At 39.0% G+C, this 138,551-nt stretch overlaps 2 protein-coding genes across 8 annotated transcripts; one reads left to right on the forward strand and one right to left on the reverse strand.

Moving 5' to 3' along the window:
• Positions 1-66,818: 66,818 nt before the first annotated feature.
• Positions 66,819-104,802, reverse strand: MOSPD2 (motile sperm domain containing 2). 4 transcript variants are annotated; one of them, XM_086767788.1, is made up of 16 exons: positions 104,701-104,802; positions 104,450-104,513; positions 95,556-95,711; positions 94,701-94,787; positions 90,695-90,849; positions 86,156-86,216; positions 85,340-85,378; positions 84,083-84,207; positions 79,773-80,012; positions 78,495-78,677; positions 75,563-75,675; positions 71,653-71,749; positions 70,745-70,841; positions 69,964-70,093; positions 68,114-68,216; positions 66,819-67,618 (listed from the first exon to the last, which is right to left on the reverse strand). In XM_086767788.1, the coding sequence occupies exons 1-16, from the start codon at positions 104,707-104,709 to the stop codon at positions 67,478-67,480; spliced, it is 1,800 nt and encodes a 599-aa protein (XP_086623914.1). In that variant the 5' UTR covers positions 104,710-104,802; the 3' UTR covers positions 66,819-67,477. The 4 variants fall into 4 exon arrangements, with proteins under 4 accessions (XP_086623914.1, XP_086623905.1, XP_086623922.1 ...); XM_086767779.1 differs by having other exon boundaries at positions 104,450-104,516; positions 104,701-104,785; XM_086767796.1 differs by lacking the exon at positions 79,773-80,012 and having other exon boundaries at positions 104,450-104,516; positions 104,701-104,785.
• A 171-nt stretch (positions 104,803-104,973) lies between these two features.
• On the forward strand, positions 104,974-120,894 carry FANCB (FA complementation group B). Of its 4 annotated transcripts, none has more exons than XM_086767827.1 (9): positions 104,974-105,042; positions 105,945-106,987; positions 107,988-108,140; positions 108,657-108,749; positions 113,185-113,313; positions 114,190-114,356; positions 116,418-116,872; positions 117,703-117,940; positions 119,969-120,894. In XM_086767827.1, the coding sequence occupies exons 2-9, from the start codon at positions 106,052-106,054 to the stop codon at positions 120,387-120,389; spliced, it is 2,592 nt and encodes an 863-aa protein (XP_086623953.1). In that variant the 5' UTR covers positions 104,974-105,042; positions 105,945-106,051; the 3' UTR covers positions 120,390-120,894. The 4 variants fall into 4 exon arrangements, with proteins under 4 accessions (XP_086623953.1, XP_086623945.1, XP_086623961.1 ...); XM_086767819.1 differs by lacking the exon at positions 104,974-105,042 and adding an exon at positions 105,075-105,380; XM_086767835.1 differs by lacking the exons at positions 104,974-105,042; positions 108,657-108,749 and adding an exon at positions 105,075-105,380.
• Positions 120,895-138,551: the final 17,657 nt, after the last annotated feature.

Below are 138,551 nucleotides of genomic sequence, written 5' to 3' on the forward strand. Positions count from 1 at the left end.
CATCCCAAAGGCCCAAATAATTATTTTTTTTAAGTAAGTGAGGCGTAAATTCTCAAGCCATCTAGACACCTTTGCAAATTTTATTCACAGCCTCTAATTTAACTCCTTGGAATCAAAACGGGAGACATCTTAAACCACTTCTTCTATTCAGAGTGAAGTTCATGCCTGTGTTTTTAATAAGCATTTCCCTAACACACACTGAGTTTTAAATACAATAAAAGAATGAACAAATAGTAAATTTGTTTGATGCAAAGTATTAATACTAGTAAATAAGGAAATGTAAGGTCTGACAATCCAAACATTTATGGAAATCATGTGCCTGTGGACATATTCCTGAATTCATCAATTCCATTAAGTAATACCGGTTGATGCCAGCTAGTTACTTGCCATAAATTTTCCGATGTTAAGGATTGAGTTCTGTATGTTTATGCTGATGTGAGCTGGAATAGTGCTGGAATTTCTTAAGGCTCACACCAGTAATATAGAGAAGATAGCCAAATTGTCTTGTTAGCTACTAAAAATGAAAAAAAAAAAAGCAAGAATTAGAATAGAAATGAAAATGTGCAGAGTGGCTCATTACCTGCAAGAGACTTCTTAGCAAAATTTTAAGTACAGAAGGAATCTTGAAACATTGAAAATATCCTCTAAAGCATGGGGTTTCATATATCATTATATCCTCTGCACTGACTATTCTGGCTCTACTGCCACGTAGTCTGCCCTGAGAGACCTTTAAGGTCTCTTAAGGATAGTTAGTTCTCAGATAATCACAAAGTAATTACAGTTTGCCGTGTTTTGCCTAACCATCAAATGGGTGCAAGTTATTTATTGTTCTTTGAAGACAAGGAAGTTGCTGTACTGAGAGAGCAATTGCATACACTGGCAAAACTAAACAGGCATTCCTTTGCTAGAGAACAAGCTCCGCATTGTCTGTGATCAACTTGACACAACTTGTTTGAAAATTTTATCAGAAGGGCTCTCTTCCTTAATTAGCACAGCGTGGCTGGGCAGGACACTTACAGTGATTGTGAAGTGAACCGAGGCCTCTTCTATTTCTAAAGATTTTAACACAAGTGGTCAATTTGTGATCTCAGTAGTGGCGGCATAAAAATCTGCAGTAACTCTTTAATGTCACCAGGATTCATTATTGAAACCACTGTTGTTATTCTTAACTCACATTGTTGATGATGAGATCAAAATCTGGTTCCTAGCAACTGTACCTTGAATTTTGTTTGATTGATTTGTGTTCTTCAAAATATATTTCCCTCCTTCCCTATTCCTCCTGAAACCAGAATTTTCCTGTGACAATTTCTTTTTTTCATTTATACTGGCAAGGTATCTTGCATCACTCAGTCAAGTCTGGTCGAACACTACAAGCTCTCCACATGTATAAACACCCACACACAGAAAATATGTAATAAAAACAAACCAGTATAGCACCTGGTGAAGCAGCGTGTAGTGTAATAAGGAAGATAAAAATTCCTGCTGTTTTTTTTTTAAGCAGCAGTCACTCTTGCTTTGTGGACTACATTTATGCTTTACAGAGACATTCCACAGTAACTTACTTGCTTCTCTGAATAGTGTCTGCCCTTTTATTTGTTGTGCTTTGATACCGTGTGGGTTTTTTACAGTGTGCTGAGTGCTAAATTGCCTGTTGATTCTCATTTTGAAATATTGACATCTCCTTTTTACTCTGGAAGCAAAGAAATAGTAATAATCAAAAAACCTTCTTTTATTACCCCCCCCCGCCTGTGCTTTTCTCCTCTGCCAGTGGGCCTTTTTTCTACAATTCCTACTGTAAATTTCCATTGTAAATCCAAAGATGTACTGCAGATGGAGCTTTAAGGTTTTTCCAGGAAGAAGTCCATTCACATAAGCCATAGAGACACCCCAGTGATAAGAGAAGGGGGAAAGACACACATGGGACAGGTCAGGGAGTGGGATGATGCCAGGTATGTTTGTGATTTGGATTTGTTCTCTTTACACTTGTCTCTAACAGAGTAGCACATAGAAAACACAGACTCAGGAAAATCTTTTCTCTAGCTTCTCTGTAATCCTCAGAAAATAATGAAAGATTGATTGGAGCCCCTCTTAGAGCAGGGAACCCAAGTATATCCCACAGAAAGGAGAGAAAACTTTTCAGCTGGTTTTTTGAAAGGAACAGCACAGACATCACTAAGCAGAAGAATTATAATGAAATAAGTGAAAAAGATTCCTGCAAGCCACAGTCTATGTGAAGATGAAAGGTCAATGGCAAATTCTAATTAGCATAACATTTTAACAGGATTAATCCTACCCATGTGTATCAGCAGCAGATGCAGGCTTACAAAGAGAAAACTGAAGTGGACAAGAGGTTAATTATGTTGGTAGACATCACAGGACCATTTTTAGCAATATCCATAAAAAAAAAAATACTGTGAAAGAGTAAAGTTATCTTATTCCCTTAAAAATATGCTTTTCCAGTTACTCCTCGTTCAGTCAGAAAATAAAGGGTTTCCAAACATATTCACCTCAGCTTTGCAAAAAAGCCAGAGACCCAGGAGCTGGGAGAGCAGCAGTGATCTGAGCTAGCCAGTTCTCCTCTGTCCTCATCCTCCTTCCCTCTCTCCCCCATACACACAGCCACCTCCACTTGCTAGCAGGCCTACCCTGTAACTTGTAGGAAATAATTACACCTTGAGACCAAAGAACTAGATTTAATCTAGAGAGGGAATTATTTGTCAAGCAGCACTAGTGCTGACCTGCTACTGTGGGCACTGCAGGATGGAGATCCAAAGCAGCCCAGTGGAAGGGAGGGCTGCACCGTGCTTGTCTTTAAGATGTGGCTGAAAATACTTTGAAATACCAGTCTTCTCCAATGTGGAGGTACAGGTATGAAAACAGTAAGCTCCAACTGTAAATGTCTCCCAAAGCAAATGAAAACTGAGTAAGACATTGCTCTTCTTTTTGAAAAGAGCAGCTCTTGCCTTTTACAGATGGCTTGCAAAGTAGTGTGTCCTTGCATACACCAGAAAAACTGGATTCCGTTTCACCCTCAGGCTGTTCATCACCATGCCTCCTACCTACAGAGGAGGAGGAAGCCAGAAACTATTTCGGGGTGTGTGCACACTCCCTCTTTCTTATTGTACCACCTTGCAGGTCACCCGGGCCAGAGAGAAGAAGAACACGTCTGTACCTTAGTGATGCAGGGACTGAAGTCCCTCCAGTCATAGGTCCATGAATTTTTATTAGTTAAAACACTGGACTATCCAGAAACCAGGAGCCAGTGCTCCTCCACAGCCTTGCTGCAGATAAGGGCACTGAAAGACGTTTGTGTCCATGCAGCTGAGCTCTTCCAGCTTGTTTCTGCAATAAGACACCTGCACTCACTCTCCACTTTTACAGCAGGAGACCTGACTTTTACTCTCAACTCATGCTGAGGTGATCCAAACATATACCCAAACCTCTATAGGGAATGCTGTAGTCACCTGGAATATATAAATTTAGCTTGCATCTACCTACATTATTAACAGGCATTTTAATTCATTGCTGTAACCAGCTGGAGTAAGTCCATCAGGTGAACAGGCTGTCTGAAACAATAGCTCATCCCCACCTACTGCTTTCTGTTGGCCTGCGTGTATCTATCTATTTATGCCTGTAACATGCTGGTAACATTAATTAACCCTCCATAAACTATTTATAGGCATTCCTTTTACGTAAAAGTGTCATCTGAAATGTGAACATGGGTTTATCACCCTCCACCGCACTCCTGGCTTGCAACAGCCCATGCCTCAAAGTTTAGATTGACAGCTGGCCTCCTTTTAAGCACACCAGGACATGAACCCCTACTTTCTTTCAAGATAATTCAAGCCACACAGAGGTATGTTTTCAAACCAATTCCAAGGGGCTCAGCATCAAAGTGATGGTTTCTGTGTGCAGTAGGTACATTCATTAAGTGCGTCAGTGCATAATGAAGTTACGATGTCAGTGGGAGCACTGTGTTAGGTAAAGGATCTGTGTAATTACAGCCAGTGCATCATCTTAGATGTACTTTTGTCTGGAAAACCCCTACTCTTCTCAGATTGTGTAATGTCATTAGTAGTACCTACTGCATCTCTAATCACAATTATCACTACCTTTTTTAACTCCCACTCTTCAGAAGCAGAAAAAAAAAATCCCACAAATAAGATGCATCACACTTTCTTACTGTGAAATGTGGTCTGTATCTTATTATTACCTGTAGAATCTATGATGAAAATGGATCTTTTCCTCAGAGTCCAAATGAGATGCGGGATCAACTTATCTCATCTGGTACATGAGAACATTGTGTAGTATCTTACCAATGATCCACTTTAAATCACCCTTGTCTTCTGAAATCCTCTTTGTTCATATTACTGGGCAAGCATGACAGAAAATGAAAGAAAGTCATGCTGAAATCTTTCTTTGATCTACTTTCAAAACCAATTTGCAGTAAGTTAGCTTCAAATTTATTTTAGGAGTTAATCATCAAATAGAAAACATCAATCAATACTATGTATTAGAAGAAATTCCCAATCTAACAGCTAAAAAAATCAAGAGTTCTGAAACACTCTCATTTCTTTAATATTTGACATTATGAATCATAAATCATAATTATTAATAAACTCTAAACCCTAATTTGACACCTTAAATAGGAAACTTTTATAACAAGATTTTTAAGACAGAGTTTGCACAGCATTGAGCATACACCAGAAGACTGTCAGTTCCCTTTAAAAATGCTGCTTGTGGTTCTGCTTTCTGTCTTACTCCTGCAGTGCTAATTAGAATAAGTCAACTTTTCCTCTTGATGACACACACAGTCTGCCTGTTATATAGCATTACCTGATTAGTTGTTCAAAAGGTTGCAAATGTAATGATGCCAGCTGCCATCAGATCGTGTTGTACCAATTTTGAGAGTGCTTGATATATGTTTAGATTATGTTTGTTCGTATAAGTAGGTTTTTGTGACCCTGTGGTGTTTTAATACATCAGTAGCATCTGCAACTGCAGCATTATTTAAAAAAAAAAACAAAAAAAAAAAACCAGCTCAGCTCACATCATGAAGAGTTACCTTAACAGCAACAGATTGTACACTAGAGTAATGCAACATTATGTTGAAATAATGAGATGTCTGAGACTCCATCCAGCCACCTTAGCATTGTACCAGTGAACTCATAGCTTTAAGTACCAGTCAAGTTTTCAGCATGCATCTGTGAGACTGTTTCTTTGGCTCAATTTTAAATAAGATAAGGGTTTTTTTTTTTCTTCTACCTGTGGACTGTGTTTTGTTACCTGCCTAGCTGATAGGCCAGAACTCCTCTAGTCTAGAGAGTCGCTCTCTTCAAGGGGATGGTCCACCAAAATGAGAAAGTCTTGCATTACAATGACATCATGCAGAATCATTTACAGCAGATTATCAATAAGAAGTGAAGTAGAAAGAAATTGTATGCTAATATCACACATGAAGTGCAGACTGGACTCCATTATGCCACATGTCCATGTGGTTCTGCCCATCTCAGTACCTCAGGGAGCCCGCAGCCCTGCACTGGGTGGCCAGAGTTCACAGGCAAGCCACAAGTATATCTGATATCCCAGCAGTAGGATCTGTCTTAGCTAGCAACTAATGGAATGAATGTGAAAACTGGCTGAAAGAAGAAAAGTTGCAGGGAAGAATGTGGCTCCCCAGGGCTCAGAGCCCAGCCATGAGGACCCATGGCTTTGCAACTCAACAGGAACCTGCACATTATGTAGCCCCCGTTCCCAAAACACAGCTGAAAGACAAGAAGGTGTCACAACAGTAACTCAAGGTGTGAGGGATCCAGCAGGATGTCTAGAAGATAATGAGCAGGATCAGAACCTTTCCCTCATCCATAAGCGAGCCCAGGCTGCCATGTCTGTGACTTTACTAATTAATAAAATTGTCCAAAACCTGGCATAGCACAGCTCCTGAGGTCACAGTCTCCAACCTTCCCAAAGACAAGTCTACTACATCCAAACAGCCCATGGAGAAGGTTGTTGGAAGACTGACTCCCTGGCCCTGTTTAGTTTCTCAGTAGAGCTCCAATGCAAGCCTCCAAGCATTTGGGATGAGCTAATCCGAGATTTACCCTGCAAATGCTAATCTGCCTCTGTGGAAATGGTTAGCTATTGTATAGGTCTTAAAGAAGGAACGTGCGGATCCTGAAGCCTGGCTGCTAGAAGACTCACATGGGAGACCTGGTTTACAGTCCCTCTCTCCTTTAAAGAGCAAATGATTAAGACATGAATATTAAATGGGACTGTTGCATACTAAATATTTATTTCAGCCAGAGCTGGACCCTAGATCTCGCCTTTCCTAGACCAGCATGGTGACAACTGTCACTTTATGTCTTGTTAATAAAACAGAAGAGACAGGACGTGGGCAATTCCATGCATTAAACATGAAAGCTCTAGATAGGGCTGCTGAATATATATACAGTATTTTTGAAGCACCCATGAGTCTCAGGTTGAGGAATGAAAGTTTAAGTCACATAAATAAATAAGAGACTGGGCATTAATGGAATTTACCACTACTGCAGTTTGTGTGATAGAGTGGTTAACGAACAGTCTTGTGCCACAGTGAAGGTGAATATATTGGCATGACCTCTAAAACATAGCCTCAGGGTTTCAAGGGATTAATGTGTACTGTTTATGAGTGCTTTCTCTGTGTCACATGTTCCTTTCACACCCTTATCACTGCCAAGCCAATATGTAAGAAAAATACACTCACTTTCCAGTTAGTATGTTCATTCTTGCGAATATATTTTTGCATGCTTAAAACCACACCCATCTATGCCCAAGTAACTTATTCTGAATGAAGGGAAAGCAACAAAACATTAAAAAGCAAAAGTCAAGTCTCCAAGAGACAGAAGGTTTGTTTTTTTTTTTCTCTACATGGTAATGATTTAGCTCAGCAAAATGGTGACATGATGGCTATCTCAAATGGCTTCAGACCCAGGAAATGTAAAGGTACAGAACACAGAAAACAAAATATTTCTTAGTTTCTTAGCACACACATGTATAGCACATTTGTCAATCTCTAAATTTTATTGCAGTGATTTATGGAAAAAGAAGTAACTGTATGTCTTCTTTACAGATCTTGAATATAGATCTCTACTAGAACAGCTTTTCCCAAAGGTAGCTTGCCAGTGGGGTGTACAGAGCTCAGATAATCATTTATGGCTATCTGCTTCTTACTACATATGCAGTATGGTGTCAAAGCTTACGATGGGATTTGATTTGTAAGGTAATGTCTCGCTGATGGGCAATATCACCTCAGCTGCAGCACAAGCAAGTCACAGGGCTGTGGGTGACTTGCTGCCTGGCTGCGAAAGGGTTTCTGAATAAAACCTGCCACCTCACTGCTCAATGGGAAGAGGAGTCCCTGCTACTTTTCTGAAAGGGAGAAAACATCTTGTCCCATGTTTTTTCTGGAGAAAGAGCGGGCATCCTCTCTACTTACCTCTGTAATATGAATGTCAGGCTGCAGTGCCTGGGCTGGAACGTGGTGCAGGCTGGTAAGAATTTCTTTGTCCTCATGTGTCTTGCTGTGGTCCAGGTTTCCTGAGAAAAACTGGTTAGACAATATGCTCATACCTTCTACACAGGATTCCATACCTCTATGAAATCATGTTTCAGGACCCAGTAATGAAAAATTTGTAAAATGTACTCTTCCAGCGTACCAGATAGGATGAGCCTGGCCTACAGGACTGGTTTTAGTCTCCTGTCTGTGGCTATTTGTTCCCTTCACAGCTTGGAGGACTGGAGATGGAGGGGCTGATCACAACCTCATGGAAAACAAGGAAATTTGCACCTCTGACACCTATGCTGTGGGCCTCAAATATTTTAAAGCCATCGTTCACAAGCTTTCTGCTCTTGTGTTGCAGGTGGCATTCCTCAGTAAATGTTTGCCTGAGCTTTCTGAGTCTATGAGAATTCAGTAACTGCTTTGTTGGAAGCTTCTTTTCCTTATCTTTAAATATAGAGTGAGAACTTCAGTTGTTAAAAGAGTACCTCATTGGAAGAATTTAAATGCTAGCAACATCACTGACAACACAAGGTGTTTTCAACACACCATTCCTGCCACGTCTTCTATCTGGTGGCCATTGTCTGGCTGACAACATTAATGGAGCCATCTTCATGTTAATAACACAATACTCCCTAACACTGGCACGTTGTTGTATTCTTATTCTAACTACAAGCTGGGATACTACTCTTTTTCATTTGACTTTTAGAAACAAAGCACTCGGGAAGTCCGCCAAGCAGACATTTCAGTCATTTCACCAACATTTTAAGGACATGCTCATCTCTGTTAAATTGTAATATTATTATGAAATTACAGTTGGTTATTCCTTAATATCAATTTAAATACTCTCTTATGCTGTCTGTACCTTAATAGAAGAATCAGTAGCCATCTTCAGCACTTACCCTGTGAGATGGACTACATTTAAAGAGCCACTCCTACCTGTAAAAGTATGGTATTCCATGGCATGCATCTAACCTTCATTTCTCAACAGAAAAGTTCATACTACACAGAAATCTGTGAGATTTATATTCCTATGCCCAATTTTTTCAGCTTAGTGGGTGTTCTAGCACATTTCAAATAGGAGCTGTAGGATATAATATTCTAGTTTGCAGTTAGTAGGCATTTTACAAAGTCTCTAATTGCTTCTGGTTTAACCTCTTTGGAAAATTGCAGGTATTACCACTCTTTATGGGCTTTCTATTGTGACTAAAAATGAAGAAAAAGGATAAGTTTTCTAATAGAACCCAGTAAATGTAATTTTGGGTACATCATTACCAAGGAAATTAACTGGAAGGAATAAGTACATTCTTCTTTTCTAATGTGCTTTCTAACACAGGTTCAATACGTCTGAGAAGATGCAGACAAGATCCACAGAAGATATTTAAGCCTTAATCTCCATTAATATAAACAGGGATCAGAAAATGAAATAGGAATCCGCTACTTCTGTGTATTTATGGATCTGACTTACAGACCTGGGTATTTTGGGAGAAGTATGTAGAGATGAAGGGAAAATCCATGTCCTATGGTGTAGAATTAGACACATAAGAACCCTTCACATGGGTTTTCTTCCTTTTGGATTTCTCCAACATCAGAGGCCAAAGCCATTCCTGTTCTCAGTCATCTCCCAGAAGACCATTTCCTACAGGTCCTCTTATTCGTTACCACAGAAACTACAGTGCCAGTAATTTAGGCATTATGAGGACTGCCACACACAGGAAATGTAGGTAATGGCCATACCTTGCTAGCTGTGACAGTCAGGGCTGCCAGTCATCTATCACTCTTAACAGCACTGCTGGATTTGAGGCTGTTCTTAGAAACAACACTTTAGGTAGACTTCACCTTGCAATACTACCTTGATTATGGACCTTCTTTGATTAGCTGGCACCATGCAAATGACAATTTCAGATACCTGTTCCTCAGACACAGTTGATATTGGGACATTGATACAATGATTAAATGCAAATTCTAAGCATGAAAAAGATTTCAGATGTCCTTTTTGAGTCGTATTCATCTACTATGGTATCCATGAGCAATCAGCTAGGTTTGTACTGCACTCATCTCCTGAAATTCACTGTGGATCACTGTGCTTATTCAACCTAACTAATTAGAAACATCAACCTTTGTCCAGTCTATTCCAAATGAACTCAAAATAGCACTTAAAACCACATTTCCTTAATTAAAATGTTTCTTAATTAAGCCCTAAATATTTGCAGGTCTTATCAGACTCCAATATAAATATTAATAAGGTATAGCTTGTGAATGCATAGAATTTCAGAAAGCAGTTATGACTTTCAAATTACCCAGTGCACTATCATCTGGTACACTGTATTGATGTATTCATTTGCAGACACCCCTCCTGGGTTTGCAAAGTTATTTCTGCCACTGATAAACTTTTAGAGGCTTAGACTGTATGAGCTCTGCAGCTTATGTTATATACATCTTCCATCTTCTTGCTCAGCCTCACCTTAAGCCCATTACTACAATAACAGGTTACTGCGCTCTCTCAAGATTACTTTTGATGATCTATTCAAAGTAAAGTGCAGAATCCTGAAGCCAAAAATTTCCTAATTATGTCTGGGAGAACCTATCAGCATTTGACTTAAAATTAAAACCACTCAAACACATAAAATCATTAAGGTCTCTGATTCATTAACTTGCCAGGTTCCTAAGGCACATTATATCAGTCATCTGTTTTCCAACTGTTTCAAACACGACAGAGGAAAATAAAGTCTGTAACAGAAAAGTCATGTTATAGACAAAATACTTATTGAGAAAGCCCTTTCTCTGTGAATTCTCTCTTTTGGTTTTTTTTTTTTTCCGAAGACTTAGAGAGAGAAGAGAGGAGACTGCAGCCACAATTTAGTGGATGTTGTCACCAAATCTGATTTTTTTTTCCCATTATCTGAAGGAAATAAACAAAATTTAAAAATACAAATCTTATTCTTTGTACTAGCAAACCTATTTGTATAAGTTGTTGATTCCAGATTCCCTGTGGATAGGCAGTGGAAGAAATGGAAGCAAAGTTTTCAGTGACAGAGGACCAACACCCAGATCCATTCGCTCTAAGTTTCGGCACCTCAGTTAGAAAGGTGATCATCTCCAGCCTTCTCTGTAGTCAACAGAGAGAAACAGACAGCTCCAGAGGGTAAGTCAATTGACCTGGAAAAAACGAAGCCTGAATCTAGGCAGAGATTTAATCATATATTCTGTAGACGAAGACGAATTTGGCTTTAAATATGTGCCATGTGAATGATTAAATAAATTTCTCAAAAGGTCGGGGGTTTTTTATCCTTAGCCTGAAGAGATTAAAAATTGTAATTTCTAGTTAAGTTGCCCTAGTAGTCCGTTGACTGGGGATTTCTTTGGGATGTCAGATGACAGCAAGGTAGCTACAGTTTGATCTTTGGACATTTTGTCAAAAAAAGCATACAAATGGAGAGAAGTAAATGGAAATTGTTGAGATGAACACTAGAATTGAGTATGAAAATGTCCAGCACTCTGCTTTATTTCACTTCCAATAAAAGATTTAAATCTGTTTTAGAGAACAGGATGAAGTCAGTTATCTTTTATGGCATATGCTGACCACAGTCCACTGTTCAATTCTGTGAGAGCAAAAATTACTTTTCAAGCAACTTAACCTGCCATGTCTACTATCTCCAACCTGTAGCAGTATGACAGTGGTATGGAAATTATCTAAAAAAGTTAAATCACCTGAGAAGTCCACCTTAAAATTCTGTGACTCTAAAATTCTTTCCAACTTATAAAAAAATAAATACCAAATATAGAATAAATTTATTTTAAAATAATATTTCCATGGAATCTTGACACAGACACCAAACACCTCAGAAGGATGTAAGAAGATATGAATATTGGCCTCAGACTCACAAATCACAAGCTTGTCACACATATATTTGAGCTGCAGTAGCACTTGTTCACTTTCCATGCCCAAAGCCACTGCATGGTTACTTGGTCCAATTTAGGCTCCAGTGAAAGGTTTAGCCTCCAGTTACTGTGCATTTTTCCTAACATGTGCCCAGAGAGGCATGCGGTAGTTCAATGCATGCACAATAACTTCAGACCTGGAAGCTGGAAAACATAGAGATTTTTTTCCTGGCAGTGATGTACCCCAGGTGAAGCTCTCAGGCTCCCAGCAGTGGCTGACTGGAAAAGGCTCTTGCAAGTCAGAAGTATCTGTGACAAATATGTCACAGAGGGGGCATCTTGAGAAACTCTATCGGCCAAAACCAAAAGCATTTGCCTGTATAAAAATTCTCACAGTGCTGTCTTCGACACTCACCCAAGGTGTATCTGTGCCTGTACAGCTTTACTGGAAGGAGATCTTATCTTCTTCTCTTTTGCAACTTGAAGAGCAGGACTGATCATTGCTGGCTGCATAAACACATGGAATATAGTAAGGAGATTCACAGGATCATTTATGTTTGAAGGCTGTGCAGTCCAACACTCTGCTCGTAATGGGTAAACCTAGATCAGGTTGCTGAGGGGCTTGCCTAGTCAAGTTTGGAGAGTTTTTGTGGGTGGAGGTCCCTGCAAACTACCTGGGCAACCTGTTCCAGTATCTGGCAACCCTTGTGGTGCAAAATGCTTCTTCCTACCGAATCAGAATTTCCCTTGCTGCAACTTGTGGTCATTGCTTCTCGTCCCACCACCACCCACCTTCAAGCAGAGCCTGGCTCAGTCTTCTCTCCCATTAGATGGTTGAAGACAGCAATAAGACCTTCCCACACGCCTTCCCCTTATTAAGATTGAACAAACCCAGCTCTTTCAGCATCTTTGATAATCACAGGTTCCCACTGGCCTAAAAACAGAAACCTGCACTAAAATAACTTGTTGGCTGCAATCAGCAGCTGGGCTCAGTAACACACCATTCCCCACAGCAGCTGCAATTTCTGCTCAGTACCGCCTTCCTTTAAGCAAGATGTCACTGCACTCAATGGATGTTTCTCCAGAGGATGGAAAGTGGAAATAATTCAGCTGAGTGAAAAATAAACAACAAATAAGATGAAAAGCAGGTATAAATAAAAAAAAAAAAAATCCAGCTGTCATTGGACGTAGTCCAATTCCAGCTAAGGTCTCTATCAGGTCAATACTTCACGCCCAAGCCTGCCCAAGTGGTTACAGCTTGGACGTATGTATCTTGTACTGAATGGGGTGTGGGGGGGGGTAAGACGGGGGTGGGGGGTGGAATAAAAGCGTGGCTGGGATTTGCCTGAGTGGATACAAGCCTCGCATACCAGGTGCATCCAGCCCAGCTGTGAATGTTTATCAGCACATCAGCTGCTGTGCAGGGAAAAGGTGATAAATTAGACAGTCAGCAAGTGCAGGGATACCTTTGGCTTTCCTGTTGAACCCCATACACACTCTAGTCAGATTTTCTGCCCTATTTTCTACCCTAGGCACAGTAAGGGCAGTGAGAAATCCAGTAACGATTTCTTGATGCCTAGGCTGGGTTTATGTTTGTACCTGTGGACACAGATGATGGCTGCTCTGTGCCTCAGCTCTGCCTGGAGTCTGAGAGAGGGAAATGAGAGAGAGGGAAGTGAGGGGTTGGCACAGCAGCCAGTTAAACCAGTGCCTGCTCACCACAGAAAGCCCAGATGGGAAATGCGGTCATCTCCCTTTGCTTTTGCACCATCAGTAGCTGCTGCCTTTAATGTAGAGAAAGCTGTGTCTGTCAGTGTATCAATGGACTTATGTAGCTGGCAAAGGAGGGCTTTGCCTCCTTACATGTCTGGAAGAAGAAGCCTGCAACAGGAATTTGGCATTCAGTATTGAGAAACAGCTTTTTTAATAGTGATAGCAATAAGAGCCTCCTAATATTAATAACCTAGCAAGTTAACTCGGTGCTAAAAGCTCTTGAGTGATGTCCGGAAGGAGCATCATGAAAATCCTCCACCCTCCTGGATGCCCATCCATGCCTGGCAGCAGCCCATTGCTCTCCAGTTGCCCCTCTCAGCCCCAGCAGCGCCAGTTGCCTCTGCCCTATGGCCAGGAGCCTGTGGGCTCTGCTGCTCACCCAGGGGCCGGGCAAGGATGAGATTGCCCCGTGCAATCTCCAGTGAGGAGACCAGAGGACTCTTTACCCTCTTTGTCACCCCAGGCCACTTCCACTTTGAATTTTAGCAAGGTTTTCACCAGTTGCTTTCTCTTGAAGATTTTTCTACAGGGCCTTAAACTGAAATGGGAGGCGTTGATTTCAGGCTTTTTTCATTTTCTAGCTAGCCTTTGCTCAGGACTGAATTCCTAGCAAGCAATGAATAACAGAGTGAGACGATGTGTTTTGCTGACATTTTCATGAGTGAATTCCATATAGGCAGCGACAGAGTATCTGAAGACTTTAAGTGTTAATGTGTCCTCCAGATCTTCAAATCTGATTTTCACCTAAAATCTGAATCACCTCCTTAATCAAACATGTAACCTTTTAGTGTCTTTTTTTAAACTACATACTATAATAAATACTAGATATAAAGAGTATAAAATGAGCAGAAAGCCCCAAGACAGTAATTCCCTTACATGGGAGAGTATGAAATTACCTTTAACAGCAAAGATCTCTCATCACTGAACTGCTCTGCTGCAGCGTGCATCTAGATTTTATGCCACATGGAATGGTAAACTGAACTGAGTGTATTATCATCAAGACAGAATTATCATTGAATTAATACAATGGATGAACAAAGCCAGGAGTAGACCTGTGTCCCGTCCAAGTGCAGGAACACCAACATCTGCCTGCCAAGCTAGTCTTCCTTGCCCAACGAACATGCAGTCCTGGTCACTGCAGGTGCTGGACTCACTGTTTGGCAGTTCTCAAATTCATCTTTTTGTGACCAGTGACACCGATCTCTGAATGGCTGGGCAAAGTAATCCTGACAGTCATCCTTTGTATTGGGGTTTTTTTCCCCTCTCTCAGACTATAAAGCAATTTAGGGAGAACTTTTCCAAAGTGCTGTAATAGTTATTTTCAGTGAGGGCTGTCTAACAAAGAGCTATGTTTTTAAGTAGATACCTAAAAAGATTTTTAATAGTGCCTATGCTCCAAACTCTCCAAGATGTCCATGGAAGTTAGGCATCCAACGTCTTGAGCATTTTGAAAGGGGGACTTTGTTTTCACTCAACTTTTAAGCTTTTTACATACTTTCAAACACATACTGTTAAACATATTTTCCTCCATTACCCCATCTCTAACCTCCAGCCTCCAAATGGCTCCTGGACACTCCTTGGCACAAGATATCTGGAAATTTAGTTTTTCTAATTAGGTTCCAAAATAATCATCTCTTCAGTCACATCTTTAGCTAATTCATCCCTTCTCTTCTGTGATTTTTCATAATATTTTTGTCTTGAATCTCTACATGTGAAATCTTAGCTTCACTGTACTCAAAGATAATTTTTTTGACTTGCAGACATCAGGATTTCAGTCAATGTATCTATTTGACACTTGAACCAATCTCAGCTGGGCTTCCCAGGTGAAATAAATGTTTTCATCTACTGCTCCATGATCATCAGATTGGAGAAGTAGGGCTAAGAGCTGCATAAATCTCCGCAGTCACCTTGCTTGGAAGAATCACGAGCATACAACCCATGCCTGAGCATTCCCTGTTTGAAAAGGGGAAACTGACAGTCAGAGTGGATTGCTGAGAATGACTTGCCTGTAATTTATGCCTTGCTTTCCTTCAAAAAAAAAAAAAACAAAAACAAACAGCCCTGTTTACTAGCATTTGCAATAAAGCATTACTATTTATATAGCCCAAGTTTAGGAACACTGATCATGGAGGAGGACTCTACTGTGATCAATGCTATTCAAACAAAGATAGGAAGGAGCTTAGATCTAGCCCAAGGACTTTGTAACGTGGGACAAGTGATAATATAGAAATATAAACAATCTAAAGAACACTAAGATAAAATCAGTCAATATCAATCAGCATATCAGACAGTGATGCTAGCACACTGGTAGTCTAAAATTCATCAAGCATTTCTGTATAGTTCAGGACACAATAGAGAATCAAGGAGGGATTTCTAGGAGAACACAATGTGGCTTGGTACAGAGAGAGCATCTAACGTCTGGAGAGTTGTGTAGTTAAAAGTAAAAAGTATTTTTTGAAAATACAGTAATAATAACCAAATTATAGAAGGTAAGATGTGGAAGTCATCTTATCAGCTTCTTAATTCTCAGTGAGAGATAATACAGAAGTGAGGTAGGTCAAAAGTAAGCTTGAACTTCTGGGCAAAAATGCTATTCTCTATGTCTGAGAAAAAGCTGCAGGAACTGGGGCATGGCCCCCTGTGCAGGACCTGTATTTTGGTTCTGGCCCTTGCCCGGATTGTGTCTAAGCCCAGCAGCCCTGACCCTGTGACCAGTCTCACATCCTGACCCCCAGCCCAATGCCCTAACCCCTCCTCAGTCCTCTGCACTCCAGCAGTTACAAATGGTTGGGTAACAAGGCCAAATCATGGGGTAAAATTATTTTTGCAATAGCATTACTGTCTGTATACAGACACAGCAAGGTGAGGTGTGCAAGAGCGAGCAGAGTGCTTTGCAGATGCTGAGAAAGGAGAGCATCATCAGCCATGTGGATGGCCAGCAGCAGCCAGGCTTAGAGATGTTCTGCAACAAGAGCCCACAACAGTGAAATAAAGCTGGGAGTGAGAGCCTCAGGTTGAGCAAGAGCTAAGAATGAACCTCCAAAGGACCAGAAAGACAAACACTGGAGATGTTATTAGGGCGTATGAAAGCGAGTCTAAAGTTGAGGGCTAGTGATCAGACTACCAGTAAGCTGATTTATATCCAGGAAAAGTTCTTAAAAAATTAATTATGTCTCTTCACTAGAAATTCAATAATTCAATTATTCCCTGGAAGTAAATTATCTTGCTGGAATTAATTTTCTGTATTGACTGTTCTTTCTTTCTGAGAATAGAAAGACACATTTTTAAGTAGTTTTTATTCCGATGAAAATGCACCACTTACATCGAAATGAGGTTCTATACTCAAGTGTCCTGCTGTTACCAATTTCTGTCTCAACTGTTGCTCATCTGATCCTCATCTTTTTATTTTCCTAAATTCAGCAAGTAGAGAGGATCAAACATCTTGTATTTGATCAATAGAATATTGCTCACTAGAAGAAAGTCATATTATGCCTTGTTTATTAGACTTTGCTTAAAAATGAAGAGTGTATTTTACTATCCTTAGCCTCAGGAGGTGCACAATGCTGATGACTTACTTTCCTTTGAATTAGTACAATCATAGAATCATAGAACAGGCAAGGTTGGAAGGGACCTCAAAAGATCATCTGATCCAACCTTTCATTGGAAAGGGAGCCTAGATGAGATTATCTAGTACCCTGTCCAATCACATCTTTAAAACCTTCAGTGATGGGAACTGAATCATGTCCCTGGGAGGTTGTTACAGTCAATGATTGTTCTCACTGTAAAAAATTTATTTCTTATATCAGTGTGAAACCTTCTCCCATGCAGCTTGTACCTGTTGCCTCTTGTCTTCTCCATGTGGCTTCTTGTGTAGAGAAAGCCTCCATCCTCTTTGTAAACTCCTTTAAGAACTGGAATTGTGTAGCCATATTTTATGGGAAAGCAAAGAAAATAAAACTCTGCTTCTTATATTCATCCGTTTTGCAAAGAAGCAAGCTATAGCTATTACTTTCCTTTTTCTTTTGGGGAATTTTAATACCTTTCACCTAGGCATTTCATAATTAACAAATTATCCAGAAAAAAATTCTTTTGGAAAATCACTGTATTACTCTCAAGAGTATTTTGCTTCACATTCTCAAGTGGATGAACAGATGTTGGAGCTGTGTATTGTTGTTCCTATTGAGAAAGCATTTTACCTGTATCCATGCAGTTGCCTCAGAAGTAGCCACAGGGATTTTCTTTGAAACATTTATTTCATACTTATTGATAATATCTTACTCCACATTTTTAATTGTTAGTATCTGCCAGCAGACAATCTTCTTGACATTTCATTGCTAGCATATAAAGTATGTGTGAAATTGTCATCCCATCCTGCTCTACCTCTCAAAACACAAAGTAAGTAGATATTTTACAGGTAACTATTCACAGACAGGGAGATGCCAAAATCTATCTCAGTTAACAAGCAAGGTCAAAGGGTGAGTCTTCCATAAGTATTTCACCACTTGAGCATTGTGGTCACCAAAAGGCATTGCTGAAGGTGAATGTCAGGTCTCATGATGCCTGTTCCCTTCCAGTCACTCACAGAACAGCTGAATGAGCCCATTTCAGCTGCATGTTCATGCTTTACATCTGTGCATGCTGATCACAAAGTAAATATGTGATGAGTAACAGGGAGGCTGTCTGATGCCATCACTCAACTGGGCTGATTATTATGGAGCAGTGCTGGATACTGCTGATGCCGACAGGCATCAAACAAGGAGCCTATCATTCAGCTGAATTGAGTTCACTCTGCAGAGGAATATATTTTTTGCAACTTATCAGAAAGACCAGAGATAGTTTGCAAACTGGTATAGCTCTGGGAATAGCAAACACATGATGAGGATATAGATGGTTATACAGGTAAGTGGGTATTTCAGACATCACCATGCATTAAATCATCAAACACTCAGTGAAATCATTTGGAATACAGGTAACCATTTCACTGAGTGCATGTGTGGGTGGGCATAAATAAACCATAAAGTTACAGAAAGATTAATTTTGCAAGGAACCTCTCGAGGTGAACAAGTCCAACCACCGGCTTAAAGCAATCCCAACTTCAAAGTTATGTCAGACTGCTCAGGGCCTTGTCCTAGTGAGGTATGCAAATCTTCAGGGATGGAGATGAAACAACTCCTCTGTGTAAGCTGTTCCAAGCCATCACAAACACTTTCCTCTTTATATCCAAGCAGGGTTTTCTCTTGCTGCAACCTATGACTGTTACCTCTTGCCGGTGCACCACCATCTTTTCCCCTTCAAGAGGTAGAAGACTGCAACCAGTTTCCCCCTCAGCCTGTTTTTTTGCAGGCTACACAAACCCATTTTCCTTGGCCTCTTCTCACACACATCACAGGCTCCAGTTCCCCACCAGCCTGCTGTGGGACTCTATCCAGTTTGACAATGTACGTTGTCCAATTTGACAATGTGTGGATACTGCATAGAAAGGCACTGTGGTGAGGGCATTTCAAGTTCCTGTGGCTGGAGAACGAAGCCCCCTGTGTTGCTCATGGCCAACAGTATGGTTTTGTTAACACATTTTTCTTTGCTTAACTGTCTGGATAAAGGGAACTTGGGCAGCAGGTGAGGTGCTGGGTTGGGTTTGTGGCTAGAACAACCAGAGGTCTGCAGCGATGAGCTGGCATGTGGCACACGTTCATGTTCACTCTGCAGCCATCACAGGACCCCTGTGAAAAGCACGTCCCTTGTCCCTGAAGGGTGTCCTAATAAGAGTGTGTGCTAAGCACAGCATCCAGCCTACTGGGGGTTTCACAGAGTCTGTCATTTGCTCAACACAACAGGTGGCTGATTTGAGACGGCCTAGAGTCTATCTGATGAGACATAACATCCTATTTCAGCTAAAGCTAAATCTGGTGCTGTTAATACCAAACAGATTAATTCAGTTTAATTATATTCTGAATCTCTTACCTCCTCAAGGGAATGTAAAGTGAATCCAGTTGTTTCCTATATGGGCCAGCTGTTGTGACACAGAGTGACTCCTGGTCCAGGCATTAATATAGAATTTGTAGTTTTCTGAGGAGGGGAAGAGAGGGAAAACTATTAACTGCTAATAGAAGAACATACAAAGCACTATAATATTATGAACATATTTCAGGTCTTTGTACAAACCAGAGAGGGATTTTTTTTTTTCCTCTGCTGATCTGAATTTAAGCATTAAAGCAGGCTGATGACAATATGCACCCATCCACCAGATCTGTTCTCGAAATAAACTCCCTCTAGACAAAGTTAACAGACAAATTAACCAGCAGCGAGATCCAGCTCTGACTTTTGGTATATCATGGATATATAAAAGCTTAAGAATTTCCTGACATGTCATCTTTGGCTGTTTTTCAAGGCTTGCTGTTCCACTCTGTGATTCCTGGCAAATGCCCCCTTTCTGTCTTCTGAGAGTGAACTAGGTGATAACTGCTGTTCAGCTGGAGAAGATGATCCTTTAAGGGTCAGTCCGGTCTCTGTACATGGCACCCACCTCACAGTTGCCACCCATCCCGTTCTGTCTTTGGATCAGATAAAACATGTACTGGAAGTTGCTGCAGAGCACAGAGGAAGGATCCCAGAGTAACTAGTGTAGATATAGGGGAGTGGATTAGCTACCTACACCTAGGCATCTAATTCAGGCACTCTGGGGCACCTGAGACATCTCTGCTAGGCTAGCAGATATGGTGCAGGACCTACAGGGTGCCTGTGAACTCCTGGAGCAGCAGCCAGAGACCAGTCAGCAGATGCTACAGCATCTCAGGTGCCACCGGACACCTGCGTTGTAGGCAGCTGAACCTCTTGCTGGGTGGCACACAACTCACAGACTGTGGCATTTACACAGGTGTCACATGTGAGCAGGTACCAACAGGGCTACACAGGACACCAGACACTTGCTCAGGAGCACCCAAACTGAGCCCTGGGTGTCTGGCATTCAGGCAGCTGATGGCAAGGGGAAGCTTATGCTCTATTAACACTGGTCATTCCAGGGAAATGTCCAGTCTGATCCAGCATCTCACTGACCACCTACAGCCCCTTCCAGCAGGCAAGGAGCCACCAGCGTCTGCACCAGGGCCTGGAAGAGTGCGTTACCCAGAAGTTGGTGTTTGCATCTCTGTGTCACCAGACATTTCTCGGAGATGCCAGGAAAGCTCAGGCTTGTGCAAAACGAATCTCAGTTGAAAGTCAGAGAGAAGAAAAACAGTCATTGCCGCTGGTGTGGATTTGCTGTGGCTCCTGGTCCTCACAGATAGCTTCAAAACCTGACGCTGCCTGAACGCATCTGCTCTGTTGCCAATATTGAATTGACAGTTCTTGACCTTCTTTAATCCTTTAGGTTTAACTTTATTTACACTTCATTTAAATTTAATGGCTTCAGGCAGCCATGGGCAGTCATGCCTTACTCTCAATAGTTTTTGTTATGTGCAAGGACTCTCTGTCTCCCACTGTCACCAGCCTTCCAGTCCCAAAGGCTCCTCAGAAGGATCACGAGTTTTGACTTCAGTCAGAGCTACTCATTGTAGCCACAATCTGGAAAAACACAAAGTAGCTCCAACCAATTTAGCTTGTATGGATCTGCATCTGTTTTTTTAATGGACTCTCAAGCTTAACTACTCATCCTTCTCATTGACTACACATGAATAATACATCTCCCTTGAACTAGGTGAGTTGAATTCCCAGCTGCATTCAGTCATCATCAACCTGCTTCATGCCTGTGGAATATAAAACATGCCCATCTATTTTTAACTATTCAAGACCAGGAATTATAAATATATTAATGTAGAAACTCATGATTCATTTGTCATGATTGGCTATATTAATAGGAAGGGGGCTGCCACTACTAAAGAAAGTATTGTTGCCAAAGCCATCTTGTATCTATAGCGCATGAAATACTGCTACTAGGCTTTTAATCCTTCAGCACATAAGAGCCAGTGTGCAGACTCTCCAGCCTGAGCCTTCCTGGGATGGAAGAGCCTTCAGCAGTGTCAAGGCCCAGCTTCTGGGAAGGAATCCCTTGTGCCACTTCCCGGGCATATCTGATTTTGGGTATTGCGAGTATTCCATATTGTATACCACACAGTATATGTATGTGTCTGTATATATGCATATTTTATACATACATATATGTACTATATTGGTATATATTTGTATATTCATCCGGTGTGTGTGGATCCACATATTTTCATGGCAGAGAGAGGATATTGAAGTGAGTGCAAGAGGAATACTAGAAATCAATCCCCTCTGACAGACAGAAAAGTGTGATGCAGTGCTTTTGCCCTTTCAGGAACACACTGGGAGGTGTGACAGAAATCCAGAAATCATTTATCCTTTCAGTTTCTCTGCAGCCTTCAGTTTGTCTTTCTTTGTCATAGATCAACAAGGGTGTTTTCGGGACAAGAAGACCCTTGCCTTTATAAGTGTTCTGCACTTTTCTGGATTGGTAGCATTGGGTTCATACTATATTTAATTTGCCAGTAGATGGGCTGGAGACAGTATGTAAAATCCTCTGATTTATCCCAGGTGACATTCTTCCAGCACAGCAACTGCAAAAGATACCAGCAAAGCTGCCGTCACAGGGCCTCCTCACAAACCCTGCCGTAAGTTGGGGTTGGAGCCTCTGGCATGTTAGAGAAAAGATACGACAGCTCAGGGCACCCTGGGGTTGCCAAAATAATGCCAGAAGAAAGGCTATAGTCCTCAAAGGGTAGGTCACAAATCTGGCTACAAGCCGTCTCTTTTTGCCCCTGTTTGTAAACTGCAAGTACTGTGTTAGGCATCTCAGAGGAAAATAGAAATGTCATGAATAAAGGATTACAATGATGGAAAAGGAATAAACAAGAGGAATGGATGAATTCTTGAGCAAAATATTTCCTGGCAGGGTGCGATGAAAGGCTGCAGTGGGCACAAACACCTGTGTGGCATCCAGCTCTCCTACGTCTGGAGAGGACTTTCTACTCAAACAACAGCAAAGGAGAGGAAAACCATGACTGTTTCATTAGAAGCAGGAAGATGTCTTCATTGTAAATAGTTTCCAGTTCATAGCACTGCTTCAAACAGCAGGGGCATCTATGTGAGAGCCCGTGTGCTGGGCTGCACTGCCCCAGGAGCGCAGCAGGCACGGGTGCGATGGCAGAGGCAGGGTGAGCCGTGCCAGAAACCGATAAGGCTGAAAATGGTCCCTTGGCTGTGATGGACCAGAGTGGCTTTGCTTTTTCTGGAGCAGCGGGGAAATCTGTGGGGTGAACCCAGTCTGTGGCTGGCACAAGCTGGAGCCCATGAGTAGGGCGGCTCCACTGGACAGGTCTAAGCTAGGAAATACCCCATTTCCTAGCTGACATCCCTGCCTCACTAACATCATCCCCTCACTGAGGGGCAGTAATGGGGAAGAGAGTGGTTGCTAGCAAGGAGGGAAGGCTTGCCAAGCAGAACTGGACAGACATTTTCCAGATGGCTGTGCTGCTAGCAGATCTGCAAGTCAAAGGCCTAACTGCCTTGGTATTACTGGAAGGCAAACAGTTCCAGGTTATCAATAAGGGTAAGCATATTGACCTAATTCCCCTGTGTGTGGTCGCTTTGGTTTTCTGCTCCCTTTTCACCTGTGTCCCATTGACTCTGAAGCACCCACCAAGTCAAACAGACAGTGATGTTTCGGGGAGCATCCTTTCTACCCACCCTTTGTGCCAACCTATCTCCAAAGATACTTCACGTGGGAAATCACAGAGGTCATTAGAGATGTTTGTGTGAACTGTATGGATTATATCATTACTCATTCACTCCAGGCTTGGAGTCTCTTTTCTGTAGCTAAATGCAAGTGATCATTATTTTCACTGGCTCTGCCAGTTATCTAGCAGCAGAGAGCTCTTTCATCTTTGAAGATCTCATTTTGTTGTACGATCAAAGGTATTTCAGCTTCAAATTAAGAACTTTCATTACTAACACTCTCTAACTCAAGTAATGTAGGTTCAGGAGAGCTTTTCCAGTGAAAATAAATTGACTGGTTTATGTACTGTGTTGCCACACAAGAGGATTCACCCAGTGTTAACACATCTCTAAAAGCTCTGAATCTATCTGTCTATCTGATCTAGCCAAATCTAGTTTTACAAATAAAATAATGTTGTTTGGTGTTACGCTTGCAATAAATTTTCTTAGTACTGCTGGTGGTATTATATGCTTAGTGCTGGGAAATTCTCGCTCTACGAGAGTCTAAATTTCAGCATAAATTAATATGATTTCTGTACTAATACTGAAATAACTAATGAGATCTGACAAAGAAAAACCAAAATGTGCTGGGAAAGACAGATGACAGAAGGAATTGTGTCTGAAATAAACTTCAGTGCAACATAGTCATACTCACTTAGACTTTCAGCAGAGTAAATTTGTGCAGCGTTGTTTGTTCCAGTGGCTAAACTGCTGTACTGGGCATAGCTGACACAAAACTAGTCTAGCTATCTGTACGCTGTACTGCAGTGTGCAAGACAGATGGATCCAAAGGAAGAAATTAACTTAGATAAAATTAAATTGCATTTATGCAGGCCCCAGCTGGAAAAAAAAAAAAAAAAGTGTTTCTAGGAGAAAAGATTTAAAAACACATTAGAGTTTGTGGAAAAGAGCCTATTTTCCTAACTCTGTGGAAGTTCATGTATGCAATCAATAGAAATTAGGCATTTGGGTTAAAAGGGGAAGAGTTTGTCACTGGTGTGGAATTCCCCAAGGTGCAACACGCAGGCTCTGGGGAGGTGCTCCCAGGTCCTTCACCTGGGCCCAGTTAGGTCGCAAATCACCCCAGAGCATCACATTTGTCTTATGCCATTGCCCAAAGATTGCTGATTTTTTCTGCTGTGGGCTATTCACACAAAATACTGTTGCTTGGAGTTCACCGAGTCCATTGATCCTTACTGGAGTTGTTCTTCACAGAAGGCACAACACTGCTCTGGAGATTAAATGATGAACCACTGGCTTTAAAAGTTGTTATCATTAAATAATCATTATTTTCATTGTCTAGGTGGGGATTTGAGGAGAAAAAGAAAAATTACAGAGAGGAGAAATAACTTACCAGTGCCAGCCAGTAGCTTCCTGGTAATTCAGCAGTGAAATGTGTCTTTCCTTTGTACTGTCAATGGTCCAGCCAGTCTTTATACCCTCGTGTGTGTGCATACACAGTATTAAATATTGTCATAATAAGGTGGTCAAGGAGCATATATGATTCCTATCCTCTTTTGAGATAATATGTCACAAGTGATAAAATGCAATTTATTTATTGCAAGCACTTATTATGCCTATTTAAAAAAAAAATAAAGAAGCAAGAAGTCATTTAAAGGCTTCTTTGAAATTGCTAATGTTCTCCTAATTTCCTCAGTTCTTCTTGCAGAGTAGTAATGTGTCAGTTCCTAGCTCTGGCTGTCACAAGAACAGAATAATAAAGGGTCTCTTTTTTTTGCTTTTAAATCAGTAGATAATTATTTTGACAGTGGGTTACCTGTTACAGTGCAAGCAAAGAGTATTTCTAAAGCTATCAAGTCTTTTAGAGGAAGAAGAGGGAGACCACTGCTGTCTGTTTGGTGCTGCAATATCCTCTGTCTGGAAGAGGCACATGAAGAAAACAGACTATTTGCCCTAGTAAATGGGGACAGGAGTTCAGGTCACCCAAGTCCTACTCCAGGCTGTGCCACAGAGTCACTCCTCACCCTCATCCTAGCCTTTGCATCCCACAGTCTCTCTTCTGTTCACCTCCAGCAGCAATTTCCTCTGGGTAGGAACCAAGGCTAACAAAATAAACCTTTCAGTCCCAGGGACCCAGAGCTCTTTGTTGTACCACAAAATCACAACATCACATCTCAATGCTGAAGCAGATCTCCATGCCTGCAACCACCCGTCCCAGCAACCCTCAGGACCAAGGAGCTCTAGAGGGATGCCTGGCTCATTGCACCCTTCTGCAACCCTCTAACAGGCACAAACTTGGGCTGGTGGATCTGTTTCCTTTTCTCTTTCTGTACAGGAACCAGTAAGCCTCTATGCCCAGGAAGCCATTATCATACAAGATTTTAGTATCTGCTCATCAGTGCTGGAAGACTGAGGAGCTCATGTTCCCACACAGCTTGGTGTGCTCTGATTTGGATAAAAGAGAAATGCACACACAGCTTTCACCAGTTCAGAAAATCTCCTGTGCAGACAGAAACCTTTGTACTGGAGGGCATCCTTTATCCCAGGCATGCTAGGACCTCAGTACTGGATTTGGTTAAGCAGTCTTCAAAATCCCCTGTCAGTTATAAGAATTCAGAGCAGCTGGATACGCTATTTAATTGAAGTTATCTAGGGAAGCAGCACACCTCTCTGAGTGCATATTTTTCCTTAAGAAGTTGAGGAACCAAACATTGTTTATGGATACCTCAGCATTTTTGATAAACACGGTTTGAGAATAGTCAGCCTAATTTATGACATTTCCAAAACTGCTTTATTAGGAGGCAGTGGATCCATATCTGCACGCATCTTGAAATAAAGATGCCTTTAATTCTGTCCCTCGTTAGCCTCAGGAGTAATGCCACTGAAGTCAATTGAATTGCAACTGCGTAAAGCCAGCATAAGCAAAACCAAAAGCAGAATGCAAAACAGCATGACTCACTTGCTGAGGGAGCAGACGGATGTGCCAGGAGTAAAAACTAATAAGGGCCGAAGTACAATGCAGATATAGCCAAACCGGTTCAGGTGGCAAGAGCGGCTTACTTGAGCAGAGCAAATTGGTCAGAAGGGATCCCTGTTCTGTACTGCTGGGCTGCTTCTGGTACTCAGTGACCTTGCTTGGGGCAGGCTGGGGACTCCCTGCACGAGCCATCGCTATGGATATGCCGCAACAGGAAAGTGTGAGGGGAAGTGGAGTAAGCTCCTCTCCAAGCTGGGATTCATGACTTTGCTATTTTTTTTCAGGTTCATAAATGTATCCAGAATGAATGATGAGACAAAGCACATTCCAGTCTTTAGGGCATTTGTTTTAAAGCATCTGCCAGAGTTTCTTCTGACCTAGACAGTGAAAAAAAAAAAAGGGACTAACAATCCCCACTGCACAAGACTGTCATTGGGTTTAAAATATCTCTGCTCTCAGGCATTCAGATGAGAATGATAACATATGAAGTAAGAGAAACAGGGAAAGAACACAGCTTCTTACATCTTTCACTATATGAAGCTCTGACATTTATCACTACGTTTTTAATTATCTGTTTTTCAAATATTTATGTTTACCTTTAAAGCTAGATCTGGATTTTGGAACAGCTCATTCTCAAATGAGCCTGAAAATACCTCATAAAATAAATGGAGATGCAATATAAATTCTGCATCTCCCTGAAAGTTTTTATATTTTCAGGAGAAAAAAAAAAAAGTATTTTCTTGAAAAATGTAAAATTTATGTGCATTTGGAAGGCAGAAATCCTCTCTGCTTATTAAGGGACCTTGTAGAAATACTTCGACAGGGCACATGTTCCAGTGATGGATTATCTCACGACACCAGGGCATTATCAGTTCCATGGCATTCTGAAAACAGATTAGTACTGTAAGTCACTGCTGCTTAAGTGAAGATTTTCTTTTATGAAAATGAAGGTGTTATATACTGCTCAAAAATATGGTACCAGGAAGAATGTGCTAGTTACAATCGAAAGTATGTGAGGAAGAAAGCCCCTTACACGATGCTAATATTTTCTGATATATGTTTAAAGTAAGTTCCTATTTTTAGCAAGCCTCCAGAAGCTGCCAGTTTCCCTGAAGATATAATAATGGTATAACAGAGCCAAGTCAGGGAAGAAAACATGTTATTGCTCTTAGATGGTATTGTTCATATATTTTACAGCTAAGTAATCAGTTTTTTAAAAAAGGACTATTGCATGCCCATATATGAAAAAAAACCAACATTGATTTATGTACAATCTGTTCACAATCAGTATACCCAGTCTACGTGTTTAACAGAAAGCACAGTGGGCAACAAAAGGAAATGACTGCTGTGTCTGTCTTTGTGGTTGCCCATGCTAAACAGCCTCCTTTCACTTACTCTTCTGAAGGGCTGGGATGTAGGGCTTAAGCAGCATCACCTTATCGTGCCACCGGCTTCTTGCCTAGGCCAACAAACCTTCCCTCTGCACTGTTTTCTTGCTGTACTGGGGGCTCTCGTTTCAGAGCCTTTCATCTCTATGTAGACTTCAGCAGCTAAGTTTTCTGTGGGGTTCATTTGCATTACACGCCAAAATCCACCAGCCATTTTATAGTAAAAAGGTCAGTGTGACAGAGCAACTAACTTTGGTGAACTAAGTGTTTTCATAGGAGGCTTTGCCCTGAAGAGTTAGCACCACAAAAATATCAAAGGAAACCGATCAGTTGCCCTGAGGGTTGTTCTAATGGCTGAGACATGAGTACAATGAGTAGCTGGGAAATTGTTATCGCCTCCTGAAATAACCTGTATTGGACTACATGCTGATCTCACACTGCTGAGGAATAACCTGAGGAGTAACACAGGAACTAGACTCAGACCTATTTTCTCAAAAATGTAAAAATAAGCTTCTGTAAGATTCAGCTCTGGTCCTCTTCCTTTAAGCTGGAGGTGGGTTTGAAGGCACACCTTCCCTGGGGCTGGGGAAATGGCAGGTGTCTTGTTAGGAAGAACTAACACAGAAGATGGTAGGACCTTGCTTGTGTGTGCAGTGGCAGCCTGACTGATGGCTACACTATTCCTGTACTCTAGCATTATACATTAAGATAGTACTAGACAGTGTTATTTTTTCTATAGTAATCAAAATAGGTGTCTAAGTCTTAAGGAAGAAAAATACAATGCATAAAAGTCCAATTGTACAGTGAAGTCCTTCCATTTGCCATAATACATTTTTAAACTTATCTAAATGCAGAGGTCCTTTTTAAAATTGCAAGGAACTAATAAGAAAAAAAAAACATAATAACTTTTTTTCTCAGTGAGTTTCTTACTGAAGAGTTATATTTTGAGAACCATGGGTTTTTTTCAAACTCTGTTGGTATTTTTCTGAGGATATTGAGGCTTTGCAGGGAGAAATTGCTTTGGTGTTGCATCAAAGACAAATATGCTCCACAAAAAGGAACTCTGTTTTATAGTGTGAAGCTCAGCAATACCGTAATATTTGTCCATAACTTACTGACTATATTCAAGACTTTATTTTTAAAAACTTGTTATGTTCCTCACACACATGTTCCCTCTCTATCAAAATCAAGAAGTTGAGTTGTGAAACAGTGCTCTAATAAGGCAAAAAAAAAAAAAGTTATAGAAACCCTGAGCACTACTTATGGACCTTATGAATACAATTGTGAAATGCTGCAAAAAAAAAAATTTACATATTTTGTGTTTCATGGATTTGTGTGTGGAAAGCTTAGCTGGCAAAGAATTAAGCTAAAATACTAGACACAAGGCAATTTTGTTTCCCAAGATACAAAAATATATTGGATATGGGAGCATATGTGTCATAGGTCTTTCTACTGTACTAGTTCAAGATTATTTTTCTATATACATTTTAGGATGGTGTATTTAAGAGTTTATATCCATCTACCACCTTTTCACCCTATTTCAAAGCCATCTGCTATGATGCTGTAGAAGGACACCCCACCATACCTATATTTCACAAGCGATAACCTGACAAGGTGGTATAAATTAGAAACAAGACCCCTTTGAAATGCCAATGCAATGTTCTTTTTATCCAGATCAGTAGAAGAGTCTAATTAATTTGGCAGAATTCTTGGGTCCTCTATTTCAACATCTGCTCTGCTATGGAATGATCCAGGACAACCATCTGTCTTTCACCATGCAAAGCAAGTGGCTGAGGGAAGATTTAATATTTTTTGACAACAAAGGATAGAAATGAACACGATATCAAATTTAAAGCTGTATGCTTCAGATCGTCAAGGTTAACTACTGGAGTTACGCATAGACCAGCATATTGGATTGGAGGGAGGTGGTTTGTGCCAGAATGTTATTAGAGAAGGACGAGCAGCAAATGCACTCCATTGAAGCTCACAGTGTTCATTACAGTTTTTGTCTCGACTAGATAATCAGCATCAATCCCAATATTATGCCTGAAGCATTCTTTTTTGAGGCTCTCTCAAGCAAAATATAATCCACTATCCTAAATGTGGTCTTCACTGTGAAATTTGCCAAGAGCTCAATATCAATGAAAACAGAGGGAAAAAAATCTTCCTTCTCCCCATCACAACAGCCATGCCAGTAAACACCCCAGTGTATACCTAATTATGCTGACAGAAGAGTACTTCTGTTCTGGGAGACAGCTTTACCTCTACCAATTTAGGGTGTTTCTCCTGTGGCTGCTAAGGTTGCATTACTCAGCAGAGCTGCATGTCCAAGGGAGAGGCCATGACTTAGAGATGAGCCTGCACCATTCATAGCCGCGTCCCTCAAGAGCAGGCTTTGCTTTAGCTCCCTCATTTCCAGGCATGAGTGGTCAGGCATTGCAGCATCAGTGCACATGATTTAGTAGCCCATGTCAGAATGAACAAGATCTAATGTTTCCAGTGGGAAAGTGTTGTTTGTGCTCTGGGTCGAACATTTCCACTGTAAAATTTCTGGTGCAAAACACCTCTCTGACTGAGGGGAAAACTTTTGCAATCTGTAGGGCTAACTTTCAAGTGGATCCATTAATTTAATTGATAAAAAATGTTACTATTCAAAAGGCAGCCCCATCATTGATATGCATTCTATGTTCATTTCATGACTTGCAGCTCCAGTCTGGCACTTGACAGCATATGTAAAATGTGTTAGCCATTTGGAAACTGCATTTCATTCTGCCTGTTCGCTAAAGGTGAACAGTGGCTTTAGCAATAGTGCCAAACATTAATAATGGTCTCTTCTTACCATCTAAGACTGTTGACAGTCAACAGTCAAGACACTGTGCTATGTTGCCAAAACAAGAGACAAAGTTGGGTTTAAGGTGAGGGAAAATACTGGTGTATCTGTACCTACCACAAGGAACTGATATGGAAGGATGGCCTATTGTTTTTTTTTGTGTCCATAGATTCAGGATTGCAACAAGTTCCACAGAAATATAGGTCCTATATCCTCCTTTGATCTTTCTTCTTTCACATTTAATTTGCAGTACTTGCAAACTTGGAAGTACTTGCAAAAACTTGGAAGTTTTGTCTGTGTAGTTCATTGATCTTTTTTCCACTGATCACATTCCCTTCCCTTCCCTTCCCTTCCCTTCCCTTCCCTTCCCTTCCCTTCCCTTCCCTTCCCTTCCCTTCCCTTCCCTTCCCTTCCCTTCCCTTCCCTTCCCTTCCCTTCCCTTCCCTTCCCTTCTCTTGTTTCACAGTTGTGCCTATCTATATTTTACTTTCGTATGCTGTGAAATTTCTTTGGTTTTGTTGTGATTGTTGGAGGTTTTCTTTAGTTGTTTGGCTTTTTAAGAGTGCTAGCAGCTTTCCTCAGTGGCTACAGGGGAAGCAACACGAGAAGATGGAGGCAGCAGACTGCCATGGTGTGTTCACCGAAAGCTGCTGGGTTTTTTTACTATTCGGACACCCACTTTCTTGCATCTTGGCTCCAAAACTGCAATTCTAGCAGCCAGTTGCTGCTGCATGGGCCAAAGAGGGAGGCATTAACTGCCATATACTGCGCCTTCCTAAATGCATTATCCACATCATCCAAGGTCCATTGAAGTCAGCTTCTACTAACCTCTGTGGTCATTAGGGCGCACAGCAAGGTTTTCACATCCAACAGCAAGAGATGGTGTACATATCCCCCCTACATACTCAGTCTCACCTTTCCCCTCCCCTTCCCGAAATAAGGGAGACCCTGCAGGCCTTGCTGCTTGTTAAAGTGCTGAGTTAACATTCTGCAGCAATTTGTTTGGCCAGAAAGGCAGCCACAGTAAATATGTTAGTGAGAACATGCTCCTTTTATTCCTCCCCTCCCTAATGCCTCTGCAAAGCTGTGGTTTTGCGCAGACTTTAATTATAAAAGAGGAATTTTGCATGCTTTCCAGCTGGGCTTTCTTGGATTTAATTGTCATTTTACCTTTTATTTTTATTGATTTTGTAGCAAAACAAATTGGTATAATCCTCCAAGCCAAAACAGATATAATCCTCCAAGCCAGCAGGGAATGTACTAATGGAAAGAGAGTTACGATAAAAATAACCCACTTCACCCTGGTAAATATCTCCATCATTCAACAGAAGCTACCTGCTGTCATGAAGACCAAAATCTCTTATTTCCACAGCGCTATTTCGATTTCATGAGTTCCAGAGTTTTCTAAAACTGATTGAATGACAGATTTTATTTATTTTTTATTTATTTTGTAAAAAGGTAATAACACTTGTTTCAGTCCAGACTCCAGGGTCATTGCTGACTGTCACAGACTTCAGCAAGAAGTCTAGGCTTAGCTGTTTTCTTCATTTTCTGATATTAAAAATCTCCCTTCTCCCAGATGATCACTGGTCTTGAACATCAAGCTACATCTGCAAAAGCGGCTGATGTCTGCCTCGGTGACCCGTCTGGTAAGAATGAATGGGCTTCATTAAGGAACATCATCTGATAGGTGACATGCCAAAGCCATGACACACAGATTATTTGTGCCCAATGTCTGTTCTCTATATTGCCAGTTCAAATACATTTCCTCCTCAGGATGGGGGGTGATGCACATTGACACCTGGCATATGGCAACAAGGCTTCTGCAGTCCCAGGGAAGGAAAGGTGCAAATGCATATGTCAGCTGTGGTGGAGGTAAACCAAAACTATTGGAAGAAGACATTATAGCACTGAAAAAATGGAAGTAAACCTATTTTTCTATTGTGTATGAGAGACATGGCTTTAAGCACAGTAGGTAAGATCTTGATTAACAAAAGTTCCCCACGCAGTAAGGCTTAGGCACTATTTAGGCATCTAGGCCCTAGGCATCTTTCCAAACCACCCAAAATGCACTCTTTTAACCACTGTGCTTGCACCATAGTTGTGTACACACAGAGAGTCATTCATCTATGCATCTTGCAGCCCTAGGTACCTGATGGCCCAAGTTTATGTGAAAAGTGCCCACTGTCCCAAAAGCCCAAAGTCTGTAGACTGAACTTCTGGGTGTGGGATCTGAGTCTGCTTTGGTTAAGGATGACCTTGGTGTTGTGGTTATGTTTAGTGAGGGGGGGCCTAAGGTGGTAGCTTCTGTAGGAAACTGCTAGAAGTCGCTCCCCTTTGTTCAGTGGATTCAGCCGCGCCTAGGGCAGACCTGCTGCTGGCCAAGGCTGAGCCAATTGGTAGCAGATACTTGGTTATAGTATCATGTGCCTAGACAAATTCTGCAGTCACTAGGGTATTAGGCAAGAAAGGATTGCTAACATAGATTTACTCTCAGGTAGTCACTTATTGCCTTTTCACTTTTTCTGGGTCCTGGCTGTCACAGATGGTGACCTGGGCATACATACATACTTATATATAGGTACGGAGGGCTTTAGTGTCATGCTAGAGAGATACCAGTTCTCCCAAATGATGTTAGCCATCTGGATCACCTATATAAGACTAGATACTAAATTCTAGGTATTGTACTACCCACTGCTGCTACCAAGGCAGGAACTGTCTGGGTCCTGAATTTGTGTTTAGAAGGGTCAATATTTTCTTTATAGTCACAGAGAATTAGTAAGAACCAAAGGCTCTTGCTATTAGTACTAGCATTGGTTAGGGCTTGGATATCACAGGCGGAGGAGTTCAGCTTACTGTTAGAGCTTGGAAGACATAACATTGGAAATGGTGAATAGCTTCTCGCCTGCGGCCAGGGCTAGAGCAGTTCAGGGACTCTGTACCATTGTTATGCCCAAAGTGAATGTTGGGAATAGGATGAGGATGATGGACACAAAAAGGTGAAAATGTAATACTGATGCTGGACCCTGTATGGCCTGCAGGCCTACTACAAGAGCTGTTGCCAGCAATGTAAATGTTCAGCCTTAGGAAGGGATTGGGGTTAAGGCAGTGACAGGTGTCAAAACTAGAGTTTAAGCTACCATGAAGTGATGAGGCAAGTTTGTTGACCAATCATCAAACATTTAGTACAATTGTAAGGGATAATTTCCAAGAACAACAATTTACTTGTATCTAGATATCTAGCGGAGAAGTAACATATGCAATAGTGATAATGCTAGAGTTAGATGGTGTTTTTATTAGAGCTTAGCTTAGTTTAACATTAGGAGAGACAGGGCTGGAAAACTTTCTGACAGACTTTGCAAGGCCTACAGAGTTAAGGTGATGATGGGCAGTGACAAATACAAGTAACTTTTGGTGGATTCCAAGATGTGCTATGGCTAAAACTGGAGCTGGTGTTACACCAGCATCATCACTGAGCTTCTGAGCAGTAAAAGTCTGAAGAAGGAAGTTTGTTGGCAGGTCATACCAACGTGATGAATGACTGAGGTTTTTGGAAATGGCTGCTACCAGTCTCAAATACTAAAAATACATTTTGATTTGTGACTAGATTAGGCTCTGGGCTACAGAAGCTTAAAAGTGAAGTTTACAGCTAGATTAGCATGGGAAATTGAAGGTTAGCAAAGCTAGGATGAGATTTGGTGCAGGCGAATTAAATGGTGTTAACAGGAGTCACTGGAGCATTAAAGATCAGGTCAGAGCATACATTTAAGAGTACATGTAGCAATAAAAGGGCTCAGGAGCTAGATTCGTTACTGGGTTTTCCAGTGACAGATGAAAAGAGGTTTCTGTTAGGTTAGTTTAATGAAAGGTCAGGCTCATATATTTACATTTAAAGTTGAGACTAGAGGAAGAATTTTTAATTACAAAGGCAGAAGATGCAGGGTTATTTCTGAACTCCACATCATCCATCAGAATGACTGGTTGTGATAAAATTTTATGGTATAATCTTACTTTCATTTTTTTTTTTAAAGGATTGCTAGACTCTGAGGCTAGAGGGAAGGTTAGATTTAGCTTTAAAAGTAAAAGTTTAGGACAGCAGAAATTGAAGAATACAGTTTATAGCTTGCTCCCAGGAGAAGAGATAAGTGTAGTGAGATTCTTTCATGGTGAATGACTTCATAGGAAGTCACTGCAGGGTGGTGTTAGGTTTTGGGAGAGCAAGGGTCGGAGTGCTAGATTTACTATTGTCACCTGGCATGACAGACACTGGCAGGGGAAAATGGCATCTACTTAGCACTGATGATAGTCACCAGAGTGTTAAGGATAGGTTTGGTTTAGGGTGAAGACTTGCCAGAAGGAGGGTTAGGTGAATTGTGAAATGCTCTTAGTCCTTTGTGGCCAGAATGAGGGCCAGAATTAATTGTCTGAAGAGGCAGTTTCATTGCCTGATCCTGCAAAGCTAGGCAAGGCAAACAGGCTGATGGTTATTTGGGACTTTTGTATTGTCTTTGACTATTATGGGTAAGCTTGGGGCTAGGGCACAGTCAGAGGTACAGTTAGACTCACAGTTAACACAAAGGGGATGAAGAGTTAGGTTTCCATCCATGAGGCAGCAGGCACCATGGGGCAAAGATGAGTGGTAAGTGTTGATGACAGTGAGGAAAAAAAAAAACAAAAAAAACCCAAGAAACGCATCCAGATTCTGACAGAGACCACTGGACTGTGGTATGAAGAACACTGGGATAGAGTGAGGACTAATTGCAGCAGAATCAAGTGGTGTAAGAATAATTTTGCATCTGTTAGAGTCACTGCACTAGAGCTTTGAAGTCAGTTTTAACATTTGGAAAAAAGCTAGGATTCAGTTTTATTGTTGGTAGGCATTTCTAGAGCATTCATTATGGTTAGGAATAGGTTCATGGCAGCTGAGGTTGAAAAGCAAGGTGTTTCAGTGTGTGCTGCGTCCCACAAACTATGCAAAGGTTATAATCCCAAATAACACTTCCTCTAATTCTAATTATGGGACACTGTTAACTCACCTATCCCGAACCTCCCACCTCCTATCCTGACTCTTAACGGAGTCTAAAGACTCATTAGATCTTTACCCAGGGTGTTCAGAGACTTACTGTAAGCCTTAAAGTATTGAGGTTTTTTAAAAGATCATAGACCAACAAGTCAGAGAGAGGTTTTTGTTATTTTTGGCTGCATTCTGGGAGGCTGGTTGAGCTATGACAGCAGCTTTTTTTTTTTTCAATAGTGCTTCAAAGATACTGGGCATTAAGCCTTCAATGATTTATGGCTACATTTGTCATTTCAGTCCATGGAGATTACAACACTGCTTTTTTATGGGATCTCTTGAAACTGGTACTGTTGTCACCAGACATGGGAAATATGTCTTGATTTTTGTGGGATTTAGGTTATCATTTGGGATAAAAGGACTTGAAGACCAATTTCCTTGGTGACTCCTCATAAATTTTGGAAACAAAAAATAAAATAGTGTTGGGCTTGAGTTTGTTTGGTAAAGTCAAGGGCTAATGTTGCAAGATTAGAAAATGGGGAAACAGAGTTAAATAACAGAAATTAGGCAGATTAGAATCTATAGCTGAAGGCTGTGATTAAGGGCATATTTTGAGAGAGTATACCCAGAAAGGCAATTTTGACTATTCAAAATTGTTCAGCCCTTTAGAGTAGGCCAAGGGAGTAGTTTCCTATGGCTCATAATAGAAGCACTATTTTAGGACAAGACAGATTTTAGATTCGTATTTAGACTTGGTTTTATTTAAACAGGATACTTCAATATTTTTTTGCTGTATTATCCAGTCCCCTAGGCTAAGATGAAGGGCTAGTGGTGGCAAGGATGAACAATGCTTTGGTAACCTGACATTGACTGCAATCTGTGGTTTTGCAGTTAGGTTTTGATTTGGAGCTTAGGTTTGAAGTATGCTACTAACCCTTGATAGCATCATGTCACATACCATCTTGATGATCTTGAAGGATAAGCTCTTGGATGCTATCCCTAAACCTAACGTTAACCACTGGCCAGTGGAACTGCAGACCTGGGCTGTTAAAGCAACACAATCTACTCTTAAAATTTCTCTTGACATTATAGCTCCTGACAGCTCATTATTGCCTGACGACAGCTGGGAAAAGGACCTTGGGCTCTAAACATCTCTTACGACAAAGATTTGGTTCCTGCAATGATGGTGTGAAGAGAAAGCCTAGCAACGGTAAAGAGACTCACTGACCCATGTGGAAGTTCCTTCCAACAACAGTGACCCAGACTACAGAAAGAAAAAAAGCCCTGCACTGGATACTTCATTACTGAAAATTTCCCTAATATGATAAACGAATAAATGTATGGTTTAGTAAAACAAGATTTCAATTTTCACCTTTCTTACCTAATTGTTTGGGACAAATGACTGCTGCATAGCTAATGTGGAGAATATTCAAGAAAAACCTGCTTAAGTACTCTCACTCTGGACTGATATGCAACTTCTGAAATCCCACTGGGAGTCCCTGTGGATTGAAGACCAGGTGGGTGGCACTGGCTGGAGTGCATGGTACCCTTTGGATACTGAAAGAATACATATAGTAGCAAAAGACGACTTCTTTTCTATGTGCTGTACCTTTCAAATGACAACTACCACTGCATGCTGTAAATGTAATACAAGACACGTACCACTTCCCACTCCAGTTCATATGCAGAAGGGCTCCAGGTGGATATTTTCTTTCCCTAGGGATGCTTCACATTTTCTTTCTGTCTGCTAACTTTTTGACTTCGAAACAAAAGCTATGTTTTGTTCTGCGTGTCTAAAATGGGAGACAATATTGCTTGTGAAATGGAGAGTCAGAGGAAATCTCTCTGGAGGACAAGACATCCTCCTCCCCCATTGTGATTTAGGGTGTACATAGTTTCCATAGCAGAATCTGCTTGCTAATGAATGTGGATGGGAAGGGGTGCTGCTGTACCAGCTGTTGTTACAGTGATAAACTCTACGTGCACACAGTTCACACGTACCTGGTTCGCAGAAGCGCGTGCCTTCCTTGGGGGTGTCAGGAGGCACAAGCTGTACACCTCCCACACACCAACATCTCTCCCCTACTCAAGACAAAAGCATTTTATAGACAAATCATAGTGCCTTTTTCTACCGGTGATTTTAAACTGTTGCGCACCACCTCAGCTCCTGTGCAGTGGAAAGCCAAATAAATCATTATACAATTAATGTAAGTCTGACACTCATGGGAGAAACTGTGTAATTAATTGTGACTAATGCAACTGTTACACTACAGAGGAGAAATTAGGAATGTTTTGCCACTTATTGTAAAGAATTACAAGAAGGCAGCTTATTACCATACTAAGTACTGTCATTTAGTCTTCAAGTCACAAACTGCAGTCTGGTTTAGATTTTTTCCACTCTAATGCACCAATCCCACTATGCAGGCACCAAATACTGTTTTGAAATTATTTAGATGAAATTCTTCAAAACTTCACAGATTACATTAACATTGAGGACTCAGTCCAGCATAGCTATCTCTAGATATGAATTAATTTAACGACATTTTCCATGACTAGGAGTACTGACTGGAGTTATTAACCAATTTATAATAGGGACACATTGGAAACGGGTACATTTCCTGTCCATGCGCAGGCATTATCTGCGCCTCAACTTTTCTGGACTTACTGTTACATGGATACTTAGGTGGAGATGTAGATATTTAAACACATCCCCAGAACTTTTCACTCAGATGTATTACTTTAGCCAACCTTCACATGAAGTTTGTTGGCCTGTATACTCATGACAGTGTGGCTGAAGATGACAGTAGCTGATGAGAAACAGTACATGTCTGTAGTAAGTGATGAGTGAATGTGAGGTCAACCCACCAGCTCTCCAAAACAGCCGAGGGGGGAAAAAAAGAGGGAAGAAAATGAGAAGGCCAGTGCATGCCAACATGCATGACTAGAGCTGAGAGCTCAGGGCATTTCTGTGTGCCCTCCTGCACTTTCTGAGGACATCCTGGTCTGTTCCAGCTATTGAAAAAGCTTCTGTTGGTCGACAACATTTATTTTTTGCTCCCCTGGCTATGTTGCTTCCCTCCCAGCAGGGCCTAAGAATATTCAAATGTCTTCTGATATAGGAAATATTAGAGAAGGCAGAAGCCTGTAAGTGAACAAAGCCTCACAAGACAAGAGCAGTGGGGCTTAGTCCCAATGTTTCAGCTTAATCACCATGGTATCTTGTTGTACCTAGTTATTAAAGGGTGTCAATGATGTCTGCCATGGAGAACTCTAGTTATGCAAGTATGAGCATGCCATTACAATTCTTAAAGACCTTTATTGTGCTTGTTTTCTTTGAATTTTTATAAGACCATTTCTCCTCCTTCCTCTTTATGAAACCCTACGCAGATGGAGACACAGGAAGTCAGCTGGACTGTACCAGGACATAATTTATAATGTATATCTTCAGCTACTTGTCCAAATCTGATTAGTAGTGCTTGAAATCTATATCCTGATACACAAGGCACAATTGAGTTGCCAAAATACAGTCCTCGAGGGGTCTCTGCCTGGCCCCCAGCTCTTTGTCCATGACGACATGTGTCCATGACGACACGTGTGCAGGCTCTTTGTCACGTCTCCCCGTTTCATGTTGCAAAATCCTGGATACTTTGGCTCACCTCCAATAGTACCAGTCATCTCCATGTGGGCAATGAACTCTCACCAACAGTTTGGTGTCCCCGGGCAGGTGGCCCTACGGCCCTGAGTAGGAGATGTTTTCAGGATCACAGCCCAGCCATACTGGGTAGCTCTGCCGCTGGTGGAGGTGAGACCCAGCCTCCTTGGATGGCTGTGCTCATCTGGCTGCACAGCCTTGACTCACACTGCCTTCAAAACGTTGTTTGTGTATGAGGCAGTCGTGTTGCAGCCCCAGCTTCCCCAACCATCTGTGCTTCCCCACCAAGGGCACCAGGACCAGGGGCCAAGCAGAGCCTGGTGGCTTGCAACGCTGCTTCATCATCTGTGTGCCCTGTCGTCTGTACACTGATTACACAGGAGCACTTCAGACTAGTTTCCTGCACATGTCTTTGTTGCCTCTCACAATACAACCAAAATCAAAGCATCATCATAATATATGTTAACAAAATAAAGAAAAAAAAACAATTAACAATAGCGTGGTTAGAGCTGTGACAGTCTAAGGGTAAAGACAAATCTTTTCAGACCAATTCCTTTAAAAGCAATGGCAATACAGTTACATGGATATTAAAAAAAAAAACATAACTTTTTTTTTTCAAAATTTTAAATATGCATATACCATGGGTTCCAATTTTGCTGTTAGGTGAGCTTCCTGTTGAAAAAGTTTCCTGTCATTTTTCTCAAGTCCAATAGTTCATTCTCTTATGCATTTTCTATTTTCCTTACCATGGCTTCACGTCTGCACATTGTTGAGGAAAATATCCCATATTAACAAAATTTTCATGCCCCTAGTTGTGCATATCCAGTATTACTTCTACTAGACATGGAATAAATGTCTACCATTGCATGTTACCAATATGTAACATGTTACAAATATAGTCTATTTGATGCCTTAGGATCAAAGGACTTACTTATAATACTTTTTTTTTCAGTTTCTGTAACATCTAATCTACCTCTCAGGAATATTAAGGAACCAGGAATGGGTGAGAGATCTGTGTATCCATTCTCAAATTAAGTTCATGTAATGACTGTCTGGATTTTTGAAAGAGATCAGTGTTTAAACAATTAATTATGCTTAGCACTTAGATGCACAGTGATGTGATGAGCAGTGCATGCAATTTCCAGTATTTGACATTAGAAATGAAATTAATTTAAGTTCTTTGTTATTGCATATGAGTGAGTCATTAACAAGTTGATTGATCTAGCCCAAAGTTTCACAAAGTTTGTTCTTCTCTCTCTCTTTCCTTTTCTTTATCCTCAACATTGGACAAAGTTAATTGAAGGTGTTTCCACGGAAGTCATTAAAGCTTTTCACAGGCATGGTTTTCTGATGGCAGAGGCTTGCAGTCAAGAAACATTGACATTACAGTGCGCGGTCATTGTTATTTACCATCTTCGCTGTAGGCCTGGCGAAAGCAGCTCCTAAAAATGATAGCAGTTGTTGTTACAAAAGTCAGTGACATATCCCACAGGGAACTGCCTAGAAAAACTCTGCCTCTGATCCTGTTATTATAAATCAACCTGACAATCAATGTCAAGGATGACTGTCAGCCACAAACTAGCATATAAGGGAAAGAAATACTTCTTAGGAAAAAAAAAAGTTGAAAGGGAAAATTTAACTATACCTAAGGACAGTTATTGACAAGTCTAAGGTCAGGCATATCAAGTAGAAAATATTGGGAAATGCAGCTTTTATTGCTGGTGTCAAATCCTGTTCTTTCTTTATGCAATAAACAGATTTTCACAGATAGAGTTACAACTGCATGACAGCTAAAATGTGGGAAGTAGAAAAGTTTTTGTTTATATTACCATGGGTTCTTTGGTGTTCTTATTACTAGTTATATAACAAAATAATGAAGTGGTACAGCTTTATTTATGTTCGGTTTTCAAGGAGAAGGAGCAATACTCTTCAAACGATCTGGCGTGCCTCTCAGCCTTTGTGATTAACAAAGCCAATTGCCCTGCTCAAGATTTGTGCAAGCACCTCATTACAAAATCTCACTCAGTAAAAAATTCCATTCTAAAACAATTTCCGTTAAGAAATACATTCTCTCTCTTTTCCAAAGAGATTGTGCATCTGTAACGAGCACAGGTTGCAACCTCTATTCTGCATCTCTTGCGCTGTTTCTGCTCTATCTAGTTCTTGTGAACTAGATAACTCCATAGCAACACAGATTAGCCTTCTCCTTTGTCATCTTTCAATACTATAAAAATTAATATCCTTTGATAATAATAAACACAGTTCCTTGATTTGCAATTCTGTCAAAGACTTATTGTGAATCTCAGTAAACATAGATTCATCCAGATGTAGGACAGTGCGTATCTCCAAGCAGTAAGTTACAAAGGGTAAAACAAAATACAAAGAAGAAATTATGGCATTTTTCACAATGTACCTAATAAACAGAGGGTAAAGGATTGAGCTTTGAAACTTGCATTTCTGTGCCATTATCTGAAAACAAATAGCTGATCCTTATATATGCTTGTATTTTCAGATTATGAGTCTGCCTTTTGGGCTGTCATTGTAGAAGACGTTGAAGCAATTACTTGCCTGTGTAAGCCATGAAAGGCAACAGCTGCCTGATTTTCAGAACAATGCAGTGAACAGGACTCTTGTCTAGGAACCAGGGATCTGGGGGGAGCTGGTTAGAGGCAGCAAATAACTAGAGCTCTGTTAGCTGCGATAAACTTCAAGTGTCCAACTCCTAGAGACTTCCTGCCTCTTCCCGAGGCAACTAGCCTGCTGTATTCAGCATTGGTGTGGCCTCATCTTGAGCACTGTGTGCAGTTCTGGGCCCCACAATTTAAGAAGGATGTCAATGTCCTCAAATACATCCAGAGGAGGGCAAGAAAGGTGGTGAAAAGGACTGCGGGGGCAGCTGAGGACTTTGGGCTCATCAGGTTTGGAGAAAAGGAAGCTGAGGGGTGACCTCATTGCTCTCCACAGCTTCCTGAGAAGGGGAAGTGGAGAGGAAGGTGCTGGTCTCTTCTCCCTGGTATTCAGTGACAGGACGTGTGGGAATGGTTCAAAGCTGCATCAGTCAGGGAAGTTCAGACTGGACATTATGAAGCATTTCTTTACCAAGAGGGTAGTCAAACCCTGGAACAGACTTGCTAGAGAGGTAGTCAGTGCAGACCTGTCAGCATTTAAGAAGCATTTGGACAATGCCCTTAATAACATGCTTTAACTTTTGGTCAGCCCTGAAGTGGTCAGGCAGCTGGACTAGATGATTGTTGTACATCCCTTCCAACTGAAATATTCTATTATATTTTATTCTGAAGATAGCTGCATTATCTGAGTTAGGGTATTTTACCAAGCAGTTGGCAGCATTTCACAGCAAGGTTTTCCTGTTATGTGTAAAGATACTTAAAAAAGGAGAAAGGAGGTGATGTTAGCTGTCTTTAATATGCTTTTTACTGTGGTGTAATTAAGTCAGTAAGCCTAGATTTTACTTCCTGCCACATTTACTCAGTGTTTGAAGACTGCATTATTGCCACAGTACATAATTTTGCAAAGTTCTTACATTTTGAAGCTTTGAATTTATTTTCATCTTAAAGATTTTAGAGTATCACAAAAATACTTTGCACAACTATCATTCTCACTTGTTTGAAGGCTAGATAGACTTTGTACTACTTTATCACCCACCAGAGTCATCTGGGTATCCTTTATGTCAACAGGACAGTGGAAAAGACTGACATAATCAGAAAAGGTTGGGAGATTTACCTCCACTTATGCACTGAAAATGTAGTTTAGCTTTAAATTAGACTCTGTTTCAAGCTTGTGAATCTAAAAATCAATAATGATTGTAAAATGCCAAAGCAGTTTGTAGAGCAGAACCCACAGCCCAAAAGAAGACAGGGGAAGGATTCACCACAACAATTTCACCATCAACCTGCTGGCAAAAGCTTTGGAGATGTTTCTCCTCTGTTTTTGTGCTACAGAGATGGAGATAGACAGTCTTGGTATGGCAAGGGAACTTACTCTTTCTGGTGCCCCATGAACTTGTGGGTCCTCCTTTGTAAATCTCAACTTGAAATAAAACTTCTTCTGACCATATTGACTGACTAGACTAAACGCTCACAATTTCTCATTGTGGGAAGACCTGACTTTACTGTCTCTTACAAATGTGTTTCCTAAAAGATAGCAATTCTTATCAAGTATCAAGTTTCAATTGATTAAAGTTTTGCACTTTTCAGATTTCAAAAAGGTCTGGTGACAAAGGTGATATCCGGGAAAGGTGGGAGCTGGAACACAGAGATGAAACAACCTCAGCAAGGGCTCACAACGAGACACGGTAATAGGTGCAGAGGTTCCTGATGTGCAGCCTTCTGGTCTGATCTCTTGATGACATTGCCTTCATCTTTCCTGACCTAATATCATTTTCAAAGTGCCCTATGAGTTTCTTCTCTTCTAAAATTGAAAACTATTGTATCCTACACAAATCAATTAAAATTAAGACAGGAACACAAGACAAAGCCTTACTGATATTGAATGTGTATTCTTTTTCACAAGAGCACTGCTACACTATGCCCAATGAGTTTTTCCTCAGTCTTTCAATTTTTTTTTTTAATTATATGTGAAACTATCCTAACTATTTGTCTGAGTAATGTTGCCCTAAGATATAATGCTATTTGGACTAGTAATGTCAACTGCATGTTTTTATTGATGGTCGAGATCTTATACCATCTTATACCATTAGTGGCAAATGAGAGCCTTGTAAACCATTTCTTTCCTAATATTTCTTTAATTCTGCACATAATCATGCATGCATAAAATGTTTAGTCATTTTCTATATTTCCATACATGTAATGTATAGGATACCTCGAATATTTTTTCCTCTCATTTTTCATGACCAGAGGGGGTTACACACATGTTCATATGATAGCAAGAAATTTATTCAATAGCCCCCTTTCCCTTGTTGGCATCCCTTTTTCTCATATTATTCATCTCTGATTTTGTATTTGTTACCTGATAACTTGCATCAAAACCAGTACTTTTAAAAGACTGTGAGATGTCTGAAGTATGAGTTACATGGATCAGGATATGGAATTTTCAACAATTTCATCTGAAAAGCTAAGAAATTATAAGTGTATTACATGATTTACATCACACTACTTCTTTTGAAGCTCTATTTTAGGAGAATGTTATCTCCTTTAGCCACTAGATTGTTAATAGCTCCTGTTATCTGTGATTTCTGCCTGAGCAAAATGTGGACATTGAAGAGAAGCAATACATTATCAGACTTTGTTGCGTAAATACAAGTCACAGGCTGTCAGCCAGCCAATACAAATACTGAGAGATCATTAAAAGGATCATTAAAAGTACCCATTACAAACAAGTTCAAGTAAGCACCACAATTGTGTCTTTATGTTAAAATTCAAGTTTCAAATATTCTTCTTATCCAATAGATACTTTCCATGTCCTTTTTATGAATTTAGTTCTTGTGTCAGTGACAAATATTTCTGAATAGAAAATTAAATACACTTTGTTTTCACTCATCAACATAAAATTCTGCTATATTATGAGTATCAGCAAGGGAATGACTGTCCTTGTCCCCACCGCACTTGACACAGGTGTCATTCTGCGGTTCTTCCCCCTCCACACACACATCTTTTATATTTCTTTCCCTTTCTTCTTTCCCCATCAACTCTGAGCCCAGCAGCTGCTTTTAGCAGTGCTTTTAATGGCTCCTTTGAAGTTTGACACTTCTATTATAAGAACTAAATTGGGAGCCACTTAACACCCCCTATTTCATTTTCACTATAAAAAATTGAGTGTTAAATGCAGGGAAGCACCAGTGAACGCTGTATCTAGACCCACAGGGACTGATTTTATTGATGGCTGCTCTGTGAGGTCTCAGTTCAGTGTCCCGTCTCCCTCCTGACCCAGCTGGAGGATGCAGGAGGTGGCTCTGCTCCGATCCGTTGCCTTGCCACAGCTTCTGCTGCCCTAGCTGCTCTACTGTGTTTCGTCCACATTGACAGTAAAAATATTCTGCAGTTAAATGTGTTTCATCCCAGGTGGCCTAGCACATTGCTTGTGACTGTCTCAGTTTTCTTCCTACAGCATCCTTCTCTCTGCAGTGAAATGTCCTCCTCTGAGCAGCTGGGCTCTGCACCTCACTCTGACACTGGATTCAGACCCACGGAGAGACTGCTATGGTCCAGCACCGTATGGAAAACAGCTCTTCAACTGACAGGTTTTCTCTCTTCAGTTCAAATATTTGATACTCAGTGTTTCTCAGTAAATCCTCACTTTAGTGGGTGAAACTAATGACTACAATAATAATCCTGCAACTGCCTTATCCGGAGAACAATAACAGAATTGTAAACGGAAAACAAAAGCAATGGAAAAAAAATATTGAGTGGTCACTAATTTCACCAAAAGGTACTATGAGTCAGAACTTTTATTATTACAGCAAGCAAGAGGAAAAACCTAATTGAAGAGTTGTAAACATTTTTAAAACACCAGTAAGCAGCTGGATGTCTCTCAGTAGGAACAAGATCTTCTGAAGCCTAGCTCAAAAGAAAGTCTGTCCAACAAAGATTAAAGATTGCCACGTAGCAGCAAATAGCTGACAAAGACTGTAGAAGCCATTCCTAAAGAAAATGAACCTTATGTTCCTGAACTTCCAAGTGATAAAGAATCCAGTAGAACGGTGATGGGAAATAACTTCCAAGTATCAGCGTAAAGGACTCTGCAGTAATTTTCCCATCTTTTACCAGGCTTAGATGGGATCATTATGCTGTTATAAACACTTCTGCTTAAGAAACAGCCTTGAACACAACTTTTAAGGGAAATATACACAAGGAGGTAGAGGAAATCATAGCTTGCATTCAGTCTGGTTTTAGCTGGATACACTCTCTTCAAAGTATCATACTTGCCAACCAAGAGCAAAACATCACAGGACAATCAGAGCGAGAAAAGTAATGAGTTCATTTCGGCTACAGAAACAAGATAGACTCAATCATGTCACGTCTTTGTAAATCAGGTTTGGTCAAAATACAACTTCCTATTGTTGAAATATACATTTGAGCAAAACCACCTGATGAGAATATTCTCTAGAGAACAAAACAATCTGCTTGATCAAGTTCCAGGTTGGAAAAAGGTCATGGATTTTATATTGCAAAAACCATCAGCAAAGTGCAACTAATATGCAGGATACAGAATATATACCTATCTCCAAAGCACATGGAATCACAGAAAAAGAAAAAAAAAAAAAGAGACATGTTGCCTTCAGCTGGCAGAAAATAAGAAGGTACACATGGATGACTTCCAGATTCATTCAAAAGGGAGAACTAGTATTGCACTTTCTCTGAGTTTCTACTGGTATCAGAGCGACTTTTATGAGATTTGGGTTTTCTAGCTGTGAGACATTTGCTGGCTCTTGTCAAACGAAGGTCATCCCTTCACTAGGGAGACATAATACATGTCATTTATCCTGCCCTGATGGCTGTGGGCCTGGGAGACAGCACTTGAAATCCTGCACAAAGATGTCTTGAGCTTTCTTGCTTCTCTGAAGCAACCAAGAAAAGCTCACATATCTGTTTCTGCATGTATCTTTTACACTTGCATCCCCTAGTAATTTCTGCTAGTGGCAGTGCTAGGATTTCAATTGAGGAAGAGGGAGCTCAATGAAAGTGGCCAATTATAATACCTCATGTTGACGTCCTAGTCTAAAAGTCTTGCAGAGAAGTTTGGAAGAGGCTACTCACATCTCCCCAGTACATTCCCGACATACAAAGTCTTCTTACTTCTGTACCAGCAATGCAGAGAGGAGGAGAAGGAGGAAGAAAGACAGAAAATACATCTTGAAACTTGAGGAGTTCACCACTCATCTCTGCTGAAGGAAGAAAGTAGGGTGCTTTTCATGCTTTCTCCCACTTTGTCTCATCTTAGAAGGCTTTTGAAGGCTGTATGTGTCTCAGTGCTACACACAGTGCAGTGAAGGCCTCTTGACTTGAGTTAATGGCATAAGGTGAGAGTGAGCTGAATTCTTACGAGAAAGTTGCTTGTGTTACAGCATACAGCAGTATGAAGACCATCTTCCTGAAATCTCAGAAGCTTGTCAGGACTCTTGAGATCAAAAGATTCTCCAAGCCTACAGGAAAGCCACTAGTGAACTCATGTTAGTGAGAGAGTCTTCATGTTGCTTTAGTACCATTAATATGACCAGAAACTTACTCTTACTTAACACAACATCCTGAAATAGTCTTTAACACTCTAGCTTGAGCAATAGTTTTACTATTTCCTCTGCCGGTTCTTTTCAGAAGTACTACACTGTAGCCTATGTGTAAGAGTTGCTGGCAGTCTGTCCACGTTCTGTCCAAGAATGTTCCAAGTTCTGCAAAAACTTATGGAAAGAGCAGTGGACTTCCCAGTAAAAATGGGCACTACTGTCATTCCAACTAATTAGCTTTCATATTTTGACTCTTTCATGTAAATTTAATAAGAAAATACTGAGCCAACTTAGAATAAGGAAGTCAAGATATAAATGCACTTCTAAATTTTGTTATTTTTAATAATCTACTGGATGCCTTAATACTCCTGAGCTATAGATTATGGGAAAACCAGGCCGGATTTCTTTGCTTGGTTGACTTTTTTTTCATATATGTTTGCAGTTACTGCTTGGAGGCATCTGCTTCTGATTAGGACTGTCAAGTAACCGTAGCATCGAAATACATTCAGAAAATAGGATGTACATGGCTTTGTAAATAATGATGTCAAGTTGACAGAGAAGAGATCACAGCCCCTAGAACTGTAATATTGCCCTTTCTCAATATTTTGATTTTTATTTGCCTCCACACTGTTATTAAATTCATATGAACTCAGATGATATTTCAATTTGATGAAAACTTAAATTATAAATGAATCCATGCAGCTGGAAATAAATAATTTTATATAAATGCCAAGTTTGAGGTATTGAAATAAGGGAATTTGAACCCCCTCTCAAATGAGAAAAAATTACTGAGAAATGTTCAGTAGTATTCATACTGATGTGAAAAACTGTCTGTGACTCAGGCCTTTCTTCATGTGGTATTTGAACTTGCTGTGTTCTCCTTCCTTGGATTCCATGTAGATGGTTTTGGGTCCTTCTATGGAAGGAAAACACAACATACATGCTCATTCCTACGTACTAGACTGATTTGTTAACCTAAACTAGCTTTCTAATTCAAAATGAGTATTTATCAGACTCTTTTCCACTGCTGGCTAATTCTTGGTTCCCATCTCCTAAGCTCCCGCCTTCCCTGCGGGCACTTAGCTCCTGTCTGCTTTGCAGAGGAGGAGATCGTGCAGTGGGCAGCGAGATGTCGGTGGCAAGGCAGCAAAGCCTGCGATAGTGTGAAGAAACTCCTTGATTTTTCACATATATACAGAGAGCAGACAAAGAGGATGAGGGAAACAGGCATGGGCTGAGGGCTGGAGTTTCAGTGCAGTCCTTACTTCAATGGATTAGTTGTATACAGTCCATTGGTCACAAATGCTGTATTGTGTATCATGTACATCATCTGTACACGTGGAAGTGGGCAACTTTGCTGCCTTCCATATTTCAGAGGCGACTGTTGCCATCATGGATCTCTCCATCAGTTTGACCAAACAAGGACTCATACATCGGGCTGGATTGCCACTGTCACCCTCCACATGACCAGGGCAGAGCTCTTGTCAATGCCATGCTTGGGTTTTTTTTTGTAAGAGGAGGAAAGGAAGGTGATGCAAAACTGGAACCATGGTGACACTCAAAAGCATGGTCTTCTGCTGCCAGCATCTTTGCAGTCATGCTGGGTTATACCATGTGTGCCTCTCAGTACAGACCCTCTGCTATGCTCTCACTGCTTGGAGCTGGGAGTACCAGCCCAGCACATGCACTTGCTCCCTGGATCAGGGTGATACAGTGACAGCTGTACCTCCTCCCCTGCTCTCTGGGTCCTCTCACCCATGGAGGCACTCTGCTCTTGACATGTAAGAAGGTGACACTAACCTGTCCTGACATTGGGGCAAAGCACTAGAGGGCTGCTCTCGCACTTCAGAGCGGTAACAGGGACCTGGTTATAGTATCGAGCAGGAGAACAGCAGCCATTACTGGGCAGAAGGATGTGGAAGAAACACTGAGAAAGACGGATGGATGGATGGATGGATGGATGGATGGATGCATGGGTGGGCTGTTGCTTTATGCTAGTCTGGAAGTCTGTCCATTCATAATCCTGCTTCTCAGTTTTCCTCTTTGTTAAATAAGTACAATACCTTTGTCTAGAGGGCAGGGGAAAATAAATAATTCAGAACATTCAACAGCTTTACAAGAAGGTGGCTTGATTTGCTATTTTTAAAGTAAATTAATGCCTTTTATGACAGGTGGATACATTTAATCTTCTTTCAGGAAGCCACTAGCAAATATATATTTTTTTTTATATTCACCTTACATAGTGATTTTTTTTTTTTTAAAGGGTGACTGCAGACATGTAACCACCTGCATTACAGCTTGAGAAATGAGAATCTGGAGTCTTCCAAGATTTTGGAGAAAGATCAACAAATCTTCCTGATTGTCTGAGAGCCTTTTGGAAAGCACAAACCCTGCAGGTTCCCGGGGGAACCTCTCTCATCCTTACTCATCCTTGCCCCTGTGGTCTCCAGAGGAAAACTCTGGATTGTGATTGCCCCAGCCATTGCTGATGGCCTCTTTGTTGTAAGTTTATCAAACTAGGGGAAACCAGCTTATCAGCAGTGTTGCACTAATGATTTTAAGAGATCAGGCAGTAGCAGTAATAACAAAAAAGACTGTAGGTGCTCCCATCATATGTGATTCTTCATTTTAAAGCCAAGCCAAAAAATGCAGAATTCCAACTCAGTATACTTTACACAATGGAGGAGTCACTTTGTGTCCGCAACCTCAGTGGCCAGCCCTCCTGCACTCAGGGGTCCCAACAAACCATTCTCGCAAACCACTGCAAGATGAGCCCAGCACATAGTATAAAATACTGGTATTATTCCTCAAGACTCAGACATGGGATCTGTTTCTCCCATGTATGTGGTGCTGATGTGTTCTTGGAGGGATGCACCGGGAATGAGGACCACAGGTCCCTGCTAGCACCTGCAGGAAAGATGGGTCAGCAGTTGGAGGTGGCAGGAGACACAGGGAGGCTGGGGGCTGCTGCTCTGCCGGGGTCTGCCTGAGACAGGAGAGATTGACTGCAGCACGTTGGCAGCTGCCTGGCCAATGCGAAAAATCCCTTTGGAAGGTGAAGTTCAGACAGAAATCACTAATTCAAAAGAAGCCACTAATTCAACAGCATATGTTTTCCTGCTGATTGCATCAGGTTTCCCTGCAACACCCCTGACAACACTGGCAATAACTGTGAATCTTAATCAAGGTCAGTCATTATATCTAAGCCTAGCCCTGCTCTGATATTTCCCTGGGTCATTTTTCTTCAGGGCCTTTCTTCCCTCCAGATTTTTTTCCAAGTACCTCCTTTATCCTCCTGTCAGCTGAGGAGCTGCCATTCTCAGCCTGCATCTCTGCGTCGAAAGGACCTCACCATTGACTGCTCCCTGGGCTGGGCTTCTTGTCTACTGTTCCTGCTGCGATTCCCTCTCCCCACCCTGTCCATCATCTCATCCTTTGAAAAGGAAGTATTTTCACCTTCACTTAATCCACCCAAATGCCTTTGAACTTGTCTTGTTGCTAAAGCTGTCCCGCTAACAGTATTTCTCTCCCTCGTGCTCAGATGGTCTTCGCTGCCTCTGGAAACAGGAACACAGGGCTTCAACCGTGGGCACAAGCACGTTATGAGTGGAGAACTGTGACTGCCTCCAGAGGTGCCAGCGTCGCTCGATCCCCTATCATCGCTGCAACCCTGTTACAGTAAAAATGCCGACCCATTCCCACCAATCTCGGCATGGGCTCCCAGGGGAAACTCTGAGCACAGACGCAGCGGAAACCCGCTGGTGACATGTGTTTCTGAGCTGCTCTATAAAGCTCTCCAGCTGCTTTGGGAGAGGCTGGTTTACATCCAACAGGAATGAGAAAAGGTCATGTTTTGCGTCTGGTGTGCTTTGCATATTTCAGCACCTTTTAGAGAGCAGCAAGCCAATGTGAGTCTCAATTATGAGTCTCTTGAAAAGAGATTTGAATGCTTTTCTCATATAATAACAGCAGAAATAGAGAGTGGTGTCATGACAAAAGCATATACAGAGAGACTGCCATTTCCCAACTTGTCTTTCTCTGCTGAAAGACAATGCCAGAAATCACTGGCATTCACGCTGCGGAGTCTGGTGGAATGGGTAAAAATAAAGTACTTACGCAAATAGAAGTGTTTAGATAAATACACAGAAAGATAAACAGATAGGCAGACAGACAGATGTATGCATATGTGCATGTATAATAATGAACGGCATGTATGTAACAGCCCAGATGTTACTCCTGATTTCTGGAAAGCTATGAGTAGATATGAGAATGGCAGGTTTTTTTCAGAGTTTTGGGGGAAGGGGACTCCTTAGGTGCTAAATGTAAGACAGGGTAAGCAGGATTACTGGGAGATGCTGATCACCCCCAGCTCCAGTAGCAACAAAGCATGCTGAGATACATCAGCCTCCATCCTGGGCCTGAAGACCTCCGTCCGCTGCTCCATCCTGGCACAGGCACCAGTGGTGCTGGTCACAGGTGATGCTGTTTGTAGAAGAAATGGGAGCTCCCTCTTGCTTCCTCTCTCCACTGGGAGCACAGGGGACATCTGACATGGGAAGAGATGCAGCAACCTCCTTTAGTCTGGGGCAGAACATGCATGTGGTACACACATGCATTGGACACTTCCAACAGCAGATCCAGGTGTGGGGGGAACAACGCTGCCCGTTGGTGTTCGTCACTAAGTGGGGCAGCCTCAATCAAGAGCTCGTCCCTCCATTGCTGCTGCTCCCCCTCCCTGGTGAGCTCTCACCAGAGCCGCTGGTGGAGGCCAAGGCTACTTCTGCCATCCAAAGGCACCCTGAAAGGACCATGGTCTTGGGCTTGTGCAAAGTGGGAGCTGTACAACACGACAACAGCCTAAGACCACAGTTGGTGCATCCATACCATGGTGCATCCAGCCCTGCCCATGTATATTTTAGACTCCTAAAGGCAAGGAAAGCCAGGTGCTTTCTTACAGTAATCCAATTCTAGCTTTTAATCAACTGTAGCAAGTTATTATTATTTTTTTAGTCAACTGAAGTTTGTCGATGATAGACAACTTCATTCACTTGAGTAAACCCAAATTCTCCACCAGGAAAACTCCAGGTAATACCATCATGGGCCTTGTCACAGTGTGCAGAGATGCAACATTATGGCCAAGAGTGGTGCAAGTAAATATGGTAAAGAAAATAAATCATGCTATTTCTACCCCGTCAAAACATGAAAATTAACCATCTGTATAAAGCTATCTTGCATGGGCTACACTTTATCCTCAGTTTCTCCTCTCTGAATCTTAAAGGTCTGTGCTCTCTAGCACCTCCTAAAATATGGTTTATTGATAGTCTCAAATACTTTATTTACACAGGCAAATGGTACCTGGTTCTAAACTTATCCTAAGGGAGACAGATACCTACAGATACCAACTGCATTACCTGCAAGGGTTTGTTTTTATGGATGTTTAAGTCAGGTGTAAAATCTATAAGAATGTGTACCTCATGAGAAGAGAAAACAAGAAGTTATGTCGAACAGCTACTTCAGAAATCCTAAGAATCTTCTTTCAGGAAGAAAAAAGGAGCCTATGGGTAACGGCATGTTGCATTCCAAAAAGCTGAAATAGCACATAAACACCCAAAAGATGCTTTCCCTGGGGCAGACCTCGTGGCACAGTGGATAAAAGCCGTGACACAACGCGCAGCACCAGGAGGGGAGGGGGATATCCACTCTCCCTGTGCTTTCTGCGCTGTCACTCCAGGGTGGACAGGAGGTAATGACCACCCTTCTGCTACCTGAGACATACATCCTTTGCATCACCATGACACAAGGGCCAGCAGGGTCTGTGCTTGGCATGTGTGCAGTCCCCACATAGGATGTTTATTATTTCTTGCTTATTTGCACCCAGATTTCTGCTCCTCAGCATCCCCATGGAGCTATGTATACAGCCCATGAGTGGCTCAGTCCTTAGGTATTGATCCCCCCAGCTCCTGAAATAGGGAATTCCTAGCCTCCCCTCCAAACAGATGCACAGAAAGCAAGGGGATCTGCAGGTCCTCTGGAGCAAAGCATGGGCTTTAACCTGGTCTCCGTATACCAAAGAGCAGTACTTTTGCTGGCAGAGCAGCTTTCCATGCAGTAAAACCTGCACGTACTCACTCCTGATGTTGTAGCTCAAGCTGTTAGGGATGGTCACGCTGGGTCAGATGGGTGGTCCCTCCACCCCAGCACCCTGCATTTGTCAGCATCAGCATCTAAGGCAGCGAACACAAACTGTTCATTTCTGCCTGAAAGTCCTCAGGCTTGTATCTACATGAATCTAAGAAAGAATTTGTTTCATTTCCTATGCCTTCTGCCATTACCTGTTGTAAAAGTATAAAGTTGTTTATATTGCTATGTGGAAGTCTGCACGTTTTTCATGAGACAAGAAAGTACCTCACGCAGCATGACAAAAGGCAATCTTTGCCCTTGAGACTCAAACTGAGCTCACAAAGGAAAAACAAATATATGTGAGGAAAGCCAGCCTGCTTATCCACTATTCGTCTTCAAGAAGCTTGCAGCCCTCAGCACATTCACTCTCCACCAGAAACCTTAGCACTGGTTTTCTTAGTTTCTAGACTTTCCAAGGGCTTTTTTTTTTTTTTTTGACAGTCAACAAGTGTTGCAAAGTAACACTCCCTTCCCCAGCCTGTCATTTTTATAAATCTCTCTGAAATGAAATGTCTTCACACAGACTTTGTTGATACAGCAGAGAGCTGTGTTTAAAACATTGGTGAAACTTATTTGCTTGACACAAAGAGTCTCTTGGTGGCTATTGCAATGGTACTACTCAGATTGGGGTTTAAAACATTTTCAGTAAAGAAAATGAATAATTTTTGCAAACGGTACTAGGTATTCCATCTGTGCAAGTCTCATCTGTCTAATTTAGATCAATCAAGTTAAATAATATTGCAAGCTGTCATGCCTTTGAAAGACTTTCCCCATTCTTCAAACATGTTAGAGCCCGCGGTCAGAGCACTAAGCAATGGGAGACGCAACGGTTCTTCCATCACACCGGAATTTTCAGTCTCACACTGAAGAACAAGCAGGTCTGCACTCAGCAGTACCACGATTGTTATAAATTATGAATAGTGCTTATCCACAGCCAAAAAATCTCTGATTTGTGCTGACAGACCACTAGACATCATTATATTGCTGGTCTACATGAAAGCGCAGTCCCAGTTGTTTACCAGGCTTGTGGGAAGGGGAGTTGAGAAGCGCTAAAATCAGGAGGTTCTACTTCACTGCTTGAAAACTTCATCTCCTGCAAAAATATTTTCTCTTGAGTGGTAATAAAATGGCTATTATATGCAATATCTACATATAATATTTCTAAGATATGGTATTGATAGAGCTTAATCCTATCTTTGTTCTTTCATTTATTAAGTCTTTTTTGTTGTTGTTTTCCTATACAATCAGGGTCCACAGCAGATCTGATAGGACAGTTCAGATTGGTTTCAGCATGGATTTGGGAAAATTGTTGCTTTTCACTTCAGCAGCAATGTCAGGTGTGACTTAATGGTCTGGAACTGCTCTCTTCTTCCAACAGGCACCAGCTTACCCAGGCAGGGTAAATCACTTCCTTGTCATGGCAGTCTTGTACTTTTACGCTGATATGTTTGATCGTCCTCGGTGTTTGTGGATTATCATAACTAGCAATTACAGTACAGTTTATGCAAGTCTGATGCAGAGCTATTAGAAAAAAAAAACTACAGGGAAACCCCTGCCTGGTTTCTGCTGGGCTCCTTGTTCCACACCGCTTTCTGCCTCCTGAGCTACAGACATGGCCAGCAGAGATGCACCTGGTGCCATTCTCCCCTGTCCTCCTTAGCAGCCTGCAGCGTGGGTGCCAGCCCTTTGCTTCAGCATCACCAAGTGTCTCTCGAATGAGAGCCAGAGACAGAGATGCTTATTATTTTTGTTTCAGCTTCTAGACAATTTTTTACATGCAATAACCTAAAATTGTTCTCCACCCCTCCAAAGCTCCTGGAGCACCACCTTTACCCAGGGCCCCCCAGGGCTAAATCCTAGCAACATACTGACTTACACCAATCAACTATTTTCTCTAACTCAATAATATTTTGACTCCATTATCCTCCAGCACTACATAGCAAACTATATTGGGAATTGCCTATCAGTTTCTCCCATAGCTTCTGGCAGTGTGCTATGAGATTTCAGATATATTCTGGAAGGAAATCCTATCGTAAGTAACAGAACAATATATCTCTAGCCTTGAAGAAGATACAGACCCGTATCCTGAAGAGGTATGTCTCTAGATAGAGAGTTTGCAACTCATTTTCATGTTGCAGAACTCTCTACATTTCCTGGAGGAGAAATACACCCACTTAGAAATTTTACTCAACAGCTTTTAACTAAAAAATATTTAATCTATTTTTTTATTTAATCTAATTTTTTAATCTAGAGTAATGTCTTGGTTTCAGGAGGGATGGAGTTAGTTTTCATCTCAGTAGCTGAGTCATGCTCAGTATATAAGTGGGGGTTGCCCAGGGCAGTGGTGGGGGGGCATCTCTCTTTCTCTCTCTTTCACCCTCTCGCTGCTTTGCTTGCTGCTCAATTTTGCTTTTCTGTGATCGCTGCTTGGGATGGGCTGTATCGGTCATTGGGACATCGAGTGGTGAGAAAGTGTGCATTGTTCATTTTGTATATTTTAGTATCTCTATATTTTGTTGTTATTGTAATTTTCCTTTGCTATTCTAGTAAACTGTCATCTCAACCCATGAGTTTTCCTTTCTTCCCAGTTCTCTCCTCCGTCCCGCTGGGAAGGTGGAGGGTGAGCGAGAAACTGTGTGGTGACTGGGGTTAAACCACAACAAATAAAAAACTTTAAATATCATTTGCTTACAGTTTTGGTCATCAGGTCAAAGAAGATGGTTGAGATTACTTTTTGGTACCAAGTAAGTAAAGAAGAGCATCAGTGTCAGGTATATCTCTCTTTTCAACAGTAAGGCTTTTTCTGTACTTTATTTTCTTTTATTTTAAAATTGACAACTCCCATTCAGATCAGCAGCTGGACCTGAATAGCAACAGTATAGGCACCACCAGCTCTGGTAGTTCCTACTAGTTCCTACTATTTTCTTTTTAGCTGAGATAGGAGGAAGGCTCCTGCATCAATCCAATTTGCAGTACTTACAGTTTTTGTGTGACTTATTTTTCCTTAGTTGATACATTGTAACCAAAATCATAGCCCTGTACAAAGAAGTTCTGTATCTAGTCAGTCTCTTCATTGGTATCAGGGAAATACTGACAAAACTGGAAATTTGAACGCTAAATATTCCCCTATATCTCCTTTTACTTCTCTTGAGGATCAAGTCACTATTTAGCCTAAAAATTGTCCAGTGTTATAAATGTATGAAGGTCATTTTGCTGGCTTGACTGAGCTATATTTGAAGCATCATCGCACTTCCAGACTGAAATTTGTTTGGGAGACAATACGAGAGCCGCTATCCCTCTGGTTAAGCCAGGCTGTGTTTTCAGAGCAGCATAATGAGGTCTCCTGCCCACTGGCCCAGACAGGTTGGCAAGAGAGATCCTTGCATTTATGAACATGGCTGAAAACCTTTAGCATGTATTTTGCTTTGAGAGCTGCCAAATTTACCTGAAAGGGCATTTGCATGTATGCATACCCATCATTACACAAAGACTTACGGGTGACTTTGCTAATCAAAACAACATTTTCACAGCATAGTTCAAAGCAATTTTCAATTTGGCTATCAAAGTCATTTCCACTTTTTTTTTTTTTTGTGACTACTGCTTCCTGGAGGCTGTTTCATTTGCTCCAAGAGGACAGTGAAGCTACTCTGTGCTAGCACACAGCAAACATAAGAAGGGCACTCCTGTGCCCCACTTGTGCAAGTGTGCCTCAGTCCTGCACAAGGCCATCAACATGCGGCACGTACTCCCTGGGCATGGTCCTTCATAAGCAGGGGACAAAACAGCACATCTGCTACTGGATATCATTCAAATGCAAATTTCATGCATGCAGGGAAAACAGTACTTAGAAAAATACTTGTAGGTTTGAAGGAAAGTAGGAGTCTCTCTTGCACTGTGCCTAACTCAACTTGCATGTCATGGCTGAATACCAAATTACCCAGAGCTTTGACACAAATCTACATCTGTTTTTTCTGACTCGTCACTATACCAAGAGCCACTGTTTTCAGGATTACCAGTCTCCATTGTTTTATTGTATTATAAACAGATAAGGAAGCAGTTTTAGGCAGCACAGATTAAGCCAACAGGTTTGTCAATGACTCCCTTCCCTGAGTCACTGGCTTGCAAGGCAGGTCCTTTCCTGCAGTCTGTCTCTCACTTAAGCAACTTTTTTTAATGGTTTTATTTGGGACCCATCAAACAGAAGGGAAGTCTCGTCCATCCTTCTGCCCAGGAGTCTCTTCGGGGGCAGTGGCCCCTGAAGCATGTGCTCAGCTCCACGGGCTGTACAGGGTGGTGGCTCAGGAGGCTGAGCAGATCCTCCCCTTCAAAGCCGTGGTGAAAGCTGGCTGGTTTCAAACTCTTTGAAACAAGGAATTTGTAACTCTATGATGGCTATAGATTGCAAAGTTCAGGGGAAGCCACTCTGAATGCATTTTGAGCCTACTTTTCTCACAAGGTTTGGAAGATGTTTGTTTTAATATTTTATTATTTTTAGTAGTAGAAAGTATCATATTTTTTTTTGGCTTAGCACATGTTCATCAGTCACTGTTAGTATGTAAGAACCAGTTTTTTTTTCATTGAACAGTTGTTAATTTCACATTCCACAGTTTGGTCCTAAGCCACAGATCCACTGTCAAAGCCCAGTACACACAAGAGCAAGAGTGGATTGGAGTAGTGCTGGTACAAGTAGAAGTAGGACTGATAGACTTACAATAATTATACAAACTACAAAATAGCCAATACAACACTGGTTTGAAGAAAAATCTCCTGTGCTGACAGATTCCTTTTGGTACCAGCCTGAAAACAATTCAGCTTCACTGTGTTTGTTTTTGTGAGTGCCTGGATATCAGCTATCTCCATGTTCTGGTCTAGGGAACAACAGTCTGTGCAGGTGAAACAGCCAGTACCTGAAGCTGAGAAACAGCTGCAGCAACAGAAAAAAAAAAAAAAAAAGGCACAGATCAGAGTGGATAAGGTTGGAAGATGTGCAAGAACAGAGAACATACCATTGCAAGCATCTAGAATGGCTGCTGCACGGCTGGAAGTGATAACAAATAGGAAATTGAATCATGTTTCACTTGAGATTGGAGATAATGGCATAATTTCACTTAATACCAGGGCTTTCTTGTAGGAGAAAGAACTTACAGTACTATCACAGGGAAGGTATTCAAGTCTGAGTGCCCTGACATCACCCTCCTGCACCTTTTCAGAGCACGCTGAGCAAAGCAAGGAGGGAAAGGTCTCGCTCCTCCAGACAGCTGCCTGCAGTTTGTCCTCAGGAAGGAGGATGCACTGTGGGCGTATTTAAAACACCTATCCTAAACAGTCTGCTATTACAAATGGAGTTAGAATTTTATTTTCGTCAGAGGTTTATCTGTGCATCTCTCCCATTCCTGATGATTCATAAGCAGTAACCTAATGCAAAAGACAAGAACACTTCATTAGGAAAAGACTGCAATCCTGTCTTGCTAAAACATGACTTGGATCTAGAAAACTCTACCAAAGAAACAGACGCTTTGGTAAGCAGATATTTGACTCCCTGAATTTCAGCCATGGGAACACTTCAAAAAGACACTTTAAAAATTGACATCCTTCTGCTAGAGTGCATTGTAGCATTGAGGTTTTCACCCAAGAGATAGCATCTAATCCAACTGGAAGATGACTACATTTTTCCTTTATTCTTTGCAAGTTCAGATGCACTTAATAAGAGAAGTTAAGAGGATCTGATCCACAACATCGGGCACTCGTGTGTGGAAAAGAAATCTGGCCACCGTTTGAACAGCAGAGATGATGCTGGAAACATTGAGTGACCAACAAATATAAGACCATTTAGCCTAATATTCTTAATTCTGCTTGCAAAATTCAAAATGGTGTCAATCTGCAATATATCCTAAAGCAATGGGGAGCTGAGAACTGACAATGGATTTGCTGAGGAATGGTACACCATCAACTAGTTATAGTCTAACTAGAAGACTTCACCCTAGCCAGATGTTTTTTTCAAAACATCCAGGTGTGCTGATGAACCAGACGATCGCACGCTACACTGCTAACAAGATATTCCTACTACAAATCTTGTGTGTTTCTATTGTGCTGATGGGTCAGTATATGATTGGCTACAATCTGGATGTTGGATGATTTGGAAATCAGACTTGGAAAATAAAGAGGCAGTGATCAATGTCTAATGGGAAGGGGAAAAAAAATCTTGTTCTTACTCCCAGCTGACTCACTGCTGTCTTTCTCTGCTACAGCTTGCTAGGAAGAGTTTTGATTACATGACTTTCCAATTTCACATTACTGCTAAATTATATAGAGCCCAGAAAATAGATCTTGCAAGGTCCTCCCTTCCCCAGTAGTATGAGCTGTAAGGCAAGAATCCTTGCACACTATCAGAGCTACTAGCACGCTGCTGTGTCAAAGCAATGAGAGCGTGTGAAGGTGATGCAAATTGTGCTATATTTGTGCAATCCAGTTAAAAACAATTGCAGCAGACCTTGAAAAAATTCTCTTTCCCTTGCCCTTCTTTTAGAGAAGAGTCTATGGGATCAAGGATTCTACATCTCATAGGGCCCTTAGACCTGGAACTGCTGCTTTGTCAATGTTAATCCCTCCTATTGTTTTCTCTTCATCCCACTTATTGTTCAAAATAGACGCTGGAAGGTGCATTTTTGCAGCAAAGTTGGCAATATGCGTATCGACATCATAAAATCTCTTCTTCTTTTATAACTGTAAGAGTTTTCAAAATCCTAACTCTTTAATTAACTGAATTTGTTAGCCCTCTACAGCAGTCATCCATATTGAAGTGTTAGCAGGAATAATGTATTTGCTTCGAAAAACTTATTAACATTCCTTTGCAATGTTGATGCCAGCTTCAACCTTTTAAAGTGTTCCTGAAGACCTGAACTCTGTTTCTCAAAATACTTTGGAAATACTATACAAGATAACAAACAAAAAATTTAATACATATTACATTACAATCAAACTACAAGGTAGCTCATCGGGAAAGTTCTTTAAAGTGTAAGTAAGTGCAGCACGTCACAAAACAACAAAGTGCTTTTTAATTGTATGCACCCTCCCACTGCTTTTGCAAGTATCCTTGTCCCAGTACTGTGAGAAGTAATCATTGCAAGTTTTTGCTTTCGTCCATATAAAAATGTCAAACACTGCAACATGTGTCAAAACACACAAATAGCACCTGAAATGCAGCCTGTGTCATGCCACATACTATGGTTTCTCAGGTCTGTGCAATAGCAACTAACTTTGGTAGAGCACAGAAGTACGAGAAGACTCCACATCGTGTGTTACCCAGCACTGGCTCTTGGTATCCTCTCCAACTCATCCAAAACAATGTTCAAGGAGAGAAACTACTTCTGGGTTATAAATGTTCTTTTTTTTTTTTTTTTTTTTTTAAAAACAGAGAGGAAAATTTCCATCTTTTCTACTAATTTATCCCACCTCCATTTTAATCCTTGAGTAGATTAAAATAAGTAAATCTACCTGGTCTAAAAGTTGTCAAACTGTTTTGATGCATAATTTCATATTGCTTTTTGTTTGTTTGTTTGTTTTAAACAGATCACAGTCATTATAGCGGGAGTTGTTAATGTGATAGTTTTGGACCTTAGTTTTCCCTGTATTTAATGGCAACACTACAAACCTCTTTTACAGAACTTCTTTTATGTAAATATATGAACAGACAGTAAAGTGCTCAAATACTACAAGGATAGTACTGAAGATAAACAGGGACAAAGCTGAGGAGACATTAAGGTATGAGCAATGTCTCCGATGTGAGCTGTAGGAAGAAGCATCAGGGCAATCACAATGTCTGCTAGAACAGCAGTATCTGGGATTACATATACTTCAACATGTATTTGTTCAGGATTGTATTTAAAAACCAACTAGCATGAGTGAGCTTTGCTTTTTTATGAAAGTTTTCTATGAAACCTCAGAATTCTATGATTCTGAGGTTTCCTACCAAATTCCAGACAGGACTGAGGAGCCCTATTTATACATCCTTTTTGCAGAACAAAGCCCATCAAACTGTGAACTCAAGAAGAAAATACTACTTTCCTTTAGAAAGCACTACAAAATATTTTTGTGAGTCATCACCATCAGCTGCAAGTTTAAATTCTGAAAAAAATAAAAGGAAAACATAGTAAATGCTACTTGCATGCAGGAAAATGCACTTGAGGGCACAGGGATTATAGTAATTCAGATGCCAGTAGGTTAAACATCAATCTGTAAGTGTTAGTTGTACCAGATTAATGAAGCATCTGTGCTGTTTACTCAGATTTGTTTTTCCTTTCAGCGATTTATCAATTGTAGCATTCCAGAAAATAAAAGCTTAACAAATTCTGTTTATGCTGCTTCTTCACACTACTCTTGTCATCTATATTTATTTAAATGATGTTCCTCATTTCTGACATTTTCCCTGGGGCTTGAAGAGCAGGTGTTCAGATATAGCTCCAAGCTGTCAAAAATGAAACTGGCAATGATTTTAACAGATACAGGGCTGAGGAAGTACAAGAAAGTTATAATTTTGAATAATTAAACACCACACAGGTTTTGTTAGACGACATCATCATTATCCAAAGGATATATTAGTTCAGATTTAATGATAAATGCAAAACGGGATGGTGGTCATGGTGGGACTGATACTGGAGACTGGATTTGAGTTCTCATGCCCAAAGCATTTCTTTGCAAATCTAAGTAAACTACATTGGCTCTGAACCAAAATCCATCAAGATTGCTTCTGTTGCCTCTCCTGGGCCCACAATTAGGGAAACACTTGTTCTAGAGAGACCACTTAGATAGCCTGATGTGGAAAGAGCACATCATTATGTGGCACTGCTCCACCTTCCCCTCCTGACTTTCTGGCCAAAACTGCTATGTGCAGTGAATCTTTATCACTTACTTCCTCATCAAGCAGCAACGCTAGTTGATTGTGTGGCTACTTCATAGTGTACACACATGTACTGGAATAACATGAGTAAGTGTAAGCTGTTATTTGTAGTTGGGTCTGTAACAGAAAGTACATATTTAACTATCTGTTCCTTCTGGTAAGTTCCAGTAGGCCGACTCTTTTGCTCCTCAGTCAAGTAGGTTTGTGTAGATTTATTCATTTCAGGAGCAAGGTCTGATCAAGACTAAAGCAAAAAGAGGCATAGTGACTTAATGTTTTTGAAAAATAATAATAAAAAAAAAATTCTTCAATACTTTCAAGGAAATCACTGCTTCTTGCTGGCTGAATCACCATCAAGTGTTGGCATAGCTCATGGGCTAATCCAGATGAACAAAACACATAATTTATCATCTTTCCAACAAGAAATTTTTAACAGGAAGCAAAACCTCCAAAAATATTTTGCGATAAATCTCCAAGTGACAGTAATGAATACATTCTATTGCTGACCAAAGAAAATGAAAGATAAACAGAAGTTACAAAACATTTTTTTCATACTCAGGTTTTCCTAAATTTCAGCCAACTCCAATACGACTGATACTAAGAGAACTAAAACAGAACAGAGAAAGTATTACTAACAGATCGAGAGACCCTGAACTGGCATAAGGAAGAATGTAGCAGTCCTTTGGATGGGCTACTGCTATACTTTGGACTATGGTGAAGACTACAACAAATGGCAACTGATAAATAGTTTTCTTTTTTTCCTAAAGGGCTTCGTGTTTGGACTTCATTATTAACTTCAGCAATACCATCAGAATGAATTGCCTACTGCAATCTAAAAAAACAAGTGCTATTAGCTGCAATCATACAGCAATAATTGAGCACTCTTCAGCTGTTAGCCCAGTGCTTTTTTCAGTGTTTAGGAAAATCGAAGTGACTTACAGCATGCCAAGTAGGTAGGCTGCTGCATCAGTTTTGCAAATGAATTAAACCAGGGGCTGATAGATACTGGCAAACATCTATCAGTTGCTTACTCTTTGCTCATACAACTCGGGGATTTTGGTACTTCCACTCAGAAGTAGCAAAGCAGTAATTGCACAGATCTACTAGGAAACTACCTAAATCAATCTCAGCCAAAATTGGCATGTAGAAGTTCACTCGCCTCCTCTACAAAGAAGGAAAACCACTCATCACTGCCCCGCTTCTGGAGAGGTGGATTTTCTGTGCTTCATTTTTCAAGTTGGGTCTACGTGTACCACTGTAGGCATTCACTATAAAAGTGGCAAAAGCAAGAATAGTGAGGGTCAAACTGAAAACTGGGACTGCAAGACTGAGAAAACTGCAAACGGGAGGTCACGCTTCTCATCAGCTGCAGGAAACACAGAGCCAGAAGCTGCTGAGGCTGAAGTGTGCCCAAGAAACAGGCATACTGCAAAGCACTGTTAACCTGAAGCATTAACTTACAATCACTTACCTGCGTTAACACATACACAATGGAAATGTAGCAACTGCCATAATACCATCAGTAATTACTCAGTGAGCCATCTTCCAGGGAACAATAAGCCATGCACTTCAGAAAATGACTTAAAATGTCTTCTTTAACCTCAGAAAAGAGCATACAACCTGCTTTTCCTGGCTAACTAGAACTGATCAGCTCTTTCTAGTACATATACTGTAAATACAGACATCTTCATGTCCCAGGTACGTCTTATGGAACAGGATCTAAACCAATGAATCCTTACAGCCACCCGTGATGCGTTCTGCAGAACGGTGTTGTTTGGTCAATTTCCAGATTTGTTGTTATTCTGACTGAATGTCCACTTTCAAAATAATGCCATAAAAAAAAGAATGAACACTCCTTTATTAACAGAACAGCATTTATACCTTTCACACTGCCAGTCCAGCTACACAGAAAGTACGAGCATCCCCAAGACATCGCAGTGGTTTAAAATGCTCTGTGCAAAACCCTGTACGGTCAATATCTGCCATATAAACTAACATCTGGAAGCAGGGACAAATGTTTGAGAGAACTTGAACACAGACATCAGAGACAAATCAGTTACAGCAGGGAATCACTGATGAAATAGAAAGGCAATTAAAAAGTCCTGTTTCTGGCCCTGCTGCCCCTACCCCCTTTTTATGTTAAAATACTATAATTAAGACTTTTTTTTCCCCAAATTAGTCTACTCCAATGTGTTTTTTTCCTTAACATACTTTTGCAATCTAACGGAAACTTAAAATAGTTTTTCCATCTAATTAAAAAACCTCAACATGCCTGTGTCCTTATGCAAAAATTCCTGTTTTCACTATTAAAAAAATTATACTTTCCATGTAAAACTGACTTCTGATACCTCTTTGAGCATTCAAATACACTGTAACATTAAACCACTGCAATTAATTTCAGGATGAACAACATGAGTGCCAATGTGAATGGTGTCACTGGAACACCACATATTCCTATGGTTCAGAGCTATCCCACAGTAAGACTCTGGAAATAGAGAAGAAATGATGTACAAAGCACTATTTATGAAGTTTGAAATCTAATCCTTTACTTAGTAAAGCACAAAACTGAAGCTAAGTATAGGGCAAAAAATCGCTTGCTAGAAAAAAAGTATGTGCTCTTTTGGAGCACAAATTGCTAATTTTTAGGATTACAGTCACTGCTGTCTCTTGACTGTCTGTAAAGCCAAGATTAACTGCTAATCTACAATGAGGGGAAGGAAAATAAATCTTGTATCTTGACAGTTCATATAATCAAATCCTATTTTGTGAATTGTCCAAGTTCTAAAATTTATAAACTTTCTAAACTGAGTTTCATGTACTGTGGAAAAAAAAATAAACAAAAATTGAAAACAACGTTGTGTCTAGTCTCTCAGTTTTGAGCATCATACCAAATCATGGTTCTGCTGTGCACTCGGTAACTTCAGTGTGTGTTTGACACAAAACCTTCCAAAATGGAGTGGCTGAAATCTGTGTTTCCAAGGGTAGGCAAGAAAAACCTGAAACTACGAACAACTGGAGACTGGGAAAATACTGACAAATCACCATATGTGTTGTGATGATGGAAAAAATTAAGTTTTCACAAAAGGAAAATACAAAGTAGACTACTGTCAATTTCTGTTTAAGAAAAAATGCTGTTACTTTGCCATTTCTCTTTTTTCTTTTTGTTATATATATATATATATATATATTTCCTTTTACTGTCTGATGTTTAAATACTAGTTAGTTTTACCAAGAGATATATATATAATCTATTTGTATTGTGGGGATTTGCATTAGTTGTGCCACAGTAGTGTTCACATGCCAATATCATGTGCTATCTTATTATGCTAGGCACTCTGCCGAAGAATTTATGATCATCTATTTTACATCTGTCGTGACAAATATCACAGCTTCTACAATACAATGGACTACGGGCCATTACCATATTGACCCCTCCTTCATATTAAGTATCTGCAGACTAAAAAGAGAACCTACATCTCTGGAGATGTAGCTATTTTCAAAAGACTAAACATTCAAGACTACATATTTCCTCATATTTATTTTGTAACTGCATTTTTCTAAAACATATTAAAATAGAAAAGATGTTCATCTGATTCATCATACAAAGAAAATACCAACATAGTAATAAAATACTGAAAATATATGAAAGCACCAAAACATTAAAATATTCATATTGGCAAAGACTCTAAGAATATATTTTTTTTTTGCAATTTTACAGTAAAGTGCTATTCAATCCACTCAAATTAAGGAATTGGCATTTTAATAGCATGGTTATTACTACCTTAAGTTTACAAATTACTTTGTTACCTTTCTCAACAAGACAACAACCCATTTGGTTGGAAGTAAAGCATTTGAATTGCATGCACAAGAAAATAACCTAAATAACAGCTTCATAGTAAGCAGTGAACAATGCAAGTTGCCAATTCATTAAGAAAACAAAATACTGAGAAGCAAACTGAACAGAAATGAGATTAGTGAAAAATTAAGAAAATGTACATGTGGTAAAACATTGGATAAATTAAGAAAGGACAGAAGACTGTGCACCAAACGGTTCTGTAGACTTGCCTTTTACATGGTAATTTTTTTAGTAACTATATTGCTGCTTAATTAGTTAATCAGTTTACTAATGCATTTTTTTAAACTGCCCTTTTCTATGTCCTAAAAATGATACTACGTCTACAACACATTGGAGAGATACTGTGAGCAAAAAGACAGAAGCAGAGTATGACCTTTATTCTTCCTCAATAATCTCTTCTTATCTATTGAAGTCATCAGACAAAACTAAATGATCTGTTACAAAGCCAATTTGTAGCAAAAATTAATTCTAGTAAAGAAATTACTTTAAATTTTTAGACCTCATCAAGAATGAAAATTTTAAACATATGAAATATATCATCAGTCTCCTTTGAAGTGTTTATAATTTTAATATACATATTTACAGCCATGAATAGAAAGAATCCTAAGTTCTCCCTAGCTTCATTCTCCATTTCTACAACAGTTTCTGAGAAATGGCATATATAACACTTTCATCTTGTCTTCAACAATATTTAATCTTCGTGAACTGACTTTCTGTTTTCATAAATTCATCTCTAATTTAAGCATATTGCACACCTCAGAATAAGTTCTTACACTGACTATTTATTAGCCTTTTTTCCAACCGATAAGAGGTCATCAAATGTCAACAAGTCAACTCTCACATTCCTTCTGCAATTTGACTATAAGTTGCTTTAAAAAAAAAAAAGGGGGAAGAATAGGAACAGTGTCTTATAATTATTTCACTACTGTCTTTGGAATCAAACAAGGTTTATATTTCTCGTCAATATGGCTGTGTGTATGTTATTTGGTAGGAAATACTTACAATAACTCTGCATTCAGGAAAAGCCCAAAAATAAGGTATTTAACCAATTAAAGCAATGAGTCTGAATTAACAAAATGATTACTAACAACAAATATCTTCCTTTATATGTACTTATACATAGATTATATAAAAAATCTGCCTGTACTACATAATTTCTGTAAAGTTTCCTGAATGAACAAGTTATCTTTAGAATACACTCAAATTGACTGCTTGCACCATCTATGAGAGCAATTCAGAATGTAAGAATGAATATGGTGAAAAAAAAAATAAATAATATCTTCAAAGTATTTGAATAGAGAAAAAAACCAACATAAACAGTTTTAAATTATGTTATTATATTTGGTTTCCTCCTTCCAGTTCAGTAGTATTTACGGAATTGTACAGTGAAAATAGGTCCTAGCTCTAAGATCTTCCTCATGCACTGTTCTAAGTGTCAACTTTCAGTAACTTCCTTTGCTGGTCATTCATTTCTTCCTTTTCTTTTTTTTCAGCAAATTGCATCATCGTTCACAAACGTCATTTTGGCAGTTGCAGAATCTGAGCGCAGCACTCCAATCTCTTCCACTCCAACCAGGCAGCACATCCAGTGCAAAACTATTCTTTTTAGCTTCTCTGGGTCAGGTAGAAGCAGAAGGCAACAACAATAACTGATAGTAATGATAAAACAACTGACAACTGCTGAAACCAGAGGCAGTGATCAATCTGCTCTTGAAGTCTTTTATTAATTTGCAGTATATGAGTTAGCTGAAAACAGAAATAGTTTCATTAAATTAGAAACATGAAAGTACTTGTTAATACAGCATAGTATAAAAAAAAAAACACAAACAAAAAAGAGACTTCTCTTACTGACTGATACCTTTTGTACCTCTACATACTTCAGAAATCACTTCTGCTAAAGAAGCTTCAAATCTTAAGAATTATAGAGTCTATATTGTCTACATCAAGCAGGTGACATCTTTACATTAGGAAGCAAAATGTATCGCTGAGGCTGTTTGATACCTCAGATGTGTAATATACACAAGAGAAATGAGCAAATTGCATTGAAAGTAGTATTTTATTAAACTATTACCATGCAACAAAATAATTAAATCATTATCACTGATTTAGTTACTTTCAATTGCTGAGCTTTTCAAGTAGTATAATTCCCAAAGTACCAAAGAGGTTTAGCACAAATTCTTTTTATCTCTATCATATTTTATAATTTTGTTCAATGTTCAGCACAAAGAAATACCCTATTACCTGTATATGTAAATCTTCATTGGTTTTTGCTGGAATATTAAATGTATTCTCTTTTAATGTCAGAGAAGAAGGCTTACTACTTTCTACGACATGACATCTGAGCCTGTAAAAGGAGAAAAAATATGCACCAAAAAGAATAAATTTAAAGTAACATTGTATAATTAATAGTAAACAGCCCATCTAACAGTTAATATATGTGCTTTATCATCTGTTATGGTTGATTATTTTTCTAAATTACTATTTATATGATTGTTTGAAAAGCCTTCCTCAGTCCACCAATTACGTTTTGACAGCTTTTGATAAAGAAAGCAAGATCAAAATGCACACTCAGTTAAAATACGTCCTTATAATTTGAAATTCAAAGCACAGGATGCACTGGATTGTTCAAATACTTACTACCAGAGACGCAACAATTCATTGAACAGCAAACAAAATCTAAAGGTTTTATTTCCATTTTAAACCTTAGCAACAACATTTTTTATAGAGTCCACCTCTTCCACAGTTGAAACTGCAGGAACAGAATTTCAAGACACAACTGAAGGTAGTGGAATCCTACGCAATACATAAAATGCAGCAGAAGCTCTTCCGATAACACACAAGTCTCTTAGTGTGGAAATGAATTAATTTACTAAAGAAATGGTTAAATTGAGGCTGTGACATTTTTCAATTTTAAGGAAAGAGAAACAATAAAACTTCTCTGGCAAGATAAAACAAAAAAAAGGAACAAATACATGTAATAAAATCTAAATGGATTCCTCGGGTAGAGTACTTGCACATATAATATTAAAGAGACAATAATTTTGTTCTCCATTACTTTTAATCTAAGTTTAATAAAAAGTCAGTTTTGTATTCATCAGTAACATATGTACATGGCACACTTTGCAGGTGATAAATTTAACGTAATCAAATAATCCCCCCTATTGTTACAGGGTCTGTCTTAAAAAAAACCACAACATTTAGGCAAGGAAGCTTAAGGTCACTCACATGATGCAGATTTTGTTTAATAGGGAAGTAAGGCATAAGCATTTGAAACAAAGACAGAGCAAGACTTGGGCATCAAGTCTCAAAAATACTTTTTTCATGTTAATTTTGGTAAAGGCAGCTCCAAAAAAAAACCCAAACCAAACTCCACCTAGGAACAATCTAAAGTAATAACACAGTGAAATTACTTTTTTTAAAAAGATGAAACAGCATCTCAAGTTCATGGCTCTAAGACTTCTAGATGAAAGAGAACTACAATGAACTTCTCCTATAAATGTAAAGTAATGCAACTAGATCTCAATGGATAAGAGAGAAAAGTAACAGCCATATTTAAAAGAGTGTATGGAGAAGCACATTTTCCTAGTGGTATTTTTACACCATCGAATATGGAAAACTCATATATGAACATGTGATAGGTTTTACATAAATTTTCTATAAAATTAAAATTTTCCCTAGCAGAAAGGAACTATTTTTTAATATTGTCTAGAAAACAGTTTTGCATTTGATATGTCTTCTTTCCTTGCTTGTTTCTTTTTAGAAAACTCAAGTGGCACAACCTTATTAATTAAAAAAATATAAAAATCTACTGTCCGTGTATATCGTCACATCCATCCTCATTTTTTCCACTTAATCAGCACAAGAACGACAACAACAAAAAGAAGAGTATGTGCAGAATAGTATGACATTTCATGCATTAAAAACACCTCTAACCTGTTACAATGAAGCAGAAACCTCAGCAATATACTTCAGTCAGTAAACACTCAACTGGGTTTGGACAATTCTTCACTGATTACAATATGCAAGTGCTATGAATCAGCTAAATGATAATGGTTAAAAATCCCCATGTCAACAGAAAACCATATGCTCACCTATGTTCCATCACTTTGGTCCTAGGGACTTCTTTCCAAAACTGAGTCAGTTCCGGTATACCTGCTCCAGAAGACTGGTCCATTTCTGCTGCCATGATAAGGAAACGATCCTGCAGAGAAGCTGCAAAACCTGCCCTCAAAGAAAAAAAAAAGCAAAGGTGTGCTTAGATAAAATTACAATCTTACAAATCATATAGAAGCATTTTTGAACAAAAGTACTTTAAAATGAGAGCTTGTTTATTGCAGGACATCGGACACCGACTTTCTAGAAATAAAAGTAATGAAATCATTCTCTTAAGCTCAACAATTTTGATTACAATCTTCCCAAAATTCTACAGTTTAATTTTAACAGAACTAGATTCATCAGAACAATTCAAGGACAACCCAGAGTTTTGTAAAGAATGCATTCTCCAGTAAATTCACTTGTTCTTGTAACAATTTAAGAAACTGGTTTACTGCAGATAAACTCCCACTGTAATAGAGCACAAGTGAGACAGCAGCCACTGCGACTTTTTCTTTCCTAAGACAAGAAACAGAATGGGCTGCAGACAACAGTTGCTTATGCCTAAGTGCAATAGCAAATCAGTACAGGAATTTACTCAAATTCTGTCTGATATCCATGGATTTTTACAAATAGTAACATACTGTCATACAACAGTCATGGGTGTCTGTCAATCTTACACCCTAGCAAGCACATACAACGGTTAGTACCTAAAGCAGTCACTCTGTTAATAAAACTTGCCCAGACTTCTTAAAAATTCTATCGTAAAACTTTATTTACCACCATGAAGAGAGACTATTATATCCAGTGATGTGCCAGGTTCACAGCTGCTGTTGCTGGGTTTAACTCTGTATTTTTCAGGAGCAGTTGTTCTCACCTATAAACAAAAAATACCAGGGAAGTATATAGTGAACGCATGCACAAACTGTGATTGCTTCATAACCTCCCTCATTCTGTAATAACTAAACTCCCCAAAAGCTTAAATATTAAGACATAATAATAAATACAGTTGTTAAAATTCTTCATTTTGTAGAAGTAATCAGACACTGGTATTTTGCTTTTTCCTCTCAACCGCTTCTATCCTTTCTTTTCTGGCATATGCTATTTTTCTCTCTTATGTACATATTTAAAGAGTCAAGAATATCAAACGGAGTGTGTGTTAAAATTTTTAATATGAAAGTATGGAAACATTAGTTATTAGCGTGTGTAGAGAACACAAGATGATGTGGTGGAAAACCAAATCAAGATGCAAGTCAACTCAGTATTTCTGAAGCAAACATAACTGCATTCATTTCTTTGATAGTGATATTTGTAGATAGAGCTTCATCATTTCAGAGCACTACTAACTTGTTCCCAGCCAAGATTTTAAAAGGAGAAAAATTCTAAAAATATGACTATTCAATACTCAAGCCCTTCTTTTCCAGGAAGTATTAGATTCTTACTAAAGAACTAACCATCACCATAGCTCTTTTTCAGTCAGTGCTCCTAATACCTGTATTACTGATTATCCCCTTTGGCATGGTACATAACAGGCATAAATTCAGCCAGATTTCTTTGATCTGCTTCAAACATGACAACAGAATAAAAAATTTAGACTGAAAAGTGGGTTTAATAGTATTTCTTCCTCCTTACCCAAAACAATAAAAAGTTACACATTTAGTAAACCAGGCCACACATAAAATACTTACCTTAAAAGCCACTATGTTTTTAGTGACATTTGTGAGAACTATCAAACATTTTTTCTCTCCAGTTTCTTTGGATCCAAAATATAGTTCTTCTGCTGGGCTAATAAGAAATTTTAAAAGAATTAGTTTCTTCAAGTTATCTTTACAATGTACCATAGAAAAAAAACTGACCACACCTACAGAAAAATAAAATACTTTCAACCCTGCAGCTACGGTCACTATAAACAGTTTGTCATCAAAGAAGCTGCAAAAACAAAATGCAGAACTTCTGTAGTGAAGCTCAGGGTTGACTCATGATCACAAGTGGACCTAGCTGCCTTAGCTGGTTACTGCCCTTGACTTCTTCCATCTGGAAGAGCCTGACCATCTGCAACAGCAGGAACAGCCAACAGACATATAGTCACTTCAGTCACTGCATCTTCTTAAGAGTGGTATGTTAATGGAAAGCATTACTACTTTTAATTTATGCTAATATTGAAGAGTATAAGGTGTCACAGACAGGGAGTAATTTCCACCTCATACATTTATGCTTGTAATGGGTATAGTGCACACATAAGAGGAGCTGGTAGATTTCTTCGAGTGGCAATCCTTTCAACCGCTACAGCTAAATTCACTTGTACTTATGAGTCAGTCTTCACATACTTCTGGTGACACATGCAGAAATAAAGTTATTGCTTGTTTTTAATATTCTTGCGCAATTAGGACAGCCATGCATGAAATCTTTTAAACCATATCAAACTAACCCAACTCATTTTGGAATAAGCATTCAAATGAACACTACTAGGCAAAAAGTACGGCATGCTCATATACCACAAGTTGAGAGGAAACTGAAGTAACAAGTAAAAAAATGTTTTCTTGCAATATGTCACATTAGGAGTATGCAAAGAACTGCCACACTACGCAGTATTACAGAACTGCATATTCTTTTCACATAAAAGCTTTTTGAAAAAGTGTGTTACATTTTTTTTTTCTCTTCTCCCCTTTTTATAATGCCAATTTCAAGTTACTTTGACCTCCTCCTCAAAAGACCTCCTTTTACAGTACCAATCCTTCTTTCTCCTCTCACTTAAACCAGTGTATTATCTGAGAAGAAAAATCCTTGGTGCTGTACGACAGGCCTGAACACTCATGCCGGAAGAGGAATTCAATGGTGACTGTGTGTGGGAGAACGGGCTGTGCCTGTGTTTTACAATGCATTAGATAGTTCACATGACAATTTTTTTTTTCTTTTTGGTAGGGAAGAAGGAAGAGTGCTGGCTAAGACAGAAAGCAAGAAAATGATGAGTTTAAAACGGATTAATAGGGTAACTGTATACCTTCCTCTCTTTTTTTTTTTTCCTCTTTCCAAATTCTCAACTTAAGTAACCGACAGTAGTGAAAGGAAGGATTGTAGTTGGAAAGTATTTTGGTTGTCTTAATACTGTACTATTGCACCTGTGTGTTATAGCAACTGCAAGATGAACTGTGAGACAGGAAAAGATTAACTAGCATCCCAATAAACCACAAAAGAGTTCAAGGAAAGGAACACCCTGCTAGAGCCTGATCCTTCTTGTTTCACTACCAACTGTGGCTATTGATTAAAACAAAAAAAAAAAAAAAAAACCACCCCAAAAAACTGCTTGAGGGCCACTGCTGTATGCCTATTGTCTGTGAACTCAACCAGTTCCATAGTGTTGGGGGTGAGCAGCATGTAAGTGGTGGGAGGGTGGGGTGTTCTATTTATAAGAAACAACCAAGTTCTTCAATTTTTACAGAAACACTACTTTCTTTACTCTGATGTGCGTGGGGTAACCATTTCAGCTTGTACTAGAAATTCTTGTCTCCAAATACATCACAACATGAGCTAGTCTTCTTCCAGACAGTGCAAGTAACTGCTGCTTTTTGTCTTACCAAATGTATTCATTTATTCAGGAGGAAGGCCAATAAAGACCGTTTTTTTTTTATAATAAGGTATGCATAGCAAATGCAATTGTGGTCTAAAACAGGAAGAGTTTTCATGCTTACTAGTAAGCATGAAATATGAAAAACTGAAGAGCACAAGTACCAGCTTTGGTCATAGACCAGAGCCAACCATACTAAGCAGGGACAGATAAGGAATATCCCTGCAGGGGGTCCAAGGAGGCCTGAGGCCTCATTGCATCTTCTGCAGTAGCAGTTCAAGGTACAGAACAGCTGCTGGGTCTTGGTGATTTAATGGTGCCAGAGCTGCTCTGCCTCAGCTTCCCAGTCAGGCTCTAGGCTGCTCCCTTCACAGGGCAATGCTGGTTCCAGCAAGGGTACAAATCAATTATGCTGGCAGAGTTTTAATCTCTAAGATAAAGTGCCTGTGACTACTTACAAATGGCATTATATATTATCAGTTCTATACATTTCAGTTCAGTGTCCCGAGAAATAAAGAGTAGTTCTAGCTTCTATAGAGTTAGATTATTAAAGAGCAACAACTGTGCATACTCTCAAGAGTTTACTTACAAAAAAAACCCAAAAAAAACCAAAACAAAAAAAAAAACAAACAGCAAGGGCAACAGAGACATCAGTATTTTATTTTCCATGACAGCAAGACTACAAGCATTAGCATCTCTACACTTGACTGAGTTTAATCTTTCATCTCTTTCATGTAATCTACATGAACTTCAACACTTCTATTCCAAGAAATATTGAAATATTTTAAGAAAAAAAAAAAAGGTATAATGGCGGGGGCACGGTGTGTGTGTTACCCTTGTTTGGGATTTTTTTGGTGGTTGGGGTTGTTGCCGGTTTTGGTTTGTTAGGTGTGTTGTGGAAGGGAGTTGGGTTTTGGGTTTTTTTGTTTGTTTGTTTGTTTCTGAGATTTTCTTTTCTTAAAAAGTGGATGGAAGAACATAGCTGCTTCTGTCATAGGGACAAAAAGTTTTAGACATTTTTTTACAATCACAATTCTGCAGTCTATATGCCATTGTCCTGCCATACAAGAAACTAAGTCTACACAGAGGAGGTTTTTGCACAAAGGGCTATAAAGATAGTTTTAATTTCAAAAAACAGGACAATTAGACACATACAAAATATTTTTTTATGCTAATGAGCATGTCATTATTCAAATTCATTCCAAAACTAATTCAGTACAGCACTTACAAAATTAGCTAAGGAATTACCTATAAATTAGATATTTTCTTCATTCATCTAATAGCAAACTGGAAGTGAAAATAAAAGTTAACATCTACATAAGTTTCTAAACAAGCATTTTAACCTGAAAGGCAATGAGAAGAAAAACTGACATTGGCTCTTTTTTTTTTCCCTAGTTTAATGATAAAAAGCAGATTTCCTGCAAGATGTAAGCATCTTGGATGACAAAAATCTTCTGAGCAGGTATGCCATTTATACAGAGCACTTCCCACACAAAATAAATTTGACTCATTCATTAAGTTTAATTGGTGCAAGCTACTAGTGTAGACATTTACAACATCTTAAGTTAAAAGAATTCAAGCAAGATTTAACAGAGAAAGCTGTCTTACTAAATGCATTGTTTTTTTCTTAAGCCAATGCAATCAAACAATGTCAAACCACCGCTCTCATTACAGATAAGCACAGGTTTAACTACATCCAATGACAGACAGTTTCTCAATCTAAATAAAACCATTAAGGGCTTCTACAATTCTACGAAATGTGCACCTACTAATCAGTAAAAAAGCATGCCAATGGTGACATCAAAAGATTCACTAAAAAGATGTAAAACCAGAGAAATTCTATGAGCTTTGTGAAAGCCATTCTTAAAAGGATGTTTTTAAGTTTTCCTGTCATAGTCTGAAAAAAAATAATTTTGAAAACCAACTAGTTCAGTACTCAAGTGTCCAAGGCACACTGAGAAAACAAACAAACAAAAAAATCAAACAAAAAACAACAAAAAAAAACCCCAAACCATTAAGAAAATTATTATTACCTGATATGTAACAAAGGTCCTTTAAAAGTGGTTAATGCTTTCTTTGCATTTTTTGGTTTGATCTCTGTTTTGTCAGTTTCCTCTGATTTGGAAATTTGTTCTACAGAATTCATCTGAGTAAAAATGATAGTTATAATGATTAACTAGAAACCTGAGTTACACATGTTACAGAATCATGCAAGTATTTCAAAGAGTACGAGGAAACTATTTCAACAATTTATATATTACAGACCAAGCTTAGTACCTATTCATTCCCTGAAGCTGCTTGAAGTCCACTGAACAAAATGATTTGTTATAGAAGTTACATAATGTGTTAAACGTGCATGAAACAAAACTTCTGCTTTTTTTTTCCCATGTATTTTCCTAATGCCCAAGTTGGTTACTTTTGAAAGCCTCAGATACGTGAAGTTATAGTACTTCAAATATTTAACATTATAAAGCACTGATGTTATTCTTCCACTGCAAAACTTTTCAATTAAAAACACACCCCAATACAATCACTTCAACACTGAACAGAAAACACGATAACAATTCCACACTTTATTGTATTGCAGAACTACTAAATATATCTTCACTGCTTTTACATGGAACTTTGAAGTACTGGAGAGCTTAAAAGAAATAACACTGATTGAATCGGTGCATCCAAAACTGCAGATACCTTAGGTTCTGAGTGTTTTCCTCTATTGTATTAAGAAAATACATGTCAGCAGGCCTGCATATCTTATAAATAAAAAAAGAAAAATGAAAGAACTCTGGAATTAAGTGCAAAATAGGGTGGGGAAAGGAATACAGAAGACAAAGAATTAGCAACATCATGATCAGCTAGCTGAACGGTTTGCTTACTTTTGGTTTTATTCCACTTAAAATACACAGAGAAGATACAAAGATAATTCATTCTATGTCAATTTGAAGTACGGGAATAAAAGGAATACAAAGTCTTATAGAAAATAGGTTTTATAAAAAGAAGTAACACAGGAATTTGTTGGTTTGTTTTTTTTTCTTTTTATAATTACAATTATAGTAAAAGGTTATTGTGCAAATACACCACACTAGTTATGTGTTGGGCTTTATTTTATATAAATCTACTTAAAATTACCAGAGAAAATATTACTACAGCACACATTGAAGGTAGAGGCATCTACAGGACAGGCACTTATGAACAGAGTTCATCGCTCATGGCTTGTTCTACTCTGCAGAAAGAAATAAGCCCTTCTAAGGGATAAGAGGAGGCACACATAGGTAAAATAAATCAGATGAATCCTTAGTGATGACAAGGGTCTGTATGTAAAGACTGGTAGTGCAGTAAATAACGAAGACTATCTCACAGGTCATGTGAAATCTGCTAGTTTGGAAGCTGGCCTTATTAAAAAAATGCTTGAATATCTGTATTTAGACACAGACAAGTAAAAAATAATTAACTTAGAAATAAGAAATGCCAACCATTCTGAGACAATAAGGGAGTACTTCCAAAAAACACATTTTGGAAAAGAACACAACATTCAAGTGGCAAAAAGTGGTGTACTTGCTGTGGAAGAAATAGCAAGTATTATTTTTAAATACATGAACAGAAGAATACCGAGTTGAAGCAAAACAATAATCTACTTTTTACAGAAACAGTACCAACGAGATGGTCCAAAATTTAAAAATTATGTTAAAGGTCTTAAACATGCCTTAAGATTAATTGATACATGATGAGCATCATCTTAGTTAATTGAAAAGAATGAGTAGCAGCTTGATTACACTGTATAAAAGAGAAAAATACCATAAACCAAATAATTATTTTTAAGAGTGAAAAAAGGTAAAAAAAAATAAAAATACCTTAAGTAGAAAGCTGAAGTCAGTCAAGCAAACAAAAAACAAACACACACTGAAGCTATTAGCACCAAAGCCAACACACACTGAACAGGAATTCTGTGTTTCCATACCTGAAAATTAGAGCTTGGAAGACGTGCTACAACCAGAACAGGCTACTGAGTCTAATGGTCAGGAAGTCACCATGGTTATGTAATGCTTCTTTTTGACCTAAAGGTCAGTGAAACTATCTTTTTTTTTTAATAGCTAGCCAAGTTGCAAAGAACAGCTGGACTACTTAGTGAGCTCTGTGTTTCAAATTACTCTGACAAAAAACTTAAAACAGTAAATGAAACAAAGCGTAATATTAAAGTATTCTGCTCCATTAAACAGTAGTTTTGTGATTTATATCCCTAAATTAATTATGGCACCAAACTAGTGTTTTTCCTACTATTTTCAAGAGCAATATTCCCACTGTCATTGCATATTCCTAAATATCACTTCATACAGACTTGTGTAAAACAATGCCTTTATATTTCTGGATAAACACCACTGCAGGAAGATTATATCGTAAAACAGGATTGATAGATTAGGGATTATTCTCTTGAGACTAAATGAAAGCTTTTATATGTTGAGATTTTATCAATACTTTAAGAAAACAAATTAACACCAAATAAAGTATAAATATTTAACTGTTAATATTTTCTCGTGTACATACTGACTTAAGCATCTGAGAAAACTAGATGCATTTTAAGATGTACACCACTAGATATCCCAAGATTAAAAATAAGCCAACTAGAAACACATAACCTTTGAAGACAAAATCAGAAAGCTTTTAAATTTTACTGTACAATTCACTATATTCCAGGGATACAGTAAATATTTGGTACACATTTTACTCATTCAGAAGCGTGGAACTGGTCTCAACAGACTAAGCAGCAAGGTTGAAACTGCAAGTATAGTTTTCAATTTTACTGGGTTGTTTTGTCAAACGGGGGGGGGGGATGGGGGGGGGGGGGGGGGGATAAAAAAAAAATAAACACACAAAAGTAAAAGCCTGACAAGAAACAAAAATTATATGCCTCATGTCCCTCTTTGTAACAATTTAACTAGCCTTGCCTCAACCTGCAGAGTTAGATACCTTTTTCTGATTAAGGTTTTGCTCTTCATTCAGCTCCACAGTCTCCTTGGTATCTGCATCAATCTCTTCTTTAATCTCTTCTTTACTTTCATGCTCGTCTTCACTAGTAATGGGTCCATTTTCACATAAAGGAGTTTGAAAATCATCATCAACCAATGGAGGATAACTGTACTTGAAAGAATCCTAAAACATAAGGAGATTTTTAAAGGACCAGTTATTTATGAGGATGAGGAATGTCTTCTCTAATATTTTTAAAAATTGAAATACTATCAATTATTTTGTTTCACAACTTGTATGTTCCATTTATCCATTTTAAGTTAGATTCCTGTTTTTATTTTATCATAATTAATAGACAAAAACACAGTCAGCTAATGAAGCCACTGAATTGTAACTACTGTTGTTGTTTAGTCACAGCAGAACTGTAGAATCTGGTCTATTGAGGATCAGCAGTCTTAATGCTGAAGTTTTGTTCTTAGTTCTAGGAAATGTGGTTTAAAACCTATGACAGCTATTTCTAAAGAATGTCCCAAAAGTGATGAAAAACTTAAGTCCTCCTTTGTATTTTAGTTTCATAGTAACCACAGTTTAAAACCAAAACAAAAACAAAACCACAAAACAACTCCAAACAATCCCTCAAGTTTAACCCAGTGTGTAGACCTTTAACACATTCTGCAACTCAGACCTCAGTCTTTGGAATGCCAAATCAATTTAAAGATCATATTCAAGGCACCCAAGTAATACAGAAGCAGCATACTTAAGTTCTCGATGCTCCAGAGAAAAGGTATGTTTTCTATAGGAACATCAGTAAAAAAATCAGTTCGTGCTAGAAATACTCTTTACATTCTCAAAATAGTTTTATTACATCTTATGTAATGAAGAGGAGTTGAATGCACCATCAGCAAGTTTGCTGAGGATACCAAACAGGGAGGTGCTGCTGACTCTCTTAAAGGATAAGATACCTTGCAGAAGGACCTGGGTAGATTGAAGCATTGGGCTATGATTAATGGAATGAAAATCAACAAGTCCAAATGCTGGATTCTGCATCTAGGATGGAGTAATGCCAAACAAAAGTATAAATTGGGACGGGAGCAGTCGGCTGGAGAGCAGTCCTGCAAAAAGGGCTGGGGAGCTGCTGGTTGACAGCAGGCTCAATACGAGTCAGCAGCGTGCCCAGGCAGCCAAGAAGCAAACCCCATCCTGGGATTTACCAAACACAGCATAACCAGCCAGTCAAAAGAGGTTATTACCCTGCTGTATTCAGCACTGGTGTGGCCTCACCTTGAGTGCTGTGTGCAGTTCTGAGCCCCACAATGTAAGAAGGATGTGAAGGTCCTCAAATGCACCCAGAGGAGGGCAAGAAAGGTGGTGAAAGGGCTGGAAGGCATGTCCTGTGAGGGGTGGCTGAGGACTTTGGGCTTGTCTGCTTTGGAGAAAAAGAAGCTGAGGGGTGACCCCATTGCTCTCTACAGCTTTCTGAGGAGGGGGAATGTAGAGGGAGGTGCTGGTCTCTTCTCCCTGCTATCCAGTAACAGGACACATAGAAATGGTTCAAAGCTGCATCAGTCAGGGGAGGTTCAAACTGGACATTACAAAGCATTTCTTTACCGAGAGGGTGGTCCAAACCCTGCAACAGGCTTGCTAGAGAGCTGGTCAATGCCCCAAGCCTGTCAGTGTTTAAGAGGCACTTGGACAATGCTCAGTCCGTAAGTTTCAGTGATGTCAGCTTATCTACTAACAGGGTGAAAACCTCAGACAGGTAAACAAGACAGATTTATTTGGATGCTTGATATATGGCACTGAATAACTCTATAGTCTATAAAATGTGTACATTCTATAGACTAATAGCTTTCTTTTACAGCAGATGCAGAGAGTTTACACTACTGTGTTTGGCAATTGTGGTAGAGGTATCTTAATCACCATGGTGATACTTCTTAAGATTACATGTACACAGTGGCCATGAAATCACATGCAAAATGCCTAGTGATGTCTTAACTTCAGTGCACTGACCTATAAAAGGTCCTTCCAAGAAAATAAGCTACAGTCTATCAATTCAGCTACCCAGGTGAAGAGCACAGAATTCTAGTACACATATTGGCACCAGTGCAGAGAATCTCAGATTTAACAAGGATGAACTGCCCATCTTTGACAAAGGAAAACTAAAACTCTGCTGTATGGTCATGACTTGCATCAGTGTGTACACACTGTATGTACATCATCTTGCACAAAATGTTATTGAAGAGGCAACAAATCTCCCTGGCCAGCCAGAAACACATCTGCCTTAAGAACTGGCCTGTTCCACCATTAATATTCTACCAGTTCCAGCTGTTGATGTGGGATACAACAGACTGGGAACACTGACTTGTGTTTCACTGACATGAAAATGATTAGTGAGTGGCTTTTGAGCACCTAACCCTAATTTTGCAGACTGTTTATCATTAGCTTGCTCCTAAATCTGTTTTGGGCAATTCCAAAGTTCTTCAAGGCAAACCTACTATAAAAAGAAGGACATCTGTGCAATGTGGACACAAACCACTCAAAGCCAGGTACATGGTATGCAACACTTCTTGATTAGCAGTATGGTAACAGCCACAGCCAACAGACACTGATGAGAACTTGAATGGAACTTAAGTTTATATTCCAAAGTCCTGCAGAATCCAAGCTTCTGTGTTCCATAATTAGTTTTAATACTTTTGATACTCTGGAGTCAACTTTGTCCACTAGTTGTCTAAAAGTAAGCAAATTATTTTCATCCTTTCTTAGGTGGCTTACAGAAAATCCTTGATTGAAGCATTTTCATGCTAACGAAAGCCTCACATTCATCCTTTGAATGACCCTGAGTCACAGTAAAAACAAAACATACTTAAAGATAACTTGACTGAGATATTGAAGCTTGAAGCCTTCTGAATCAGACACCAAACAATTCCCTTGATTAAGCAAAGTAATGATTGACTCTAAGTTTAACATTAATTCTATTTCCAAAATTGATTTTTTTTTGTTAATTCCAAAGCTAGTGTCTAGCACTCTTCTTGGATACTTAAATTTCACAACACTTACGTTCTCTGTATCTTCCTAAAGTAACTAGCCAAATGACCTGCTTCACTACTCGTTTACATCAGGCAGGATCTGGCTCTTTCAAGATGGATCCTAATAGGGGACACAGCAGAAAGAGGATGAGAGCCTATTTAGGTCTACTGTACTGAGTACAAAGGCTGAACAGATATGCTGTGCTCTTCACCTGCATTATGCTAGTTGCAAATATGACTATTTTGTCCTAAATGTGCAGAAATTAAAGATGACAGAAAAAGAATTGGAAGGAGGCAAAAAAAAAAAAAAAAAAAAACCAACAAAAAGAACCCCCACCAAACAACAAAAAAACACCACCAAAAATAAACACTTCAGTGGAGAGCGGAGGAAATTAATTTGTGCAAGTCAGATGCTGCCTTAGAAAAAAACAAAAACAAAAAAAAACCAAAAAAACCCCCAACAACAACAACAAAAACAGGCTTGGCAACACTAAAACTGGTGAATGTACTCTGTCTTCAGAAACTCCAGTTTCCTCAAGAGGAGCCAAGGTTAACCACACCAAGAAAAGTTAAATTTTGAAAAAAGGTCAGTAAGTTATCTGTCTTCTGGTTGAAAAACCCCTTTCTGTTAGAGAGATGTAAAATCCTGCTTTACTGTATGCACTAAAGAAATCTTTGGAAGGAGGTTCTGGAGCACAATTTTAGAGTCTGAGTATTTGCTAACAATGCTTCCACATGCTGACAGTTCTGAAGTTAAAAAGTTCAGAACACCCATCAAGTGGCTAAATACCAAAGAGACTCCATAGTTAGACAAAACATCTGCTGGTTCAAGATACAGGGCTTTTAACACACAGATACATAGCTGGTTTTCTGCAATTGTCAAAACCCCTGGAGTCCTTGTCAAATAAGTTTACTCCTGTTCTACTAATGTATTTCTCTCACTGCAACTTACTACCACAGAAAATGATTTGGATAAGCTGCCTCCATGATTCTGGAACTTGTTAATGCTCTTAGAAGACAGGCAACATGGAGCCAACTCACTAACTGGCAATGAGACCTTAGAGGACCAAGCTAGGATAAAGGATATCTCTAAGATTGTGCACTCAACCAGACACTTGAAAAGTGTATTTAGCAAAGCCACAAGCTTCTTTCTTTAAAGATGTAATTAGCTATCAGGTATGACAGTCTAAAAGCAGGTAGGAGATACTCAACTCTAAGGAGGAAAACAACTTTTCCCTCTACTGCAACAATAGGGCAACACTGTGGGATCTAGGTCTGGAACTCTGGCTATACCCATTCAAACCCTTACTGAAGCCACTTCAGACATCATCAGCCCTTCCTTCAATACCTACTCCTGAAGTCCAGCAATTTCAGCTTTCTCTAACACAAGAAAGTTCTTACATGAGACTGAAGTGTTTGGGCAGCAACTTTCCCACGAAGAAAGAGGATATAATCATATCTTCAAGAGCCTCATGCAAAGGCTGCTACTCTCAGTCAAATGAAAAACAAGAAATCTTATTCTCTATGTTCCCAAAATAAGTTTCATTATGTTCTGGCTACCAGAACTCTACCTTGAGTTTATATACAAAGGAACATGGCCTCTCCTACTGTTGCTGAAGCAGTCTTCCTTTTTCTATATTGTTACTGTCACAACTCCAAAAAAACACTTCAGAAGGGGGAAAAGAAAAAAAAAAAAAAGAAAAAAGAAAAAGAAAAGTAAAAATAACTCCTCTACAGTGGGCTTATTCCATTACCATAAACAGTCTACAAAAATTTTAAACAATAAAAAAAAAAAAATCTTTCTGCAAGTTCTATTATAAAGATTATGCAAACTGATTTACCAGATTTGTGAAAAATGAAATCTGTTGTACAAGATGCCTGTGCTCTTTTGCTATTTAGATTGCACTAGAATAGGATCCAGGTTTTCTCCAAGTGATACTGGATTGCACTATACTCTTTGGAAGTCTAATATACTCTTAAAAAAGAATCTTCTACAGCCATGTCTTAAAATGCAGCCCTACAGACAACAAAAGGAAAAATAATTGCAATTGGATTGTCTGTAGTGAATCATAGCTTTGAACCAGAATGGAAAAAAAAAATCTGAGGGCCATAAAGTCCATTTTCTGTTTACATAACTTGTTTTATAAACCTACAACAATCACAAATTCATCAAGTGGGAAGGAAAAAAAAAAAAAAGCATTCATCAAGTGGGAAGGAAAAAAAAAAAGCATTCATCAAGTGGGAAGGAAAAAAAAAGCATAGATGAAAAAAATCACACTTAAAATGGATCTTTTTTTTAAAGGTCTGAAAAACTAAGTGCTTTCAAGTGACTTGAAAATGGGTAAATGATTTAGAAAAAAATATTTCTGTAGGTAAGACTCTCAACTTCATGAGAAATTGATATCTAACTAGTTTTATACTAATGTGATTTACAAATTATTATTGGTAGAACAATTTCAAGAAAAGTCAAATCCATGAAGTGTCAACTCTCAATCCCACATATTTGATTTATATAGGCTTGTCTCAATCTATCACAAAAGGACCATGAAATGTTAATATACTTACAGTTCCACCCATATGAGGTGGCAGATACTCTCCATTGATGTATTCCTGTACATCACTCTTGTTTGTGAACTTTAACATGCTTATTGCTTCTGGGCCAAGCCAACCCTTCACAATTTTAAAAGCAGCTTAAAAAAAAAAAAACAAAAAAACACCAAAACAAACATCAGTTGTCAGGAAAGGGTTTTTTTGCAGTGTATTGGTAAAACTTGTGGAACAGAAGTGAGCAACATTCCATGAGATATGGCAGGATCCCATAAGATACTTTCAGAGCAAGTCCTGCTGTATCTACTATAATGGGGATAAACAGTGTAAGGAAAAAAAAAAACAAACAACCAACCAAAAAGAGTATTATTTACAGAAAAAAATATTTTATGGAAATGAAATTTTCAACAGATGAACGCAGATAGACCACAGACTTTAATTGAAAGAGTATTTTTGATGTACAAAATAACAATTTTGTTGTCTTGGAATTTAGCCCAGGAAGTACTGTGAGGGTAAAAGCAATTGTATTTCCAAAGCTGAGTAAGGAAGGTTGGGAAACATATGTATACGCTTCTGAGTTGAAACATTTTGCTGTTTTAAAGGACACTTGTTTAGATCTACAGAGTATTTTTAAACATCATTGTTATGCCAGTGATAGTAAAATATGAATATGCAGAAAAATAGAAAGCCAGATCAAAAATATGTATTCATATGGTAAAAATACAGGAATAACACATTTATCCTGCACATTATAATAAAAGATAATTATTGACGTACATGCATCAAAACATTATGTAAGAATAATTGGTGCCCAGTGTCAGGCATTTATCTTAAATTGTGTATTCTAGTTTTTGGCTTGGTACCAGTGTGCATCATTTATTGATTCCTAAATCATGAACAGATCTAGCTTTGAAAGGACTACAGTTGTAAACATTAAAGGAATAGACTATTTATCAAGGTCTCCCAAGCATTATCTTTAGCTAACAGGATTAATATGGACTCCATTTAAAGTATGATCCAAAACACAACACTAGAAGGAAGAAAAAATAAGTGACATAACCTATGAACTGACAGATTTAAAGATGCATGTTTAACAAATTCTATCATTCAGCTGTATCTACACAGAGCAGAAAAACGCCTCCTCTTTGTGTCACTAATATTAAAGAGTGATCTTACAAAAAAAAACAAAAAAAAAACCCAAAAAAAACCACCACACCAAAAAAAAAAACCAACAACAACAACAAAAAAAACCAAAGCAAACCCAAAACAACTCACCATTCATTATCCATGGCATTTCAAAGATCACTATCTTTGCTGAAAAGACAAAAAGAAAAGGAAATAATCTGAATACCAAGTGTTATTTATATCTCTGTTTAAAAGGAAGCACAGAAATAATAGCCATGTAAAAAGTGAACATCTGTTTTCAGAAACCTCCATGCTCACTTTGTTGTAAAAGCAATTTTGTGTTAACTGTTTTTAAACATCTATAAAGGTATTTCTATTACTATATAAAGACATTAGCTGTGTGCTTGGAAAACAGTTAATAAAATTTTAAGTTATATATTGTTTACATAATTCTCTGGGATACTACTTTTCTGACATAGTGTTGCTAATAAGTAATCGCTGCAAATAAGGTGGAGAAAGGTAAGATCTCAACCTGACTTACAAAAGCTTCCTAAAATTTTTTATAGTCATTAATTCCTTGTCTCCTGAAGACCCCTGAAGGATACAAACTGTCATGAAAGTTTGCAAAGCTTTTACCCAAGTAACAAGGAGCAAAAGAAAAAACACAGGCCAATTCAGTTCGACTAGACGCTTATATCTATTTTTAATCTGTAAAAACGTATCTTAGATTCTTATTTCATAAAACGTCAGTTTATTTTTGATGAATGTGAACTTTATTTACAACACAAGTTGTGCTGACTTATGAGCACAAAAGTATTCTGGATCTGTAACGTCCTTGCATTCCATGTAGTTACCACATTAAGCGCGTGCAAAAAGACTTGAAGTCTCTCCCATCACCTGCAACATTACGAAATGCTCTTATTAACGCAATTCTACAGTGCTTAAGATGCAATTTACAATACTTACTGAGGAAGTTTGGGTAATAATCTGTAAAACAGTTGACAATAAACCGAACAAAATCCAAGTCCTAAAATAAAAGCATAGAGTGAACTCAATGTAAATCAAAACATTAAAAATACAGGCTTAGTTAAGCTAAGGCATTCATTGCATAGCACAAGATACTTACATTGTAATCACCTATATTCATATTTTACACATACTACAAACATCACCCAAACTCAATGCAATAGCTTTTGACTTCATTAAATTGCTGCAGGATTGTGGTCGAAATTTCACTTTATGATGCAAGAAAGAAGCCAAGACTTATTATCAGTGCAATAAGTTAGGTATGTAAACTACTGCGGAATATCAACAGGATTTAGGCTGTACAGGAAAGATAAAGGAAAAATAAACATTTAGCACTAGAGAAGCTCAGCAGATTATCTTAAAGACTTACAAGAGAGCACTAAACATACTGAAATTCCCCCTCAATAACTTATCTTGGACATCGCTCAATATACTACTGCACTCAGGATCTTCCGTAGAAAAAAGTAAGTTTTCCTCTGAAGAGACTTTTAGTTTCTTTTAGTTTTAGCATTAGTCTGTGGTATGCAGAGAAACTGTGGGCAGACGCAGCAGTCAAAAGAGCTGCTTGTATGCCACTCATTTTCAGGGTGCTTCCATCCAATGAGCAGTGGCACAGAAATAGTACAGACAAATCTCCATTGCAAAAATCCAGGTATAACAGAACTAACTACACAGTAAAAGGCAAAAAAAGATATTTTGTGAAACACGTATACATAATAAAGTAAGAGATGCCTTACCACTATAAACTACTACAAAGGAGATTTTCACAAATAGGACAAAATATACTACACTAATGGAGAATCCAAAGCTTGTCATAACAGTAAGAATGCTACAGCGAACGGGCTCCTAAAGTCATGTGAACATGCTATTAGAACATGTGCAGACAGAGAGAAAAAAAACCCAACACCTTGTATAAGAGGATTACCCACAACCTGAAAGCTTTATTAGCAGCTTCAGTAACTAGAAAGTATCTTTAGATAGCAGGCAGAAGGTAACCTTTAGCAGAACCATTTATCTCAACTGGCTGTTGCTTGTACCAAATGCAGTATCTTTCATTTGATAGCTTAAACACAGTGATAAACTTCCAAGTAATGATTAGAATCTCCTGTGCACGAACAAGGATGCTACTTTTTATTCTGCTGCCTATTCAAAAGCAGCAGTATCAGATATCAGGAGGATGGATCCATTATCTTGATGAAAGTCTGGAATCAGAAGCACAGATTTCAGCAGACCATTCAATAACTGCATCTATTCTAGTTACCTGAACTGCTGCAACAAGGCATGAGCTATCAGAATTACCTGGCTGCATACCAGTCCTAAGAGCTGATATAGTAGATGTCTATAGTAATGGGAAAACAAACAAAAAAAACCAAAACAACCCCCCCCCAAAAAAAAAAAAAAAAAAACAACCCCACACCCAAAACAAAAACAACCAACCAACAAAACCCCAAACAAACAAAAAAAAGTAGTATGCTCCGGAAAAGAACTCAAAAATTCAAGTCCCTTTAGGACAAAATTTATCAATTACTCTACAGAGCTACAAACAGGCACTAAAAAACCCATATACATTTTCCTGTTCTAAGTGTACTAACTACAAAACAAGACTGAACAATGGGACACTTATGGACAGTACTTGCTAGGATTGTGTCTCTGTCAGTCTCAAAGACACTGGAAAGAAGTTGCTTCAGAACATGCTCCACAAAACCCAAATCAAGTTGCTTTTTCACATCAAGGAAGTTACTACAATCCTTTACTCTTGTTTTATAAAACCATGGCTCCAGTATTATCTTTAGGAGTATGGATAGACAGCTCTTAAGGCACAGGTAAGAGCACCAATCCTGCCTTGCAGAACTGAATTACACCATATTTATTTGTCAAAATATCTTCTCAAAAGCTTATGGTCATGTACTGAAAAGCTGCAAGGTCCTATTGCAACATTAATCACCTCGCCTGGAAAAGGAAGAAAGCAAGCCTTTTTTTTTGGCTTATATTTAGATACATTCCTGTCATACCAACAAAAAAAAAAAAAAAAAAAAAAAAAAAAAAGAACAAGATAAAAGTTTTAGCCATTCCTGTAAGAATAACAGGACAGCATGGTATTTTGTAAGAAAATTTTCAATACTCTATAGAAGTAAGAATTTTTTCTTTAACCTATAGACAATCTATGAGATTTTTCAGTTATTAGAGTGAAACCATAAATACATAATGATAGGCAAGATCTCCATCTTGCGATCTAAACCAGCTTAGATTCTGCTCCTGAAAGTGGTTGCTAAAAATGAATTTTTCTCTACTGAACTCAGATGAAGAGAATTACAGAGTACTCCATAGATTTTCATCTATCTACATTAAAATTATTTATATGCCACCTTCCCCTACCCCTCCAAAGTTGTCTAAGTTGAGGATCAGTAAAAATGTTTTACCTTTTAAACAAGCTTCTACAAAGCAATTCATAAAGATGTCTGTAGTAAGATATGGGTATGCATTTATACCTTCTTTATAAAGATACTAATAGGTACAAAACCAGACCTAAAGTGAGATACTGCAATATACGCTCACTCCTAAATCTACATAAGTTTAAAACATGCATTTTCACTTCCAAATTTTAGAAGAGGACCTCAACCAACAGAGAAGCTGCAGCTTCTGTCTATGCCATTAACCAGATCAAGTTCAGACTGCATTAACAGCAGCTGTAGATAAAGCTGTACACAAGGGGATGCCCAGACTCATACTTAAAATGAATCACAAAAAAAGCCCACCAACAGATCTGATGAATTTAAAGGTTCACTGCAAAGATGACAACATAAAACAAAGATCGCACCTGGAGCGCCTAGCTCTAAGTAAATCTAGTGATCCAGATATTAACCAGAGTTTCTGCTCTGTAACAAGAGCAGCTTTTGAATCAAGAGATTTTAATGACTTACCTAAATCCAACTAAGGAACGCTCTTAGAAGCAACATATGTATTCAAACATACAAAAAGTCTAGATGACAGTGTGCAATCAGTTAGTGTACAGGTGAGTGTTGCAAAGGGAGAAGAAACTATTGGCATCAGAAATTCCATCTCAAAGCAAGGAAAGTGAAAAAGATCCGCAAAAAATAAAATTCACAGCGCACAGTTGACAATTCTATCTTCAATTGCACTATATTTACATATAACTCCACAAGGAGCAGTTTATTATTTTGGTCCTCAAAGAAGTGCTGTCACATACAACACACAAATACCAATGGACATCAGCAAAATATCCCTATCTCAAGTTTACTAAAGTAAGTACTTAAACAAGTCAGCAAAATATATTTCCTTGTGGGTTGAAATCCACAATCTCAGAAATACTGTCCACAATGAATGTATACTAAGGCAATTTTTTGCCTCCTGAAATAGATAGTATCATTTCTGCATCACAATGGAAAAAAATAAACTGACTCTCTAGCTCACTCAGGCTAGAAGAAACTCCATGCTATATGCTACAATGCTGATGCTACTACACTATAAACTTAGCGCAGTTTAGCATCCTTTGAAAAAAATTAGGTGTATGGATGCCAAGTTACTACAGGTTCAGACAGTGTACAAGAATCAATGAAGCAAAAGAAGGTCTGGAGTGTCCTCGGACACTATGAAATTCCAGAGGTCATGTGAAAACAGATACTTACTTACAAAGCAACAAGTATGCAGATTTCTTTACCATATCAGTCTCAGCATTGTAAGAGACATGCTTTGTTAGTAAGACAAGAGACAGATTTGGGCTATATTTGGTTAAGATGAATACTGAAAGCAATGACTACTTGATTAACCACTCTTCTGCACCCAGCTAACTTCTCTTCACAACAAAATTCAATGGGTGGGGAGAGAGATGCATGCAGGGAGTTAAGAAATGAACACTATTTAAATATACAGGGACAGTATACATAGCATGGGGGAAGGAGGGCCAGGACCAGGATCGGAACTTTCAAGTGAAGATGCTGGCTTGTCAGAACAGATGGTCATTCTCAAAGATCTCAGCCACTGCATCTAGGGGTTTTAGCGCTCCACCATTACCCTATTTTTCCATTCTTCACTAAACTGACTGATTCATCCAAAAAAGATGACAACAATGAAAATGGAGCTGTTGAAGAAAGGGCAGCAACTGTACTTGTAATAAAAGAAGGCTCAGCCTATTGCCTTTCAGGTGCTTAAAAAGTAAGTTCTACTACTGTCATCTTGATGACTTACAAACCAAGCTGGTGAGCAATTACTATATACAGTCACTTCGGCTCAGTCACCAAACTAAAAGAAAGTTTCCAGTGTGGCTGTACAAGGCAATTTAATATGTAACAAAAGATTTTGGAAACTGCTCATGTCATGGGAAGAAGCTCTACATATCACTGATGTGAGCAACTGTTAAGTTATTTAGGTGCTAAGGACTGCACAGGGACTCCCGTTTTTCTGGGGATGCATGTTAAATAATTCAGAAAGCAATCAGAAAAACACAATAAAAATACTTACTATGTGACTGATTCCAGTTTCAGCCATGTCAAATACCACTGTTAAGGGCTTTCCATGATCTCTCTTCGCATAATGTTCTAACCAAAAAGCTACTAGTTTCTTTTTGTCAAGTTGCTGTTTAGGATCTCTTATATGATGTTTCACTCTGAACCAAACTTGTGAGAAGAAAGAAAAACACAAACAATATTGAAACAGACCCAAATTAACAGAAGACATTTTGCCAATAACTATACAGAATGTACTGAAACTTAATAACACTTCTGAGGTTGCATCCTACAGTTCTACTGATTTTGTGGCCACTGAACAGCCAGAAAAACAAATGCATACCTCTCCATACACACGCCTTTCCCTGCTCACATTTTTATACTGGGACTTTTAAAAAACTGAAAATACAAAGAATTACAGCACAGAACAGTATTCTGTTTTCATGTATTTAAAGACTATTAATCTAGATTATTATTTCAGAATTTCAAATTAAATCATACAGTCTTCAGATACTATATTACATTCTGCATATATTCTAAGCATTGTTGTGGTTGTAAAATTTATGTTTCTTCTTCTTAAGTTTCCTACAGCAGTGTAGTTGATGTGCTTTGAAAAACTATTTACATACACATCATGAATTACATTAAAAGTCACTGACCTTTCTAAAATAAAATTAAAAAAAAACACCAAACAGATGATGAGCAACATTACATAAATAAAAGCCCAATACATACCCTTGTACAATAAGAAACCTGTCAAGCAGAGACAAGTTTTTTCATTAAAAGTAGCATATTTCAAGGTAACAGACTTAAAAACGTCTGAATCCAAATTACTGATACATAATGAAGTGATAAAAGAAGTATTTGGGGCAGCGACGCGAAGGGCAGCCTTCATTGTTTGAACTTCTACAACATCAAAATTAGACAAGCCCTGAAAATAACTGTAGATATACTCTAATATTTTTCTCCCTGAATATTTGAAAACTCTTCCTAAAACAGGGTTTCTTCTCCATATCTTTTACTTCCAACTGCAAATAAGAAAAATTTTATGGCTTGTGTAGAGATCACAGAATCATAGAATCATTAAGGTTGGAAAAGACCTCCAAGATCATCAAGTCCAACCGTCAACACAACACCACCATATCCACTAAACCATGTCCCAAAGTGCCACGTCTACATGTTCTTTGAATACCTCCCAGGAATGGTGACTCCACCACTTCCCTGGGCAGCCTCTTCCAGAGCTTGACCACTTTTCAGTAAAGAAATGTTTCCTAATATCCAATCTAAACCTCCCCTGACACAACTTGAGGTCATTTCCTCTCATCCTATTGCTAGTTACTTGGCAGAAGAGACCAACACCTGCCTCCCTACATCCCAGCAGCAATAAGGTCTCCTCCTCAGCCTCCTCTTCTCTAGACTAAATTCCAGTTCTCTCAACCACTCCTCATAAGGCTTGTTCTCCAGACCTTTCACCAGCTTCGTTGCCCTTCTCTGGACGCACTCCAGCAACTCAATGTCCCTTTCTTGTACTGAGAGGCCCAAAACTGCACACAGTATTCGAGGTGCGGCCTCACCAGTGCCAAGTACAGGGGCATAATCACTTCCCTACTCCTGCTGGCCACACTGTTCCTGATGCAAGCCAGGATGCTGTTGGCCTTCTTGGCCACCTGGACACACTTCTGGCTCATGTTCAGCCAGCTGTCAACCAGCACCACCAGGTCCTTTTCTGCTGGGAAGCTTTCCAGCCACTCTTCCCCAAGTCTGTAGGATTGCATGGGGTCATTGTGACCCAAGTGCAGGATCTGGCACTTGGCCTTATTAAACCTCATACTACTGACCTTGGCACATCGATCCAACCTGTCCTGGTCCTTCTGCAGAGCCTTCCTACCCTTGAGCAGATTGACACTCCCACCCAATTTGATCTCATCTGCAAACTTACTGAGGGAGCACTCAATCCCCTCATCAGATCATTGATAAATATATTAAACAAGAGTGGCCCCAAAACTGAGCCCTGGAGAATACCAGTTGTGACCAGCCACAAACTGGATTTAACTCCAAATTAACAGGATTATAACTTTTTTTTAATGTAACATGTTAACTAGATGCTGTAAGTACAGAATTTCAAAAACATACTCCTATTCAAACACAGGACTCTTGTGAAAATAACCAATAGTTCTTGAAAAGCTTCTTTATACTTTACAATGTCTATTTGACCAAATAATGAGAATGGAGCATATGGCCCAAGAAACACGTTTCTCAAATGCTGACTAACTACAATACACTCTGAAATTGCATACCAATTCAGATGTTCAGACCCAATTAACATTCACAGAAAAAACATTTCAGGTATGGAAAACTGAGACATTAGCTATGTTTCAGTAACAATAAAATCAGAAATCCTTATTTACCCAACTTACACACTCTGGTCATGAAACAATTGCATCATTTTCTCAGTCCAAGCACTGATGCAAGAAAGCCATGTTTTTCTAATTCTTCCACCTCCGCAATATCGCCAAATTGAGTCACCGAGTATAATCATGCTCAGCTTTCTAAATGCTACAAAAAGGTAGTACCACTACTCATACTTGAATACTTACCTTGGAGGCTAAGAGAAAATAATGAAGCATAACAAAGCAGTAGCTTTTCATACAATACTGATGTCTTACAATGGTAAGAAAAGGGACAGTTTGACAAAACACAGTCATTGAATAAAAGCCGTATTTTCTGGTTGTGAGTTTGTTTGTTTGTTTTTTTAAACTAGTATATCTGTTTAAAATACACTAATTTCTGTAAAAGATTGGACTGTTAGCATATTTTGAAGTACAAACTAGCCCTTGCAAACTAAGAAAAAGGAGAATTTTACATTTAATTTTTTTATTTTTTTCAAGGTTCAAGATCACTGCTTGGAAAGTCTCTTTTGCCTCACAGCATTTAAGTTTAATTAAAGTAAATACGTGAGATGTTATAATAGATTCATTTACAGAAAATAACATTGCCCATCTATTATACACTATCAAAAAACTCTGAGAAGTATTTCAGGCAACATTTACTGTATCCCTACAAATCTTGCTCTAAGGGCTGGAGCACCTTTCCTATGAGGACAGGCTGAGAGAGTTGGGGCTGTTCAGCCTGGAGAAGAGGAGGCTCTGGGGAAACCTTATAGCAGCTTTCCAGTACCTCAAGGGGGCCTGCAGGAAAGTTGGGGAGAGGCCGTTCAGTAGGGCCTGTTGTGATAGGACAAGGAGTAATGGTTTTAATATCGAGGGAGGTAGATTTAGATTGGAAATTAGGAAAAAAATTTTTACGATGCGAGTTGTAGAACAGTGGAACAGGTTGCCCAGAGAGGTGGTGGATGCCCCATCCCTGGAAACATTCAAGGCCAGGCTGGATGAGGCTCTGAGGAACCTGATCTGGTTGGAGATGTCCCTGCTCCTTGCAGGGGGGTTGGACTAGACGACCTTTAAAAGGTCCCTTCCAACTCTAACCATTCTATGATTCTAATTATTAAAAGTTAATCACACAGCTTGAGAGTTCATTCTTCAACAATTCTCCACTGTCCATGCAGTTACTGAGCATTCCCATGACATCAGAAAAAAATAAAAAAAAACCCCAAAACAAAACAAGAAAATCATTGCAGACCTCCTGTGAACTACTCCGAGTATGCAAGAATGCGGGCTGCTAGAAAAGGAATGACAATGCTCTGTAATAATGAATATTTATACTACCCATACACTTACCGCACTAGACACAGAAACAATACACTTCAAAGGAAAGTTAAAAATTGAATTATAATTAGGATAAAAGTTTATGATTTTTTTAAAATAGCTGATAAAGTTTCTTTATTCCACTGCTGTGATCCAAAGAGATACTCAAAGTTACCAACTTCTCATCATTTTTAGTTAAAACAGTTGTCAATATGGATCTTTATTTTTAAAATGTTTATTTTTCAAAATAGATGGTAACATGCTGGAAACAAAAAATAATGACTGATAACTGAAAATAATATATTCTCTGTAACTTACATAATTTATAGCCCTCTTTATCATATCCATGAAGAAAGAGAGAACCACTTTCAAATAACCATTTTGGAAGGACAGATTCTGACAAATCTGCAAAGCCAAATGAAAGATTATTTCAGTAATCATATTAATAACCACACTGTAACTTAACAGAAGGCTTTAAAAATGTAGAAGTCGAGCAACAAAATACAGAAATGTCTTTACAAATCACCTTCCAAGGCCTTTACTATACTAATGCAAATATTTAGCCCATTTGATATCTTTTCTATCTTCTTCCTCTAATGCTGCAGAGTAGGATCTATTTAGTAAGAAATAAGAATAAAAAATTGATTTAAGAAAAAAAAAAATGCTGCAAATGTTTGGTTTTGCTCACATCTGCAACCCTTCTTGCTCTGTCCTTTAATTCAGACTGTGAAGCCACGTAGATAAAGTACACCTTCAAAACATTCTCACAGCACAAAAACCAAATCTATTCTACCTCAGTGTCAGACTAGTGCTACTGTAATGAACAACAGAGCCCTGGTTTTTGTGGGGTTTTGTTGTTGCCTGGTTTAAGGACTCCATTCTAGCAAATGCACAAAGACAAAGTAAGAGATAGTTGCCCCTTTCTTCCTTCCTCTTAAACAACCTTTCAATAGACATATGGAACCACAACAAAACAGTGAGACAGTACTGGTCAATATAAAAAGCAACAGTTCTAAATATTTTTTTTTAACTGAGTAAAAAAGTTAATGCTCAGCTCTTTGTGGTACCTACAAAACACTTAAAAGGTGCTTAATGAAATTACATCTAGAAGTCAGTTGTAGTTCAATGGGAAAGCAATATATACCATCAAAATTATTATATAACATGGCTTACCATTAACTGTATATTCCTTCCTCCACTGAAAACTTTCATCAATCATCTTCAACGTATCATCCACAACATCGTGACGCCAAATCAGGTAATTTTCAACCCATTTATCATCTTGCTGAAGTCTTTCCACATCTCTAGAATCGTATTTATCTGATTTATCTATCAAATAAATCAATTATTGTAAGAATATAGCATTAGCTATGAAAACGTAAAAGGGAGATGTGTCAAGTTTTAACACAAGCATCTACTAGGTACACAGGATTTATTTTGCAGTCTTAAACTTAAGCAGACAAAGCATAACATGAGAAATTGATTAAAAACATCCATCTTCTGGGATGATATTTAGGGACACTACAAGATTACTCTTACTAGAAAAGTATTTTCTGTGATTCTTATTCAAAGGAAAAACATTAGGAAAAAGAAAGTGTGTGTAGGGTAGGTGTAATTTTTCTAAAAACAAACCTCTATATTAGTTTATAGTCTAAGAATCTATGTACTGATGAATGTATATATTAAGCATCACCAGCTTAAACTTGGGTTCTCAAACGTATATGCTTCAGCATGTCAGACCACAACATGTCAGAACAAATGTTAAAATAACTATTTTTGACCATGCACTATACATCGCTGCATTAAACAAAATTGTTTACTTTAAAAAGATTACACATTCTACACTTGTTATAAATTGTTACCTTACTGAACAAACACTACACGCAACTCTATAGCAGTAGAAAACCCCCAAGCCTCAAGCTCTTTTTGTATCAGCTTAGCAACAAGGTAACAGGTTAACATGCTTTAGGAAGTACTTCAGATGGAACAGGAGTTACTGCTGCTCCTTACTTTTAAAAAATTATTTCTTAAACAGGTAAGTTCGTAAAATATAAATGCCTAAGTGGATCTATTTTTATAGTACACATGCTTAAACAAAGGCTCAGTTTTTAGATCAATGTTCCTCCTTGTCTGAGAAATTTGCATCACTGATAGGTAAATCAAGTAAGAGCCCATGATAGAAACGGGCTTCTGAAAGCAATAGACACTGATACACCTCACTTTGCCAACCACTAAAAAAACATAAGCTCTTAAACTATTCATTTAAATTTATTTGTGATGAGCACAAAGAAAAAAAATGAAGACTAGTTGTTAATAAAATGGATGTTAATTTTCACATACTGGAAAGACTATTCCTCTGTCAGCAGCAACAAACTCAAAATAACTACTTTCAGGGCCATAATAATTAGAATAACTATTTGGAACTGTGACTGAATGGTTTAAGGATGTATATTTCAATTAGACACCTTAACTTTGAGGAAGATATCAAGAAAAATACGCCATTAAATTCTGCTAATGTTTTTAGTTTTACTGACCTACCTGCAAAGATATGAGCTATTTTACTTGTTTTTCAATTTATAGTTTCCTGTCACAAAGTAGTCAATACAACTGTAAGAACACACCTATTTTAAATGTGCCTATACACTAGGTTGTTATTAGTGACACTCCCCCAATGCATCTCTTCACATCCAACTGCTTTTCATACACATTATCTACTCCGTTCCTTCTTCTTCAGGTTTCAAATTTCTCCTTTTGATCCTGTCCCACTACCTCATCTTGTTCCTTAGCCAAGTCTACAGTTAAATCTTAGCTTTTTGGATGTTCAATTTTGTCAAGTCTTCACTGCTCATTTGAAATTTTATTATTCCCCAAATGATTTATGGTTTGGACAGTTTTGCCTGAGAAATGCTAACAGTACCTAGTTTCAAGTTGGAATCATAAAAAAAAAAAAAAAAAAAAATCAACATTGGAGAGGATTTCTGCAGGTCACCTCAGTCCTAACTCCAGCTCACAGCAAGGTTAACTTCCAAGTTCAACCAGGTCGCTAAGTACCTTTTGTCAGTCAAGTTTTGAAAACTCAAAAGGCTAGAAAGATTCCACAGCCTCTCTTCATGTAACATGCATTCCAATCCAAATCCCTTTTAGAGACACTGTCATGTACAGTAACTAAGCTGGCACATCCACCGCCAGCTAAAGTAACAGAAGCACAGGCTTCTCCTAGCCATGGTATACCAGCTATTCTATGATATGGATACGGCAACATGACATATCGGCTATTCAAGCCATTTATAGTTACTCATAGCCACGCCAAACTGGGTCTTGCAAGAGCAAATATTTACTTTAACATCAGTATTTCATGTCTCCACCGCCTGAGAGACCTTACTTCAACTTGTTTTAATAATCTCTAACACACAATAGCTTCCAGCTAAGAGTGATTGCAGTTAATCGATCAGTCAAGTATTCCTCTGAGATCAGTTCCATGCATATACTATTTGTATAAGGGATTTGAGTACTGTGTAATTAAAGAGAAAAACCACACACCATCAGGCAAAAACTAAGAGGATGATGTTTCACACTGCTTTCTGAGGCTCTCTTTGTTCTCAGTATCTATTTGAGAGCAGAACTGTCATTCTGACAGAACAGTGTGTCTTGCATCAAACAACAATTTAAAACCATTCACATATCATGTGGAACATGCCTCAGAACACACATTTCTGGGCCGCTAACAACTTTCGCAAACTCTGAACTCAGATAAGATGAAAAAAAACCAAATAGAAGTTCATGAATATTTTAAGAAAACGAAAGTGAAAGAAGAATGGAAAAAAATTTTATCCAAACTTTCAATGTCAATGAAAAGCAAGCTGGATTCAGAGATAGAGACAGCTAAAAAAAAAAAATAAAAATTTTCCTCTCTTCAGGAACTAAATTCTCAACAAGATGACACGTCATCTGAATTAACATATACACTACAAGACACACTAAAACAGGAACAACTAGTCAACTTCTGCCTCCGGAGGCACTTGCAGGATGGTATTTCAATCAGGCAAGCTTAACAAGACTGACTGAACAACAGGAGTACTGATTACTGTTTCAACCTAACCAGAAAAAAAAAAAAAGAAAAGAGAAAAAAAAAAAAAAAAAGGTGTTTTATCTCACACATATAAAGCAGAGTGATATGAAATTGCTGGAGTCCTTCCAATAATCCAGTCATTGAAAGTATGCCAATTTAGAGGAGGAATCCCTCTTCAAATTTGTGCATTTCCCGTAACTCTGAAGACATCTGGAAACCTGTTTTCAAACTATGCTGTGAAATAATCTGAATGTTTCTAATTTTAAGTCACTCATGGAACACTTGACTGAAGTTTTGGATTATTAGAAATTTCTAGAGTTAAATCAGAATTAGCTGAAATAAAATAGACCTTTGGGGTTCTCAATTTAAAAACATCTTGCACAACAATTAAGAAGCCAAAAGGAAAGCGAAGTTGAGAGGCACCCAAACAGAAACTCAGGTGAAACTATAAACTGAAGTATCCTACCTCAGACAATCTCCAAGCCTGGCCACTTAAGATACCTGTAAACATATACTTATGCTCTTCTCACTAGAAAATTAGGCGTCTGTTTCTTCACATCTGCAGAACTGCCACTAAGATACTGAGACATTAAGTTTAGTTACCTTCTACTCAGGGAGATGGACATCTCTATAATTAAGTCCATAACAAACAATTTCATAAGGTATTTGGAACACGCCCTGCTTGCCTCAAAAGTAAGACAAGGAACAGCATTCACAACTACTTCTGTTCAGAAAGAGCTAGTGAAAGCCACATATGTAACAGCAGTGCCAGATGTCTGTGAAACAACTGTCCAGAAGCTTGGAAATCTGGTTCCCCCCTCAGTCCAAGAGATTCAAACTTCACTGTATCCCATAATAATTCCACAGCTAGTGGAAGGGGCAAAACTGGAATGCTGCAAGACTTTTGTGTCAAATTTCTAAGCACAACCAGCTTAGCAAATTTGATATTTACCAGAGAGCATTAAAAGCAAATTCTAAGTTATATATGAGGAAGTAAAAGTGACAACAGCAAGGAGAAGAGGCCAAAATTAGCTCTCTTCAATCCCTCAGCTAAAAAGCCTTCAGGTAAATTTGAGAGAGCAAGAAGATCGACCCCACCTCAGACAGACTTTTAAAGGTTTCGAAGTTCACCATTTTATTTAATCTTATTTTAAAATAGCTACTTAAAGTTACTTTCATTTCCTCATTGAACATTTGGGGGCAAGGGAGAAGACTGGGAGAAGACAGAAAAAGTTCTTTGAACAGTAGCTTCTTCCTATTACTCGCCCTCCTTTTTTCTTGCCTAAGTGAGGAGCCCTGTTCTTTCTATGAGCACATTCTACCCTATCAATAGTTTTCTTCTTCAAGCTGAGAAACTTACGGTGAAACTCTATGACTTAATAACTATCTTCCAATGTAGAGGATCCTGTACAACGCAAGACAATAGCTCTGAAAAGAACTCCAGAATCCTGCAAAACTAAATAAACACAAGTTTTACTGCAACACTTCTACTGGAAGAATTAATGAAATTCTTTGATGCACAAACTGCAATATCCCTTCTCTTCACATTTTTTTTCAGTACCATCCACATTACTAGAAGACCAATGGTGCACTGCTTTGTCTTCTTCTGGCATTCATGCTTTAGGAAAAACAATAGAAATGAGAATATTCAACAAGAATACAGAAGACAGACTACAGAACTGGAAAACAAGCAGCACAGCTAAGTCCCACACTAAAATAATTCAGAGAAGTTCATAATTCACAGCCTGCAAGAATGACTCCTCCCTTCAAGAACAACTCTTATCTAGAAAAGAAATGTTACAGAACAAGTCATACACAAAGCTAAGTAGGGATAGCAACTACATACCTTTGAATAGAGGAAAAAAAACCCCACTTCATTGTACAAAAGACTGGATAAAGCAACTTAGCAAAGTATGTCAAGTATTCTACAACACAAAGTCTCTCAATTTAACTATTGCCTTAAACTATTTCAGCTAACAAGTCCTTGGTCTGAAACAGTCATAATTATTCCTTTGACCTTGGCTAGAAAGAGGAAACCTATTTTAATCCGCTGCTGATTCCTAACATGGTAAGCTAAGTACTATAACCATTCAGGTATGTGCCTTCAATTGTTAGATGACGAAATCAACAAGACTGCAAACAATTTAAGAAGGTCAGTAGCCATATAGGGACAGTGATGAAGAAAACAAAACCATTTTCACCCAATAAAGAGTTATTGCAACAAAACCAAGAGTTAATAAACAAATAAAGTATCTGCCTCCACCAGATGTGACAGATTTAAAAACTTTTTGCAAAACCGAACACTCTCGGTGACAATAAACACTACTTTCAACAGAAAGCCTATGCATCAATATCACAGAGCTTTCTATAAAAGCATGGTTTTTATCCTATGCATATGTTTCCCATCTTATCCTTCTAGCATCTCTCAGCCTGAAAGCCAAGAATCAGGAAAAACAGATTTTTCAGAGCATAAGTGGGTATTCAAAATATTGCCTTAAGAGTTTTCTACAATAGTTATATTACTATGTTTTTTTGAGGATATCCCATGTATCTAAAATTTTATTTGCAATTGGTCAACATGATTAACAAAACATGTTTTGCTACTGGCTTAAAGAAAGTCATGATGAAATAATTTAATCTTTTAAATTGGAGTGGAAAACCTCTCTTGCAATTTTTTTTTCTGAAAATCAAGCTCTGCCTAAAGGGGAAAGGAAGAGGATACAAATGGGGAGGGGCAGAGAACACAGGCAATAAGAAATGGTAAATATGCAAAACAAAGTGTGGAAAAAAACTTGTTGAAGGGAAAAATCTACCAAGATTTAATTATAAATAATTTCCACTGCAACATTAAAAGGGAAAGTAATAGCCCAGAAATAAAAGCTAATTTTAGAAATCCTCTAAGGAATGAAAATGCACTGAAGAAAAAAAACAAGACTGTTTGCTAGAAAACATTGTTGGTACCAGTCAGCACTGGAAAATAATCTTTTGTTTTCGTTGTTCCTGACACCACCCGAATCATTTACATCACCAACTCTCACAAGGAATCCAAACAGACAAAAACAGAAATTAGGCTCTAAACTGCAAGATAAAGTGCTGTCTGCCTGTCACATCAGACAGCATTTGCTAGTCTACTGGCCTAAGAGAAACTTTTAAAAGGCATATTCCAATACTGAAATGCAAGGGGTTTAATTGCTAGGGATATACATTCCTCACAAGAACTGAAGTTGTCTTTCAAATACAGCTAGAAAATTTACTGAAGAGAAAACACCACCACCACAAGTTCTCAGTTAACATTAAACATTGCTTTGCAGATAAGACATCACAGCGGCCAAGCTTTCCTTCTAAAACTCCTCAATGGCCACACTTGCCCAACAACTTCAGCAAGAAAGTTCTCATGCAAACTTTGGGGAAATGGGCCAACCTTTACGGTTCTCTGACACTACATTTTCCAAACTGTACCTGACTTTTAAAACTCTTCTTTTATTTAGTCACACAAATGAAACAACTGTATAATTTAGAAAACAGATTTCTGGTGCTTTCAATTGCTGAACAAAACTTTGCCCATCCTACCTTGAAAACTGTCAAGACCACAGTGTATTACTTGGTTGCAACTTCTATGTGAAATATTCTAACATGAATTAGATGTTGCAGTTAAAACTGGATTCTTCTGAATCAGCTATGTATTAATATATTTGTGTACATTCTGCTTTAACCTAAAAATTGTGTTCTGCCAATAGATAATTTTAACCAAAAAAAAAAAAAAAAAAAAAAAAAAAATCAAGATTTCAAAGGCCCTCTAAGTTTTCACTGCACAACAAAAATAAACATTACTGCAAGACCATTACAGCATTTGTGAGCATTAACAATTCTTATTGCATGGAGGGGAAATAAAGTAACTAGGAGTTCCATATATGGAAGAATCCCTTCATAAGACAAATACCAAGTTCCCAGAATAATCAGGAACGCCGTTGTCTTCAGAGGGAAAATAAAACAGTGGCAGCTGCACCCACCCCCAACCCCCTCCCCAAAATAAAACTGCCTGAAAATTGTACTCGGATTTTAACACCTGCAGCTCACCTCTAAATGGAATTAGGTTTGTTCTGTAGAGGCCCATAATTCTACGGCCACATAAAACTTTCACAGAAAGTACCAATTTCTCAGCGTGCTTTGACAGTGCCCTTAGCTTTGAAAGCAGACTAAAATTGCTGGATATGAAGCAATCAGTTGTACCTTTACAACACAGAAAGTCACATGTCGGCACACGTGCAACCTCCACATCCCTTTTGAATGACAAGGAAGCATAAATTAATACATTTTAGAACATACCCAGTAAAGGCTGAAGGACCACAATAAAACTAAAACCCTGCCTTTTTCGCACTTGAAGTGGGCATGAGAACATTAATTTGCTTGTGGCATTCCTAACTTCAAGGGAGGGACTTAGGAACATAAACTCAAAAAAATCCTAATCCTGTTCTCTTAAAAGGGCTAAGAGCCCTAAACCATGACCCAAAAATGGGGTTACTGAGAGACTGTGTTCAAAATACTGCAAACAGGATTACAGTTTACCTTGCAACAGTACTCAATTATTTTAATGGCTGTAATAACCAGCCCAAGAGAATTTTAATTACAACTAGAGAAACTTCTGGAATTCCAAGATTATAAGGGATAGTTCAATTGAAAAGGTAAACTCCCTTTCAGCAAGAACTGTCCCAAAGCAGTTCTAGGCTTTCTGAAGTCATGTTTTCACTAGTGTGACTCTGGGATAACAGAATACAAAGTAAGACAAATCCACCTATCATAGGAAAATATACACATTAACTGAAAACACTAACAGCCAAAAGAATTTAAAATTTAAGATGATTCTCCACACTCCGGAGCCTGAGCTTTAAGACAGCCAAAGACATTTATTCACACAGAAACATTAAATGGTAACATAAGCCATCTCTTCTTCAAGACACTACTTTAATAATTTTGCTATCTTGCGAGATGACATCTCTAACCAAGGCCAAAGTAATTTCCTTTTGGAAAATTAGTAGGGCAATCATATGAAACAAAGTTTAGCCACCCTCAAAGTTTACAAGAAAAGTTCTATATCCCATCACAAAGAAGTCATAGAAGCGTGCAACCCTTATGTAAAAGTGATAACTAGGTAACCTCAATAATTCTGATCAGGAACATCAAAGCAAGGTATCTGTTCGCAGGACTGAGGCTTATATTAAAGGAGATGCATGCAACTTCTAAACTACTGTGCTCTTACTGTATTTGCATTAAAAATTGGGTAGGATCATGTTTTTAATAGAAAGCCTTTAGACATTCATAATAAAACATACTGCTTACTGCAGTTGTTAGCATACTATATATTATTACTACTCTATATTCTTCTACCATAAGCAATGCAAATACATCTTGAAACGAAAGGAAACTCCTCTAGGCTTGCTCTGGAATTCTCTTTCCCACAGGCACCCCCAGCACCTTCTGGCCTTCATCTACAAGTTTAAAAACACCTGCACTTAAAAACAGAGCTGGACATGTAGCACGATTTTAATTAATGACAGCAGGATTTTAAAGTGCAAGTTACTCTAGAAAAACAACTCTTCCCTTGACAAACTGGTCGGGGTCAGAATTCTTTTTTTTTTTTTTCCCACCCATGTTTCACACCCAAAAAGCACCAAGCACAGCAGCATCCCAGACCCCATGCTACAGCCAACCAAACATAACTGTGAGTCACAAAGACCCAGACCTTTGCCCGGACAGTCTTGTTGCCCAAAACAGCAACCCAGAATAGAGCACCCAAAGCCAACATAGAAGAGCTCCTGCTCCATGCACCATCCCCACCACTCCAGTAGCTTCGGCCACCTAAAGAAAAGGCAGAAGCACCCACTCACCCGGGAAAGTGGAGGATACGTGAAGCCCAGAAGGAAAAAGCGACACCAGGCAAGCCTAAGAGACCACATCCAGGGAGCCGCCCACCACCGGCTAGCCCCACCGAGGCACTCACCTGGCAGGTACTCCGCCTCGAACCGCCGCCTGGTCTCGCCGATCAGCGCGGCCTTGTCCTGGCGCTGCTGAGGGGAAACAAGAAACAAGGAGAGAGGGGGAGGCGTGAAAGAAAGGGAAAGGAAAAGCCAAGGCCCGAAAGAGCCCCAGCCTCTCACCTGTACGGCGGGCCCGGCCAGCCCAGATCCCCAAGCCACGGCGAGAGAAGGGAGGGAGGGAGGGAGGGAGGCGGGCAGGGGCGCAGAGACTCACCTCGGCCATGGCCCAGCGGAGCCGCCCGCAACGGCCGCCCAACTGCGGCAGGGCCCGCGAGCGCGAGGGGCAGAGGAAAACGCAGACGGAGGCGTCGCGTGACCCCGGCGGAGGGGCGGGGCCTGCCGGCGGCCCGCCTCCTCCCCAGCCAGAGGAGCCCTCCGCTCAGACGCCCCACCCCGCCCCGCCGGCTCCGCCCCCTTCCCCGGGGCCCGGCTCCGTTCGCGCCCGCTCCTCCCCCCACCCCCTCCTTCCCCTCCCGTCATCCTCCCTGCGGCGGGAGCTTCGCAGTGGCCGCGCCTTGCTCTCGCTTCCTCCCGCCGGGGCGGCCTCGGGAGCCGGGTAAGGCCTTGCCGGTGCGGAGCCTGCGGTCGCTGTTCCCCTCGGGGCTGACGCTCTCCGCGGGAGCTTGCGTGGTCTTTGACGAGCCGGGCCAGAACGGGTGTTAACGGCTGTCAGCGGCTTTCGGGGTGGGTGAAGCCGGGCCGGGGCCCCCTGCCGCCTCAGCCCGTGGGCCGCTGCCGCCGTGGGAGCCGCTGGGCGCGGGGAAGGGGGCGGTGAGGCCCGGCCGAGGCTGTGAGGAGCCCCTCAGCCGACGGAGGGAGGCCGCCCTGCCCGGACCGCCTGAGCCAGGCGAGGGGCGTCGCTTCGTACCCCGAAAAGCCGAGTCGTGAAACTCGGTGAGAGGCCCGCGGTTTGTTCCGGGTGCCCGGCGTCTTGGCTAGGGGAGGGAGGAGGGAGCCTTCTCGGCGGTAAAATGACTGCAGTCTTCTTCAGAGAACTTCCTCCTTAAAGAGGCTGTATGATTTTAACCAAGAATGAATTCTGTTTATTAATAAAGCCTACGCTTGAGTGAAGGCTTTTAAATTTGAGAAATCGAAGCACTGTTGCTTTCCAGTCTGCTCAGTATGCTGGTGGAGCTGACACCTTCAATTCAATCACACAAACAGTGCGTGTGAAGTTTGGTTTCTTTCAGTTTATGTTGTGCTGTGTAGTTATTGATGAGCAGCAAATTCACGCTTTGGCAAATAAATGCTAGCAAGCATTTCTGAAATATATTCCTGTTACTTAAATCTTTTAGTACAGAATTTCTTGAATTCATTCTTACCTGTGAAATTAAAGCACGCACTGATCTCCTATTCTCAAATTAGTCTATATTATTGCTTTGTAGCACATAGTTATTCTTAAGGATCAGTTCAGCTAGTCCCAGAACAATTTAACTTTTTTGTTGTTCACTTTTGTAGATGGAAAATGTCCAGATAGGTTAAAATTTCCACAGAGAAATAATCCTGACAAAAATGGAGACACATACAGTTTTCTTCTAGAGGAATATACATAAAGATAAATAAACATGCTTCTAGGAGAGCAAGAACAATTCTTGTCCTACAATGGAGAAGTCCTTATATTTCATCTGTCAAAAACAAAACATGTGGAGGGAGCAGCTGATAAAACAATGAACTTATGTGTGAGAAGAATGGCATTCAACAGAGACACTAAGCTGTTTGTTCAGAAATCTTCTGGAGTATTCAGCATGCGTGCCAGTCACTTAAAAACTGAAATAATTTGTTGTAGCTGCACAACAGATTCCAGAACAGGGATTATTCTTCCCTGCGTTTTGATGAAAAAGAAAAAACGGAACAATGTTGTCAAATACCTTCTGTTGTTGCTTCACAGCTCAAATCAGTTTGAGCAGTCCTTTCATTTTAAATTGGATTATGAGCTGAAAGAAGACATCAGGTTGTTTACTGGCCCTTCTGTCTTGTGGAGGCATGCCAACAAGCTGTTCTACATCTCTTCTGATACCTGCACGGTTCAAAGTGCTCCTGTTCAGCTTTCTTCTGTTGTGTGGACAGGTGAAATTGAGGATGAAGGCACTGTTGTCTTAGGAATACGAACTGCTTGCCTGCCAGAGAGTGAAGATGAGGATGAGTTTTCCATTTCAGATAGAGCCATCTGGGGTACTGAGTTCTTTGGATACACAGTTGAAACACAAAAAATGCTAACTGGCACATGCTTTATGCCTCACGCTTACAGCAGAGTGGTATCTTCTGTCTATGTCTGCAAGAACGGAATGTTGAAAAAACAGCTCCGAATATCACTTGTCGCTGTCACTCACAAGAATCAGCTTCTTTGGTTCCAAGATGGTCTCCCTAAAGGTGTTTGTGAACTTCCTTATGAGAAACCGTGTTCAGTAAAAGCAGCTGTAACCAGTAGCAATGATTTGCTATTTATTGTGTCTTTTGCCTCCGGAAATATCTGTGTTGTACAGAGGAGAGGCAGCTTACAGGTATTTTTGACTTTAAACAGCTCCCTTTTACTATTGTATCTTTTTTGTATATTGTCTTATTGGAAGTTTCTGCAACTAAAAAGCTACATGTTTAAGTTCTATAGATTTTTTTTTGTTGTTGTTATTGTTGCTTCTGTTAAAATAACCTGTCTGAAGTATGAATTTGTTTTGCTTTCATTGCTTGCTTATATATCTGAAAATAAACCCTAGATTCTATTACTTAATAATTCATTTTATGAATCTGAGCCAGAGCTCCTGTTGCTAATTGAAAACTTCCATAGTATGAGAACTTAAAGTTGTAAGATACTTATGAGTATGCTTACATAATTTACGTTAAAATGAAAGTAAACGGATATCATTGCAAAGCATAAACTTCTCCGTGGAACTTAAAAACCTTTTGGGTCTTGCTTCCTAGTTACAGAAAGTATTGTTTCATGGAAATTACAAGAAGAGGCCTTAGTTTTGTTTCCTAAAGTCAGGAGAGATGAAGTTAACTGCTAGAGTTTTGTAGCACTCTGTCAAAAATACTTACATAACTTGGGAAAGGTAAGTTTGTCCTGTTTAGGCATCAGCATTATTGTACAAATTTGTGTTTACCTCTCAAACACATTTAAGTGTGCAATGCAACAAAGATATTTCTGAATGGCAAAGGTATAATGTCTTAAATGGATCTGCAAGTATTACTGGGTTTAAATAAATGTTACAGCATTCAGCTGTTCATCTGTTTGAGTGCACTGATAAGTTGTCATCATCTCTGCCACCTGTAGTCTAGCAAGTGCTCTTTAAAGATAAATGGCTAATGTTTCCCAGAGTTATGTAGGCTCTAAATGGTGGGTTAAGAGAGAGAGAGAGAGAGAGAGAGAGCCTGGAACTGCCTAAAATATTGTATTCCACACACCTGAATAGGCTGCCTCTTTATAAAAAGCAACCTTCACCAAAACGAAATCTCAAGTACAAGATTTATTCAAATACATATATTTTAAAACCTCTTCTGCTGTAGGTTGCTTCCAAGTGGCAAAAAGTGAAGTCTGTTCTGGTGGATGATTTTGTTGGCTCAGGAAGTGAGCAACTGTTACTGCTTTTTAAGGATGACTCCAGTACAGATGCATTAAGTACATTCCAAATAACAGATCTTGGAGAGGTCAACTATGCAGTAAGTTTAGCTTGCCTTTTCTCAGCTACTCAGCCTGTGCTTACTAAATTAAGAAAACCTCAAGAAATCATTAAAGTATTGGTGCAAAGTGAAATTGGATGTGTGCTGTGAAATGCCCTGAAGTTCGAATACAATATTCCTACTATAACCATAAGATAAGTCATCTGAAGAGATTATTCCGCTTCCTGGATAACATCAATATTCTTTAGGGAAATTAAAATAATGCAGTTGGAAATGCTTCACATATGTAACAGGTTTGCTACAATGCTTACCTTTTGGCTAAGAACTTCTAATTAAGGCCATAGTGCATGTTAATTGTCTTCTTGTAATTGGATCTTTCCATTATGTACTATCAACCTCTAATTGCTTTCAGAATACAATATTTTTCTTTTAAAATGCATACTGTGATTCTCCTGGTTTTCTTTATTTTCCCCCAGATTTTTATTATGCCGTGTAGTAGCCTATACCTTACTGTCAGCTTTTTAATTAATTCAGAGTTTTGTTTTGGTTTTTTAGAGTGATATTAATTATAAACATGATGTTCCTGCTGCAGAAGAATTGCAAGAGAATAGTTTGCTTACTGTCCAAGCTCTTGAAACAAGGTTACAGGTTTGTAATCAATAGTTCTGCCTCCATGTTTCTCCAAATTACTTTTCTATATCATTATGTTATCTAAAGGCTGAGGTTAATGATACTGTTTTTATTGGACAAGTAATTGGAAGAGTCTAATTTAATTTTAATTAAAATTTTGAGATAATGCTGAAGGCATTCTATCCAAGCCTATCCTAACAGTCATTTTACCCATAGGTTTTTAAATACCCGTTCAGTAAAATTAGAACTCTTACTTCTTTTGCTCCACGTTACATATTTTGAGGTAGTGCCAGGTTCTCAGTAAGTGACAATGAGCGGCCATTAATTCTGAAAATAAAGAGAGTGTTATGGTCTTGTTTCTTTGTCCATGGACTTCAGTCAAGTTGGCTTTTACTTTTTCCCAAATTAGTAACGATGGTTATTTCACCACCTGGTGATGTTTTTCCTCCTGCTATTAGTAGTTTTATTAAGATAATTTTGCAAGGTAGAGTAGGTGAAGCTAAAATGTGTCCTTTTAATTAGCATCATTTATAAAACAAGCTGGGGGGAACTTGCCAGAGTCCAAGTAATCAGTGGGAATGTATTATTGCCTTTCTTTCTTTCCACTTTTCATCCTGTTAGTAAGCACCCAGCATACTCTCCAGGATGGTCTTTCGCAGTATTGTCCGTTGGCCTATACAAAATGAGTAATAATTGACCAAATAGGTATTTTTTTTAATTAAAAAAAAAAAAAACAAACCACAAAACAAAACCCAAAACCTTCCAGAGATAGCATAACTCTCAAATTGAGTGAGGCTATTGTTAGTTTGCTAAGAGTGCTTTAAGTATGAAATAGGAGGTAATTATTGCCTTCATTTGAGAATTAGGGAAAACATAAGTAGGATATTGTGGCAGTTTTATCTCCAGCCTTTAAAAATGAAGCAAATTAACTGGCAAAAGTTTAGTACTGAAAGAAAAGGAAGACTATGACCCACTATGAAAAGACTGAAAAAGACTTTTCTAGTTCTAATTACAGAAGAGATGTCTAAAGAGATATTGTACATCTTCCAAAAGATAAAAGCTGTTGTTTGGAGAACACTGGACAATATTTTTTCCTTTCCTGGAAGGCAAAAGAAAGTAGAAGTTGGATTAATTTTGAGGACTTCTTGAGGTCCTTTCAAACCTTACATTTTACAGTTCTTCAGTTTGCGCATTGCCTTTTACACGCAGAAGTGCAAGCTTTCTTCCAAATGCATTTTTTTTCTGTTTCTGGATGCTTTTGGGTAGTCATGTATTTTAAAACTTATTTCTTTGCTGCTGTGTTATTGCCCTACTGTTTACATTACTTTTCTTCTCTATGAAACAGAAATTAGTTTCAATCTCTCTCATTTGTTGCTTCTTTCGCTTTTGTCATGAAGGTTGTCCACCCTCTCATTGACAGCTATATGTTCTGTGTAACTTATCTTTTGACTTTGTTCTTTTAATACACCAACTGGCTTTCAGCTGTACAGCTCTGTGAATCTGTGTTAGGATGAAATGAACAGTCTAGTTTGCACATTCTACTGGTTCTGCTGGAAACAAACCGCTGGCTGGAGATTTCAGGTATCATCTGCTGATAAATGTTGTCTTACAGACTCAGAATCCTTCATAAGACCTAATTTATTTATCTATTCATTTATTTATTTTGAGATCTTTTAATTCTCTAATTTTCAAAGCCACATGCTAGCACTAACATTGTAAGCAAGTTGAAAATCTTCCTATGTTTTAATGCTGTAAATCTTTGAAATTGTCATGCTGACGAATTTGGAAGTAGGGGCAGATATTTCTTTTTAACCATCCTTGTTGAGATCTCCACTATTCTGTATGTTTCCCTGAACAGTGAAGTATTCTTGCTGTTTTTTTGTCATCTGATGTATAACTGAATTTAAAATATTATTGTTTTGATGCAATAGTGCACGCATCCTGCTTAGCTTGGGAATTTCCAAAGGTTATTTAGCCTTAGAGTTGTGCCTCTTGATATTTAGCATCAAAATTCAGCTCTTCTAGAAATCTACAATCAAATCATGTTTTGATAGTCTCTATGGAATCTCATATTTTAGGGAAAAACGAGATAGTAAATCCAGCCCTTTTTCATATGTCTGTTGCTTACCTCTTATTTCATATGTGCATAGCTGTTTTCTAGCCATGTGAGGACTTCGGCAGGACTGAATTATGGTCCCCTGCATATAAGTAGGCTGCATTTAATTTACACACAGTAATACATGTAATTTGCATTTTGCAGGTAGTCTGTGCGTTTTTGAACTCTTATATGTTTATCTTGTGTACAGTCTTTTGTACCTGAAATAAGCCTTTTCTCCTCTGAAGATTTTTTTCTTTGACACTTATTTTAGTGCCTTCTTTAGAAGACTTCCTTTGGCCAAGTACTGCAGTTACATTACAACAGCTGAGGTTACAGGGTTTCTCATGGTTTTAGTTGGCTGTTCTGGGAGAAATATCATAAGTTAGAAAGGTCTTTTTATGTCCACTTGCCCATTCTCCACCTCAAGTATTGAACAGTTTTGTGAGGATTATAATGCCACATTCTTTTACCAATGATTAACTTGTTTCCTTTGACTTGCTTTGCTTGTTTTGGGGCATGTAATTTTTCAGGCCTTACTGCTGATTTATTGAATTGCTGCGATGTCTATTTGTTGTTTTGTTCCCATTCTTATTATGCTGATTTGGTAGTGAGGGAAAAGTTATTTAAGAAATGTTCTGTAGGTTTGATTTTTTATTACTATATTTAGTCTAACTTTTAAGCATTTATTTTTCCATCTGTTGCTGTAAATTGGCCTATTTTCTTTTTGGTATTTTTTCATAAGAGATTTTAGTCACTTGAAAAACACAGAACCATTTATTTACCATGTGAGCAACTTCAGCCTATCGATCTCTGAATTATGTTTCCCTCTGGCTTTTTTTGTCTACTTCTTCCACTCTAACTTTGCTTTTCCCAGTATTTTTTAGTCTTGTCAGTTGTGAATCTTCCTTTCCATTTTCTTTCCTTTGTAAAAGTGCCACAGTTCTTGACTTAGTAGTTTTAACTCTATATGTATAGGTACTAATTTATTTGTTTATGAATACTGCAACTTTAATTGCAATGTGTCAAAGCACTTGGCTGTTCTGCTTACTCCCAAGACTCTGCCTTAATTTGCTTTTGACAGTGATTCGTCTGTTCTGCTGTTCATACTGGATTTACTCACAGCTCTATTGTGTTCAACTCTGGACTGACTTGTTTTTATTTGATGTTTATGTTCTATTTTAAGGTAATTAATTTTATTTTCTTAGTTTCACAATGCAGAGATTGTGACTTCTGCTAATGCTTGTTGTGCAGTACATCTTGGCATATAGCAGAAAGTATGTGCATGTCACTTATTCCAGAGAGAGCTCATGAGGGGTGCTACCTGGTTTGGAGTTTGCCATATGGTAAATTTTGTGTCTCTTTCTTGTGTTGCTTTATGAGGAAAAAGGGCTTGCAAAAGTCAGATTGATGAGCAAGCGTAGATCACTGAATCTGTGGCTGTTTTGACTGGTCAGTCTGTGCTTCCCTGTTTGCTTTCTGTTTCTCAGATTTTTTTATTCAGGAGTTGCTCACCAACAGGAGTAAGTAATGGCTTGGTATTCTGATGACCTTCCTTAGGAAGGTGTTGTGGAATCATCTTTGTTCTTAACTCTTCCCTTTCTCCCGCTGCCTGAAGTCTGACACTGGATTATTGCTTGGAATCTGGTACTTACAATGCCTGGTTTGATCAGTGGCAAATAAATTTCTTTACAGAACTCATGCACGCTACTTGCTCAAAATGCCCTTTGCTATTGCAACTTGTGCAAAGGGCATCACTTCACTTACATGAAGTGCTTTATAGTCATGCTTGTCAGTTGTTTATGATCAATCTTGATTTAGATTTCAGGTTTTTTTTTGGTGGTGGAGGGAAGGGGAGTTTGTTTTTGCATTCCAGTGGTGAGCTGTGTTCTCTTCTTAGCAGCATTGCACTTCCTGGGATCTGGCTTTCCAGGTAATAGCTTTTGAGGAGCTTTCTCAAAATCTGAGAAGCTGATGCTGGCATGCTTTTTTACTTTTCACTTGACCAATAATTAATACAAGTCTTGAGAAGAAATCAAAACTGATATCAATGTAAAAGTGAAGCAGGAGTAATAATGAAAGGGCTGAATAGCTACATAATTTGATAAAACTTGCCTTAGAAGTTTATCTTAAACACTAGGTTTAATATTGAGAGGCCAAGACTTGAATTCATATTTTGGCAGCAGAGTAGCCTGACTCGAAAATTTTGTAGAAGCATTACCTGAGGAACATCAGGATCTTGGCTTGATACTTGCATAAAAATGGAAAGCTAAAAAGATACCTTGGTAGCTTCAATATCAGTTCTTCTTTGCAAGCAGACCTAAGCATAAATCTAATGATCATTTTTATCTTTTACAGGCTGGTTGTACCTCTGTTCGAGAGCTTCAGCAGCATTTAAGACTCAAAAAGAGGGTTATTCTTGAGTCTTGCAGAGCATTAATGGATCTTGTTGAAGGAAGAACCCATGTTCTACCAACTGCTAAAGAGGTAAAATACAGAAGAGAGTACAGATCACTTTTGATTTCCACCGAGCTATTTGTAAAGGGTGCTTCCCTCAAACACGTTACTTTGACCAGTACGGATTGCCACTATGAAAACTCCTTAATCTGCTTTTTAAGTACAGTTCATTACCTTACCCTGTCAATGTATGTAGATAAGAGTAAATTTAGTTGTCTTTACTTGAAATTGATTTGCACAATACCTACCGACAGCTGCGTTGTATGGAGGAGTAACCTCGAACAAAGAGTAGGGAGAGTGTACAGTCTTAATTGGCATAGCTGCCTAGATATTGAACATCTGTCTGTGATTGAACATATTACCAAAAATGAGCTGCCATAGATCTGTGTAAGCAAAATTGATTTTTATAATGGAGAGAGTGAACTGTGGACTGAGAAGGTGATAGAGGCTGGGAAAATGTTATCTTAATATGTTGCTCAAACTAAGCCTCCTAATTTACTTGAAATTGGGTTGATCTCCCTTTCGATTAATGTTGTGGTCCCTTTCAAGTCAGCCAGGTTTAGAGAACAAAATTTCAAGCAATTAATGAAGTAATATAAAACAAATTATAGTACCTTAAATCATCTTTGAGCAATTAATTGTATGAGATTTCAAGATTTATACATATGATGTTTACAAGGAGAGGATGAGAGGATGAGCTGTGCTTTTCATGATATCATGTGTTTTAAGAAAATGCCATTCTATCTTTTGAATCCATTGTAGAGAATAAACTCGTTTATGTAGATTTCATTTTATGTATCTTAAAAGCAATTCCAGCAATCATTTGTGGTAAAACATGAAGTAATGCAGTATAAAAAGAACTAATATCTCCACTTAATTTATCTAAAAAAAAAATTTTTCTGTAAGGAAGGTCTTGTCTCTCTCTGGGATGATGTAGAAAATCCTCCTCATTCTCTTAGTAAAGAGACATCGTCGGCATCCCCAGTCCCAGAGCGCTTCATAGAGAAATTGTGGCAGCGTGTTGTGGGTGACAGCTTGGTAGTTGGAGTAAAACTAACTGAATCATTTTACTTGTAAGTATATAAGTGTATCTAATAATTTCATTGAATCATTTTCTAGAAACTGAATTTGCAGGTTAAGCTCTGCAGTAGCACGGGTGGATTTTTGAGATTTGAACTTTCTCAGATTGGACATCTGTATATAAAGGGTTTCAAGTGTGTGTCTTTGTCAGTATCGTTGCTGCTGCTTGTCTCTCTAGCACTGTGCAAAAAATACATTGTATAGCTAAAAATCAATTGTGTCAGTATAACCACATCAGCTCTGAAGGCTTTTTACAACAGAGTTTTCTCTGACAAAAATTATGGGTTTTTATAGTCCATGTTGATATAGCTATGGTGACAACAGCATGTGGTGTAGATAAAGCTCTGTCTTAGTAAGGCACCAGAATAGTATACCTGTTAACATCTCGCTGTTCCTAAAGAGTGATTTGCCTGAAGAAGCACAGAAGAAAACATTTTAAATTCTCTGATCAACTGAATAAATACTCAGCTTTTTAATTGAACTATGCTACAATCAAGTGTCCAATCAAATGAAATATTTGCTAACCTTATGTATTGTATAAATTATGTGGAACAGTCAGCCATACAATACTTTAAACCTTCAAAATTATTTGTTTAGTCTGTTCATTTTAATTGCTCAGTTCTAGTTGTAAATACTACTTATGTCATTTCTGCCTTGCAGGGAGGGAGCTAATTTGGAACACAGTTTAAAAAAAAAAAGGATTACATGAAATATAAATTTACAGTGTGCATTGTGTAATGTAAACTTTGATGGAGTCAGAACTTACCTTTTGACCTGTCTTCCCCTAGGCAGTATAGCTGAGACTGTGTTAGGGTAAGCTTAAAGACTATTGGTGCTGCTGAAAATCATTCAAGTGGTTGTGAGAGAGCTGACCTGTTATGCCCTTTGGCCATTCTACTGGAGCCATGGATATATTATTTCTCAACTGCCAGATTGCTACAACTTTACAAGACAGTTGACCTCATCTTCTTGACAGCCTCTGTTAAGAGCTGCTGAGGCAAGAGATTGTTTTTGCCTTTCCAGTGTTTATTCTTTTAGCTTTGATGATGATGACAACTTTGTTTTTGAAAATAAAATACTTAATTCCTGTATAGATTGAGTAATTCTCAAAAGATTTGGAACCATTCTTTATATTGCCCTCTTCCCCATTTTTACAGTTGAGAAAAGATCTGTGAAGATGAAGTCGTTTGTCAAAGGTTACCTGGTAGGCTAGCAGCAGAACCTAGGTCTTCTGGGCTCCAGTTCAGTACTATATACAGCAGCCTGTGGTTTTGGGGAAAAGGCCTTGCTTTCTCTCCACTCTCAACACTATAAGTCTTTACTGATTATTTTTATGCCTCCTGCTAATGCAATCTTGCAATGATGTTTTAGATGATACTTGTCCATAAAGAAAATTAGATGTTCATAAGACATTCAGATGTCAGTGACGTCTTGAGACTGAACTGATTGACAGATTAAAATATCCATTAAGAGAGGATCTGAAACAGTCATATTAGGATTTCATTGAAAGAACTCTGTGTTGAATAAATAAAGTACTTCATGTATTTTGGGAAATTACTGCATGTTTAAGGTAATAGTATTTTAAACCTTTTATTTTACTCTCTACATTTAATTTTGTTTGAATATCTATAAAACAAGATAGAACATCAGAAGAGCTTTTAGTCTTCAAAGAGGGCAGAATTGATACTGTCTTTATTTTTTTTATTAAAAGAAAGTTAAGTCTTTAAAAATAAGTTATAAATATCATTAAGTACCTGCATGGGTTATATGGAATTTTCAACATTTTCTGAGTGAATTAGACATTCAAATTCTTTCAGCTGAAATGAGGCATCTAACTCTGAGAATCTCTTAGAAAATTCAGACCACTTTTTGAAAATCTTGATACTAAGCTTAGATGAAATAGTCATTTGAAGGACTTACACTTTTTGCACAGTCTATGATTTAACCGGGAATGATATTGGAGTTTGTGGTAGCCTTAATCTGTAAATTCTGGTTATTTGACAGAACGCAAAATACTAACTGAGAATGCAGTCATCTTTTATGAATTTTTACAGGTCGCTGAGTGATGTCAGTTTATCTTTAGTGATGGATCAAGACTTCTCTTCGATTTCTCCAATTATCAAGTGTCGAAATAAAATCATTAAGCTGAACAAAGCCTTCTCAGCATTGGCAGTCTCCTCGTATCAAATTGAGCCTCCTCCAAAAAAGATGAAATTGGACTTGCATAGCAAGAAAGATCTGAAAAAAGAGTTTCCTAAGAGATGTTCAAGTGTTCAACTGGATGGAGCAAAGACAGTCATTGCTGTTACCAGCCTTTCACCATTATTAGCATTTCATCGTGTATGTTGCATAGTTCTTCTACATGCGAAGAAACAAAAACGTCGGCATGGTAGTTTACAGGAGAGCAAAAGGATTGCTGTACTCTGTGGGAAAATCTTATTAACTCTGGAAGATATTTCAAATGGAAAATATTCAGTAAAGATGCTAAGGGATAACCGTTACTGTACAGGTAAATGGATTTATATAATTTGGATTCATAAATATATGATTGATTCTTCTGTTTACTCTAGGTGATGCCAAGCTAAGTTTTCAAAGTGTAATCACATCTGTCTCTGAACACGAACTGCGTAGACCTGCTGTGAATTAAAAGCTGGGTGAAATCAAGATGGAACAATTTTTTCAAAATGTTGAGTGAGTTGCTGTAAGGTTTTGTGCCAAAGTGTATCTGGAAAGGTTAATTTTGAAGATAAGTCTGAGTACAGAATGCTGAAGCCTGCATTTTTTCTATAAAGAAGATCTTTACTGTTGATTTACAGACATACATTTTTTTTCTGACTTAGTATTACCTCTTACATAATACCAAAGTAATCAAAGCTCTTCCTCATCTGCATGTCTATTAAGGTCATTTATTTTCCTTTCTTTTAATATTATTGATTGAATTGATTTTGAACTGGCTTCTGCTCATGTAGCAAAATGTCCTTTTGATCGTTTGCAATGAATTTTAATTTATTTCTTCCTTTAATACTGTATCATTGGCTAAAGCCAACATGTCATCTTACTATCACAGGAGGTTATTAATAGTCTTCTTTTGGCAAGGTGATGTTTATCTTTAGAGCTTTTTTTATATAGGTAGGGGTCTATTAATCAGCTAACTATTTTACTTGACAGAAGTAGATATGAGAATTTAGGTGAGAAGACAATTTCCAAAGAACACCTGAATGAAGGTGCAGAATCTTCAAGTAAAACTCAAAGGACAAACCAAAAATCTAAGCACATTTAATGCATGCAACATGATCAAAATATTTAGCTCAAATATCTTTTTACTGTATTTTCTTGCAGGTTCCATGGAAGATATACTTGCTGTCCTTGCAGTATCTGTCAGATTCTCCTTTCAGATTGTGTCTTCTGACTGCACATTGACTCCAGTAAATTCATGGTTACTAGGAGAAATGGAGTGCACGCCATTTAAGGAATGTCATGACAACATATTCTGCCATAAAGCAGGAAATGTGTATGGTACAGTTTTTAAGTGGACCCTGAAAAATCCATTTGAAGGAGTTCTAACATTATTTTGCAGGTAAAATTGCTGAAAAACTGTAGAGCATCTTCATCTTGCATATGCAGTTTTTGTCGTCACGCTATTTCTTATTGATACCATAAATAACAGCCAAAATTGTAACCAATAGGCTTCCAATATGATGACATGATAACCATCAGCAATAACAGAATTATTTTCTAACCAGAACTGTGGCAGAACCTGAAATACATTGTTTAATTTTGTCTAGACTAGAACTCTGAATTTCACATAAGTCTAATCTCCATTAATATCTGCTTGGTACTATTTCTTTTGTTAATTTCACTGCATCATAACTTTATATTAAATTTTCTTAAATTAATCTTAGAAAAGTATATAACTTTTATTCAACATGTGTTGATTTAAAAAAAAAAAAACAAAACCGTAAGGGGATGTTAAAAATTTTTAAAAATCCAAACAAAAACCAAAAAACACCAAGTTATACTAAATTTAAAATTATTTCTATGTTATTTAGTAGTTTAGTGCTGCCACATAAATTTAGTCTAATTTTGTCCATGTTTTTGATGTATTTATTTCCTGTCTACCATGATTTTGAAAAGGAAATAATATGAAGAGTCTCAATGCTTTCCCTTTCTGATGTACATTCTTGGATACTGTCTATAAAATTTCCTAAACCAGGATAAACAAGTTAGTAATACTGCCATAATGTATGATTTAGCTGGATATGGCTCACAACATAGAAAGTACTTCTCAAGTATTGATAAATGTTGCCTCTCCTGAAGAGTTCAAGCTGGAAAATGAAAGAAAGAAAGAAAGAAAGAGTATGCTATAATTTAGAGACTTTTAATATATGAAGTTCAATATTTTACTCAAATTAGGTGTTGACTTGCTTCTTTTATGTGAGAGGAAAGGCTGAAATGTTTAAGAAATCAATCAGTAAAATTTTAAGCCTCAAGACTTCTGGTTCCTTTTGAAAAGTTAGGTTACTTGATACTCTTCACTTTTGATCCAATTTTGCACTAATAGTTAGTGAGCTGCATGTTTATGATGTAACTATGATTGTATTTTCTATTTCTCTTTTTTTTCTCCATCTTTGGATTGATCTTTTATCCAGCTAGGATACTTCTGTGATAGGTGGAAGCTACTGACTTCTTTTTCACAGCCTTTCAGAACCAAAATAAACTGTATCAGTTATAAGTAGTGGAATGTTAAGATAACAAAATTGAAACAGAAGTACTTTAAGGAAAAATGTCTTTCTGATCTATGTGAGAAAACTAGCTATTTAAGGATTCTTGTAGGGTTTTTTGGGTTGTTTTTTTTTTGTTGTTGTTTATTTGTGTTTGGTATTTAGTTGAGGGTTTTTTCCTGAGATTTTTTTTATTTCTTTCCCCCTTCCAATCAAGAGACATCTGGGGAGTTTACTTGGCCAAACACTGGAAATAAGGCTTTGGACAAACTGTACATTCCTTTTAGAATGAGGAATGTGTCACTGTGTCATATATGCTACTGCTGGTATCCAGGGGAGTAGATTCCGTGATGATTACCAGCACTATTTTATCTTGGTTTCTTAATAATTTTGAATGTCTGAATTCAAAGTGGTTCCCTTACCAGTGACCATTTAAAAAAGACAAGCTGTGGGCCACCTAAAGGCCATGCTCTACATACCTATTGATAGTGACAATCTATGAATATAAGTGACTTTTCTGTCCTTAAATGTAGACCAGACAAAACATTTCCTATGTGCTATTACATGTGGCCTTCACATGCAACAAATTGCTTCTTAAAGAAACAAGTGATGCACATCTAACCCTAATCATGGACATATCTTTTTAGCATGGAATATTTATGTTGCTGAAGTTTGCTTAATGTCAGTTCTCTTGAGGTACAGTGGCTAGCATGCACACCACTAGAAAGCCCTTGCTTACTCTTGTATGTACAGTACACATAATAGTTAAAACCATAATCGGCATAAGTTTTTCCCTGTTTGATTTAAAGTAGCTTTGTTTTATTTTCCACTGTACAATTTTGAAGATAAAAGGTAGCTTTAATAATAATAATCTTTCCTTACAGAAACCTGACTGTCTTGTTCCAGTGCCTTCATAGCCTTACTAGAGTTCTCCCACCAAGCTGTGATGTAAAACTCCTGAGATCTGGAAGCAGAGGTGTACTTACTGAACAGTTAGCACTGGCTTTGGAAAAAGAAATGCTCATGTTAAGGACTTTTTTCTTCTCAAAAGAAAGTAAAGCTGAAAACAGTCTGACGTGGGGGAACGAGCCTAGCAAGAAAATCAGTGATGCTCCTGTGGCTTCGTTACTGGACAGTGAGGAGGGAGTTCAGCAATTCAGAAAGAAGCTTCAGAATGAACGGGAAGAGAGTGTGCTAAGTATGAATCAAACAATGAATGGTGCCCTTTACCAGGAAATTGCTTTGAAAATAGCAGAAGCTCAGCTCAGTTCAGATATGATTGTATGGAGACTGAGCAAGTCCTAGAAACTACTCACTAAATTTATTCTGAATAAAGTTTTATTAAAATTATACTACTGAATAATTATTTATGTTTTCATGGGTACTTACATTAGTTTTTATTATCTTGCTCAATTATTTATACAGATAAATACTGGTATTTTGGTTGATGACTTGTAGCTGCTTTGGCAAGAATTTAATATTAGAGATAACTGAGTCATTATTTTTATACAGATTCCAAAAATATTATTTTTGAAGGCATTTTCTACTAAGTCCTATTCCAAAGTCGTAATTCTTGAACTGTAGATGAACTATATTAGAAAAAAATTAACAAGCATGTACTGTTTAGAATAGTCCTGTTAAATTTGTAAGGTAACTGTTTATACAAGTAAAACTTTTAAGCTTAAGCTATAGAAAGGATCTAAGTTAAGCAACGAGTTTTAATTCATAATTTGAATATGGAGTTTGACAAGTTCAAAGAAGAGGCAGCTTATCTTTGTGATATATCAAGCCTTCTAAATAACTTTTAATGATAACACTTGAAGAAGAAAACTTTGGTTGTACCTGTCTGCTAGAGCCCACCTTCAGATCTGAGAGATTTTGGAGTATGCATTGGAGCTGGAAAACCATATCAGGCCTCTTACAAAATGTCAAGAACTCATGAAGATTCACTCTCTAATAAAACACCTTCAGGTTTGAGAGGTCCATTCCCAGCCAGAATCTTGTGGCAGGGCTGATCTCATTGGTAAATCCTAGAGGAAATTGTCTTTCCTTGTAGTTAACCTAGCTTCAATGTCACAAGATTTGTTTGCCCGTTCCCTCAGTCATAAATGATTGTCTGCTGATACTAGCTGCTCAGTGCTTTAGGCCTGTCTCACGTACTTTAAATAATGGGCTGCTCTTTGCCTGTTAGTCCTCGCTTCTCTGGTTTGAGCAAGATACTGCCTATGCATCCAGGTAGAGAACTGCCTGTGATCTTACAGGAACTACTTGCTGAGGTAGTTACTTTTTAATAATTTATTTCCACCATTTTTCAGCTTTGAGAATGACAGAAAGCTTAGAAAATCCCAAATCACAATGATTTACATCCTTTTATCTCTGCTTTATGTAAGCAAAACATTCCTAGTTTTTGTCACCATTTTTCTAAAGTTGTCAAAATTTTGCTTTTCAGTTTTCCAGTTAAAAAATTTTTAATAGTTACTATCTGCAGCATGCACTGTGACAATAAAGTTTGGCAGGAGGAATGGAAGCTATTTATTGACTCAAAGGAACACTGACATTTCATAATAATTCAATATCTTTTTTTCATCAGAAAATTCAACTTGTGTATGTATGTCCTCCAGAAGCACTGGAGTCATGATGTTTTTCAGTCTGAGGCATCTTCTCGTTGGCAACAGGAGTAAACCAATGCACATAGAAAGGCAAAACACTAGCTACTAACAGTAAATGAGAGAACACTGTGCTTTGTAAGTTCAACCCAATTTAGTGATATAGTTTCATTTTTGAGATACTCAAAGTATTAAATCTTTTCTGGCTGTATAGCAGGAAAATTTTGCATTAAGATGTCAGAATGCCATAAGAAGTTGCAATGGGTATTTGAAACTCAGTATTTACTGAATGAGAAAGAATTGTTAAAAAAAAAAAAAAACAAACCTTTCTTTGTAAAGCTGCAGTTCTGTTCAGCCCATAGTCAAATCTTAACTCATTGTCAGGGCTCGGCTGTCAGTTGTCACTGGAAATTCCAGAAGAAAGTTTCTGTTATAAACACTCAAATTAAGTGAAAAATCTTGAAGTGCAAATCCTGTAGCTTGCAGCTAAGGGCAAGACCTTGATGAACCAGCTGAGCAGAAACTTTCAGAGCAACAAAGCTACTATTCAGCTCAGGGCACTTGAAGGAGTTTATGCGAAGCAGTGTAAACAGTCCAGTTGATTTTTTTTTATTAGCGCTACTGTAGCAGCCTGGTGTGATGTTGTTAATGAACAGTCGTATGTCTGTCTGTCTTTAAAGAGAACCTTCCACTTGCATTCACATCCCTTTATTGAACTAGTAGAGTGGGACAAATGAAGAGAAGCTGCTAAGGACAGAAGTTGTCTGTTTCTAATTCCATGGAGTTTTTATTTATTGTTATTTAAAAGTAGCAAACAGTGAAATCGCAGGAGTGTGCAAGTCTAATTACTAGAGTAGAATAATAATGCATACAACACATTCCTACTAAAGGGTCTTTCCAGAGACATGAATGCTTAGTCTGCAGATCATCAGATGAGATCATTAAAAGCTTTCCTAACAGCTCTGAGATTCCTGGGAGTAGTTCTCTGACTACTAGTCAAACTGACTAGTAATTTATAGTGATGTGGCACAACTTTCAGTGGTAGTGATGCAATTGGTACATGTATTGCATATGCGAGCATGTTGCATGTGCACTTTCATTTGCTGAAATCTAAAGGTCTGCCGGAAATACTTGGAAGGTTTATGCTGGTATCAGGGGTTTTTTTTTGGCCAGGAATCATGGAAAAATGGAACAAGTTTGAACAAAGGCTCATGCACTATATAATCTTATCTTAAAGTGGTAGTAACAGGAATTTTCTTTAGAGGTGTTTGCTTTCCTTAACTTGCCTTTCAGAAGTAAAAGCAGTTAAAGGTGTAAACCTTCAGCTTATTTAGTCTGTCTTGATGGTTAATCTCAGCACGTTACTGTTCAAATGGAGATTTCAAATTGCACTGACTAGGAAAACTGGTTAGGTTGGTTCACTATGTTTCTGTCATGAACAGCTGGAGTCCCATTTTCTGGACATCTAAGAAAGTCTTGGCATTAAGCTCTTGCAAGGGGTGAGTTCTACAAGTACTTTTTGGGGCTAATCATTTGAGAAATGAAATCAGTTAGTAACAGCACCAGTCCTAGTTACCAGGGAGTCGTATTGCCAAGAAATAACTGCTAAAGTAGTTGAATGCTTAATTCTGTAAATTCCCTTTTCCATGGTAGCAGTTCAAGTTGGGAGCGATACAGATCACAACTAGCAGAAGGCTTTTTTGTTACTAAAGCTGTTGCTAATGGCAGATAGCTCGTCACACAACACATTCACTTAACTTGCACACTCATAATTACTCTGTAGGACCAACAACTGGGAGGGCAATCACAACTCCTAGGACCTCCGCCTTCTAGGTAGGCAGTTTAGAAAATCCCCCGAAGAACCCTTTACTTCATGAGGTGTGTTTATTGGATTCTGTAGGTTTTTTGTCCGCATATAGCAAGCACTGCCTGCTTGTACGCTACCCAAGTTACACAACCCGTGGTTGATACTAGCATGGGTAGTGGCTTTGTACACAGCCAGCAGGCTCTTTGTGTTATGAATGTGTCTGTTCTGGTTGATTTATCAGGACAAGTGGTCACCAGAGCTTACCAGTTCCTAGGAGACTTTTGCTTGCTACTTTTCAGCATGTAATCTTTTTCTCCTCAGCCTACTGATTGTTGGTAACCATTCCTTCATCCAGAGCTGTAGAACCCCTTCACACGAACTAGCACAGAAGGGGCCTTTATCACATATAAATGTCTGTCAAGGTAGTAATCCTATGCCCAGAGCCAACTTGCCTTGACCCCAAAGGGTCAGGAAAACATAGTTTTGGTTTCTGGCAAGTATCTATAGGAGTGGTTTGAGTTGTCTGGCCAGGGCAGTGATTAGCGTGTAGACATAGACCTTGCGATGGCTGTATTACCACTCATTTCAAAAGACTTGGATGCAAAAGGGAAGCCTGCTGTAGGAAGCATGAGCTGTCATACCTAAAGGCACTGTTATGTCCATCTTAGCACTTTTAAAGTCAGCATGATTTAAGGCCCTAAGAAGAGAGATTGTGTGTCAAACAACCCTTTTTTTTTTTTTCCGGCCAGGTTGGTATAATAAATAAAATTACTTATTATAGTGATTTTCTCTGTCATTCGCAGGCAGGAAAAACCTGGCTGCTCTAGAGTAGTCTCTTGGATAGTAATGCTTCCTTTTTAAGTTTGTGTACATATGTATATATTTCACATCAACCAACAGGCTGCTGGGTTGTTCGTGGTAATGAGAGTTGTCTTCCCTCTCTGATACTGATTTTTGTTTTTCCACAGCCTTTTGACAGCTTGGGAACTGTGACAGTCTTATGACTGCTCTCTTCTGAATCATGCTGACTCTGCTAAGACAAAATAATAATGCTAGCATGTTTATCCATGAGTGAATTATTCACTAGGGACTATTAACAAAGATAGTAGGGTCAGCAAAAGGAATCTCCAAACAGTGGTAGTTTTCTTTTTCTTTTCCTCCCTTCTCTACTTCCCTGGAAGAGATTAAGTTTTAAACAAGTGGAAGGTAGTGTCGAGGCAAATATTTAAAATCTTGACTAGATGCAACGGCATGGGTTTGAAGATTTTGTTTTAGTTTCTGTCAGGTTTTGGTGGATTCTTTTTCAGTACTCTCTTATCTGCACTCTGGGCATGCTCCTGGGTGGGAACAAGTTGATCATCTTGATCAGTACGTAGCATGAGTTTCTAGCCAAGAGAAAAGCTGTTACCTAATCCTCCCGGGGGAAAGGCAAAAAAGTAGGATGTTTAATGCTGCTGTTTAGTCATATTAATTACTGCTTTAAGGAGGTGATACTGCTTTCGTCTTTTCTGTGACCTCAAGTTTCTGGTATGTCACAATCTTACCCTCTGAATGTATTGAGAAATTCATAATCCATAGGTGCAAGATGACAGCTGCGTGTTTATAAATCACTTGGCTAGAGCAAAGACTGCCAAAGGTCCGGGTTTGTATCAGTCCAGTTCCTGCCTGAAGTCCTACATTCACAAAACCCCGGTGCTGAACTGAGCTGTTCAGGTCAGGTCTACAGGTTGGTAAAGCAGCCTCAGGTTAACTAATCCTCCTCCTTATTGTCTAAATGGAGAGGTGGTGAATCATTTGCCTGGCTGTGATCCTTGCCTGCTGAGAGAGGTATAAAGGTAAGTGCTTTGTAATGAGTCCTTCAAAACAGCATGCCCTGCCTCTGTTCCTGCCCCCTTTCCTCTCCCTGGAGCCCCAGTTACAGTTTTGAACTGAGCATGTGATGTCTTCTTTTGTGATCCTGCCTTTGAAGTGTTCTCAAGCGTGAGGGGAAAAAGCAGAAGCTGCCAAAAATTTCCTAAACTCATGGTTGGTGGGAGTCTGCTGTTTCTGTACCGTCTGTGCTATTCCCTACCTACTGGCTCTACCGACAGTGTGTTTTGAGAGGCTTCTCTCTTCCCTCCCCCTCCTGCCCCCGTGATCAGATACTGAAGACCAAAAAGACAATCACTTCTAAAATGCAAAAATTAACTTTGCCTCGCTTTTTCATGTAAGAAACAGGTATATTTTCTTTTCCAAGGGATAGAAGTCTGCTAAATCAGATAATCTGCAGATAGAAGTCAGATCCCTGATGCAAAGTGCACATTGATGAAGCTTTCCGGTGCCTGGGGCACTTGAGTAACTATGAAAAATGTTTCCTCTTTTCTTCTCCATCTCTGACACTCACTCCCACCCCCCTGCACCCTCAGATGAGTACTTCATGACTGCTTATGATTTAAAGGTGTTGGATTTTAATTTTTTTTAAAAAAGATTTCTGCAACCAAGGCTTATTCTTAATTCAATTTTACATATTTGCAGTGCATTTTGATGCTACCTACAACATTTTGAAACTTTGTTTTAATTTTGCCTCTTCTCTACCTCATCTAAGAAAATTCAACAGTCATTGGATGTGTTAGTATACTACTGCAAGAGACGGTTAGACCAGTTCGACACTCTTCACTGTCAGCTTTTTTTTGTTTGTTTGTCAGCAGAGTCTAAAATAATCACGGAGAGCAGCTGTTGGATTTGAAGATCCCATGAACTTTCATAGAATATGCAGTGTGAGTGAGAATTAATGCACGTTTGTGATCACATTCACTAGATCATGAATTCTTACCCGTGCAGGATAGTCAGTGTAGCGGTCATGTTGCATCTAAGACTGGTGTTGCCTTTCACCATCCCATCCAAAGGCTGTCCATGAATTAATAACAGGACGATGAATACAACCACCTTCCTATGAAGAAGAATAATTGCCACCTCAGCAGGAACAGAGCTCAAAATTACAGGTTCCAGCTGGGGATAATCACTGATCACCTAATGCTGATGGCTTCACTGGGCTTACTTTTCCCTAATGATGTCCCTGTCTCAAAGTACGTGATTTATATTTAGTTACTCAAACACGGCATTTCAGTTGTGATTATTTAACTAAGATGCTCAAGAATTTATCATTTCAGTTTACTCCATGTGGTTACAAGTCGTGCACTGCAGCATATTTCACCTACCACTTGGCCAGAGGAGTGACTGTGTAAACGCAGAAATAAAAAAAAAAAAAATTATATTCCTGAGGTAATATCTTAGAGTTTCCATCTCACTGCAAAACTTAAGTGAACTATTCCAATGCACAGTACCTCTGTGGTGCACACTGCCTTCTCAATAAATGTGGTATTGTTTTAGCTAGAGGTCACCATTTAGTAATTTTATGGGAAGAATATATCAGTTTCATTCTTTTCAAAGTAGCTCACTTTTTTAAAATGTGTTCTGAATTTATATACTATTGGTTGATGAATGATACATTTCACCCAGAGTCTGTAAAAAAACATGATACTTTATTACTGGAGTGTTTTATTCAGAAAGAAATTGCTAACTTAAAAACTTTCCACTTTCTTTTAGCATTGGACAATGAAATAGACTTGGCAGAAATAATCAAAGAAGATGAATAAACGGTCCCTGCTTATTGCATTTTCCCCAAACTTGAATATATTGTCTTCTGAAGTTATAACTACATAATCCACTGAAATAACATTAACTGTATAATCTTTTCTGGGAAAAAAAAAATACTGAAAAGGCTTGGGGAAAGAAGAAATCCCTACTCTTATTTTCTCACCAGAGAGATAAGAATTTGCGCAAAGTAATGTATTTTCTTGACAAATTGACATGTTTTAGGCAAAAATGATAAAGAACAAAGGAGTCATTTTGAAATGGAGTCCTTCTACGTTAAGTGCTCTTTCTTACTGGCTGTTGAAAACACTTGGAGTGAATTGGATTCTTTAAAAATCCACATTAACCTCCTCTAAATTGGTAGCATGTCTGAACGGTAGCACATTAACAGTATCAATGGTCCAGGATTTGAATGTTTTAAGTGACTGTGGATAGCCTAAGGTTACAATAGTGATTACTTTAACACCATCTGAAGTGCCTTTTTTTTTTTTTTTTAACTTACTGGAATTTGTGGCGTATTAGACAGCTCATACACATATAAATCTACCCCAGTGATACAGCTAATCTGGGGAGAACTCACTTCTCTCACTGCATTGTGCCACTCATGGGCCATCACCTTGCCCAGTGCTCTTTCTAATGCTCTTAGCATGGGTTGTTCCACGCATCCCACAAACCTCCCATGCTAGCATTGCAGCTGTGGAATTTAACTCTTACTGTACACCTGAAAAATAAGAACCTTTGCTTTAAAAATCACAAAACCTTTGACATGTCAACAATTTATTTTCATATGGCTGGAATGTAGCAGTTCATCTGTGTGCAGCTATAACTGTCCTTCTCCTCTGAATATCAATGTTAAAACCTCCTGGGATCCGACACAAAGCCTCTTGTTCTCCACTGCTTCCCTTTTGCCCATCCTGGACTCCTCGTACGCCTCTTCTGTTAAATCTTGGCCTCATCCAAGTCAAGGGCAAGTCTTTCTGAGAGCTTCCAAGGTCTGGACAGCCCTCTCGTGATTCAGAACCTGCTTTTCATCTCTGCAGGGGGATCTAGTGGATTTCACAGACCCAGATTCACAAATATTCTATCCCTTTGCCCAGACTTCTGAAGCCGAAAAAGCTAAAATAAACAAAACTTAATAGTCCATGTAACTATTAAGCAGGTATTCTTTATTACAGTGTTGGGCACACGGGGGATCGCTCCTCCAAACGTGTGCAACGTGTTAAGGAAGAGGTACAGTATTTATGCATCATAGACATACATATTCATAGAATTCGCGTGGACTTGGTTATATATTAATTAGGTTTCTGAGAAATCATTATCATAAGTTTCCTCCCACGACAGGTTATTCCCCAGTCTCTGTGTCCACCTCGTGTCTGTTCACAGGAGTCTTAGTCTCTCTGGTGGTCGTTCTCTCCTCCTTATCACTATGTCCAGCTGCGTGGATTCAGACCTTTGTCCTGCTTTGTTCTTGCTGCCAGGGTGGTTTCTTGCTGACTTATCTTTGCTGGTTATTCCACCCTATCTGTTGGTTCTAAACTCAAGTCCCTTTATCTTGGTTTCAACCACTGTGTCTGTACATCCTATCAGTTGCTCCTAAACTCCTCAAGCCCCCTTATCTTGGTTTCAGGCAGTGTGTCTTGTACCCCCTCAGGATGTTTCCATCTAACTTATCTTAGCTCCTGCTAGAGCATCCTTAAAGTATCTCATTACGTTAAGTTTATGACTCTGCTGTTCTTTCTCTCAGGGTTAGTAATTTATATTTTCATATGAGAATTAAATTGTTAGGCAGGGTTCCTGCTATGATATATATTTGATAATTTTATTATTCTGATTAGTGTTTTATTCTTCTAAATCTCCTCTTCACTTCTATCAGGAGTTAGTGTAATTTTTTTTTAGTAAATGCAACTTGGCTGAATTTCCAAAGTTAAAGGCAGAGAACTATTAAGTAATAAACACAATAATAAATTTAGACCAGCAGTTAGCTGCTGTTCATTTCTCAGGCTCTATTCTTACTTATTTTTATTTGCGCTGGCAACAGATGCGATGCTTCAGTTTTATTTGAAATTGTTTGTAGTAAAGCTGGCCTATAATATGCTTGTATTCAACAACGTAACAATACAGCTTGTTGCAGTAATTTATAATAATACTTCCAGTTGTAAATCTTCATGGCAAACCACACATTTTGAGGGCTGAATGAACAAATAGTAAAGTACACGTGCTTTGAATAGCAGAGGTGTGCTGGAAAAGAAAACCAGACTTCAGTTGTGAACTATGAGCAATCATTGAAGTTGCATATTGCATATAATTTCAGGGCAAGGGAACACCATTCCCTTTTTAAGTTATAGTACAAATACTATATGGATTTTTTTTTTCCTATTAGGTTCAAGTTCTTTTATTATTGTAGCAAAAGAACAAAGATACCCTTAGGAGTTCATGTTTCCAACTTTTAACAAAGTTTTAGAGACACAAAGAGTAACTCAAAAGCTAAGGAGTCCTTACTGATACTTGACTCAACCTCTCCAGAAGGAATTATCAAATTGTTTTGAGTGTCCCAGTCAAAGCATGAGGAGTTTTATGGGTGTTTCCCTCCTACTCAAACATCACACAATTGCCCTGTGACAGGTACTATTAAGTGAAAAAGCGATATTGGAATAATGAATGTAGTTAAGCTGTTTCTGATGTAAGTTGGAAGCAATGATGAACACAAGCATTAGGCCACCAGCGAGCTAGCTGTAGGGTACTCTGTAGTGATTTTGATGATTTGTGAGACTGTAATTTGGGAATCAGCTTGCATGCTTTGAGGCATTCTTTTATATACTTCTGAGGTCTTGTGTAGATAGTGATGTTGGTAGAGAACTTGCTATTCATCTTAAGAATCTTCTACAAGATAGCTGACAGTGATAAGATGCTTCCAAGACATCTGTCAGTGCTAAACAGCATTGTTACCTTATATCACTTACTGAAAATAAAAGCAGCATATAAATTCCTCAGCTGCTTCTTGTATATTTAAACAGGGTTTATCTTCTTCCTTATCGGTTTACAAGTCTTATCTTTATTGCAGGTGATGTGCATTGATTTACCTCACCTTCATGCTGGATTCTCTTATCGATCTGTTCTGAATCAGAGCAAATCTTACGTTGGTAAATTGTGCTCAGCTTCTTCTTTTGTAACATACTGCAATTACAAAACCATTTGCAAATTTGTGTTTTCCACAGGAAAAAAAAAAAAAGTTGACTTTTTGTTGTTTTAAAAACAAGACTGTATTGCTGAAGAAAGAATAGTGAAGTGCATTTGATACCTGAAAAATGAAATATGATTTCCAAAAGAAAAAAAAAAGTGATTTCAGTATATTATTTGAAGTTGGCAAAATATGGCACTTCAAATACTCTTGGAAGTAATAAAATTGTATTTAAATCTCCCTATGACATTTACTTGAATTTAGCCTGCAGCATATCTACTGGTTAATAATCAATAGTGGACTAAGGTGCTGTTTGCTGAAAGTGCGTCTATCTGCCGCTGGCCTTTGTGGATACGTAAAATAGCACATGGTGCCGTAGGTGAGGTTAGTTGTGTCTGCACGCAGTGGATGTCTTAACACAGCACAGAGAATTTTTGAGACGATCTTTTGCCGCTGTGTTTATCAGCAGGGCAAGCAGGAAGTTGCACATGACCACGAAAGAGCTTTCCACGTCCTGTCTTGCCTGCGTGGTCTTGCTGTGCTCCCCCTGCTGAGCCCGCACTCTGCTAGGGAGGTGGTGGCCGGTCCTGGCAGCAGCCTTGCGGTCACTCCCCAGCGGGCAAGGCCAGAAGGGAACGCTCCTCAGGATCCCCAGCCACGGGGATGGTGCTTGTCTGGGGTCAAGCATCCGTGCATCTCAGCACAGCCTTGGCTGAGGCCAGCAGGTTCTCTGCCCCTGTGGTCCCAGGGCACAGGTCAGGGGGAGCGAGGGCCAGTCCCAGGGTGCAGTTCAGCTGCAGCTGTGCCAGTCTGGGTGGAAGAGGACTTATCGATGCAGAAACAAGAGGGAGCAGCCATGGGCCTGTTTTGGTTAGCATTGACATGGTCTGTGTTGTCAGAGGTGGTTCACTCTCGCATGTCACGAAACCAAACACCAAAAGCACTTTCAGCAACTGGCAGACCTCAGGCTGACCTCTCGCTGTGGTTTCTGTTTGCTTTGCCCAGTAAGTGTTTCGCAAGCCACCAGAGCAACAGGTAGGATGGCTCCAAAAAAAAGCAAGTGCAGTGCTGGACAGCTGAGATCTCCGCTCCCAGCAAGCAATGTTTCTGGAGTGCCTCTCTGCTGGCCTTGAGCTGGAGTGTGCCACAGGGCTGGGAGTGCCGACTGCCGAGTACTCGGTCACTTCTCTGCACCCTCCCAGCTCCGACCTAAAAGGTCAAGGAGAGAAAATTTATTACAGAGTGATAACAGCAAAAATCATGGTGGAAGGGGCTGCCTGGGGCTTTTTGAACCAGAACATTGTTAGCCCAAGCTTTTTTGCATCCTTCCTTCCCTGGGAGAGGCTTCCTGTGATTTTGGACTCAGTGGCACTGGGGATGTTCTGCCCCTCCCAGCAGCTGCCACAGGTTGGGCTGGCCTGGAGTGCCCCATGTCCCCAGCCCCTAGGGAGGTGGCTCTCGCTGCATCTGCAACATCACAGCCGGAGGTAACGTGCTGGAGGATGCGGTGGCAGAAATAGTGCACCCATGCGTATAAATAGCTCTGCGTACGGCTAAAGTGACGGTGGCGGGGTACTATGCTGCTGTTTTATTTATATCTCTGTAAGCACCGTGAGCTTGGTAACACAGCATCAGGTTTGTGCTGTGAAATGTTTTGATTCTTTTTCCCCTTGAAACAATTCAATTCATAAAAATCCTTGGTTTCCTCCATCAGTCACCCTTTCTCAGTTGCAGTAATAGCTAACAAAAAAAAAGTTTGTCAAATTAACTTGCAGATCCTGGTTTGGGAGTTCTTTACTGGCAGCCAAGAGCAAAAGCTGTGTATCTATCTGTTTGCACATGGAGGACTGGGACGTACGAGCCGGGGTAGCCCCGACATGGTTGTGCTTTTCAGCTGCTGCCGGGCTGGGAATGACCCAGCTGAGAGACTTCATGATTCAATCCTGAAGCAAAATCATATTTTATGAGGCCAGTGGTTAGATGTTACTTTGCAATGCTGAAAAATAAACATTTCCATTTCCAGTGTGAATACAAAGTGCCACCATCTGACTTTCTGTTCCCAGCACTGATTGACACATCCATTTCCAAAGTACTCTGCAGGCGGTGGCTGGATGCAGGTGGCAGAGCGAAGAGCAAACACACTGGGAAGGGACTATTTCTGACATTGTGGCTGGAGATTGGCAGAGTGTGTGTGATGATTAGGATGCAGGGGAGGAATCGTTTGTGGTGAGTAGGTTAATGCATTAGTCTCATGCCACCGTCTCACCTTTAGATGGACCTCATGTTTCAAGTCTTGCTTTTTGCCAGAGTAAGAGGCCAGCATGAGGGACTTACAGCAGTAGGTAGCGAATCACCACAGTTCTACAACTTCGCTAACTCAAAAATTAGTGTTTGTGGCCCTGGCTGCATGTTTATGAGCCTTTGGGAAAAGGGGTGCAATGTTGAAGGGGGCAGAGGAGATAAATGGCTCAATAAAAGGCTTGTGAGCTGAACTTTTTCTGAGAAAGAGCCTCCTCCTCAGATATAAACCATGCTCTTTTGCAAAATGTGCATCATGGAGATAGTATTTCTGATGGAAACCAACTGGGAGGCTGCTCTCTTAAAGCATGCTAATAAAGTCCAGTATTTGTTCAGGTGAATAAATACACTGTGACTTACTTCACCTACACCAAATAGTTCATTTATTTGCTTGTGTTTCATTGCAAATATTAGGAAAAGGGACATCTCAACAGTCATATGCTTACAGATGGCTCTATGGGGCAATAACTGGTGTGAGCTGTGTGCTGTTATGTCTTTGCTAGTACTTTGCCACTCCACAGAAAATCAAGAGGCTTCCATATTAGAGATAAGGGAGGGACCTGGTGCATTTATGTGCATGAAAATGTTTATTTCCCTCATAGCACTTTATTTGCCCAATTTGTTTTCTCTACTGTTTCACAATATTATTATAAAGCATACTTGTGGTTTTTTCCTGGTAAGAACTGCCAGACTTACATTTAAAACAAAAAAAAATTCCCAGCCTCCTGCACGTGCCCAGATAGTAAATGTCTAGAAGTAATTCTAGAAGCAAAGTTAAGGAGACAGCTTGTAATTGGTTGTCTTCTTACCAAAGGGCAGAAAAAACATAGTTTTTCTTTCCAAAAGATTTTTTCCTCTTTGATTTTGTCCTTCAAATGACAAACAAAACACACTTTTTCTAGATGATAGTCTTTTTAATCCTTTGGCAGAACTGGAAAGCAACAGTGTTAGCAGGAGATTTGAAATACATGTCGTCTTCAGCTGAGAGTAAAGCTGTGCCCAAGGCGCCTCTTAACACATGGGATTCGTATGTCCATGGACCACGAGGACTCAGCAACGCTTACATCTCTGTCAGTACAAAGCACTGATTTGTACAGCAAAAGGGAGGCAAGGAACTTGCTGCCTGGCTGCTTCCTAACTTAGTGGGGCCTGCTTCACTCTGACCTTGCTGGAATTGGTGAGACAACTACGTTTTGGTAGCCCTCTGAGCCCGATGAGCAGTGACCCAGATGGGTGCGCACCTGCCTGGGAGGAAGGAGATCTGTGGAGGGGCAGCACCACAGACTGATGTGGCCTCTGCTGCTGTGGTCTGTGCGCGGCCTCCCTGGTGCACCTGGGGGTCCTGGAGTCACCCCCAAGGGAGTCTGGCTGTTGTTAGCTTTTCTGCGTCTTACGTGAACAAAGGGGCGAGCAGAGTGATGTGCCTGAATCCCACCCGACTGGCATGGGCTTATGGTCGGGACACAGCCACAAGACTAATAGTTACTACTCTCTCAATAACAAGCTTAACCAGAGTTCAGCCTCAACACGCCTTATCATCAAACACCTTACAGTAATCTTAAAGTATTTTAATAACCTATTTTTTTATATTTATTCTAGCAGTTTTATTAATCTATATTTAGCATCCATCCACATCCTCATTTCTGTCGCTGAAGTATGGTTTACCTTTCATTCCTCTGTATAAAATGCAATAATCCATTTCATCTGACGTCCAAAATTGAACTCTTCCAACACAGCCAAATGCCACCTTGTGATTACAGCAGGAATTGCACTTAATCAGTTAACACTGCTGTATGGTGTGCGACAAACTTGCTGCTAGAATAATTTTTAAAGGCAGATAATTTATCTTTGTGATTAGAGAAGCCTGTTATAAAATCAATGCTTACTGTGAGTCAATCAATTTGTTACCTCGTAAGTAGTGCACTATACAGTTGCGAAGTATCATTTAATACTGATGAGAAGCACTTTCCCAAAGAAAATATTTCCCATTCCATTTTAACTATAGTGTATATAGATAATACACATAGTGAGCATTTCCCAAGATACCTCTTGATTGGTGTGTTGCCATAGACAGGATCGAGAGCCAGCCAGCTAGCATGGGACATGTGTTTTACCCCCTACATAAGTGACATTTTACCACTTCTCAAAATCAACCCAGAATTCTGTTATGGAAGACTGGGGCATTTCTGTTTGTGTATTCTTTAGATATATTTGTGTTTTGCAAAGATGTGTTTTCTCTCATGTTGTGTCCTTCTGTCTGCAGAGGTAATGCGAAGACAGAACCCATTCTGTGGAGAGGGATTTATTTTTTTTTCTCTGTTACAATTTCATATCAAGAGCTCTCCTCTTGCAGGCTACTGCACTCCCAAGCTCTGCATTTTTTTTACTGAATTTTCCCCTGTTCGATGGTACCTTCCTGCCATCTAGGAGCATGTCCTCCAGGGATCAGCCTGATGGTTGCCCTGACCCAGCCTGGAATACAAATTTCATTAATGTACAGTGTGACTGCTGTGATGTCAGGAAATCCTGTGCCTTTCCAGACCATCCTTGGTCCTGTCTTGGCACGAGAAGTGTTTTTGAGAACTGTATCTGATGGCATGTGACTCTTCACTTGCTCGATCTCTCTTGATGTTCCTGATGCAATTTCCTATTGCTCTGCACTCATTTCTATTACGTTGACCTGTAGGAGAAGGTCAAGAAAGGAAATTGTTCATCCCCTTTGTATGAGATTGAGCTCTGAATGGTAAAGATCATAAACAAAGCTAATAGCTTCTGAAAACAAACTAGTGCCCAGAATGCAACAGATGGTGTCCAGCCACAGAAGAAAACAGTGCCTGTCCTGAGAGGTGTAAACTCCTAAAATAAACAGCACAACATTTAACAGAGAAAGACATGAGATTTTCAAACTAATTTTTATATTTATATAATTATAATCACATAGAAAAGAGAGAGAAAAAAAAAAACTTCATAGACTATTCTGGGTAAACTCTTCTATGTGGAACTTCTCTGATGTCTATGGAGTTACAGAAGGAGAGGATTTGGCCTTTCACCTTGATAGTGTGAACGCACTAGAGCAGAAACAAATAATTTATCACAGTGGACCAGTACATTGTACATCTAGTTATTTTTTTTTTAGGCACCTTTTTTTAAATGAAGGTATCTATATAGAAGACTGAAAGACTATTGTGATTAGTTTCTGAAATGCTAATTTACTTTTAAATGGTGCAGTAAAAAGCCCAAGGGAAAAAAAAAATCCTTTTTACAGGAACCGATAGTCATTACAAGGGAGCTGATCTCACCCAACAGACTTTGAAGTTGATAATTAACCAGAAACAGGAAGGTTCATCATTTGGTAATGAGCTGCCTACAAGCCCATCTGATGAATAAAGACTGTCAAACAAAATCTCTTGGCATGGTGGATCCACCTGCAGGGCTTACTACAGATGGCATGACAGTGTCTGACCATCTGATTCAGTCAAGAAAGGCTGACAAAAAAGCAGTGTGTGCTCCAGACAATATTTTCTAATTCTTCAAATGCTGCAGGAACAAATGATTGAATTTCTATATCCTTGACCATGAATTGCAGGGTAGGGAGGGAAACACAGTCCCAGTCTGGTGTTAGAAGCAAAACACAGCATAAACCAACAAAATTACATATGCATTATTTAACACCATTACTGGAGAGGATGCAGTGGTGGGGAAAAAGCTACTATAAGAGGATGAAATGGAATCCCAGAACATTTATAGTATCCATCTTCCCTGTGGCACAGACTGGCAGACATACAGCTAGACGTTATTTGTTGCAATTTGTATAATTCAAAGCTGGTTTTCACCCCTTTTAAAAGGCCTACCCAGTAGTCTTTACTCAAAGGAAAACTGTAAATGATAGTTGCTGAAGGCTGGAGCTCCATTCATCTAGAGCTGAGGTGTACAGTGAAAATTGCCAGGCTGTATTGCAGTGCTGTAGGCACCACAGATGTTAAAGCTTTATGGAGATTATAGAGTACTATGCATGTGCATAAAAGCTGATTTGATAGAAATATATGATGATAAAGAAATACACCTTTCCTTTCTCCCTGCCAAAATGTGTTCTGGACTTCATTCAACCATCATCTCCATGGCGAAGAGCCTCATCAGCACTTAGCCCAAGATGAGTCATTGAGAGCTAAGCCCAGGCAAGATGTAAAAATTAATGAAAAAAGCCCACCATGGCCGTGTGCAGAGGCATCTGGTGTGCAACTGGCCACATGGGTTTGCAGGAGCAAATGTAGCTGTGCAGTTCCTAGGGCCAGCTTCTCCTCGTGGGAAGGGAGCATTGAGGGAGCTTTTTGGTGACCAGCCCAGATTTTTCTGATCTGACGTGGAGGCTCATGGGCTGCACCGGTCAGAGGAGACAGGGCCATTCCTCTACAGGTACCCCCATTGCTAAGCCTCAGCGTAACTCACGGTGTGCAAAATATCTGTGAGCACCCTCAAATGTCTTTCAATGCAACATACTTCTCCGCATCAGCTGCCAAAGAGCAGGTAAAACAAGCAAGGGTGCTGCTGTTACCAGCAAATAGTATTGTCTGGATCATTTGCTCAAAACAGGTACACAGCTATGCCAGCCACCTCTGTGCATACATCGTACCTCATCTCAAGTAGGGAGTCTGCCTAGAGCCTGGGAGAGCCCAGAGGATGGGGAGATTTGTAATAAAAATATGAAGATTAGTAGGAAGAAAGTACTAAGGGAAGTAAGTGTGTATGCGATTGAGCAACAGAAGAACTGACAGGACAAAGGGTTAAATGTATGGCCTTTAACAAAGGACACACTTTCCCCAAGACACCTTTTCCAGCAGTAAAATGGAGGCAAATGTTGTTATACCAAGCCAAGAAGACCTGCACTATAAGAAGACCTCAGCCGACGACAGCACATATAGTATATCACATATGCGTTTTCCAGTTAGCTCACGAGGAAGACAGATATCTTTTTCAAACAAGTGAAAACAAGCAATGGGCAACAACCTGGCCTAAGAAATAGAGATCTGAAGTCAGCACGATGCTCAGACAAGGCACTGCTCCATAAGAGCTGACGGTTCCTAATGGGTATGAGATCTGTCCAAAATGTAATTTTGTATGGCCTCCAAGAGGAACCTCAGGGACAAATGAAGGACTTGACAGCTGGTGTCCCTCGCCCTCAGTGTCATACATAAGATATCCAAGTCAGATCTGGGCACAAACATCTTGGTGCTTGTGAATATATGGTGTGAGAGAATGCGTGAACAAAATGAATGAGGGAATGACTGTGAACAGGTAAAACTGACTTTCTTGGAGATGTTTGTAAAGAAATATCACCTCCCCCTTCCATCATATCTTGCAGTGAGTTTTGTCCCACTAATTTCCATCCAAGAAGACACATCTGGTCAGGTTTAGTAAGTGTAGCTGCCTCCCTGGCAAGCTGGATCAGGGTGGGCTGTCCTTGCAATGCTATGCCCAGCTGTAGAGATTGTGTTCTGGCAGACCCTGGCTCGGCCTATATGCGGTGAGCTTGCATTTGGGAGGTTGGGTCCAAGCTACACGACAAGCTGAAGTGGCGTGGCTCTTTCCCAAAGCAGCCTTGGAAATGACATACATAGTCAAATTCACACTTAAGAAACCTGGCTCTACATGAGTTGCCTCTGATGGAGGAAGCCTTTGCATCACTGGTGACAAGGGATGGGTAATTTGGGATGAGATAAAATGCTTTCCTGTAAGTTTCTCCAGTGAGCTATTAGCTGACCAGTGGAGGTTACTGGCATGTGAAAGGCAGGAAGGGTGTCTGGTGTTCATGTTCCACATCCGTGTGGTCTCCTAGAGGGGACTATCAGCAACATGTTGACCTGCTGAATCCCATAATGGTCTATAAATGTTGATTATCCTCTTACAGAGTAATTTATTATGTTTTGTAAGTGCAAACCAAGAACACA

The sequence above is a fragment of the Chlamydotis macqueenii genome, chromosome 1 (assembly GCF_036417535.1).
Source record: "Chlamydotis macqueenii isolate bChlMac1 chromosome 1, bChlMac1.mat, whole genome shotgun sequence".
NCBI classification, from domain to species: Eukaryota; Metazoa; Chordata; class Aves; order Otidiformes; family Otididae; genus Chlamydotis; species Chlamydotis macqueenii.

What these genes read in the sequence shown, in the direction of transcription:
- MOSPD2 (XM_086767779.1), bottom strand. An exon ending in CGAGGCGGAGTACCTGCCAG is followed by an intron (nt 95,712 to 104,449) that starts GTGAGTGCCTCG and finishes TTTATTTGATAG; the next exon opens with ATAAATCAGATAAATACGAT. An exon ending in AAAACATAGTGGCTTTTAAG is followed by an intron (nt 70,842 to 71,652) that starts GTAAGTATTTTA and finishes TTTTGTTTATAG; the next exon opens with GTGAGAACAACTGCTCCTGA.
- FANCB (XM_086767827.1), top strand. Translation starts at nt 106,052, where the DNA reads ATGCTTCTAGGAGAGCAAGAACAATTCTTGTCCTACAATGGAGAAGTC. An exon ending in GGATAACCGTTACTGTACAG is followed by an intron (nt 116,873 to 117,702) that starts GTAAATGGATTT and finishes ATTTTCTTGCAG; the next exon opens with GTTCCATGGAAGATATACTT. An exon ending in GTTCTAACATTATTTTGCAG is followed by an intron (nt 117,941 to 119,968) that starts GTAAAATTGCTG and finishes CTTTCCTTACAG; the next exon opens with AAACCTGACTGTCTTGTTCC.